Here is a 114284-nt window from a genome sequence, read left to right as displayed (position 1 = left end):
GAGATCAGAGAGGCTCCGTGTCTTGCCAGAGGCTACATTTACAGTGTGTGACTTTACCTTTCTGCACCGTTTGAGACTTCTGCTGTGAGTTTATATTGCTTTTTTAGTGATTTTAAAACAAAAATAAGGTATGTGAACCACATAATTTTGGGGAAAATAGATACTAAAGTGAGGTCCCTCACACTAAACATCATTCTTCCATCAGGACTTTCTTTCCCTGGTCTGTGTGAGGCAGGAGCCATTGGGGGAGGGGGCTCCAGCGCTGAAGGCAGCAAGTTTCCATTAGTCTCATCAAGCTGTTTTTATGGCAATCTCTTCCAAGTTACCTCTGCTCCTGGAGAGAAGAACGGAGAAAATGGAAATGGCTCCAAAAACCTGGCTGGTGGATCAGAAGGAAAGGAATGCTGCCAGGATTTCTGTCATCCTGCCTTGGGGTAGCCAAGTTATTTTTAATATAGTAGAAGCAGACCTTCTGGAGGCAAAGCCACTGGGTCATGGACCCCAGTAGAGGGTGGACCTCAAATCTTTCAATACTATGGACTGTTTCAAGAGATAAGTGTTGTCAATCAAGAGTATTTAAATCGTTTTCAAGTGCTTCATTATTCGTGTAGTTTATGCTTAATTTCTGTGCAATATAAAAAAAGCCATATTATCCGATTCAACTGGGGATAGTACTTGGCAAATGAAAAAAGTTCATCAAGAGACCAAAGTCAATACATCCTAAATATATCTTAAGCCACATATTTTACCCTAGAATAAATAAATATGTATTTGTTCACAAATCTTTTGATGTAGGGCCAAGAATTTCAACCACATCCTAGAGTTTGAAGTCATAAACAACAATTATGATATACCACTATGATTTGCAGGTTTAGTTTAAGTGGAAGTTCTCAAAGACCCTTGCCACACAATTAGAGTGCCAAGTCATTCTATGTTCAATTTTTTTCCCAAGCTTGTAGAATTTTCTCATATACTTAGTATTAAACTTAGATTTTATTTTTTTTTATTTTATATTTTGAAACAGAGTCTCGCTCTTGTCTTCCAGGCTAGAGTGCAATGGAACAGTCTTGGCTCACTGCAACCTCCACCTCCCGGGTTCAAGCAATTCTCCTGCCTCAGCCTCCCGAGTAGCTGGGATTACTGGTGCATGCCACCACGCCCGGCTAATTTTTGTATTTTTAGTAGAGACGGGGTTTCACCATGTTGGCCAGACTGGTCTTGAACTCCTGACCTCAGGTGATGACCCGCCTCAGCCTCCAAAAATGCTGGGATTACAGGCGTGAGCCACCACACCTGGCCTAAACTTAGTTTTAATAGGAAAATTTACTTCTCTCAAATCCATATTGTATATATTCCTTATCACACATATAACTGGCAAAAAAAAAAGAAAAGAAAAAGTTTGTGAAAAATATAACTGACTTTTGGCACAGGCACAACCAAATGATAGGAGTAAACATAGGCAGACACTCAGGAGGATGTAAGCTGATAACTACATTTGCCCTAAATGTTTGTCTGTGTGTTTTACAAAGGAATGAAAAATGCCAGTTAATCCAGCAAGTTATTTTTAGGTACATAGTCCATGATAAAGTTTATGCTAAACACAATGTAATCATTAAGGTTAGAAATTCATCATTTTTAGAAAAATGCCCCAAGAGCCATCAGAAAGCAAAGCACAATACTATACACATATAATTCTTCCCCACTTAAAACCTACTGGTACTTCCTCATTACTCTTAGCACAAATCCAGAATTCCTAACATGATTTACAAAGCCCTTTGCAATATGTCCCCTGACTACCTAGGTTCAGGTTCATTTTAAAAATTTTCCTGCACACACACACACACACACACACACGGGAGGTTCTTCTATTCTTTTGAACTAGATTTGAGTTGCCTCTAGACCTTTAAATATGTGATTTTCCCTGCCTAGAAATCTACTCCTTTACCCATTTAACTGACAAGTTCCCCTACAGCCTGAAGAGTTCAGGTTAGATATTACTTCCTCCAGGATTCATTCCCTAACACCCTTAGTTTCATTAGGTGCCTCTGTTATGAGCTTGCGTGGCAACCCATATTTCCTGTTTTGATCTTATTATTTAAAATGGGCATTTACTTGTCTGTATCCTCACTTACTAGCCCCACAAGAGCCAGGACCATTATGCTCACAGCTGTGTCAGCAGCTCCTACCATGATACCTGACATTGCTTGTTTGATTGATTACTTGGCTGATTAAATCAATAAAACAATTTTAAGAGGCAGAACTGTTGGTTAAGGGTGGAGGACCATGGCATCAGACTGCTCCGGTATCAACCACTCACAACTGATGTAATTTACATGAGATTCTGGGCCTCAATTTCCTCAACTGTATAGGGGGAGAAATAATAGAACCTAAAGGAGCTAACAAAATAAAATAATATGTGAAACACTTAGAATTTCTGCCCAGAGGAAGTCTTCGGTAAATGTTGACTGTTATTTATTTTGTTAAACTTGTATATGATTGTTCTGTTTTGTTTATATGTATCTCATACGTATATACAATTTCTAGATCATGATGCTCATCTGAAGATAAAAAGAAAAAATTAAAAACAAAACAAAATGCATGTTATATGCAATCACTTCTCATTTTTCTCAGTAGTCAATGTTCTATGAAGTCACCATAACATTGAATTAGCAAATACTGAACCATTCCTCCTAGGGGAAATACCAAGTTAGTTTCCTGTGAACCTCTTGTCGGTAGTCAATGTTCTATTAAGTCACCGTAAACATTGAATTAGCAAATACTGAACCATTCCTCCTAGGGGAAATGCAAGTTAGGTTCCTGTGAACCTCTCATCACAAGATTTTTGTCAACAGATCAATATAGAACCTTGTTTTATGTGTTTTTCTGTTTAAAGATACCATGTTTATTATATATATATTATTGGTTCAACAACATTGAACTCATGGACAATAGCACTGTAACTCATGTCTAAACAAAGTTTACCTAACACCTGTATTTTGCCTCTAAGGCTCATCACAGCCTTCTGGTACTAAGGAGCGCTAGACAGCACTCCAGTATTATACTGGAGAGCCATTTTAAACAACAAAATCACCAGGAAAAAAGCACACAACTGTGAAAAATATGGTGCTAAATAGACCACAGAAAGGACACATTTCCAGTTTAAGAGCTGAACAAGAAGGAAGAGCATCTTCTCGTTTGACCTCAGCTGGGAATGTTCATATTGGGCAACTCCATAGCTACATGCAACAGAATGAAGTTAGACCCTTACTTCACATCATTTACAAAAATTAACTAAAATTGGATCAAGGACATAAATATAAGAACTAACATTATAGAACTCTTAAAAGAAGTATAGGGATACATTTTCATGATGTTGGATTCAGCAATAATTTCTTAGATGTGACACCAAAGGACAAGCAACAAAAGAAAGAAAAATGTATTATTGAATTTTATCAAAATTAAAACATTTATGCATCAAAGGACACTATCATGAAAGTGAAAAGACAACCTACAGAATATAAAAAGAACTCTTACAACTTAAAACAAAATGACAACACAACAATATTTAAAATGGGCAAAGGACTTGCATAGTCATTTTTTTCAAAAAAGATATAAAAATGGCCAATAAGCACATGAAAAGATGCTGAACATCAACAGTCATTAGGAAAATGCAAATCAATCACAATGAGATACAACTTTACACTCATTAGGATGGCTATAATTTTTTTAATGGAAAACACGTGTTGGCAAGGATGTAGAGAAATTGGAACCCTCATACATTGCTGGTGGAAATGTAAACCGGTGCAGCTGCTGTGGAAAACAATTTGGCAGTTCCTCAAAAACTAGACTAAAATTAAGGGTTATCTAGCAGGGAAGAAATGGAACTATGTGTTGGAAAACGGAGATTAGGGAAGAGTAAGGCAGAAGAGTTCATCAACAGGAAACAGGTGGTTGGTTAGGCAATCATGACAAGAAAGAGGTCTGAGATCTCATTGTCCAGATGCCGTGACCTGTTAAGTCTCAGTTCCTTGATACTGTCTGGGAGGGCTGCTGGTTCTTTCCTGAGAAAGGAACTCAGATAACACAAATGTAAATTTTTCAAGTTTTAAGACTCGTAGGGTCTATTTCTATGTTTATTAAAAATAAACCATAAATATCAGTTCTATGGGACAATTGGCCTGGTTTCAGTAGACATAAAAATGCCTCCCAAAGATGTCCATGAGGTAATTCATAGGAGCTGTGAATATGTTACCTTACACATAGTTTGGACTTTAAAATCCAAAGTGCCTTAAAAGGATTTGGCAACAATGTAAAACTAATTTATCATTCAATACATGATAAAGTAATGAAGCTTATCCAGTGACAAGACTGCAAGCAACTAGGAGAGGATAGAGAATCGGTAGGGAGAAGAGCTGGATTTGGAGAATTAAAAGTGAGAAGACAGGATTATTTCTGTATGGTAAAAAACCAGATTCTCAGTTCTGTCATTGAATCACTACTATACTGCAGCTGCTTTAGGGTTCCCTTGAAAGGCTAGGGCTGTCCATTGGAAATAAAGTAAAATTAGTTACTGGTATGTCATCTCTATTTGTTGGGAATCATTAAATACCTGTGGGATGATTGAGAAAACACCTTTCTGGTTCAGTTTGTGCTAGTAATTTAGCACCAGGTGAAGTGCTTGGATCTGGTTTAATAGTCAAGGTGCAAGTCAGAAAGTCAAAACTGGTATTACTATCGAATAGGAAATTTACTTATTTAATAATTTTTTCCTTTTTATTTCCTCACTAAAGTATACTGAAAAATTCAAAATTACTGATTTGTCTGCAGACTAGGTAATAATATCCCTGAATTTTAAAGATGTTTATGTCTCTTATAATCTCAAAAACAACTATATCTGCATTGTTCAAAGATGAAAAAAAGTATAAGCCACCAGAATTTTCTATGAAAAACTTACCATGTACCATACACAAGATCAAAAATAATTTCTGTTACCTTGGTGAAGAGCATAATTCTCCAAATTGAAAACTACTAATAATAATGTAGATCAGTTGACACTTTTTGAATAACTTAGTGATAACTAATTAATATTCTGAATACAGGATTAACTAAAGAGTAACCCCTAAAGGCTCCATTTTAACACCCTAATATCTGAGAAAGTAAGTAAAATAACTTTAAGATTAATTACTTTGAAACGAAATAGGTATTTTTAAATAACGTGAAGGTAAATTACTATGTAATGACCAAAGTCAAAACCTAAACACACTTTTCTTAAAACTGATTATATATTTGCTATGCTTCAGGAAAATGGGGTTGATAAGGAAATGGTATGAAAGGGACCATAACCAAATAACTTTCTAGGAAAGTCAGAACACTTTAGAAAGTGAATAAAACATTACTTGGAAAAATATTGTTGTTGCACAAATTGATATTCGGGCATTGCAACCTATTCACTACTAGATAACAGCAATTCTATTTTATGAGCTATGTTTAGTAACCTAGGTAATGTTGCACAGCAGAAAGCATACTGGACCAGGAGTTTGAATGTGTAAGCATTAGTCCCAATCCTGCTAGTAACTGCCTTGGCCAAGTAATGAATTATCTGGGCATTAACATTAAGAAGGGGTTGAGGCAAACTTCTTCTAACTTATGGCTTTGAGGAATTTGACCTTGATGTGCCTAAAAGGTGTCCTGTTTAGGGTTCACTGAGCTTCCAGAATTGTAGGTTGCTATTTTTTTAATCAAATTTGCAGTTTTTGACTTCAAATAATTTGTCTGCCCCATTCTTTCTCTGAGACTGTTTTTCCACCTAGTTAGATTGTCCCACAAGTCACTGAGGCTGTTAATTATTTTTTCTTTTCCGCTCTGTGCTTCAGTTTGGATAAATTCTGTTGATCTAAATTCATTGATCTTTTATTCTATGCTACCTCACTCTACTTTTGATCCCCCTCCAATGGATTTCTGATTTCAGATACTACTTTTAATCCCAAAATATTCATTCAAGTGTATTTAATTAGTTTCCCAATCTTTCCTGAAATGCCCATCTCTTCATCCATAATATTCATGTTTTCCTATAGACCTTTGAGGATTTTCATCATAGTTATTTAAAGTCATGTCTGCTGTGGGTACACAAAGGCATACAGAATGCACACTGGAGACTCAGAAGTGGGGAAGGTGAGAGGGAGTGAGGGATAGCAAACTACACACTGGGTATGATGTACACTGCTCGGGTGAAGGGTACACTGATATCTCAGACTTCACCACTATACAGTTCATCCATGTATCCAAAAACCACTTGTACACCAAAAGCTATTGAAATTAAAAAAAAATACAAATTGAAAGATAAAATATTTTTAAATATAAAAATAACAGAGAAAATAAAATCATGTTTGCTAAATTGTTTGTGGGTCTGTTCCTATTGACTGATTTTTCTCAAAACTCTGGCCTATAGTTTCTCACATTTTCCCATTTCTTCCCATTCTTCCCCACCCTCCTCCCCTCCATGACATTGTGGATGATACATTGCAGAGTCTCTGTGTTGTGTCATCTTCCTCTGAAAGTAAGTCTTTACCAGCAGTCAGTTAAATTACAGGTGTATCATAAACTTGGGGAAGCTTGGTTTTATGGTTTGTTAGGGTGGGCCTGTTTTGGCTTTGTCCTTCATCCTAGGGTGAATTAATTAATCTTTGGATGTACTACTTATTCCTAAGGCATAGATCCAATGGGGTTTCAATGGAAAGATGGGTTTTTTGAAGCCCTGTAACTGAGTAAGTCTTGAACTTTCATCTCTTGTTTCTCGTGCAGTGGACAGTAGTAGCTGAATAACTGCTCCATTCTTTCAGCCTTCCCTCTGTTGTTTTCCTCTGGGCCCCTTACAGCCTCACTCAGTGCTGGGTTCAGCCAAGGATTTGAGGGAAATATTTCCCATCTCCCACCCTGTGGCTGCTTCCTTTCCTGGATTTTTCTCCTCAATTTCTAGCCATAGTGGCAGTCTCATCATTCCAGAAAGAAAGACAGCTTTCTGTTGTATTCTATCCGCTCCGTAGGGAGTAACCTCAGGGGTAAGTGTAGCTGCCTTCTGTAATAGTTAAATCCCCTCCAATTTCTGCCTGCTTTCAGTAACTTCAATGTCTTCAAAGGATTGTTTTCCACCCTATTTTGTTAAGAATTTATCATTGTTATCTGATAAAAGCTATCCTGCCATTATTGAAATTGGAAACCCCTATTAAACTTTAAATGGCTATGGTTCTGTTCTTGGTCACTAAAATTATTTATAATCTTTTTTTCTAATCAAGCATGTCAAAGTATTATAATATCTGTGATCAAGTTGCTTTGTTTACAAGAAAGTTTTTAATTAAAAAAAATTGTTTTTGTAGAGATGGGGGTCTCACTGTCTTGCCCAGACTAGTCTAGAACTCCTGGCCCCAAGTGAACCTCCTACCTTGGCCTCTCAAAATGTCAAGATTACAGACATGAGCCACTGTGCCCAGCTGGTTGCCTTGTTTTTAGATTTAGCTTATGTACAAGTAACAAACTGAACAAATGCAAAGGGTATTTGGGATATAACCTAGCCAAAGAGTGTTTGGTATGGTAAACTCAGCAGGTAATTCTGATCCATTCACGATTTCAGGAGGCTCCTCATCAGGAGTTACAAACTCAAATTCCTACAATGGCTAGGCAAATGAGTAATGAGAACTTAGTCTTGTGAAATAAACGGAAGTCTCTCTAGGATTTATGGTAACCCCAAAATTGCTTGACCATCTTAGTGCAGACCTTACTCAGTTCCAATGCTGTATCCAAGCAAGAACACAGGCTCCTATCCTCAAGAATATTGCGGCTCTTAGAATTCAGCATCTCTGTCTTTGGGGTATTTATAATACATTAATGGTGCCAACTAGTTCATTTATTTTTAAAATACTTTGAGGCCAAACAAAACAACATCAGGCCGCTGTTTGCAACTTGTGATTTTGCTCCTGATCCAAGATATTCCCTGGGATTGTTCTGTCTCATCTCTTGATGCTAATCCTGACCCTCCTTCTCCCAATATGTTCTAGATCTGCTCTCAAGTTTTTCTTCTTTCCGTATCTACATCATATCCTTTAAAATGTGTTTTGCCCCTTAATGTATAAAACTGCTCAAGTATTTTCCATCTGTAAAACAAACTTTCCTACTTTTGCTTTCACCTCAAACTACAGCCCTTTCTCTTCCTTTCTAAGCCAAGCCAAGCCTAATGCCTATCCACTGCTTGACCCACTGTAATCTGGGTTTAGTGCCTGACCACGCCACTGAAATGACTCTTTGTAAGGTCACCAATAACCTACTCTTCTCCATTCATCTTACTTTGTTTCTCTATGGTCTCGTGTCACAGTCTCTCTTGACTTTTTTTTTACTTCTATAGCCAAGCCTCCTGGCCCCTGGCCATCCCATCCTCCTTTTAAATGTAAAAATTCACTGCACTGCCTTCTTCCTGTCTCCTTACTTTACATATTTCTCCTGAACAATCTCATCCATTAGCTTCTACTAATACCTATATTATTTCTCTGGCTTTGATCTTTCTCCTGAATACCAAGGCTTATGTTTACAAGAAACTGCTGGAAATTTCCATCTGGATATGCCATAAGTATCTCAAATATAATGTATCTTTTCCCCTCTTAAACTCTCTGCTCTTTTCCAAATCTCTGCCCCTTGGCTCCTATTTCCTGTCTCAATTCTCAGTCCAGCCAATCACCCAACCCTATGGATTCTACATCATACATTATCCTAAATGTCTCCTTCTTTCCATTCCCATTGTTCCTGGCCTGGTTTATTTAAGCCCTTATTTTATATTTCATATAAATTTTCATATTACTCTTTTTGGCAGTAATATGAAAATATTGCGAGCCATCATTCTGTCTTCTAATATGTTAATATACTAATATATGTAAGTACTTTGCATATATTTAATATTTCCAAAGATAACACTACATAATGAGGTAGCTATTATGATGTCCATTATGTAGGATATAATAAAAAGGTATGGAGGGGCTAGGTGGTTTGTGCAAGGAAAGACACTACTGTAGAACACATTAAGAGAGAACATCCTGGGGACATAACAAAGCTCTACCACATGCTAGTTTGAGAGCTTTGATAATCATTCTCTGAGCTGATTTTCAAATCAATAAAATGGGTATCAATATAGTATCTATATTAGCTATTATATAAATTATTCATAATAAATAGACATATCACCAAAGCAAAAAACCAAAGCTACTTCTTAGAAATAAGTAGTATAATTTCTTTTTCTAAAATGCATACAGTTCGGTCACTTTTTGCCAACATGGCTGCCAGTGGTTGAATTTTATTGTATTTCAGACCTGTTCAAGAATGTTTCTTCATATGGTTTGGCTGTGTCCCCACCCAAAATCACATCTCAAATTGTAATTCCCATAATCCCTACATGTCAAGGGAGAGACCGGATAGAGGTAACTTAATCACAGGGGCAGTTCCCCCCATGCTGTTCTATTGATAGTGAGTTCTCACGAGATCTGACAGTTTGTAAGTGCTTGGCAGTTCCTCCTTCTTCATCATGCTGCCTTGTGAAGAAGGTGCCTTGTTTCCCCTTTGCCTTTAGCCATGATTATGTTTCCTGAGGCCTCCCCAGCCATGCTGAACTGAGTCAATTAAAACTCTTTCCTTTATAAATTACCCAGTCTCAGGCAGTTCTTTTATAGCAGTGTGAAACAGACTAATACAACTCTCTATAATGGCTTGCCTCATTAATGATTTATCACCATTATAAGGTTCTAAGGATGTTTAAAATTAATGTGGGAAAAGAGAATTCCATGGCTCAAAATTTTCTTCTTGGACCAGTAAAGCAAATGATGGAAGAGACTTACTGGATAAGCACTTAACATATGCCTCTTGCATTTTCACAAAATCCTCACAAATTTACCCTCTGTGGACCAAGATTCTTCCACAGAGGGTAAATTTCTAAGTGACTGGAAAGAGCTTTGAACCCAAGTGGTTTCAACGGTTTTCCAAATGATTTCAGGCAGGGCATGGTGGCTCATGCCTGTAATCCCAGCACTCTGGGAGGACAAGGCAGGCAGATCACTTGAGCTCGGGAGTTTGAGAACAGCCTGGGCAACATGGCAAGACCCCGTCTCAAAAAAAATAAAATCATTGCATATGTGTTATCTCATTTGATCCTAAAGAGCAACTAGTAAGTCAGGCAGGACAGGAGGGGTCTGCCCATTTTCTAATTCTCACACTCAAAATACTTCCATGTAGGTGCGGTACATTTTACATCTTAAGTTGGGCCAAAATATCAAGTATGGTGGTCAGGATAGGGGTAGTTATGACTTGCTGGTCCAGGGGAAATATAACATCTATCTAAGCATATAGTGTTAGAAGTAAGGACAGTGGTTACTTTTGCAGGGCAGGGTGAGATATGATTAGAAAGAGACAGAAGGGGGCTTGTGGATGCTGGCGATACTCTATTTTATAATTTCCATAGTAATTTACGGTGGTGTATCATGCTACTTCAGTATAATTTCCCAAGCATCTCAACATTTAATTTTCTTCTTGGTACTTTTCATTTATAAAAATAGGTATTTTTACACTAGAATTGCATATGTATATTGCAATTGCATATATGCAATGACATATATACACTATAATTAAAAACTATAAAAGAAAGATGTAAACGTGCATTTTAAAAGCAATCTGATAACGTAAAAATAATAAAGATTAGCGTAATGAATTTAGAAATGTTTGTTTAGAAATGAAATAATTCTTATATTTCAGGCAAATACATATTTGTCTTTCTAAGGATGGATTTTAATGTGGTACATTTTGCTCTTTTTGTGTTTCTTTTCATCAAATAAATGACATTCAAGATTTGAAATTTTAGAGAAAGTTACCTCTCTGAGGTCAACCTTTTAGCGCATTATTGCTAGCTCATGTAATTAAAAAACAAAAACACATCACAGAAAGGATAAACCCCATACACAAAAGTGGCACCATATGCTTATGTTTATTGTACAGTCACAAGTTACATGTTGGAAATCAAGCAGAACACTGTACCAGTTTTCACTAACTCAAGTTAGCAAATTACAAATTTTAGAACAGATTCATTTTCTGTCTCACCCAATGTGGGTGACCACAAAGATATTTACTTTCTGTGTTATTAGGTAGCAAATTAATTTGATATACTACACAGCTTCCAAGTTACCTTAGGATATTTCAAAGGGTTTCAAAACTGGTAAAGAATAATTCATTTCCAGCCTGAAATACAATGCAGAATGGGCCATTTAGGGGTAAATAACCTCACTTAATCACTCCTGCTAACAAAAATAATACACATATTTGTTTATATTAGGCTTACTAAATTAACGACGACTTTGAAATTATCTAGATTTGGTTACATTGTTATATTGCACTTGAGAACAATGACAAAAAGCATCAAAGATTCAGTACCTCTCCCAAGAAGTTCATTATATATCAGAAATTAAAACGAAATATACGCATATATTGCATGCTGCATATTTCTATTGTTCAAACCAGCCAACCAACAAACTAAAAGGAGTACTCTCCAAAACACGAGTATTAAGTAATTTCATCTACCTTTTTTGATCCTACAATCATTTTTCAAATTTTAGGTGTTTTTCTTTAAATTATTCATCAAACTACTACATATACAAGCTATCCAAGAATACAAACAAGGTGACACTGAGATGGGTAGTGGCTGCACACAGGTATTCCAAGAACGACTCATTCTTCTCCACCAAGCTCATCATTATTACATTTTGCAACTTAGGAAGATCTACCAACTTACAAATTCTGTTTGCCTTACAAAAATCGCTGATCTATTATATACAATACTTTCATCACACAAATCTCTCCCTTAGGGTCATGATTCACTATCAAAAATCTTTCACAGCCCTCTTAAGCCAGTAAAGTCTCTTTTACTAATACTTGAGTTTTCTTTATGGAACTGTAAGTGTTAATGAGAATTAACTATGAATAAATAGTTTCATAACACAGGTAGAATGACAGCAATAATATTTTGACTAATTGTTTTACCTTCCAGATTCAGAATTACAGTGATAATCGTTAAGAGAAAAGAGAAAAAGAAAAAATGACTCACATGTATTTTTCTCAAAATATCAATTCTGAAATAAATACCTATATAAAAATCAATATCAGTATCAATATTTCTTACCAATGTCAAATGTTTTTAATATCTTCTAGTTCGTTCATGTTTTCTTAAAACTGAATCAGATCATAAGAATTTTACATTTCAAAATGGATTTTTATTCTCAATAAATCACAAATATGGTAGTATTTCAAATGTTTTAGAGATTTAAAGTTTTCATAGGGCAATTTTTTGATATTTAATCATGATAAAAAAAACCCATCATTTTCTTCAGAAAGTAGGCTTTCAAATTACACTTCTCCATATTTTTGTAGATATATAAATGTTCATTTTTTGAAGGAAAATCTATGCTATTATACAAAACTATATTTCATAAAGGTAATTTAAGAAATCATGTTAATTTCCAAATTACAGCATCTTTCAATCTCCAATACAAGATTACTTTCAAGATAGATGCCATAAAAGGAACAGATGGCAGAAAAGCAAATTCTAATACTTTTGTCAAAGAGTGACTTTCTATCCAACATATTTTCAGAAATGACTGTTACTAGGTGGTAAAACTGTTAAGGTAAAATTTGCTATAGACTAACTTACTGATTGGTGGCAGGCAACACTTGGCCCTAGGATAAAAATATTTTTCTCAAAAAATTTTAAATTTATTGGTAATAAAAATACTTACTGCATATGATTAAGCTCTTTCAAGCTACTAATAAAAATCTATACTCCAAGACCCATTACTTTTGAAATTCACTAAAGCTAAAATAGAGAGTCTTGTCTAGAGTCCTACCTTGTATACCTCAACTAAATGTGCTCCTATTTTACGAATATATTCTCAAGATTAGCTCAGTCAACTTGTGCATGAAATTACGAGATATGGCAAGATAAATTTCAATCATTTTTAAAACACAGCAAAATAGTCAATTATTTAAGGGAAATATTTATCATTACTAATGAGGACAGCAGTTAAAGAGCTATTAAACTCTCCATTTCTAATGCACAACATGATGTAATTGCACAAAAATAGGTATAACTGATCATCATCCCCAGGCCTTGAGGAACTGTGAATAAATCATATATTCCTCTAGAAGGTTCCCCACTCTACAGAGCCATATAAAACTACAACTTGCCACCTATGTGGCTTTTATTAATAATCCTAGAAAAGTAATTTATACTAACAAACTTCAGAAAGCTTTAAAAGGTTTTCAATAACTTGAACTGCTTATAAAAATACCTTTTAGAAGTTATTCTGATAGCTGAGACTGATTTTACACATTACCTTGCTTAAACAGAGGTAATATTCCCATAACATCATGCTATTGCTAGAAGTAAATCAGCGAGTTGCCTTAAGAGTTTTTATTCCAAGCATTACTCATAAGGTTGGGGTAAGGGGTCCAGGTTCCTGTCAACTGTAAAGATTTCTCATTGATCTTGACCCATTCTCAGTAACAGTTTTGGAAATATAATGAAAAGTACATGAATGGAGGAAAATAAATTAATACTAACTAAAAACTCTGCTCTACTCTAAGAATGTAATACTTACTATATGCATAAGCAACTATCTCAAAGAACTACACAGTATTTTAATAAAACTGCTTTTTTTGTACTGTAAATAGCCAGACTAAAACAATGGAATAAATATGCTTTGGAAATAATTTCCAACTCCACATGGCTTTAAGCATTATGATATTTGGGTGAAATTAAACAATTACACAAAAGAGGCATTTGTGATTATGGAACTAATTTTTAGTATAGGTTGGCTTGAAGGATTTGACATAAAATTTATACAAGTTAAAGATGTAATAAAATATTGTGGATTTAATATAAACAAAAGTGTAATAGGATCTACCAGATTTTCATATTAAAACACAATATTGTACCTTTGTTATTAAAAGCAAGAATTTTGATGGTATCACGTATGTGTTTATAAAATTCTACCATATAAGTGATTAAAAAAATCCAAGTTCATGCAGTTATAAAGTCTTTAGTATCCTGAAAAGTAAACTGTAGTGTAATATGTATTAACATTAAGTACCTATACAAAAGACATGATTGCTAAGGTCCAAATTTGGACTGCTTTAAAACAACAACAACAACAACAACAAATAAAGTTCCGTACATTAAATCAGAAACAGTAACTGAAGGAGGTACTATTTTATATAAAGTAGTAAATCAGGCACTACCTGTCTTATATACACTGAATGAAAACTATCCCTTGAAATTTTATTATTTAAATACCTAAAAACACAAGTCACCCTCTGTTATTAAATGTATGTCTGAACTTATTTATAAGGACAAGGTTGACAAATATAATTCTCATTTTGTGGTTAATGCCAATTAGCACTATCAGCAGTAAAGCCTTGGATTTTTACTCCTCATGAAGAAAGTTTAAATCTATAATAAAGTTGCTAATTCTAGTGGGTCAAGATGTAGCATAACTTAAAAACTGCAGTTAAGTTTCTGAGTTTCCTTCACCATTTTCATGAGGTTGAAGCTGTTCTCTTTCTTGTTCTTCTTGAGGTGGCCGGACCCGTTTAAAAAAGCCCATCTGTCAGTTGAAGAAAAACCATTATTACCGTCACATCAGTGTAGAATACGAAAAGTATTTTTTGAGTGACTATATTACCACTAAGAACATTTAAATTGTATTTCACACAATTTATCTTCCCTCATATAATAAGTAATGCTCATCAAGTATCATCATTACAGTCCCTTTCTTCCTTCCCTTACTTTTCATTCTTCTTTTCCTTCTTCCCTTTCCCTTTTCTTCTGCTTTCCATCTCTCCTCCTTTCTCTCTTTCTAAGTCCGTTACTCACCCTGTACATTACAAATACCAAAACGGCCAGTAGCAACAATCCTGCTAGAACTGCTAAAATGATCACCCACACAGGCACAGGCATGGGCGCTGGCTGAATGCCCCAGGTGACATTAGTGGTAACCTATCAAGGAAAAAAGCTTTTAGTTTTTAAAACAGTCCATTGACTTAATCAACAAATATCTGAGTAAATATTGTATTTTATTTTAATGGAATTCACAGTATATTCTTTTCCTGCATATGATAATTTAGTGGTTTCACATTTGATATCAAGAGCATGCACATACACACATGAAACTCCCAATGATAGGCTGACTTCTGATTGCATCTGAAATGATTTTTTTTTCTTTTTTTGACAGAGTCTCACCCTGTATGTACCCCAAGCTGGAATGCAGGGGCACGAACTCAGCTCACTGCAACCTCCATGCTTCAGCCTCCCCAGTAGCTGGAATTACAGGCCTGCGCCACCATACTCAGCTAATTTTTCTGTATTTTTCATAGAGAAGGGGTTTCACCATGTTGGCCAGTCTGGTCTTGAAATCCTGGCCTCAAATGATCCACCTGTCTCAGCCTCCCAAAATGCTGGGATTACAGGTGTGAGGCACCATACTCAGCTTGAAATGATTTTTAAATAATCCAATCCAGTTTATCATGTGCTGATCCCATTTTTACTCCTTAAATATCTTCAAAATGCCTCATTTGTTGCAGTTAATTTCCAACTTTCTAACTTTCTAGAGGAAAATTCCTAAAATTTCCCCAATATAATTTACTATATACTAAGAAATCTCTTACACAGGACAAGATACTAAACTAAAAGGTCTAGCTTTAATCATTCCAGGGTAGAGGAGTAAAATGATAATATTAAACTAGGTTATAATGCTATCATATAACTTCATTAGTTTAAATTATCAAAAGAGTTAAGCTGTCGTTTTTTTAAAAACAAAATAAAAGCATGTACAGCATTTGAATGGAGTAAATTTATTCTATTCGCCTAAACCAATGACTTACCAATGTGGAGTTGGTGATATCCTCAATTGGAAGATTCTTATAAGGAAACTCTATGACATTAAATGAAGCAGATGACTTCAGAGAATAGGAATGATTCTGATTTTCTTTCTGTTTGGAAATAACAATTAGATGATTTCCCAGATATCAGGCCTTTTATATTTCTTTGAAAACACTGGGTATGTTTGCTAAATGCTGCACCTGCCTACTTACATTCATAAAAGTCTCAGTCCACAGTAACGACTTTACGTACAAGATCGCACTCTTTCCTCTGTCTAATCTCCCAACTTGGCAGACAATCTTCAAGCACTGAGCGACTCCACAACCCTGCCAAAACAAATCCTTTACTTATAAGAAAAGGTCATTCTATCATCTCTTCAACATTTGAAAATTCGCCATTTTTTTTTCTTTTTGTGTGATGGCCAAAGAGATTATCCAGATTCTTTTGTCTTGAAAATAAACAAGCTAATAGTTGAGTCTATGAATGCTTTTTATTGTGAAGGGGTTGGTATGTTTCTTTTCTTTTTCTTCTTTTGCCACACATGTAGTTCCTTGTAAATGAAAGGGTTGGTTTTATTGTGATTTGTTATAGGAAGATAAGATCCATAATATTAAAAGATTCATTCTATGACTAGAACTCAGTATTCTTTAGGCAAACCCAGAACATGGTGATATTTGTAAGATATAATAACCAGATCTCAACATCCCCGTGGAAAAGAAAACAGAATTTTTAATGGTTATTCCATGGAGGGCCTACAGAAATCAAATCGCATGCTGATGGCCTCTGACACATTTAATGTTTTAATCAGTGACTTCAAGGTTGGCAGCCAAAAGAAATAAATATTCACCACCTTCTATATGCTGATCACACTTTATTAGACATATCACATATATACACCTCACGACAATGCTATCCAGTAGTGGTACCATTTGTTCATGATTAGGAGTAGAAAAGAGTTTCCTTGACCTGAGAAAGGGCATTGATAAAAAGCCCACAGCTAATACCATACTTCATACTTCTTTCTCTCTAAGGTCAGGAATAAGACAATAGAAATCAAGCCATTTCTACTCAATATTGTATGGAAGGTTCTAGCCAGTGCAATTAGGTAAGAAAAATTAAGGCCAGATGCAGTGGCTCACTCCTGTAATCCAAGCACTTTGGGAGGCTGAGGCAGGCATATCGCTTGAAGTCAGGAGTTCGAGACCAGCCTGGCCAACATGGTGAAACCCCATTTCTACTCAAAATACAAAAATCAGCCAGGTGTGATGGTGGGCACCTGTAATCCCAGCTACTTGGGAGGCTGAGGCAGGAGAACTGCTTGAACCTGGGAGGCAGAAGTTGCACTAAGCCAAGATCATGCCACTGCACTCCAGCCTGGGTGACAGAGCTAGACTCTTTCTTAAAAAAGAAAAAAAAAAAAGTAAAAGGCATCCAGATTAGAAATGATAAAGTAAAGCTATCTCTTTGTAGATGACAGGATCTTACATATAGAAAACACTAAATAATCCATATTAAAACTATTTAAGCTAAAAAAACAAGTACAGAAAAGGTACAGGACACAAGATCAATATGCAAATATGAGTCATATTTCAGTATACTATCAATAAGAAATCCAAAAGAGAAATCAAGAAAACAACTTCCTTTAAAACAGCATTGAGGTCAAGAGCAGTGGCTCACACGTTAACTCCAACACTTTAGGAAACCAAGGTGGGAAAGTCACTTGAGGCCAGTAGTTCAAGACCAGCCTAGGCAACATAGTGAGATTCTATCTCTACAAAAATGAAATTTAAAAATTAGCCAGGTGTGGTGGGTGCACCTATAGTCCCTAGCTATTCAGGAGGCTGAGGCAGGAGGATTGCTTGAGCCCAGGATTTCGAGGTTGCAGTAAGCTATAACTATGCTACTGTCCTCCAGCATGGATGAGAAAATAAAACCCTGTCTCTAAAAAATAAAAATAAAAATAGACCAGGTGCGGTGGCTCACACTTGTAATTCCAGAACTTTTGGGAGGCCAAGGTGGGTGGATCACCTGAGGTCAGGAGTTCGAGCCCAGACTGACCAACATGGTGAAACCTGTCTCTACTAAAAAAATACAAACAATTAGCCGGGCCTGGTGGCGGGTGCCTGTAATCCCAGCTACTCGGTAGGCTAAGGCAGGAGAATTGCTTGAGCCTGGGAGGCAGAGGCTGCAATGAGTTGAGATCACGTCATTGCACTCCAGCCTGGACAACAAGAGCAAAAACTCCTTCTCAAAAAAAAAAAAATAAAAATAATAATAAAAAGCATTGAAAAGAATACACAGAAATCATGTAACCAAGGATGTGCAAGACAAGTAGTACACTAAAAGTGACAAAATATTGTTGAAAAAATTGTAGAATAAATAAACAGAAAGACATACCATGTTCATGAACTAAAATATGTAATGTTAAGATAGCAATACTCCCCAGATTGAGACAGGCTCAAGAAAATTGCTACCAAAATTCCAACTACCTTGTTTGCAGAAATGGACAAGCTGATCCTAAAATCCACATGGAATTGCAAGGGACTCTAAATAACCAAAATAATCTTAAAAGGAAGAAAATGTATTCATATTTCCCTATTTCAAAACCTGAACTCCAGAGCTATGGTAATCAAAACAATTTGTTACTTGTATTAAGGATATACATATAGGTCAACTGAATAGAATTGAATGTCTAGAAATAAATCCATATATTTATAATCAATTCATCTCCAACAAGACTGCCAAGACCATTTAAGGGGAAAGAATAATTTCTTCAACAAACGTTGCTCAGACAAATGGAGAGCCACACACAAAAGAATCAGTCTGGACCCCTACCTCACGTACACAAAAATTAACTCAAAATGAATCAGGGATGTAAATGTAAGAGCTGTAAGTGTAAAACTTATAAAACCTAAAAGCCTAGGTATAAATCTTCATAACCTTGTATTGGGCAATGGTTTTAAAAATATGACAACAAAAATACAGGCAACAAAAGAATACATAGATAAATTTAACTACAGATTTAAAAATTTTTGTGCATTAAAGGACACCATCAAGAAAGTAAAAACACAGTTCACACAGAATGAGACAAAGCCTGTGCAATCATATATCTAATGAAGGTAGTATCCAGAATATATAAAGAACTCTTTGTAACTCAACAATAAAAGGCAAATAACCCAATTTAAAAATGGGCAAAAAATTTGAATAGACATTTGTCTAAAAAAGATATACAACTGAAAAGATGCTGAATATCATCAGTCTACAGGGAAATGCATATCAAAACCACAATGAGTTACTTCTTCACACCAACCAGGATGATTATAAAAATTTTAAAACAAACAAAAACAGAAAATAATAAGTGTTGACAAAGATGTGGAGAAAATAGGACCCTCATATATTGCTGGTTGGGATTGCAAAATGCTGCAGCAACTTTGGAAAATAGTTTGGCAGTTCCTCCAAAAGTTAAACATAGAGTTTCCACATGACCTAGCAATTGCACTCTTATGTTTATTCTCAATAAAACTGAAAAACATGTTTACATGGAAATTTATGCATGAACATTCATAGCAACACTATTCAAAATAGACAAAAAGTAGAAATAATCGAAATGTTGATCAACTGATGAATGGATAAACAAAAGGTGGTATGTCCACACAATGGAGTGTTATTCAGGCATAAAAATGAAGTACTAGTGGGCTGTAATCCCAGCACTTTGGGAGGCTGAGGCGGGCAGATCACGAGGTCAGGAGATCAAGCATCCTGGCTAACATGGTGAAACCCCGTCTCTACTAAAAATACAAAAAAATTAGCCAGGTGTGGTGGCAGGCACCTGTAGTCCCAGCTACTCGGGAGGCTGAGGCAGGAGAATGGCGTGAACCCGGGAGGTGGAGCTTGCAGTGAGCCAAGATTGTGCCACTGGACTCCAGCCTGGGTGACACAGCAAGACTCTGTCTCAAAAAAAAAGCAAGACACAAAAGGCCATATGTTGTATGATACCATATGTATGAAATGTCCAGAATAGGCAAATCAGTAGGAATGCGGATTAGTGGTCACCAGGGGCTGATGATAGGGGAGAATGGATAAACTGCTTAATGGGTACAGCATTTCTTTTTGGAGTGACAAAAATGTTTACAATTATAGTGGTGATGGTGGTTCAATGTTGTAATTATACTAAAAAACACTAAATTATACACTTTAAAATCATTAAAATGGTTAATTTTGTGTAAGTTTTGTCTCAATTAAAGAAAACAGATTCTGAAGGAGGACAGAAAGTGCAAGATCAAAAGTGGGTTTGAGAAGTAGAAGGCAGTTTCTATTTCACATGGGTTGGTCAGGGAAGTTCTCTGACATAATTTTACTTTTAAGGACACGAGAAGGATATGGGAAAATAAGCCACAAGGTTACTGGACAAGGAATTCCATGCAGATGGAAGAGCAATTTTCAAAGCATGGAGGAATAAACATGCTTGGGGCTATCTGTTCAATGAAAGCAAGGTGGAAAATTTGAGAAAGAATAGTAAGGAGAGGAGATGCAAGCAGAGAGGCAGGAAGGGCCTGTTGATGTTGGGCTTAAAGGTCATTGTAGCCTCTTGCTTTCTCATTGAGTTAGATGGGAAGGCACTGGAGTGACACAACCTGACCTATATTTAAAAGGATCACTGTGGCTTCTATAGCATACAAAGTATAGTTGGGAGAAACGCAGAAATACAGAGGCCAACTAGGGGTTTGGCAATAGTCCAATTGAGAAGGGAAAGTAGCCTGGGTTAGGTTGTGTCAGTGATGAAACTGGTGAGAAGGGACCAGATTCTAGGTATTTTGAAAGAAAATATTGATACAATTTGCTGAAATACAACACGTGAGATATGAGAGAAAGAGAGGAGTCAAGCATGAGGTCCAGGTGTTAGAGAATGAAGTTGATATTTACTAAAATCAACTAACAACTTTATGGAAAGAGCGGACTTGGGAAAACCCAAGGGTATATATATTTACAATTGTTTGAGATTCCTATTAGATATTTAAAAGCAGTTTCTAGTAAGCAGCTGGATATTGGAATCTGAAGTTCAATGCAGAAGATCAGACTGGAAATATAAATCGAAGCATCTACACCACATGGTATTTACAGCCATGAGAGTCAATAGAAGGAAGTGATTAAGTGAATCAAAGCCACTAGGCAATTGAATGGATGAGGATTAACAAGAACCACAGAATTTGGTGATGCAAAAATAACTAGTGATCACTATTGAACATAAACAGTGCTGGGCATGGTGATTCATGCCTGTCATCTCAGCACTTTAGGAGGCTGAGGTGGGCAGATCGCTTGAGCACAGGAATTCGAGACCAAGCTGGGCAATATGGTGAAACCTCACCTCAACAAAAAAATACAAAACTTAACTGGGCATGGGGGTGAGCGCCGATAGTCCTAGCTACTTGGGGAACCGAGAGGGGAGGATTGCTTGAGCCTGGGAGGTCAAGGCCTCAGTGAGCTGTGTTTGTGTCATTGCACTCCAGCCTGGGTGACAAAGTGAGGCTCTGTGTCAAAAAACAAACAAACAAAAAACACTATACCAGGTTCTCTACTAGAGATCTGGAGATTTGTTAATTAAAAGAAAAAAAAAAAGGCAATTGCCTTTAAAAACATTATAGCCATTATATAGACTAACTCAGCAAAGGTTAATCAAGTGCTAATTATTATTCCAATGTATTTTTGTTGGGACCTTCTGGATTTTTTAGTATCGTACTAAAGCCTCAGAGATTAGGAGGAGGCCAAGAAAGAGGACAGTTAAAGAACTAGAGTAGGAAAATCAAGTTGGGACATAAACTAGTTTTATTAGCTATCTACAAAAATAGATCATTTGAAGAAAATATGGCATTAATCTGACTAGGAAAAAGGAAAGTAAGAGGAATGCATGGTATAAAAATAAATGTAGTTGTTCAAGCACAGCTGTTGTTATTTTTGAAATGTTCTTTGGCATCAGTTCTATAGTCACATATTTTTAAATGTCTATGGTGCACATATTTGGAATGGCACTTACCAAAGTGTGAATATCTCCTTCACTGAGGGCAAGATCCCGCTTAGTGATGAGATGGTCCCGCTCACCTTGCCCAGCAACCGTGTCATTCTTTTCAGTTGTTTGTAAAGATGAGATCTAATGCAATCACATTAACAAAATGGTGGTAAATGATAATGAAAAACATTTTATATCAGCATTTTGATATAAACCCTTAGATATGATTAAAAAACAGTGAATGAAAATTTAGTATGACAGAATATTTACCACTGAGTATATGGTGAGCAGTAAGGACAGAAAATAAAGATTAGAGTCTTTAATATGTACCAAAAAAGTTAGCTTCTCCCTAACCATTATTTTCAGCCCTTGTTTAGCTAGAGTGGAAACTGATGAAACACACAGAAATGGCCTGAAATTCCACAGTACATTTGTGATGTCAATCATGGGTACATCTTTTATTTTGTTTCTTTACATTTCCTTAGACCATATTGTATAATAGTTTCTAGTGCAAATCTGTGATGGAGATGACTATATCCAAAAGTCAAGAGAATCATGAGTAAAATGGTATAGCTTATCCCAAAGGTAGAAATTTTAACAACAAAACACCCTTGATGTGATATTATGCCCTGAACAAACAACAATGTGATGGAGCCAAGGTCAAACTGAGTCACTGAAAGACATCTCATGAGGCTCAGTAAGCACTCCATGAAGATGTGGTTCACTAGGATGTCACAGAATCAATTCTTACCCATTATACAAATGAACTTATCCTAAGTGTACTGCTTATGAACTAAACCATTTTTTGCAGAGTGGGTTTTATATTAAAATAGTTGTTTTATTTTATGAATTTCTTTTATAGGTTTAGAAAGAAGGCAATGAAATATCATTGTAATGAAGAGCTGCTATTAAGCATATTACCTTAATTCTCAAAGGGTTGATCTCCATATCTGAAGTGCAGTTCATTGGTCCATCAATATCATAATGAAGGATATACAACAGAGTGTTGTTATTATATTTGTAAGGCCACTGAAGATGGAGCATTGCCTTGCTGAATGAACTTGGACCATTGTTTCTCAGCTAAGGAGAAAAAAGAAAATGCATCTACACCTTGGGCAAAAATCTATTCCATAATCCTTCCCCTACATCAACTTCAGAAATCATGTTAGCAATAGGTTTTGAATAATAGCAGTTTCCACAGTTAACCTCTAATTACAATGTGACCATTTTTATGCAAAAAATGATCAAACTCAACATTTGTCTCTAACACAGAGTAATAGGTGTCAGGATAAAAATATAAACAAGGCTGGGCACAGTGGCTCATGCCTGTAATCCCAGCACTTTGGGACGCAGAGGCGGGCGAATCCCTTGAGGTCAGGAGTTCATGTTCAGCCTGGCCAACGTGGTGAAACCTGTCGGTGAAACCCTGTCCCTACTAAAAATACAAAAATTAGCCGGGCATGGTGACGCACACGTGTAATCCCGGCTACTCAGCAAACTGAGGCAGGAGAATCGCTTGAACCCGGGAGGTGGAGTTTGCAGTGAGCTGAGATCGCGCCACTGCACTCCAGCCTGGGCGACAGAGCGAGACTCCACCTAAAAAAAAAAAAAAAAACCAAACACACATATATATATATATATATATGTATGTATAAACAAAACACAAAATATTTAAAAGTTATTAATGAAGGATGACAAAGAAAATTTCTTCCTATAGAAATAGTTTTGGTTATTTGCCATAGGTATTTTCAATTTTTAGCCAGAACTACAAAACGCCCGTGAGAAAGTACCAATGACATTTCTTTTATTCAAGTAGAACTAATTGATTTTAAGCAACAAATTATATAAACTGCTTTATTTAAACAAAGCTATTTGTCAAATAAAAATGAATTTATGTACAGGGAAAATATTCAAAGAAATCTGACACATACTTAACCAATGTAGAGTTTACATAAAAATTACATAGAATTTTTTTTTTTAAAGGTAGCTTAGTTGTTCCTCTCTCCACTGGCTCGCTCACTAGGTTTGAGTAAAATCTAACAACTGCAAACCTCATAGATGTGCTGAACAACTGGCCCAACATCTTCTTCAGTCTCAGGGTTCTCCTTGTGCTCCCAGTTTGGAATCGGAAGAAAGATATGATCAGGACTTGAGACTCTAAACAATGACCAAAGAAAACCTACCATGAATATCAAAATGATATAGTCAGTTCATTTTCAAAAGTACCCCGTATTCATTACTCAAATAAATAAAATTAGATCTAATTTTAAAAAATACTTTAAAAGAAAACTAATGAACACACACATGCAAAAAAACTGCTCTTATGAAATGTACATGTAACAGGTGAATTGACAATTTGTGTAAAAGTTCAATAAAATTATTTTGTGCATGTTGTTGCCATGTCTTGTTCCTTCTGAGGATCACCCAGTATTGGGGGATTGGAACATACCTAGGATTTTATTTCTACAGAAGCTAATGCCCTAGTAAAACCACCACTAAACAAGTAGGGTCTACTGTCCAGAAGAGGCTAAGGCCTGATAGTTACCTTTAAAAAGCAATCATGAGAATGAGATACTCAACTAAGTATTCATACTGACCCTCTTATCTCAACTGCAGCTAAAACAGCAAGGTCAACTTTGTGAGATACAACTGGGCTTACTTTGTCAAATAGATTTGAGCTGAAAAAGAAAAAAACAAAACAAAAATGAATTATGCATAACCACCAAAAACATACAGAGGCAAACCCAGTGAAACTAAAAATTAACAAACAAAAGAAACAAGTGTGAAGCTTATACCTCAAAATAGTTATTTTCATTAACATTTAATTCCAAGAAGATGAACATTTTATTTCTGGATTTTAAATTTTGTTTTACAAACTCAAATCTGACAATAAAATTTATTCTTATAATGTAAATATTGATTTTAAAATGCTATAATCAAGCAATAAAATTTAATCTATGCTATTTTATGTTTAAAGTATATTACATAGTATATTTACAACAAATAATACTTATTTGATAGTTATAAGTGAATATCAGTTGTTTTCATACCTTTGGATTTGTAAGTCAAATTTCACAGAAGTATCCATCTCTGACTGCTGATGCACACTGAAACGAAGACCAGCTAAGAGCTGAAGGAGAGAGGAAAAGATAGTAATGCTAGTCAATGTCTAATTAGCAAAATTTCAAATTCAATGTCTAAATAAAAAATAATGTTCTAAAATGGGGTTTTTCTGAGCTTACAATAATACTGAACAAAGATAATTAAATCTTATTTTCTATCAAACCTATTTTACATAATATACCTGGGCCAATCCATAAGACAGCCTATTTAACAACAATTATTAATCATAATTATACCTCCTTATAATACTAACCATCTTTCTAAAAAGTGCAAAACTAAATGTTTGTTGATCCAGTGAAAGTCTAGCAACCGGGTACAAAACTTTGATAACACGAAGCTAACAACCAAAGTATGTGCTGTGTTCATAGGTCAGGAAAGAAGAAATGGATGGTTTACTAGAGTAAGGGAACCTGGCTAAAGAAGGCATGAGTAGGGCCACAACCAGAATTTCTCCACACACCTCTCATAACACTCCCAACACCAAATATCCTAATTCCTGCAGGCAGAAAATTGGTAGATTTTAAATAAAACAATTGAACCACCAGGTACAAAAAAGAAGTCTTCTTGGGGATCATATAAATGACATTTAAAAACAGTACTTCCTGGGTACTGCTTCCCACTCCACAAAACCTGGAACTGGCTACTTGGAATAAGCAGAAACTATATAATAACCAGAAAGCTAGAGAGAATGAGAATATGAGAAAATAAAAGCCATGCTCATTGTTAATAAAACATTGAATACATGTGAAAAACTGAACTTAGGGTAATTTGTTCAAGTTCTATCCCTAAGATACCGTACATCTAGAAACACTAATGACTTGTAATAGAAAACATACTAAAGAAATATGGAATATTTAGACCTATATTACTACAGATCTTCAAAGTACCAGTATCAATATGTAATTAAATAAATTCCATTGAAAAAGTCACACAGCATATACTGCCATTTTGTCCTTGCGACTAGAAATCCTACAAGGTATACTTTGTTTACTTTTTAGAGGATTCGGAAAGCAAGCCATTGGCTGCTTCTTTTCAGGCTCCTGGGCACCCTGCTCCACCATCTGAAGGGGAGCCTGAACTGACCTTTGCTTTGGTCCTCTGTGTGGGGCCTGTGATGGAATCTAGCTCACCTAGGATTGACAGTCTTGGTAGTTGCCAGAGTAGCTTTTCAGGATCCATTAAGGCATCAGTGTAAAATAGCAAAAATTATTATTTCAGTCCTTAGTTTAAACCATGTTCTCATCCATTTACTAAAGTGAAGGAGGCATAAAGAGCAGCTGACTGCAAACCGTGTAGGAGTACAACCAATTGTTTTCATATCTTAGTTAAAACTAAGCAAAACTCTGCTAATCATTTAACTATTATAGCGAAACCAATTTAAGGACATTGTTTTGAAGTGTTTATTTTTAAAAATTACTATGAGCCCAGAGAACAATATGCTTTTCTATTTGCCAGGTAGAAAAATCCATTTAATTAAATTGTCTTACTTGAGTTCCAGCCTTCATTGGGTTTCCAAGGTCACATACCACCTGGCGAGTTTGGTTTTCTGTCTTAAATGCACAGGAAAGTCTTGCTAAGGCCTTTGATAGACAAAAAATGAATAAATAAATAAATAAATAATAAAAAATAAAAATGGATATGAAAAGAAATAAAGTATCATGCAGTTGGATATTTCAGTTTCTTGTCCTAAGCAAATAAATCTAGTTGAGCAAACCAGGAGGTAAGGAAAAAGCCAGAATTGGGTACAATTGCCACATGGAAAGGCAGAAGTGTTTCTGAAAGATCCCTAGAGGACTACCATACATAACCATATAGCCTCTGACAAATAATTTGATGGACAAGCTTACACACTTTATCTATCTAACCTCATTTCCAGGCACTTAGCTTGCAATTCTAAAAATGTCATATCAATGCATTATGCAAAGTATTAGGCTTAAAAGGAATTATGTAAGATAGGCACTACATTGTCTAGCAATTTAGCCTTAGGTAGAATAGCTAAGCTTGTGCTTCACTAAATAGGGGAACAGCTCATTAATGTTAATAAGATCTGTGAGTGCATTTCGATTTTTAAAGAGGCAGCCTGCTTACTTCACTGTTTCGGACAACCCCGATGAAATCAGCCTGCAGTGGAATGGAAACGATGAGCTCAGCTTCATAGGCACCTTCTCCTTGATTCTGAGCCTTAACAATCAATGTCAGAGGGTTGTCATCCCCAATATAGATCTTCTTTTGATCACTACAAGTTAACAATACAAATCCAGACTGAGAAAAAAAGACTACATGGGGAAAGTATGACTGTTCAAAGAAACAAGAGATAAATACACAGCACTGACATGTTCAACAGTGTCTCAAGATATTTTAAGACTACTTCACAGCTTGACAGAAAACAGAAAATAGCACACTGGGTGAAAATCCAATGCTTCTCTCAATAAAAATAAACATTGATGCCACTAATATATCACTATCATTCACATCTATTACTGAAGTGAATTATATGTACTTTGTAATTCCCCAATATTTTTCTAAAAGCTAAATTAAACATGTGTCATAATTCTCACAATATTCTTTATAATTCATATGCCTTACAAAATGGTAAGGATATTCCTTGAGTTCAAAGAATGTTTACCATGAAGTGTATCTTTAAAATGATACAATATTACTTTGTGATATTACCCAAAGTTGAATGGTAATAACTCTTTCAACCCAGGCAACTAGTGAAAAACACAGTGGATATTTTCTTCAGAAGCTCAATATTGATAGTTTCAGTATTATAGAAAATCACGCCTTACTCTCCAGTATAACTAATTCTCGTTAAAATATGTTAGTCCTTTGAATAGAAAAATGTGCCCTTCCATTTAAATTTCTTACTACATTATTATTTCAAGCAAAACTTACCTATCTACAGAAACTTCCAGCTTGGGTTTACAGACATTGTCTTCACCACAGTCAAGTAGAATGTGAGCCTAGAAAAACACATTTTATTTTTCTATATGAAAAATACCAATGCAGGTGGCATAAGCAGTGTTTATCAATATCTATGTGGTTATGCCTATATGTACACATGTATATATTTTCATATACTCATCAGCTTGTTTGTATACCTGAATGCAGAAGAGACCATGGCCACTTATTTTTAAACAGGTCAGTGTAGCCAGTCAAGAATGAGAAAGAAGAAAAAGATCCATAGGAATATAATACAGTTCCTTGGAACCTTTCAGTTTTATGTCAGATTAAGCTGTTATCATCTTTGAAAGAAGACTGGTGTAGAAGAGAAAGTAATAGTCAAGAAATGAGGGTTCATTTTTACCCTGCTGCTAGTTAAGTTGTGAGATGTTGGGCAAAATAGACTCCCTTCTAGAGTTTCTCATTATGGACTGTGCCTCTACCAATATCAGGAAATAGGGCTGCAGAGGATAAAAGAATAAGGAGCTGTAGATATTCAGCAGCAATTCAGACAGGCAGAGAGACCAAGGGGCAAAACAAACTGGATAAAATGAGTCCAGCATTGCATGGTCATTTGGAAAAAGATGAAGGAAAAGGAACTTGAAGCATTATAGTTAGCCAATCAGGGTAGGTGAAAAAAGCAAAGACCTGAACTTTTTCCCCACTAGATCTGGCCAGGAGAATGTTCCAGCTAGAGCAAAATGGAAACACCCAAAAGAGACAAACAGTGGGAAAAAAGCAGAGGAGCTGGATAGGATGTGAAAGAAGAAACATAAAAATTAAGAAAAGAATGGAAAATAAAGATGAGGCCATTTTTGCTTTGTCTATTGGTAACATCCAAAGGGCTTCAAGCACAGAAGCAGACAAAAAGAAGAGAGAAAAGGATTTAAAGGAAAAGAAAAATAGAGTCCTTTAAAAAAAGGATGATGATTGTAAACTTCCAAGTCACAAAGAATGTCTGGAATTAAGGCTTCAACATACACATTTTGGGGGAACTCAGTTCAGCCCTTAACAATATTTAAAATATTGTCATTTTTACATGGAATCACTTAAAAATTATCAGTGGAATATTTTGCATTCTATTTCTTACTGTCTTCCAAATCCAGAATGTATTATATACTTTTAGCACATCTAAATTCAAATATTTAGGTTTTATTAGAAATTTTCTTTGTAGGCCAGGCACAGTGGCTCACACCTGTAATCCCAGCACTTTGGGAGGCTGAGGCGAGCGGATGACGAGGTCAGGAGATCGAGACCATCCTGGCTAACACGGTAAAACCCCGTCTCTACTAAAAATACAAAAAATTAGCCGGCGCGGTGGCGGGCGCCTGTAGTCCCATCTACTCAGGAGGCTGAGGCAGGAGAATGGTGTGAGCCCGAGAGGCAGAGCTTGCAGTGAGCCGAGATCACACCATTGCAGTCCAGCCTGGGCAACAGTGTGAGACTCCGTCTCAAAAAAAAAAAAAAAAAAAGAAAGAAATTTTCTTTGTATTTAGAATTCATATAATTCACAGTTGAAAAAGTAGATTCAAATACTCAAGTTGTTCTAAACTTACTAAAAGTTTTGCAGTAAGAGAATTAAGCATCAGCTTTTAACATTAATTAAAATTAAATAAAATTTAAAAATCAGTTCCTCAGTGACACTAAGCCCATTTCAAGTGCTCAGAAGCCATATGAGGCTTGCAAGTGGCTACTATATTGGACAAAGATTCTTAACTGTCGTTTTAATTTGAAGGAAACACAAAAATATATGTGAATTAATTCAATTACCTAGATATAAGCAGTTGCTATAAGCCTTTTTTAAAAAGGACGATTAGAAGAACTATATGGTGATTCTTTACATCATGCCAAATATAAATCAAGGCTTGATTAGATCAGGAAGAAAGTGTGGACTTTGCAGATAACAAATTAACTAGTGATAAGGTATAACACTCCCAGTTAGAATGTTAGATGAGTATCTTAAGTTTGCAATGAGACATATGTATAAAATATTAATAAAACTGTAATATAGAGATATTTGGCTAATATCACTCTATAGGGGAAAAAAGGACTTAGCTGGCACTGAAGCAGCCATAGTATTAAAATATGCTGTCAGGAAAGATAGTTTCAGAGATGGAAAAGCAATGTCTTCCATGCTCAGACAACCAAATCTCTACAGTTATATATGTTATATCTTGCACAAATTAAGAAATTAATATGTATTTGAGGCCGGGCACAGTGGCTCATGCCTGTAATCTCAGCACTTTAGGAGGCCAAGGTGGGTGGATCACGAGGTCAGGAGATTGAGACTGTCCTGGACAACATGGTGAAATCTCGTCTCTCCTGAAATACAAAAAATTAGCCGGGCGTGGTGGTGGGTTCCTGTAGTCCCAGCTACTTAGGAGGCTGAGGCAGGGGAATCGCGTGAACACAGGAGACAGAGGTTGCAGTGAGCCAAGATTGCGCCACTGCACTCTAACCTGGCAACAGAGCAAGATTCCGTCTCAAAAAAAAAAAAAAACTTAGTGTATTTGAATGAAAAAAATGAGAGAAAAAAACCCAACTCTTTCTGCAGAAAACACTAAATCTCTAACACCAAAGGATTAGGGAGCAGAACGGGAAACACTAGAACTGCATTGTCCAATATAGTAGCCACTTGCAAGCCTCATGTGGCTTCTGAGCACTTGAAATGGGCTCAGTGTCACTGAGGAACTGATTTTTAAATTTTATTTAATTTTAATTAATGTTAAAAGCTGATGCTTAATTCTCTTACTGCAAAACTTTTAGTAAGTTTAGAACAACTTGAGTATTTGAATCTACTTTTTCAACTGTGAATTACATGGATTGTAAATACAAAAAAAATTTCTAATAAAACCTAAATATTTGAATTTAGATGTGTTAAAAGTATATAATACATTTGGGATTTTGAAGACAGTAAGAAACAGAATGCAAAATATTCCACTGATAATTTTTAATTGATTCCATGTGAAAATGACAATATTTTAAATATCGTTAAGGGCTGAACTGTGTACCCCCAAAATATGTATGTTGAAGCCTTAATCCCCAGTATCTCAGAATGGAACTATATTTGGCGATATGGTCTTTCAAGAAGTTATTAAGTTAAAACGTCTTTAAGGTGGGCCCTAATCCGACGACTGATGCTTAAAAAGAGATTAGGACACAGACACACACACAAAAGGAAGACCATGTGAAGACACAAGAAGGTGACTGGTGACTGTCTACAAGCCAAGAAGAGAGGCCTCAGAAGAAATTAGCCCTGCTGACTCTTGATCTCAGAATTCTAGGCTCCAAAATTAGGAGAGAACCAATTTCTGTTGTTTAAGCCACCCATTCTGTGGTACTTTGTTATGACAGCCCTAGAAAACTAATACAGATATATTTTTAAAATAAATTTCACCTATACCTTTTCTACCTTTTTAAAAAAATGTTGCTAACCAGCTAATTAAAAATTACAAATTTAAAATTACAATTAAAACTTTGTATTTCTATTTGACAGCAAAAAGAGAGTGCAAAGAAGAGTTTGTAATGTAACCAGCGAAATGAAGGATCCATTTTAGAGAAAAGGAAATGATAAAAATGGTGGGGTAAGTAATTAACATAAAAACAAGAGTGAATAACAAAGCTAAGAATGCAGAAAGAAACATACCTAAAAGTTAATAATGTCACTGATGGAACAAATGTAGGACACAGAGGAGACCAAAAAAAATTTTTTTCAAACAATGAAGAATGAGAATAGGTGGGAAAAAAGGAAGTCAAATATTACTGCAGTTATTTTTGCCCTCCAAGGGGTTTCAAAAGTTAGCCTACTTGATCAGTTGGTTTTAATATGGTATTGGCATTAAAGAAATTGGATGGGGAGTTTGGAAAATTAATCAAAAGCAGTGATAACAATGATAATAAAAGATTTCTAAAAAATTATAAAACTATAAACAGAAAATAACCATAACCCATATATGAAAGCACATAATACAAAGGGACAAGTAACAATTGACTTTTAAAGAAAGTATAATACTGAATGACAGACATTAAGAGGCTCAGATGGTCATTATTAAACTATTAATCAACATTATTGTGCATTCATTAAAAATAAAAAATGTAAAGAATATAAACACAGAAGTATGGTTATAAGTTCCATGTTAATGAATACTAGAAAATGGCACATATACTATGATTATTAAGGTACAGGATGAAATATGAAATTGTTAAAATATAAAAATTAGAAAAGACTTTTAAAAATATTTTAATTTGCCTTTTGCTACTGTCACATATACAGAAAACAAACCAAAAAAAAAGAGCTTATGGGATCTTAGAAAGACAAAAAAAAAAAAATGACAAACTAAATTTAGGGCAAAGAGTTATGAAAGAAGAAATATTAATGTAAAAACATGAACATGTAATTTAAAAAGGAGAAATAGTAACTAGAATTAACAATATTTAAATACATTACACATAAGATTTTCTAAAACTAGAATACCACCTATCAAATTTTGTTGCTTTCTTTGGTTTTCTGAAAAGAATTATTTATTTACTATATATGCACTTTTTAAAATTAAAATATCAAAGATAACATAGATATCAAATATATTTAGCAAAATACTAAAATACTATGTAAACAGACTGGCACTTTGCTGTTCTCCTTGAATTATTTTCCTATTTCATGTATATGAAATGTGATCCTGTCTTTCTCTGTATATCTCCATGTTAAGTGGCTTTAAATATCTCTGACTTGAAAATTCAGATTCCCAAAAAAATAAAAAGCAAAAAGAAAAAAAAATAGAAAATTCAGATTCCTAACCTTCTGACTTTGACTAAACATCTATCAATATGATAAAGGAAATCTCTAATATTTAAAAACATGAATTGTAAAAAAAATAACAATATCACATTAGTGGTAAACTGAGTACAGTACCTGTCGACTAATGTTAGCAGGCGTGAACTGGTTAAGAATGGGTTGCAAGCCTGTTGTATCAGCAGCTGTTCTATAATCCAACCGATATTCCATAAAAATAGTAATTGGAGTGAGTTTGTCTCTAAATTCGGATTCATCCTAGAAATGGAAATGCTTTGAATTAATGATAACATCAACCTAAATTATCTGGAGAAATCCATAAGTGCACATTACAAAGCCAGCTGTATTCATCCCTAAGCCTTCAATTCTAACAAAATTCTCTGGAAAATTATACTTATGTAGAAATAGAATATCTAAAAGAAGATTATCCTTATCAAGTAAGAACCTTTAGTCAATTTTTGTTTAACAGTACACTATTCGATTCACACGAAAGTACGAGACATGTTAACAACATGAACACTCAAACACACACACCCAACATAAGAACATTATTGATACTGCTGAAGCTACCCACTTACTTCTTTCTCTTCCTCCCTCTGCATTCCTTCTCAATAGGATTACATGTAGTCTTCTGTGATTTGCTTTCTGTCCTACACTCTTAAGATCCATCCATTCTATTGCATGTAGCCTACGTTAATTTTGTACTGTTGAGTACTATTTCATCATGTAGATATACTACAACTCATTTATCCATTCTGTCGAAGGCTATTTTGATTGTTTATGGGTTTTGTTTGTGTTTGCTATTACAGAAATTGCTGTAATTATTCTTATACATAGTGACAAGTATATTTGTCAGTTCTGTAGTACCACATTATTTTCCAAAGTCTTCAAAACAATTCACACTGCCGTCAGCAACGTATAAGAATTCTTAATTCACATCTTGACCAATTAATAGGTATTGACGGACTTTGTTTAAATGTAAGATTCTATTTCTTCTTCGTCATAATTTGGGGTATTTGTCTTGCTTCTTAAATCATGAAGTTTTTAAAATTTACTCTAAAACCTTTTTTGTACTTAAATAAGACAGTCACATATTTCTTCTTTAATCTATTCATGTGGTAAATTACATTTTTAGACTTAATATTAACCCACTCTAGGATAAATCCAACTTGGTTTATGTATCTTTTTTTACAAACTGCTAAGACTTATTTGCTTATAATGGCTTAGTAATTTTACATCTATTGTAAGACTAGAATGAAATTCTCCCTTCTGGTGCTATTCTCGACCAGTCCAGGAACCAATTAAACTAGTTTCACAGATTGACTTTGAAATATTTTAGTTTTTTTATTCTTTCAAAGAGCTATTTAAAATTGAGAAGTCTTGTTCTTGAATGTTTGGTAGATATTGCCTATAAAACCATCTGGGCTTTGTCGTTTTGTAAAGATTAACTGTCAATTCTATTTGTTAAGTGTTTAGAGGATTATTCAGGTTTTCTATTTCTTCTTATGACAGTCGTATTGTTTTTCTAAGAATTTCCATGTTTTGCCTAAAAGTTTTCCTATGTCCTGGCCCAAGGTTATTCATAATATTCTGTTAATTCCTCCCTTATCTGTAATGTCCCATTTCAATTCTTAATTTTATGGTGTTTCCTTCTTACCTTCATTTTTTCTTAACTCTCATTTAAATTAAATAGCATTTAAGGCCATACATTTATCTTTACATTCTACTGTTGTGACAGCTTATACATTTTGATGTCATATTTTCATTGTAATACAGTTGCAAGTAAATTTCCATTATGATCTTGTTTTTGACCCATAAGTTATTTAAAAATCACACTTCCCAATTCCCAGTTGATCTTTTTGTTATGGATTTCTAACAACTGCACTGTGATAGCATGTATTCTATAAAATTACTTTTTGAAATTTGTTTAGACTTCCTTTATGGCCTATGCATGGTCAGTTTTCATATTCTTTAATTGTTAGGTGTAGATTCTATATGTCTGTTAAATTAAGTTCATTAATTATGTTGTTGTCTAAATATTTACTGATGTTTTTATCTTGTTTTGTTTTTTCCTTTAAATAAAATAGAGTCTCACCCAGGCTGGTCTCAAACTCTTGGCCTCAAGTGATCCTCCTGCTGTGGCCTCCCAGAGTGCCAGGATTATAAGCTTGAGCCACTGTGCCAGCCCCTTTGTTTCTTTAAACATTTTATACAAATTTGTACTCTGTAACTGGCCTTTGCGGCTAAAATCTGATGCTTCTTCTAGTGGCTTCTGTGTGTGTGTGTGTGTGTGTGTGTGTGTGTGTGTGTAATGAATTCATATTTGATCAAACTTAACCTGTGGAAATCCTGGGGCCCATACTGGATTGCTCCCCTTCAGCAAGGTTTGACATTTGGCTCTTGCTGGAATCAGATGCACCTCTGTCGTAAGAACACTTAGCCTTATACAACTGTCAGAATTCCTGTGCTGGTGTCTGCAATTACCACCTGCCCTCTCCTTAGGCTTCATCCTTTGCCAGCAACTCTGGCTCACATATTTGCTTATAACTCACAATTCAGATTTTTGCCACTGGAGTTTTTTAGTTGATTGCTCTTTTTTTTTTTTCTGGACTCCAGCGATTTCTTTTAATGTCTTGAAAGTCCAGTTGCATTTAAGAAATATGTTTATCATAATTTGTTCAGTAGTATTGTTGTGGAAAGACCATTTGGAATATCCAATCTGCCAGAAGTAGAAGTCCATAATTCAGGTTTGACACTTTACAAAGCTAAATTTCCTTTGTGTATTTTTCTGTTTTTCCTTTAGATCTAACACTAATTTACAGAAAATGAAAATCATTTAGATAAAAAAGAAAAACTAATGACTAAAAAGGAACAGCAAGGTAGCAGATAAGTTATCTCTTACCCGCAGATAAGCTATCAATTCCTCACACTGCATCAGTCCCCCCCTTGAAATAGTCATGTTCTTGGAGTGACCTGGGGACCTGCTGTAGAGAAACAGTGCTCGTCGAATTGCTCCCTTTTGCTTGAGTTTATCCAAAAGAAGTTCCACCTGGAAATCTATGTAAACCAAAGGATTTATAACCAACATATTCTTTATGGACACCTATCTATCCTACTCTAGAGTTTTCATGTAAACAGAGATCTTTATTCCTTAAGAAGTAAATTGCTTCTAACTAATTTAAAATGTCATTACATTGTAATGAGACTACAACATATTAATTCTGAAAACTATTTAATAATAATTAAATAATTAATCAAATTTTCCCTAAAGTAATGTCATAAATAATCCCCCCAAAAATGATAGTAGTAAGCCAATTATCAGACAGGAGAAATGCTATCTTTTAATTTAAGCTGAGAGGAGGAAATCCAGAGGATGAAACATGTGAATTAAGACTTCCACCATAAATTCAAGTAGCAAGAGTCTTGCTGATTTTGATTAAGAAGTATTGCTCAATAATACCATCATATTAAACACTATGATGAATGAACAGTTTGCCCCACTTGAAACTCCTGCTTCCAGGGAAGCTATCATATCAAATTGTCAGATGAATATGCCTTCAGGAAGCAAGTGATCAAACAGTTAAATACATCAAGAATCATTGTAAAACAAGGATGTAGCAATTAAGATTAGTGCCTTGTAAGATTCAGTTCTTTAAATAGTTTCTTAAGAGAGTGCAAATCTTTAAAACCAGAATTCACGTTGCAAGTTTCTCTAAAAGTTGACCTTTATTTCAAATTTGGGTGAATACCCGGGGTTATTTTGCTTCATGTTCTGTTCTACTAGGCCATATTGACCTCCATGCTGTTTCTCAACCACTGAGCACATTTTCTGCTTCAGGCCTGCTGAAACTGCCAGTTCCTCTGTGTCAAACAGTCCTCCACACATCCCACAGCTCCCTCATTTCCTTCAGGTCTCTACTGACAAGTTTTCTCCTAGGGAGACCTTGCTTGGCTGCTCTATGTAAACTTTCACACACAAACACACACCCAACAGTTTCAGTTTCTTCTCTGTTTTATTATTATTCCTTACCACTTGCCAGTAACATATTGACAAACCCTGGCAATAATTATTTAACACTCCTATCTTGCTCTCAGGACCACATCACCCATTTTAGGAAAAGAAGAGTAGAGTTTACGGTATGAATTAAATTGTACGATCAAAACTTTTTCTCCTCCTTCTCACTATTTCTAAACCACCTCTACTTCTGAGATTGCTTGGGGCTGCTCAAAGACATAAAATACAGACTTCTCAGCAGATCATCTACTTATAAACAGTAATATTCATATTTCCCCAGAGTTCATTATCTCACATTCGTAACTGCTTAACCTTCTAAAGGTCATGTTTACCATTCCGTGGGCCATTTAGCTCATAACGTCCATAAATAAGTGTATTATTTTTGAATTAGCTTAAGAGTTACCAAAGAATATAATTATGTTGAAATCTTAAATGTCTTTAAGCATAAACATTCAAATAAAAAATTATAATAACAATTCAAGTAACTATTTGAATATCTTAAAATTTTTTTAAGTGCTGTGTATGCAGTATCATTAAAATAATATGATTTTTCATAGAACACTTACTAAGTTTCCTGGGAAGTACTCCTTTGCCATCTGCCTTTAAGCAGAACCTAACATTAAAACTGGAAAAATAAAAAACATACATAAATCCTATAATCCAGTTTAGACATATTTTTTATTATCATCCACATCTCATATTTCTAATACATAGTTTGTACTGTGAAGCCTTACATCTTTCTTCATGTCTTAATATTATTCTAAAAACATGAAACTATATATACTAACCTAACTCATCCTTCAGTAATTTAAGCACATTTCCTTTCATGATACCTTGATGAGAAAAAGAAAAAGAATGTTCTAACTTCCTCTCAAGCTTATAGAACCTACTGATAAATCTAAATGAGGGAAATGACAGTTCAGATTTTTTTTTTTTTTTTTTTGAGACAGAGTCTCACTCTGTTGTCCAGGCTAGAGTGCAGTGGCACGATCTCGGCTCACTGCAACCTCTGCCTCCTGGATTCAAGCAATTCTCCTGCCTCAGCCTCCCGAGTAGCTGGGATTACAGGCATGCACCACCACACCCGGCTAATTTTTATATTTTTAGTAGAGACGGTGTTTTACCACATTGGCCAGGCTAGTCTCAAACTCCTGACCTCAGGTGATTCACCCGCCTCGGTCTCCCAAAGTGCTGGGATTACAGGGAGCCACTGTGCCTAGCCAACAGTTCAGATTTTAAAAACTTGTCTCATTGATAAAATGACCCCCCAAAGCTTTCTTTAATTAGCAACCTCCTTTACAGCAGTGTTCTTCACAATTTATTTGCAGGTTTTGAAATCAGTTTAATGGGTTGTATTCAGCATCTTTAGAAAAATTTTTTAATAAATAAATAAAACTGATTTAGGTATCAAAGGTAAACATGATTTTCTGAAATGCTTGATTTAATTACTTTTATGTGTTTATAATGCAAAATGTGTTTCTTACTATATGTCATACCCAAAAATCATACGATGTTACTGCTCTAGTTAGTACATTTGAAACCTTTGAATTACTAACATAATTAGAAGCAGCTTATTGGCAACTTCACAGAGGTATGCAGGGTAGAAAAGCAGTAAAACTTACAGCAAAATCTTGAAAACAACTTCACGGCCAATCAATAAAAATGAAGACCAAATATTACTGAATTTTTTAATGTAATCCAATTAAATGAAAATTTCAAAATTTTAATAACTATAACAATAATTCAAAAATATTCAAAAACAAATTCAGGAAAAATATCTTTAATTGGCTCTTTTGAAGTAAAACTTTTCTGGGTACCAATCATTTTCTCCTTGATCATAAGTTCTCTGCAGCTCTTCTGTGTAAGTAAGGAACATGAATAGTGTTTCCCAAAATGGGAACTCATGAATGACTACTCATGGTGATTTTGGTGGTATACGGGTCAAGATTTTTCATTAGTTTTATATTTACATTGATATGTATGAGAAAGATACTGGTTTCTACATTTTGCTTTTAAATATTGTGAAGTAAAGCATGAGACAACTTAAAAAATATCTATAATGAAAATAGAGCAAAAATTACTGAAGTAGCATACAAATGACAAAGATGAGAGAAAGAATGGAGTAGAGAAGAATTCAGATATTTAACTTATGAAAAAATATTATATTTTTCTTTGGAAACTAGTAAAGGAATAAGCAGAAAATTAATATATTCGAGCAAAATAATTTTTTTCATACAGCTGTTCACAGATATTAAATCTGAAAAACAAGGTATCTTTTAAAAATTTAAGTGTTCATGGGCCTGTTTGGAATTACATATAAATGAACTGAGATCTTATTAGCTTTTCTTTCTTTTTGAAAATATTCATTGACCATGCATAATTCTTTAAAAATTAATTTCATACTAATTTATAGAGTCTCTTTACAGCCTTTAGATATCTTTTTTGGAGCACTATTTCTATAATCCAATTTATAACATGAAAATAGAGTATAAGGCCAGGTGCAATGGCTCATGCCTATAAATCCTAGCACTTTAGGAGGCTGAGGCAGGATGACTGCTTGAGCATAGCAGTGTTCGAGACCAACCTGAGCAATATAGGGAGACCCCATCTCTACAAAAAATTTAAAAAATTAGCCGGGTATGGTGCCACATGCCTGTAGTCCCAGCTACTAGAGAGGCCAAGGTGGAAGGATCACTTAGGCCTGGGAGGTCAAGGCTGCAGTGAGCCATGGTTGTGCCACTACACACCAGCCTGGGCAACAGAGGCAGACCTTGCTTCAAATAAAAAAGAACAGAAAAAACAGTACACTCACAGAAACTGTTTTAGCAATATTTCAGCCCTACCACCTTCATTTTCAATTGTTCTTACAATGCCTGAACAATAATCACAATAATAACTATTATTAAACAAATACCCTTACCAGGAAACTTTGAGAGCTGTTCCAGGCAGTGAGCAGGTTTTATTGTCTTGATTTAAAATGCTAGGGTACACTTCAAGACCAGCATTTACAGTGATAACTGGTCTGGCCCTAGCAGGGGGGAAAAAGAAGATAAAGAAAAAAATTATTTAAAAAGTTAGGTTGATTGAAATATTTTTGGTCATATTCACTACATATATAGTACAATGTCTACTAAAAGCATTGTTTGTAATAGTAAAAGGAACAGGAACAACATAACCGTAGGTGATCAACTGTCTCAGTTGCCCAGAACTCTCCTAATTTTAGCACAGAAACTCCTGCATCCTGGGAAATCGCTCAGTTCCAGGCAAAGTGGGACAATGGCTGGCCTATATTAATTCAGTCACTAAAGCAGAATGGCTAAATAAGTTGTGAGATATCTACCAAATTCACTACACTACCACGGAGAAAATGAGTGGGATGACCTCTAAGACAAAACCAACATATAGTTTTAGTGGGAGAGAAAAAAAACCCCAAAAAGTACAAAGGATGTCTACTGATATACATACATACATACATAATATGATTTTTTAATGCATAGAATATTTCTAATAGAAGAAACAAATAAAGTATTAGCTGGTATGAGGTAAAACATTTTTTTATATACCCTTCTTATACTGTTTGCATTTTTACCACATACATTATATAATTAACAGCAATTTTAAAAACTAAAAACAATAAATTAAAATAAATACAGTTTTCCTGAGTTCAGATACACAGGTTTAAATCCTATACAAAAATACAGCTGGCTCAAGTCAATGTGCCTGTCTCAAAACGATAAATCTCTGAAATCTGTTAAGTAATGTATAGTTACAATTAAATTGACCCATCACAAACTCTGCTACACAACACTAATGTTAGTGTTCCTGCCATGTATAAACTCAGATCATAGATATGTAAACATCTTAACTACTTGGGATGCCAACTGATATTCTAAGTCATGAGGAATTGATGAAATACAGAGAATAACTAGGGATACATAAGAAATTGGGAAATAGAAACATATAAATTCATACATATTGCTCTAATAAAATATTCATTTGGGGTTTCATTACATACTGACCTTGTGGTCAGAGAATACCAAGACATAAGCATGAGGTTAATTTCCTGTTTCTTATAGGAAAATGTAAACCCAGACAATTTTTAGAGAGATTAAAACTACAGGAGAATACCTTTGAACATAATTTAAAAGACAAAGAAGGGGCGGGCACAGTGGCTCACACCTGTAATTCCAGCACTTTGGGAGGCTGAGATGGGTGGATCACTTGAGCCCAGGAGCTCAAGACCAGCCCAGACAACATGGCAATACCCTGTCTCTACCAAAAATACATAAAATTAGCCAGGTGTGGTGGCACATGCCTGTAGTCCCAGCTACTCAGGAGGCTGAGGCATGAGAATCACTAGCACCTGGGAGGCAATGGTTGCAATGAGCCAAGATTGCACCACTGCACTCCAGACTGGGCAAAAAATAAACAAATAAATAAAAGACAGAAGTTCTAGTGTTCAATAGCACCGTAGATTGACTATAGTTAACAATAATTTATTGTACATTTCAAAATAGCCGGCTGGGCACAGTGGCTCATGACAGTAATCCCAGCACTTTGGGAGACTGACGCGGGTGGATCACTTCAGGCCAGGAGTTCAGGAACAGCTTGGCCAACATGGCAAAACCCTGTCTCTATTAAAAATACAAAAATTAGCCGGTGTGGTGGCATGTGCCTGTAACCCCAGCTACTTGGGAGGCTGAGACATGAGAACTGCTTGAACCCAGGGGGCAGAGGTTCCAGGCAACCAAGATGGTCCCATTGCACTGAAACTCGTCTCCAAAGAAAATAAAAAATCAAAATAGCTAAAAGAGAGGCTAGAAGAGAGGATTCTGAATGTTCCCAACACAAATAAATGATAAATGTTTGAGATGATGAATATCCTAATTACTCTGATTTGATCATTACATTGTATGAATGTATCAAAATATCACATGTACCCCATAAATATGTACAATTATTACGTATCAATAAAAATAATACTATTTGCCTGCAGCAAATCATGAATAGAAAGAACAAATTTTATCATTATTTCAAGAAAATTAAACTAAAATTCAAACACTGACACTTAATTTAAAAATGTTCAAATAATTCAGAATATTCCTATACTACAGGATACAGAAAATGCTCACCTGTATAAGATAGCTCGATCTACACCAAAAGCTCCTACAATTAAGTCTTAAGAAAGAGTGGAAAAACATGTTAATAATGATAATGGTTTTTAAAATGTATATACTATTCTATAAAATTTTCAATGAACATAAAAAGGCTTGAACAAATTCTCAAAACTATTCATTAAAAGGTTGTAAGATATCATATAAAAGGCTAAAATATATAAAAACAGTAAACAAACTACCACCAGTGGAAAATGCTTATCATAAAGTAGACTTTCATCTAGGTGGATATAAATCTTTTAAATGAATATTTAGTAAAAAGTAGCAACGATAAGCATACACCTGCCAAACATACATACTGCCAAAGGAAAAAGCTTTAAAGATGCCTGTGGATTTTACAATCTTATTATAAAATTTCTTTTCTATTTCCTATATATAATATGTGTGTATACATATATATATATGTATACACACACATATATAGTGTATAAAATACGATAGCAGATAGCACTCAAATCAGCAAGAATGAAAAGCATTAGTTTTCATATGCCACTGGTTCAACTGGTTAACGATTCAGAAAAAGTCAAATGAGAGCTCTATCTCACAGTATACCCAAGCTAAATTTGAGGAAGTCTTTTCTAAACAGAAAAGCACATGAAAAAAAAACATAGAAACAGAGAGATTTAATTACATAAAAGTTTAAAACTTTATGCTCAAAATGCAAATGTGACAAACTAGAAAATACATACAAGAGTTAAGAAGTTAATATTCGCAACATTTAAGACACGGTGAAAGTTTAAAAAAAATGAATGAATGAAAGAAAAGCAAAATATGATCCCAGTAGCAAAGAAGAAAAAAAAAGACACAAAAAGGAAATTCACAGAAGTAAATATATATATATATATATATATACACACAAATAAAAATGATTATTTTTACTAATAATCTAACGTATAATTAAGAATCAACCTCATAACTATACATTAGATTATTAATAAAAATAATCATTTTTATTTATGTATAGTTAAGAATCAACCTCATGGCCAGGCGTTGTGGCTCATGCCTGTAATCCCAGCACTTTGGGAGGCTGAGGCAGGCGGATCACGAAGTCAGGAGTTCGAGATCAGCCTGACCAAGACCAGCCTGATCAACATGGTTAAACCCCATCTCTACTAAAAATACAAAAATAAGCCATGCGTGGTGGTGCCTGCCTGTAATCCCAGCTACTCAGGAGGCTGAGGCAGGAGAATCGGTTGAACCCGGGTGGTGAAGTTTGCAGTGAGCTGAGATCACACCACTGCACTTCAGCCTGGGTGACAGAGCGAGACTTCGTCTCAAAAAAAAAAGAATCAAACTCATGCCTTATTTCTAGAATCACAAACTGTTAGTTAAAATACACTGTCCACCTGTTATACAGTTAAAAATTATTTTAAAAGAGGCACAAGTGTGGGAAAACAATGACTTATTTACTGCTGGTGAGTGCTTTAACAAGTTGATAAAAACCTTCCTGTGGAGGGAGTGGGATGGTAATTTGACCATGTGTATTAACAACCTTAAAAAAAGAAGTGCATACACTTGACACAGTGATTCTTGAATTTTGTCCTAATGACATAATCAGAGATATACAAAAGAATTATAAAGAAAGATAAAAATGCCACAAAATAGGGTAAATAAGATATGATACAGCTATTTGTCACAAAGGGAAACAGAAAACTCATGTTTTAGAAAAATAATAATGTTTCTGAAACATTGAATAAAACACACTATGAATAGCATATAAAAGCATGTTTTCCTTTTTAAAAAATGTGTGACTGCATAGGAAAAACATTGAAAAGATATGCTTTGCTGTATTTTCTAAAAGTTCGATAATAAATATATTGCATTTATAACAAAAAAACTCTAAAATAATACTAATTTATGAGAATCAACTTCATGTCTTATTTCTGGAAACAGACCAACATACTTTTATATTGAGCTTATATTAAGTGTTTCAACACAAAGGTCATCTAAATTTTCTACACTGTATTTCATTTAAAGAAAAGATCTATTTTGATCCTAGATCCATTTATAATGCTCCAAAGTGTATAAGAACCAGAAGAAGGTCTTGCTTGCTCTATTGGACCCATGCAGTGGGCAACCTTGGGCAAACTGCCTTTCTCAGTCTCTTTTAACATTCAGAAATGGTATGATAATGAGCTACAAAAATGAGCTTATATTAACTCATGTATTAATGGGAGAATTAAATAAAATAATATACTTTAAAAAAAAATCACAATGAAGGCTGGGTGCAGTGATTCACGCCTGTATTCCCAACACTTTGGGAGGCCACGGCAGGTGGATCGCTTGAGCTCATGAGTTCAAGACCAGCCTGGGCAACATGGCAAAAACCATTCTTTACAAACCATGCAAAAATTAGCCAGGCGTGGTGGTGTGTGCCTGTAGTCCCAGCTACTCAGGAGGCTGCGGTGGGAGGATGGCTTGAGCCCAGGAGATGGAGGCTGCAATGAGCCAAGATTGTGCCACTGTACTCCAGCCTGGGCAATAGAGCCATACCTTGTCTTAAAAAAAAAAAAATCACAACTATTAGTCAAGTACATAAATTCTACATAATTAAAAAAATAAAAAAGATAGCTAATATTAAAACAGCTTAGAATGAGCATTTAGCTTTTGTTTACAGCTTCTGTAATACTCTTCTCATTTCATTAAAGACTACAGGAGAAGCTCAGAGTATACTGTACACTCCCAGGAAAGAGAGCTGACTTTTCTTCGGATCCCCTTAGGTGATGGGAATGATGCCTTGAATATCTTAGAGGTTTGATCAACACATGAAATACTGAATTGCAATAATTTATAATATAAATCAAGAACAGTAACTAATACTATTTGCTATTAGGACTGAAAAATCTAAGGGCTCTATGTGTTGATAAGAAAGCACCTGGATATCCATTTTTGTCTATATCTGTGGCTCCTTTCATTGAATAGCCAAAGCTTGGTGGCATGCTTCTAGCAGCCCACTGCCCTTCAAGGATTTGAGATGGGACTGCGTTCAAGCCTGTTGATCTTCCATTGAAGATATAAACAATTCCTTTTTTATCTTCACCCCCATATGGAGCAGCAATTGCAATATCTGTGGGGAAAAAAAGAGGAGGGGGAAGGAGAATGACAGAAGTAAGGAGGAGGAAAAGAAAGGGAAGAATGAGGAAGGAACGAGAGAAGGGGGGAGGAGGGCAAGGATGAAGAGAAGAAAGTTTCAGTACTTGTAATTATTTGTACAGATCTTAATATTTATTGAACCCATTTATCATGATAAACACTAATTCAAAGTTCAGTAGGGTACTCTTTATCCACAAGCAATAATCTAATTCAAGGAAACTCACACAAAACTGTACAGAAAAGACATTAATTTAGAACAAGATAATCTGGCTCTGACCTTAAACAAATCACTTAAACTTTCTGGACCACAAATGCTTCCTCCTTAAAACTAAGAGGTAGGGGATGGAGGAGGACACATCAAAAGATTCATCTAAAGTTTATTTTCACTCTCAAAATTCTAGTTAATTTATTTATGGATGGTATTGATTTTTCTGAACAGAAGCCAATCTGCTCAGAAATTCGTAAGTTGTGATTTCATCTTGATCTTGCTCAACTTAAACTGAAAGATCAATGAATAACACTTTAAATCTTTAAAAAACCCCAAACATCAAATTATCTTTTCTACCTCTAAAATATATTACCAATCTGACCACTTCTCTCTCTGCTGCTGCCACCCTAGACAAGTCATTGCCATATTTTGCACTTAAACAGCCTTTTTTTCTTTTCTTTTCTTTTTTATTTTTGTTTGTTTGTTTGAGATGGAGTCTCGCTCTGTCCCCCAGGCTGGAGTGCAGTGGCGCAATCTCAGCTCACTGCAAGCTCTGCCTCCAGGGTTCACACCATTCTCCTGCCTCAGCTTCCCGAGTAGCTGGGACTACAGGCACCCGCCACCATGCCCGGCTAATTTTTTTTTTTTTTTTTTTTTTTTTTTTTTTTTTTTTTTTTTTTTTTTTAGCAGAGACGGGGTTTCACTGTGTTAGCCAGGATGGTCTCGATCTCCTGACCTTGTGATCTGCCCACCTTGGCCTCCCAAAGTGCTGGGATTACTGGTGTGAGCCACCACACCCGGCCTTAAACAGCCTTTTAAGTGGCCTCCCACTTCTACTCTTGCCTGTAACTTTCTCTTCAAAAGGGCCAAACATTCACCATATCATGTCACATCCATCCCCTTGTTAAAATCCTTCAGTTAGTTCCCAAAGCATTTAGAGTAAGTTCTAAACCCTACCTGGTATTTCCATTGTTTACCATGCAAATCTAATTCCTCTCCCCATCCCCACCCCCACGCCATCCAGTTTTTTACCCGTATTTATTCTTCCCAGCAATCCTGGCCTTTTTTTCTGTTTCTTAAACACACCAAGCTAGTTTCCAACTATGGACTTATATTTGCTGTTCTCTCTGCCTTAACAGCTTTTGCTCCAGAACTTTTACAACTCTATTCATTTGTCCAAATGATAGATCAATGTCGTTCTGTCATTAGATCAGATGTCATTCTGTCAGCAAGCTATTATTCCCTAGCCACGCTATGCAGCAGTGCGCCACCCCTCTCGGCCCCCTACTTTCTCTATCACCCTCTCTATCCCGAAACTCTATTATATTACCTTGCCTTCTAAAAAATCCACCATCTTTATCACCATCTAGATTTCCCCATTGTTCACTTATTCTATGACTACACAAAGTAAGTAAGCTATAGAACATAAGCTTCATGAGACCAAGGACATTTCGTATCTTGCCTATCACAGACCCTAAGTACCAGCCATAACAAATTGCCTCAACTTCCTTAATGTACACGAGCTGTCTCACAGCTCCTTAATAAGCCATGCCTCATTGTCTCATGGCTCCCCTGAAACATCAACGATACCTTGATCACTCATCCTTTACATGAGACCATTAAGCCTGGGATCTCAAACACTGTGATGATCACATTGAGGTGCTTTTTTTTTTTTTTTTTAAACATATATGCTGCCCCCATTGGATGCTGAGTTTCTTAAAGACATGAGTAGATTTTGATTTATGCTCATTTTCACCACCTAGAAGAGTGCCTGGCCTGCAGTAAACACCAACTAAGAATTTGTTATCCTTAAAAATGGGTACCTAAGTTATGTAAAAGTATTCTTTTTATCCTTTTTTAAGCCTTAAAGGTAAATTGGCTGGGTGGGGTGGCTTACGCCTGTATTCCCAGCACTTTCGGAGGCCAAGGCAGGTGGGTCACAAGGTCAAGAGGTGGAGACCATCCTGGCCAACATGGTGAAACTCCATCTCTACTAAAAATACAAAAATTAGCCAGGTGTGGTGGTGGGTGCCTGTATTCCCAGCTACTCAGGAGGCTGAGGCAGGGGAATTGCTTGAACCCGGGAGGCGGAGGTTGCAGTGAGCCGAGATCGTGCCACTGCACTCCAGCCTGGCGACAGAGCAAGACTCAGTCTAAAAAAAAAAAAACAAAACAAACAAAACAAACAAACAAAAAAACAAAGATAAGCATAACTTCTCTACTGACATATGCATTAATAAAGCATTTATTAAAACAGGCTGGCCACGGTAACTCATGCTTGTAATCCTATCACCTTTGGAGGCCGAGGCAGGCAGATTGCTTAAGCCCAGGAGTTTGAGACCAGCTTTGGCAACATGGCAAAGCCCCATCTCTACAAAAAATACAAAAATCAGCCATGCATGGAGGCACACATTGGTAGTCCCAGCTACTTGGGAGGGTGAGGTAGGAGAATTGCTTGAGCCTGAGAAGTCGAGTCTGCAGTGAGCTGTGATCGTACCACTGCACTCCAGCCTGGGTGACAGAGCAAGACCCTGTCTCAATAAATAATAAATAAAGTATTCGTTAAAATATAATTTTCCAACAAAAAATGGCTCCAACGTTGAGTGATTGTTTAATAAAAATTATCTGTAACTTTCCTAAACCCTTCATTATTTTTATACACGTTGATCATCTTCTCTCTTCGCTATCATCTGTCGAGTCTGGAAAATCCTACACATTCATGCAATCGATTTCTTCCTTTGATCATTTTAGACGCTCTTTCCTGTTTTTCTTTTTTTCCTCTGCTTTTTCTGGAAGAGTACTGGTAAAAACTGCACATAATTCCTTAGGGCTATATAAAATTTTGGAACATAACTTTATTGTTTTGTTTTCAATATCCCTCCTGATGATGCCTAGGGTGGGGGTAGATGGAAAGAGAGGAATATAGGAATACAGGAACAATGACACTTAATGTCTTCATGTATGAACAACAACAAAAGATCTAACATAATTAATAGAACCTATATATGTACATATATACTAAATACTATACATAAATACAGCTCAGATAATTTTTCACTAAAGACATTATCATTCACAATCTACTATTTGGTGCAGTAAGACCCAAAGAGAAATCTTGGGAGACCACAATCATCCTCTATGGATGATTTTATCTATATTTTACCCCTTTGTAAAATAATTGTGAAACTTCACATTTTTTTAAGCTGTTGTCTATATTTGTTGTACTGACAGACAACACATTATAACAGAAACTTAGAAAGCTGGAAGAGATGTTGGCTAGATCATAGTAATGAGAAAACTTTCTTTAAAGTAACTGGAATAACATCAAGACAAGGTAACAGCAAATGTGACCAGGCTTCCCAGAAAACCTGGGAGACAGAGGCCCAGCTACACAGCAAAAAATTCATTAACTTTATTTATGATGGAACCTCAAACTTAGCCCTGCATTTCCTATGTAGTTTTTGTTATGATTAAGTAATGATTTGGTCTGTTATATAGTGTTCTTTTCACATTTTATTATGAACTTCATACCATAGCTCCATTTGATTTATGCTAAGTTCTCTTTGTGGTAAAAATCTTTAAGCCTCTATTTTAGGTAGCAAATGTACCTCTGGGTAGATGTTCTCTACCACTGAAACTTCTCCGGTTGGCCAGTCACAGTGGCTCACATCTGTAACTCCAGCACTTCGCACAGCCAAGGCAGGAGGATCACTGGAGCTTAGGAGTTAGAGACCAGCCTGGGTAACATGGCAAGACCTCAGCTCTACTAAAAATAAAAAAAACTAGCTGGGCTAGGTGGTGGGAGCCTGTAGTCCCAGCTACTCAGGAGGCTGAAGTGGGAGGATCTCTTGACCCCGGGAGGTCGAGGCTGCAGTGATCCATGATTGCACCACTGCATTCTAGCCTGGGTGACAGAGACCCTGCCTTAAAAAAAAAAAAAAAAAAAAAAAAAGAAAGAAAGAAAAAGAAACATCTAGGGTTAATCTTCCAGATGATGCTTCCAGTAAATGATAGCACCTACCCACAAGACAGGTGTGAAATCTTCAGGGCAAACAACATTTACCTTTCCACTACTATTTGAGATATACAACAAGTCATCTGTATTTTTAAAGTTTTCTTCTTAATGTATACCTTTCCTTTAGGTTTTAAGGGGGCATAGGCTTACTATACTGTTGATTACACAAACTAGTTAAACTATCCATTCTGTGATCTCTAGAAAGGTTTTTAATACATTTTTAAAAAATCTTGGTAATTTGTAAGCTATATTTCATGTTTCTGAAAAGAGTTCTAAAGTAAAAGCTAACTTTGCTTTTTAAAGATATCGACAACTATTAAAATGGTGCTATTACAAAAGAATAGGCTTATACTTTTAATATGCCACCATGAAGGGAGATATAACATCCCTTAGAACGTTTTGGACAGCTACAACAAAGTTATGGCTTTAAAAATATTAATGGCAAATCATACCTTTGAGGTATGCATTAGTCAGCATTGCCTTGACAATGTGCCTGGAAGCATTTTTTTTTTTAACACTTGTAGCCAAATGAACAGAAGAGGGCACTGCTGCTAAGCAGGATGCAGAAACACATAAAGCCACCAGCTAGCAGTAGGCACCAGGGGAATGAAGGTTCCTTTCAGAAAGTAATCATTCTGACCTTCTAATTTGAGGCTGAGTGAATAACAACTCATGAGAGTCCGTTTTTGAAATCTTTGCTCTGATTTTTAAAGAAAAATAGAAACCCGTCTTTAAACTTGGTGTGTTACTCACTGACACACAATCCACCTTTCTAGGAAGAAGATTTGCTTGTGTAGACTCCTACAGATGGAGTTACAGGACTTTTCCAGGTGGACACAGATAATCAGGGACCTGCAGCTGCTAAACTTTGATCTTACCATTGAACCCATCCTGGTCCAGATCTCCCAAAGGAGCTATGGCACTGCCAAACCGTGCAAAGACCTCAAACCCATTCAGCTTTGTCGTCTGGAAGTCTCCTGAAGCTCTCTGTAGAGACACTGAGACCTGCCCCACCTCTTGGAGTTTGCCATCAGAGCCACGATCCATGAAGAGAGGTGCTCCAATAAACACATCTGCATAACTAAAAGAACAGAATCTTCTCACCAAAGCAAGATCAAATTTCATCTCTTAGTAGGCATTTTCTTTCTTACTACAACTCACTTTTCCTCTTTCTGCATCTCTCATACCCACAGTGAAACACAAACTGATTACCAGAGCACTCATTTCAAATTCAAACCTTCCTTTAATTCTTTTAAGAAACTGTGAGTTAATTCATAAAATTACTTTATTTGTTCATGTTATAAAAGCTACTGAAAAAAACAGAATAAACATAGAGGTTTTCTAGAATTCATGATTAAGGTTGCTTCAAATTGTTTCCTTAAACAGAAAGATTAGCAGAAAAGGAATACAAAAACAGAAGAAAAAAATGTTTAGTTTGAGTAGAGTATTCGTAAATATGAGAAGATAACTTTCTGGAAACATTTTTTTTAAACTTACTCATCTCCATTAATGTCAGTGGCAGCTACAGAAAATCCGAAATATGCAGCCATCTGGATAAAAAGATGAAAATGAAATGTTTATATTTCATCCAATTAGTTTAGACAATTAACATTTGTAATATATGTACCAAATAGAAAGGGTAATTTTTTTCTCTGCATATAGTGCTTCAATCTAAATGTCTTGTCTTTTGTTTATTCTACCAACACAATGACAATCAGGTAATGAGGCTTGTTGTTTTCCTAGATCATGGACACAATATATTACATGTATATCATTCCAGCGTTGTTGATATATGACATTTAAGTCTAAGGACTATCAATTCTCCTTCCCAGGCCTACCCTATTATCTCCCTTTCTCTCCACTTCCCAAAACATACCAGACACAAGCACACTAACAAAGATATATAGTCACAGACAAAGGTTGTGATTGAACCCAACAAGTTTTATATGGATGCCTATGTCATGAGGATAATAGATAATAATTATTAATAATAGATAATAATTGGCTCCCCTATGTGAAACTTACTACTATTGTTTAAAAATTACTGTTTGGAAAGATACGGAAAGGAGCTCATTTTTGTGTCATATCTCTATCGATTACTTGCCACATGATTTTGCTTTTGAATCACACAGTACAAATGTGTTTGGGTTTATTACGAGCTTATAATGCACAGGGAGCAGAAATGTCCTTTTCCCTACCACAGGAGACCACAGGCTCTCATAGGGTGAGCAGCTTAGCTGTAAATAAATGTGAAAAAGGAAAGCTCTAAAGAGAGCTGAAAGTGCAAAACAAAACTAAAAGAGATGACAGATTAAATATAAAGTAAGGTGAAAAATGAGTCAACAAACCAAAAAAGGAAAGTTAGCAATGCTTCTCAAATTTGATTGGCTCAGATATCAAGAGAGAATGATAAGGGAGATTCCTGCATTATCTATTTTGGGTTGATACAGTGTAATTGGGAAAATGAAAGGTGTATTCTGTATTAAATAACAAGATCAGAGCTTGTGAAATAAAATATACTATGTTTGGGGTACAAGGTTGATGTGCCGACTATGTAACAGAATGATATTCATGGGCCTTAGTCACCTACGGTGTTTGGCTTGGAAGTGTAAAGAAAGGATGGCATTTACTGAGACATATTTTGTCCTGGGCACTATGATTCAAATGTTTTCTTTTGATTCTTACAACTGTCCCATGAGGAAGTTGCCAGCATCCCTGTTTTTATAAATAAGAAACAGATTTTCAGCAGCAAATACCTTATCCAATGCAATAACAGATTGAGCATGGAAAACCCAGGTTTGTCCTCATCTAAAAGCCATGTTTCCCACTCCTCTCTAGCCACTCCCACTTCCCAATAGTGGAAGGAGGAATAAAGCAAGTATCACTGAGTACATACAGTAGGATCCAGACTCATACATGGTCACCAGACAGGAGAAGCTGCTTGAGCTGGAGAAGTCAAAACTGAACAAAGGGACCACCCCTGCAGCAACTCTAACTGCCTGTCAACTGCAGGGCCCTCCAGGTTGCGCATCAATCCTGACTGCCACACAAATGGGAAGAGGTTTCTGGGAACCATGAGTCCACTCAGTCAGCCTATCAATACTATCCCAAAGCCCAACAATCTCAACTGAATAAAAAGCCTTGAATCCCAGATCTGCAAACTTTGAGAAAGATTTTTCTCTACCTACTGTTTAAATGTTTATTCATCATTACCAACTTATGGCATAATTCTTTGAGACATACAACAGAGAATATTATAAAATGCCTGTACTCACAGAGAAATGCCTAATACTTGAAAAGTACTAGCATTTTTTTAGCTGAGAAATATCTTATTTCATGTAAGTACAAATGAAGTTTGCTTGTAATATCTATAGTACACACATCTGTGCCATGCTTTCTGTTTCATCTAATAAAATTATAAGGCATAGATTATCCTTAAAAAAGAATTCAATGTTACCAGTAAAGAAAAAGGAAGTCTTTGTGGTTTTGTATGTATGTGATTTTGCATTTCCTAAAAAAAAAAAAGGCAGACAAAAACAAGCCAAAATATCCAAATTACTTGGGTTAAAACAAAGATGAAATATTTAAAGCCCATCTTATATCTAGAATATTGAATATTATGGAATCATTAAACCATTCTGATACTGCCAGGGAAAGTTTTAAGACATTAGAAACTCTGATGATAAAATACTGAGTGAAAAAGGCAAGACAAAATGAAAAATACAGAATAAACCAATTTTTGTTTATATACTACACACACACACACACACACACACGCACACACACACTCTCAAAAGAGAAATGATAATAGTTTGACCAAAATGATAAGAGTTGGATGAATTATCTATTTGATGAGATTATAGTTCACTTTTACAGTTTTACTTCGCAAATTTTCTCCGATGAGTACATACTGCTTTTATAGTGGGAGAGGGCGATCGTATTTTGGAAGCATACCTGCTCGCCAGTAAAATTGTATAAGGAGGACATGTTCTTCCCATCATAAATATAAACCTGTGAAGGAAAAACAGAAGTATGTGAACTCTAGTAAAATAGAAGATAACTTAGAGATTTTTTTAAAAATACCTTTTAACTGTCCTACCATTCCCAAAGTCCTTGCTGCTCTTGGAACTCCTGAAACAAAGTCTGAAACAAACAAACAAACAAATTATTCATTTTTTAGGACAACACTGGAAGTTGCAGACCAGAAGTGACTATGTCAGCAAGCTTTAAGTTTTACTACTTCAGTTCAAAACAAACAATCGATTTAGAAAAATTGGTACTCCATAATAAATAGCCCAGCATTTTTAAACTATAAAATCAAAATTTACAAAATATAAATTCTTGAGGGCTCTCAAACATATGCAAATAAGCCCTCAAGTCATTTGTAATATTGTTAAACAAGAATAGACAAGATAAAGTAACCTAAGAATGAAGAAAAACTACATTTAGTTTAGTAGTACAGTAATGAAAAATAATACAGAGCAAACTGAAGTGGGGTAGAAGTGGCTGTGGCACAAAAATGTGATCAAAATCAGGTAAAGACTGTGATTCCTAAATGGAGCTCTGAAGGAAGATGGATGGACAATGAGAGGATGGGATAATAACCGTACAGAGATGGCCCAGAAGGTAACAAAGGATGCCTAAAGAAAGAAGACACTAATTCTTTCTCTCAGAGGAATGAATTTGCTGAAGACAAGGAGGAAAATGCTAAATAAATCACTAACAGTGTTGGGGGCTAAAAAGAAGCAGAAAGGAAAGGCACTGAAGCCAAGTGTAGCTGTCTCAATTTAGCAGCCACTAGAGGAAGTTTAGCACAGACCTAGCCTGGACTCTCACCAGTGTGCTAACATCTTCCTCATTTCTTCTGTTATATTCCATAACGATGGCTTAAAATTGCTTAAAATTTTCTTTTCTTTTCTTTTCTTTTTGAGACAGGGTCTCGGCTCTGTCACCCAGGCTGGAGTGCAGTGGCACAATCACAGCTCACCGCAGCCTCAACCTCCCTGGGCTCTGCAGATCCTCCCACCTCAGCCTCCCGAGAAGTTGGACACTGGTGTGCATCACCGCGCCCAGCTAATTTTTGTGTTGTTTCTAGAGGCAGGGTTTTGCCATGTTGTCCAGACTGTTCTTGAACTCCAGGGCTTAAGGGATCCACCCGCCTCGGCCTCCCAGAGTGCCGAGATTACAGGCTTGAGCCACAGCACCCAGCCACTCAAACTGCTTAAAATTTTCAATGCCACATGTTTCAAATGCTTAATCTAATTTTTTTAAAGATTAGATATAGTTCAAGTACTTCATACCATCTATGCCATCACCATTGAAATCTCCGACAGCCACAGAGTAACCTAAACAGGAAACCAAAGGGGAGAACCATCAGGACAAGGAAGTTATCTTCAGCAGGCTTGCTGAGTAAACATTCCTTGAAAATATTTTCAAGAAACTCCTTTAATTATGTGATATTTTGTCCCCTAGTCATAACAGATTCATATGTATATGACACATGAATTTTAAATGAAACAAGTTAAATACTCAAATATGCTATTTTTGTTACAAAACTACAATTGTCTTATTAACTTTACAAAGGAGTCTGTTAAAAACGGCAAATTTACAACTCATCAAAAAGAAAGATAAATTCTCTCAATCAGCAAGTACTATTTCTGTCATATATTACTTGTTTTAATATATCAGAAAGAAATTTAAAGAGAGAACACATGTTAGTAAGTCCTAAAGACCAAAACTTTTATTTAACATCATGAATAAAACTTCAGGAGTTAGACTGCCTCCATCTGAATCTCTGAACAGCAAGTTACAAGCGAGTGACTTTGGGCAAGTTATTTTGCGTCTCAGTGCCTCAGTGTTTTCACCTACAAAATGAGAATAATACAGTATGCTTGACTTGTGAGGATTAAATGAGCAAATACAAACCAAGTCACCTTGAACAATGCCCAGAACACAGTAAGCATAGCTTAAAGGCTAGCTATTATTATTATCACTGCACAAATAATCACTCTTTTCAATTTCAATTACTGAAATGTAACATAACCAAAGTACTCATTAACAATTTGAAATTGTATATTCTGTATGTTTCAAAAAATCCGAATCTATTTCACATAAAATATTTTTCTACTTAAAAGACCACATGCAGATATAAGACAAACATACCACAATTCCAAAAATGAGTAAATTTTGGTTTTACCTACCCAAATAACTGTCATCGAAAATAGCTTGTGCAGTCCGAGTTGCTAATTGGTTATTATACTTGATGCTGTAAACATTGGGGTCATATTTAGATACGATTTCTGCCACTTGATCCGAAATAAGCTGACCTAAAAAAAGGTGTATATATAAAATAAATAACCTTCGAACGGGAACTTTATGATACAGATAATGTATGGTACCTGCATGAAGGAAAACAATATTAGATATTAGTACTTCTAATTATTAGCCTTACATAACTCTCCTTGATCATACTCAATTTGAAAATGGGTATTCTTAACTTAAAATTATTTCTGTTTAAGCCAGTACTTAAAAGCAGTCTCTGCTAATAAAAATTTAAGAAAACAGGATTTGTCTTAAATCACTAGAAAGCAATGTTAAATATATGGAATAATGAAATCAAAGGCTATTACCCAACTAATCCATTAAAACGTGAAAAATTTACTGAAACAATACTGTTACCTTTATAATCAGAATAATTGGTTCAATTGATTTTTTTAACTAGTAATTTAAACATCTTTAGGAAACAACCTGAATGGATGAGTTCACCTTCGTTCACAACCTTGTTATTAAGCAGACAAGAAATCTAGATGACTACACAAAAATCAGCCTGCCCTCCATGCCAAGAAAGGATAGCTGGTTTATCAAATGTTGTCTCCACAATATGGACACAATAATCTCTTATCATTTCTGCTGTTTTAGAAAGAAATGTGTAACAGCTAACATTTTCAGGCCTGTTCCCATCTGTTCAGTCACAGAGATTGAATCTACAGGACAGAAACACTTTCTCTGTCTGGGTCACTACTTTGTCATCAGGGCTTAAGTGGTACCAAGAACATATGAAATTCAATAAACATTTCCTGAATTGAAGAACAGAGGAAAATTCATTATTTCTTCTGAATAAAACATTATTCTTTTCTCCAATCTAACAACGACAATTCTGAGATCCATGAAAAAAATTCATTCTAATGTACTTATCCAGGGTGACATCTGCTGATTTTAATCTTATTAAAACAAAATACTATCTGCCAATTCACTGAGTCTGCTAGCTATATAATTACAGACAACTTGTAATAAAATTCTAATAAATATAATATTAATAGTACCTCTCTGTCCTAATTTATTACTGTGTCCTCATTATTACATATTCCTATTTATTATTATTCCTATTTATGCAATACTCATGGCATTAAAAAAAAAGTTCATACATTTTCACAGCTGTATCTCGTAAAAAGACAGAGTTAGCAAGTAGTCCTGAGAATCACAAAATTTAGCTTCCTTGACAGTTTTGGTTCCCAGGCATGCTCATCAGATACTTCCTTCCCCTCCACTGAATGACATAATCAGCAATAAAGAAGAAAAATAAATCCATATTTCTATATCTAACTAGAAAGTATTAATATCCCCTATTTTCTCATATGTACTTTAGAACTGCTATTTTTGTTTTACAACAGTAAAACTCAATTATAATTTTTCTAAATCATTTTATTTCCCAGTAGATGTATAATGCACAGAAATTCCAATTTTTCAGCTTTGCTATGTCTCACATTCTGATCCCTGTCTGTGATGCCTGAATTTTCTATTTTTTATTCTATTTTTTTATTCCCTCCTTTGCCTTCCCTTTCAATATTTCACTTATTCCTAGTTTTCATTCCTTCTTATTCTCCTTCCATCCTGTCATCCTCCAGCAAATCTCTTTCTTTAGCTTCCCTCTCCACAAGGCAAAAGCAAGCAAGAGTTTTCCTACAAAGAAGAAAGTCAGGAAAGCATAGTGTAGAAAACAGAGTAAAATTTGAAACTTTCAAATCAATCCAGTCAAAGGTTTTCTAATTCTTCCAAACACTGACAATGCTTGAATATCAGAATGCTAATACAAAATAGTTCACCTCATAAATGGCACATTTTAGCAGAAACTAAACATGTCAATATATTAATGAGATAAATAATTGTGTATCTCTTAATGATACATAAAGAAAGCAAATAAAGTTTTAGTTATCTATTTTCAAACTGTCAACAATAATCTGTTGTACATATGTTCAAATGGTAATTTAATTAGGCCTCCCAGAATGACTGAATATAACATAATAATGTATCTTTATATCAATGCCAGTTTAATATTTTTTAAAAACCTATTAAGATCCTCTAATTTTATTTCATATATGTTTTTTGAGAGAGAGTGTCGCTCTGCTACCCAGACTGGAGTACAGTGGTATGATCTAGGCTCACTACAACTTCCTTCTCCTGGGTTCAAGTGATTCTCCTGCCTCAACCTCCCGAGTAGCTGGGATGACAGGCCCACACCACCATGCCCAGCTTCAATTTTTAAGAAGTCCTCAAACACTTAGAGATCATTCTCAATATCGGTAATAAGAAAATAATGACTTAAATATCCTAATGAGCAACTTCAAAATACTTTCAAAACCTTCAACTTTTAGAATGCCACAGTCGGCCTATACAGATCGGTTTCGCACACTGCCTAATGACTATGTCATGGCCCCTAGAGTACAGACATGGAGAAGTATATATCACACACAATAAAAATAAATTATATAATTACTTTTAAAATATATTTAACATAAAAGTATGTATTTACTTTTTAAATATTCAGTTTATTTTCTTCTAGGAATATACACTATTTAATATATATTATACATATTCTTTTAAAAAACACTGTGTAAAACGGAGTGTTTATATACTTTAATTGTATTTCCATTTCTTTCTTTAAAATAATTTGTAAAATGTCATAGGCATACAATTAGCCAGGTGAATCAGTGACACATAGTCACTAATTGCAATTTAAAAAATATTAACCTACCTTGCCAATAAAAGCTACCAGGACCACCAAGAAGTACTCTGTCAGCCTAGATGAAATCACACAACAAAAAGATACATATTTAAAGAACAAATATCTCTCAAAATAGAAATCAATGAAAAACATAAGATATATATGTATATGTATATATGACTGAACAATACAGTATTATATCTTTATATCATTACCAGGTTAATTATATTTTTTAAAATTTAATAAGATACTTTTTTTTTTTTTGTACAGACAAGGTCTTCCCTTACCCAGGCTGGTCTCAAACTCCTGGCTTTAAGCAATCTTCCCAGCTCAGCCTCTCAAAGTGCTGAGATTTATATCTATCTGTCTGTCTGTCTATCTATCTGTCTGTCTGTCTATCTATCTAATATATATTAAAGCAAACAAAATCATAAATCTCAAATTCATCTAACTCAGTTTCAGTGGTTTTCACTGTGTCTTTTCTAAAATAAAATTTAAAAGAAATGTTATAACATATTCATTCAATATATGAAAATATACACTTTTGTGGATCTTGGCTGCTTCACATATTTGAAATGAGGCACTAATGCAAAGTATTATCAGGTTACAATTTTTTAAAGTCATTTATTAATTTTGTATATTTGTGACTATATACAGCAAATTTTCTTTCTATAATCATTGAAGAATTTTCTGCTAAAGGAAATATTTTTAGTGTCTCAGATCTAAACAGAAGTGAAGTTGAGAATAAAAGTTTCAGGGTGTATTATACATATACAAATTATGCTTGCCTAGCATTTCTTATATTTAACTAACTAAAAGTTTCTAATTCTAGGTATATTGTGTTTGAGCACAACATTTTGGAAATCTCTTCTTGCTGGAGGTAAGACAAATTTTTTTTTCCCCTCCAAATGTACATATAGACCTTCCAAGCTTTCAATAGACAATCTTTTGCCTTGGCTACATAAAAGACACTTCTAAGTCATCTGCCCTAAAAAGACACCCTTTTCTCAGAAATGTGTTTAAGAAAGTGAACACCTAATTTAGCAATGACTTTCACAGTATGAGAGCACTTCTGGGGTTATGGTTGTATAGGCATAAATACAGAAAAGATGGACATTGTATATTTTAAAAATATATAATACCTATTTGGGAATGTATCATACAAGTTTAAACCTAATATTTATTAATATACTTTATCTCTCTTTGGCTTACTTACATTCTGAATTTTGAGTAATATAGTATGAAATTTAGAGTATTAAAAACAAATTACCTAGTAAGAAGAGTTAACTATAATTATCAGTACCTAGTCTAGAAAAAAAATTAATAAAATACAAATACAGATAAAATAAAATTAAAAAAAAAAAATTGAGACTGGGTCTTGCTCTGTTGCCCAGGCTGGAATGCAGTGGCATGAACATGGCTCAATGCAGCCTCACTCACTGCAGTTCAGGCAATCCTCACGCCTTAGCCTCCCGAATAGCTGGGACCACAAGCACATGTCACCCATGCCTGGCTAATTTTTAATTCTTTGTAGAGATGGTGTCCCACTATGTTGCTCAGGCTGGTCTCCTAGGCTCAAGTGATCCTCCTACCTCAGCCTCCCAAAGGGCTGGGACTACAGGCATGAGCCACTGCACCCAGCCTACAAATTTTTAAAAAATAAGAAAATGCTTTCTTAGTTCTTATGCATCATATTATTTCAATTTCAGTTGTTTTCATGCATTTAAGGCACTCCTCTTTGCTCACATTTCTAAGAAAGCCTACATATAAGCTTTCTAAGGAAGGTTTACATATAATCAATCAACATATTTTTTAGACTTCTCTAGAAAGAATATTCTCAATTTGATATTCAAAATGTGCATACTCCCCCACCACCAAAATAAATAAACACACAAAAGAAAAGTAAATAAAGAAAAGTACTTCAGAAAATTTACCTTTGAACATTTAAATGGAAGTCTTATTTTCAAAAAATAGATTAAAAATATCAATTCTGAAGAGAATATTAATTTAGTTAAGAATACATAGAGCCCTGCCTATGAGATTTCTTACAATTATTACACATTACATAAGTGAAGTCAGCTTCACTCAGTGCCTATAGGCACATAATATATGGCAAACATACATGTTTCCCAGCTTTTATGTAACTCTGATTTTGTAATAAAGCTCTCATTGATAGCTTTTGTAAGAAAAACAACTTTAATTAAAACTAGAAAACTTTAATATGCTATAAATTCATATAACTGGAAATTTTAATATTAAGTCATAATAGTTACCTATCATTTACTGAGGAGATTGTCTACTTTCCTCCATTGCCAGAGTGATGGGGGATGTCTCCCTATATCAAATAAGCAATGTTTACTAGGGAGGGAATAATATAAGACAAAGAATGTCAAAATGAATGGATCGTTTTATTAACTGTTTTCATTAAAGAGGTAACAGCTATAAAGGAGCTGAGGTATTGACCAGTTTATTTTTAACCACAGTTTAGTCAATAAGGTAGATGTGAATCTCATTCAGTCTTAAATGAGAACTTACTTTAGTAAAATCAATGCTGAATCCTCCTTGACAAAATCCCTGTCCATCAGCATCAATATCTTCTAAAATAAAAAGATTGGAAATATACACAAACCCAAAAACAAACAACACAAAACAAAACATGAGAAAACCTGATATCACTAGAATCATAAGATAATGTACCAATTTCTGAGAGTGGTCATTCACTCGGGCACTTAGTTATTACCACATTCCAAGAGAGTATGCATGTTTATCAGCACCATTTACTCAGATATGGAAACAAAGATTAAATACCTGAACCAGTCACCAGAGAACAAAGAAACCAACTAAAATGATAAATTTTAAACCCTTTTGTTAACCACAATCCACAAAAAGATTATAATCTATATCACAACCCAACACACATTGTGTATATAAAACATATAGCTACAACTTAAAATCTTATGAAACAATATTTGTATTATTATATAGAATACACTCTGACATTTTCTATTTTATTTCATTATTTTTTTTTTTTAGAAAAACTATAGTGGTTGTGACCCACTACACTGATTTCGTAAAACACTAACAAGTTTTGATCTGCAAGTTAAAAATTCCATTCTGAAATTCCTCTTTCTTCCTATTACCCTAAGATTGCTAGGTCTTCGCTGAGACCTTTGTTATTATGAATAGCTGCAAACAGATACATACATTTTATAGCCAACAACAGAGATGAGTAACATAGCTCAGAATTTCAGGAAATGGACTGACCAGAACTTAATGCTCTTCAAAAAGTAAAATATAAAGCAATCCTCACACATTTAGTATGGAGATCTAATTAAAGTAACCATCTTTAAATGACACTTTCAAGTATTTTCCAACCATAGTAGGCTCAACAGTTTTGCTGTTTTGTAGTTGTTCCCTTTTTAGTCGTTCTCATAGAAAGGGATTAATTCTGAACAATTAGCCAATTAATTCAAATTAATTTTAATCATGAGCAATACAGTAACTAGAGCACATGTAAGGATGAATCTGAACACTTCCCCCTTATTTTACTTTGAGGATAACAGAGAACAATGGAAAACACTATCCTTCAGTTATCAAAGACTTATTGTGGCCAATGTTACAAATACATTAAAGTTGTACTGTTACTTTGTTTGCCACCCAAATACAGGAACCAAAAATATCTGTTTTCAGTCATAAGGACAAACTTCTAAGAACTTCTGCCAAATAATCCCATCGGAAATTTTGAACCCATTTTTAAAGCCTGGAAACTGCCCAAAGATTACACACAATATCTACATTTTTAAAAAGTTTTTTTTTTTTTTGAAAGAAAATAGCCTCAAGAGTATAATGCTAAACCAACGTAAATTATTCTAACCAAGAGGGAGTGGGAAAATGTGGGGCTGGGGTTTCCAGCGTCCAGTGAATCAGACTAAGGAATTCTGCTCTAACCTCAAGTTAGATCAAGTCAGCTATTTATTTCCTTTATTCAAGTTGCATCTGGGGAACTGTTTCAAGCTATTTATAAAGACATCCTTTTTTTGATTATCATACTGTACAATTATCTGCTTTATTTGGTTTCCCAGAGTATCCAGCTAAAAAGCATGACTGTCTCTTAAAATTTTCTTAACAGGTATATATTGAACTGAGTGCTTTTGCCAATTTAAAGACTTCATGTTGAATATAAACTATTTTGATGCAGGCTCTGGTACTTATTCCTGCAGATGGTTATTACTTCTCCCATTTGTTAAGTCTGGTAATTATATTACAAATAGTAATATTATTGATTCTGACAGTAAGATCAGCTAGGGTTTATTAAGCCTTTACTCTGAGTCAGGTATTATGCTAAAGCATTTTACATGATATTATCTTTTTAAGTCTTTATACCAATCCTATGAGAGATACTATTATTACTCAATAATTTGTACAGATAGGGAAACTGATGCTTAGGGAAATTAGGTAACTTGACCATGGCCAACTAGCTAGTAAATAAGAGAGTAGGACCTGAACCCAGGTGTGTCTATACTACTACACTGTACTGTTTCAAATCAATAATATCTTTATCATTCCCTGAGTAATGACAAAAGGAAAGGAAAAGCCAACTAGAAATCATTACTGAGAAAAATCTATGTTCAAATAATATTAGCATCAGAAAGCAGACAGAAGGAACAAAAGATTCAGTCTGAGCATGGAGTTGAAAGGGTATTCGCATCATATGACTCGTGGCTAGGCAATTTAGAACAGAAGAACATCTGGTCTACTGCATAATGTAATTTGTCATTACTCAGGAAATGATAAGTATATTGTTGATTTGAGATAGTGCAGCGTAGTGGTGTAGACACGCGTGGGGTCAGGTCTATACTCTCTTATTTACTAGCTGGTTGGCCACGGTCAAGTTACTTAATTTCCCTAAGTAATTTTGCTTTTTTGTTTTTTGAGGTTGTTTTTTATGCTTTTCTCCTAAGATTTGAGGTTTTATCATGCAGTTATGAAAAGTTGACAGCAAATGTAATCAGTAACAAGGTAAGTTAGTGACAGACAGTGAAGTTCCTTGTCCAGGGTGTCCACATAAGTCAGGTTAAAAACAGAACCAACCAACTAACCAAACTAACTAACCACCAAAAAAAAAAAAAAAAAAAAAAAAACCCAAAAGCAAACAATCAAATAAATAAAACAACCCACAAGAAAAGCAAAGTTATTAAAAAGTTAGCAGTGTAGTCCTACAAAACTGACATCACCTCATAAAACCAATTATTGGTTTGCATAATTTATTGAAGTATGAAACAGATAAAAAACACTAAATTTATACCTCTGAAGTTTTTTGTGTGAATTGGTGTTTTACCAATGATGAAACAAAGGCCCAGAGTGGTTAGGTGAATTACCCACAGCTATAGGTGGATTGTCGGCAGAAAGTCAGAATATAACCCAGGTTCTCAGACTTCCACTCCTGAGTCTTCTTCTCTGAACAAGATGCCCCTCACAATTTAGGCCTATTATAGGTGGCTTAATATTTCAAAGGTTGAATCAAAAAGCATGTACAATAATCAAGGGTTACTGAAAATGCCAGGCCTATTAGAAACAAAGGCATGCACTTTGCTTTTTTGTTTTTTGAGATTGTTCTTTAAGCTTTTCCTAAGATTTGAGGTTTTATTATTTAGATCAGAGTTCAGCAAACTTTTTCTGTAAAAAGCTGAACAGTAAATATTCTAGGCTCAGGAGCCACATAGTGTGGCAACTCAACTCTCACAACTGTACTAGGTCATCGTAGATAACACATCAACAAATGGGTGTGGCTGTATTCCAATAAAACTTTATTCACAAAAAGAGGCCCACAAGCCACAGTTCATTGACCTTATTTGGATGTTAAATACCTTAGAAAATATGGCTTTAAATGACTTTATAATTTCTGTGCCTAAACCAAATAAAAGCATTCTGTGAACAAGGGAATCATCGTTAGAATGCATGTTTTCAGGAGAGTTCCATGTATTCTTACATATCAGGAATTATCCAAACCTAGGTCATGAAAGCAGGAGGTATTCTTTGTAGAAAAGCTGTGCTTAATACAAAAGCAACTGAAATGGAAAATATTTTCTATTGTGAATAATGTAGAGGAAAGGTTCTTTTGGAATAGACGAAGTTGGGTTTAAATCCTCATTTGACCATTTAGAACATCAACACTGACTTATTCTATATGTACCCTGAAAAACAGTGAAAGTAGGTCATAGCAGCTACTTCTCTACACGTACTTGATGCTCCAGAGTGGGTGGCTTGCTCCTTTTGCTTACTGCTGCTCTTTGCACCTCTTTCTGCCTAGAATATCCCCACTCTCAACCCCATGAGATGTGGAAATAAAATTGCTTCAACTATGTGAATCTCAGTTCCCACATGCATCAAATGAAAATAAGAGTGTATCGTGTGTGTGTGTACATCATAGAAGTAATAAGTAACAAACTTGGCATACAAGGGTTAACTCATTCTTCATAGCTATAAAATTATCCTCTCAAATAGGAACATTTTTGCAATATAGAAATTAAAAATACAAATTTAATCTTCAGATTCTCTACATACCACTGAAGATGACAGTACCATAACCAAAATGCCAACATAAAGATGGCAGTACAGATGGCATCCAAGCACTGGGGATAAAGCCTCAATTTCCCTCATCCTGTGCAGTGTATGTTTTCTAACTTGATTTTTTCTCTTTCCTAACACACAATACAGATCTGAGTAGGTATCACTCTTTTAATGCTAACTTCCCACTTATAACAGGTAGGATCAAAGTGTTGGGCTAAGAAAATAAGTGTTTATTGAAATAATCTACAGTTTCCCGTAGGTTCAACTACTTAGAATTTGGAGGAAGGAACAGTTCCTTTGACCTGGTGTCACATGTCACCTAACATGGACAAAACAAATGTAGGAGTAAGAGTCTTAACGTGTTGTGCTTTTGTTACTAATTTTCTCTAATAAACTATGTGGTGACCAGTGGAACACAAAAAATAATGGCCTAAGGGCTCTAGGCATAAACACTATACTGCATTTCAGTAATCTATTTTTATGCTTCTGGTACAAGGAAGATCTAAAGCAGTAGCCAATTCAACAAAGGGTAGCGGGGCATAAAAGGACTGGAATCTCCAAAGAGAAGTGGATGTAGAGATTTTGGAAAAGGATAATCAAAGTTATAATTGCTTGAAGTCATCTTTAGCCATGATATTAATTCCTTTTGAAATTTCAAGTAATATTAGCAAAGAGCATAAAATCCTCTGGATCACCAAAAAGGGGTGGGCTTGGTAGCAGGTTAACAAAGAAACTCTGATTAAGAGCAGGAAAATTCAAAGTCAAGACTCCTGAGTTCAATGTTCATCTTCCTATATAAACTTTGGCTCTTTAAGACATAATATTCTTTATTTTCAACATCATTATTAATATAAAGCAGGAGTTCTCAAACTTTGGTATCTATCAGAATTGCCTTGTAGAGTCTGTTAAAAGTGCAGGAACCCAGGCCTGACCTAGACCTACTGAATCAGAATCTTTAGCTGTGGGGTCTACATCTTCTCTGTTAGAGAAGTTCAACTGAGCATCTTTTGACTATTAATCATCAAAAATACAGGTTCTTAAAATCAGGTAGTAATTATTATTATACTAACGAAGGAAGATGAAAATGAGTTCTTAGAAAAAGTAAACCTGTTTACTTCACATTTGTAATATCTTTACATTAGTAGGATTGTTTTCATTTTGTTATCATCATAATATGTCTATCTTAATTCTAATCTTTTAATCTCTCTCTCTCTCTCTCTCTCTCACACACACACACACACACACACACACATTTTTAACAAACTAGGCTTCCCACCCCTCTTCTTAAAAGCTGGTACAATATCCTATACATACGTGATCTACATGGAGCATACTCAACAGTCTTTGTTCCATCTTGAAGAAAGCATGTTCCAACAGGCTCTCGCTCCTGTTTCATCTCAGTCCTCCAATGGTACAATGGGGCACAGGCCTAAAATCAAAGGTTTAGTCCATGACATAAAGACTTTCTAAAAATTTAGTGTTTCAGATGCTCTATACTACTTCAAAATATAATACCACTTTTTCTTTTTTGCGATGGGGTCTCAGTCTGTTGCCCAGGCTGGAGTGCAATGACGTGATCATGGCTCACTGCAGCCTTGAACTCCTGAGCTCAAGTAATTGGCCTTACCCTCTTGAGTAGCTGGGACCACATGAACATGCCACCATGCCTGGCTAATTTTTAAAAATTTTTTTTGTGGAAACGGGGTCTCACTATGTTTCCCAGGCTGGTCTCTAAATGAACTCAAGCAATCCTCCTGCCTCAGCCTCCCAAAGTGCTAGTTGTGAGCCACCATATCTACCACACCTGGCCAACTTTCAAAGCATTCATAGAAATTAATCAAACCTATCCTATACCTTGAATTTCTTATCATAGTGGTAAATACATTAAATGAAGTCTTTTTCTCACATTATTCCAAAGGCCATATTTGTAATCCAATTTTTTTTTTCAAAATAGTTAGCAAAATTGTTATTTCAGGTAGTATATTTCTTGATGTAATATGCTATGCTAAAGGTAGAGACCAAATTAGCTTTTGAACTAAGTAACACTCATGCATATGGAATATGCCCCCTAAATTATACAGCAAATAGTTTATTAAGAGAGTAAAATAATGTGCATTACTTATTTTATTTACTTTCCAAATCAACTGTGACCTTTTTGTTTTCAGCATTCTAGACTGTAATACCACACAGAGCAGTAATGAATGCTTTAACAACATAGTAATCTACCAAATGTGTAACAATTCATTTAGTGAAAAAGGTTTCATTGATTTTCTATAATACTTTTTGAAGCGAAGTGCTAACATAAGCACTGCAGAACATCAATACTGACTTATTCTATATGTACCCTGAAAACAGTGAAAGTAGGTCATAGCAGCTACTTTTCTACTCGTACTTGATGCTCCAGAGTGGGTGGCTTGCTCCTTTTGTTTACTCCTGCTTCTTTGCACCTCTTTCTGCCTAGAACATCCCCACTCTTAATCCCATCCTTCACCTCCAATTGCTGAAATGTGGCGCATCCTTTAAAGTCTGCTGAAACTTCACCTCCTAAGCAAATCCTTCCCTATGCAGCATAATTAGATGAAAAAATAAAGGCAATAATAAATACTATGTAAATAATTAAAATAGCGGGGGCGGTCTCTGAAATCTGAGTGACAGCTGAAATCTGAATGACAAAGGGATAGCCAAGTAGAAATCATAAAGACAACTAATACAAGCAGAGGGAACACAAACACTAACGTACTAACTGAAATGATTTGGAATGTGGAAGAAATAAAGACAAGCCTGGCTTTAGTATGTGAAACGGAGTGAGAGGAGGCCAAAGACATAGCCAGTGACTTGTTTTTGGGGATGTTTTTAAGATAGTATGAGCTTGTCATACTCATTCAGAGAGCGATAGAAAGCCACTTGACTGTTTTAATCAAGAAGGTAAAATGCTTGGGTTCACTCTGGTCCTTCTTGCAGTTAGGGTAAGAGAAGCAGCAGCAGGATGAGAAGAGCCATTGCAATGGTCCAAGGGGGTGATGATGGTGGCTTGTTGCAGGGTAGAAATAGTGGACATGTAGATCTACTGATAAATGTGAGATATATTTTTGAGGTAGATTGTGAATGCTCACCAGTGAACAGGGCGGAAAGCCAGGCCTCCTAATAAATTGGGAAATATATATATAATAATAGTATTTTATTTGTTTTTCTTCTTTGATGGAAGGAAACAAGAGTCCTATTTTGGCCATGTTCATTTGGAAGCCAAATAGGTAGTCTGGAAATATGCCTTTAAGGATCCAGGGAGAATTAAAAGCTAGAGGTATAGATTTGGGGATTATACTTACAGCCATGGGATAGGCTAGGAACCTCTAGGTAAAAGTTGTAGTCAGAGGAAGCAAAGAAAGCTAAATAGAGATCAAGGACACTCCAATATTTGGAAACTAAATGGAAGAGGAGCCATTAAAGGAGACTACAAAAGAGCAGCCAGTAAGATAGGAGAAAAACCAGGAAAACACAGTTCACAGAAACCAAGAGAAGAAAAATTTAGTTTAAAAAAAAAAAGGGATGTTGACCATTCTGAATAATGCTGAGAGTGCAAGAAAGATAAAAATAAATACCAGCAGAGAAAACAAAACATAATGGTATGTATGTATGCACATACGTATAAATGCTAGTGGATTTCAGTGACCTGAAAGTCAATGATGACATAGGATAGGGAATGTGAAGTAAAGAACTATGATGGTTACCATAGAAAACATTTCAGAAAGTATTTGAGAAGAGGAGCAGAGAAATGGACAGTGGCATAGGGGGAGACGAGGTGAAGGAAGGTTGTTATTTTTTTTTTCTTTGTTCTGTATTCCACTTCAACATCATGTTGTATTTTCAAAGAGAGGAAGTGGCCGGACTTGGTGGCTCACCTGAGGTCAGGAGTTAGAGACCAGCCTGGCCAACATGGCGAAACCCTGTCTCTACTAAAAATACAAAAATTAGCCAGGCATGGTGGCAGGTGCCTGTAATCACAGCTACTCGGGAGGCTGCAGCAGGAGAATTGCTTGACCCTGGGAGGCAGAGGTTGCAGTGAGCCAAGATCACACCACTGCACTCCAGCCTGGGCAACAGAGCAAGACTCTGTCTCAGGGAAAAAAAAAGAGAGAGGAAGTACTAAAGCATGTGTTAACCAAAGTCACACTATTCCTATACTTGGCTAGGTGGAAATAAATGGATAGGAACTATCAAGTGGGGCAGGTAAAACAAAGTAGGAATGAGGGTGAAAAAATGTGAAAGCCTGTTCAAGAAGGGCTAGAGAGATGGCCTCCTTGGACAGAGTGGCCTTTGATCAGAGCTATCTTATGTTGTTATACCCTGCACCCTTGAGCATACTGAATTTTACTATCAGCCTGAAAATATAAAACCTTCTGCATCTCCACATAAACTGACTAAACTCACCCGTGAGTAAATATCCAGAAGACTTACCAAAATTTTATCCTGTTTCGACCTCACAGATGCTCCAAACCACTGGTGGGACTTAAATTCCAATGGATCATCCTTGGCATAATCTCTGTTGCCTAAAAAAGAATATTGTGAGTGGTAAGACACAAAAGGTACTATTCTTAATACAACAGTTTATTTTTATCCAGCTAGGTTGAGAAATAGTACACCTTTGATTAATCAAATACTCCACTGGTTATTTTTCTCATATACAGTTTATATACATTAGAGACTTTCAACTAATCGGAAACATAGAATACATGATGACCCAGAAGTGTCTTAGTGTTATTATTGGCCCCATTAATTATCATAATACACATGATTGAAAAAGCAATTGTAAATAAAGTTTTCCAGTTGCTCAACTGTTAGATAATTAACTATTAAACAAATGCGTATGATCACCTATTCCCAGAAGATCTTTCTGTGGGGCATAAAGATAATTATGAAAATTAAATGCTATGAAACACCTTTGTGTAAAATGCTCTAAAAGACAAGACTGAGGCGTGTGCCTACGACATAACAATGCAAGAATTAGAATCCAGGAAACTTGATTTGGTTGGTAGAAAAAGGAATTCAATACGGCACACTACAATCAAACATTTTATTTTTATTACTTCAGCCCTCACTATTGAGAAAATTATTTCTGTACACTAAAATTCCAGTGTCAAAAACAAAATGATGCATTGGGATAGACCAAACATCACTATATTCTTACCAGTACAAGTATACTTGCCTACAGGACACCCGGGATAGAGTCCTCAAAAATGTCAGTATCATGAAAGACAGAATAGGAAACGCTTCTAGATTAAAAGAGACCACTAAGACATGGCGACCGAATGCAAGATGTGATCTTTGATTGAATTTTATGTCCAAATAATTTTTTTTCAAAGTTACAAAGGACTTTATTGGGATAAATGTGGAAATTTGAAATGTAAACTAGAGTAAATAACAGTAATAATGTTTAATTCAGCAATAATTACACTGTTACTATTAATATCACATTATTCATAATAATGATTCATTTCTAATATGTGATGACTATATTGTACTTACATAAGAAAATGTCCTAGTTTTTAGGAGATACATGCTTAAGTATTTAGGGATAAGTGTAACAATGTCTGCAACAATGGGTGAAGCTAGGTGAACAGTGTATTGTTCATTGTTCATTGTATTACTGAAATTCAAATTTTCTATAGGTTTGAAAATTTTCAAAATAATTTTTAAGACATAGCAATCAATAAGTACAAAATATATGTACAAGACCAATGGTACCTTCTCGCCTTTTTAACACTTTATTGTATTTACTCTAATTATAGAAGTCTTACTCATTACAAAACAAACCAAAAATAAAACAAAGCCATAAAGATAAATCTAAATACCACAACCACACCATAAAGAAGTGACCTCTGTTAACACATTAGTGTCTATCCTAAAGACTTGTTTCATGAATACATGCATGTTTTATATGTAAAATAGATATTAAGTCAATATTTAAGATAACATTAAAATTATCATTTTATAAATATATATACCTTTTTCTCCCTTAACATGCCACTTATAAAGGCAGACCTATAGTATCATTTTCATTGTTGTGTAGTATCCCATTATACAGCCATAGAATACTTTATTTAATCGATCCCCTACATCTCCCTCAATTTCAAATTTAGGAATCTTTCTATTTTTGGAGGGAAGTAGTGTGATCACAGCTCACTGCAGCCTCAACCTCCTATGCTCAAGCGATCCTCCCACTTCAGCCTCAAGAGTAGCTGGGTCTACAGATGCATGCCACCATGCCTGGCTAATTTTTGTATTTTCTGTAGAAACAGGGTTTCATCATGTTGTCCAGGTTAGTCTTGACCTCCTGAGCTCAAGGGATCAACCTGCCTCAGCTTCCCAAAGTGCTGAGATTACAAGTGTGAGCCACCATGCCTGGCTGATATACTTACTTTCATGTGAAAGAGTTCTCTTATCCTTCATCCCCAGTCTCTGAAACAAGTCATGCTTATTCCCACCTGCAGGCATTTGTGTCCAAGGTCCTCTTGCCAGGAAACTTTATTCCCTCCACTCTGGGTTCAAATCCTAACTGAAATTTGTCTATTCATGATGCTAACCCATGATGAAATGGTAGTCTGCTTCTTTATGGGAACATTTCTCTAACACAAGAGATAATCACAGGAACAAGCAATTATGGTGGAAAATAGTACAGGCACCAGTAAAGAGTTATAGGGAAGTAAGGGCACAGTACAAGTGAGGAAATGTTTTCTGGGCCAAAAGAAAATCTTGTGCAAAGAGGCAGAAGAGTGGGTAGTCTTGAATATTTTAAGAGAATTCTGAGTTGTTCACTGTTTTTTTAGGAGAATTGTGAGTTGTTCACTAGAGAGAATGGTCAGGAAGGGAGTGGTTATCAAGAGCCTTTTCTTCTTTTTCTTTTTTTTTGAGATGGAGTCTCACTCTGTCACCCAGGCTGGAGTATAGCGGCGCAATCTCAGCTCACTGCAACCTCCACCTCCCAGGTTCAAGTGATTCTCCTGCCTCAGCCTCCCAAGTAGCCAGGATTACAGGCACACGCCACCATGCCCAGCTAATTTTTTGTACTTTCAGTAGAGACAGGGTTTCACCATGTTGGCCAGGCTGGTCTTGAACTCGTGACCTCAGCTGATCTGCCCACCTCAGCCTCCCAAAGTGCTGGGATTACAGGCATGAGCCACCCTGCCCAGCCAAGAGCCTTTTTTTCTTAATTGATATATAATAATTTTACATATTCAGGGGGTACATAGTGATGTTTCAATGCATATAATGTATACTTATCAGGTCAGGGTAATAAGCATGTTCATCATCTTGAACATTTAGCACTTTTTTGTGTTGGGAACATTCGATTCCTTCCTTCTACCTATTTGAAATTAGATAATACATTATTTTTAACTATAATAATTCTAGTGGTAGAAAACACTAGAACTTACTCCTCCTATCTAGCTGTAATTTTGTGTCTTTAAACAAATCTCTATTTTCCCATTCGCCCTACCTTTCCCAGCCTCTAGTATCTTCTACGTTTTACTTCTATGACATCAACTTTTTCTTAGCTTCCACCTATGAGTGAAAACATGCAGTGTTTAATTTTCTGTTCCTGGCTTATTTCACTTAACATCATATCCTCCGGTTCCATCCATGTTGCCATAAATGACAGGACTTCATTCTTTTTATGGCTGAACACACACACGCACACACATCACATTTTTCCACTGTGTATATATATTCCTGAACACAGACAGGAATATATATACACACTATATATATATATAAAATATATATTATAATGTATATAATGTATACACACACTCATACATATATATAGACACACACACACACCATGTTTTCTTTATCCATTCATCTGTTGTTAGACACCTGAACTGATTCCATATCTTGGCGATTGTGAATAGTGTTCCAACAAATATGGGGACACAGATGTCTCTTTGATATACTGATTTCCTTTCCTTTGGATAAATGCCTAGTAGTGGGATTGCCAGATCATATGGTAGCTCCATTTGTAGTTTTAGAATAACCTCCGTACTGTACTCCATAGTAGCTGTATTAATTTACATTCTCACTTTGGTCAAGAGCTTTTATTGCCATGCTAAGAATGGGCTTTATGGGATTTTTGAGTTGCCTTCTATGCTAAGCATTTTTTTCTCAATTATTACACTCCTGAAAAGTGAAATTTCTTCTTCATTAAACGTTATCCAATCTCTCCCTACCACTTTGAAAATTTACCTCCATGAATGTTTTTCTTAACAAACGTTACTTCTCTTTAAATTTGTATATGGTGGCACAAGATACTGCTGGGCACTGTCAAGCAGCATAGGCTTGCAAAGCTACCATGTTCTGTTTCCTATTTCTTTAAAAAAGTATCAAAAACATCCCTTGCCATAACACTTATGGATATCTGTCTTTGTGGACATCAGGGTTAGCTTAAGCTAGAAAATTCATGCAAAACAGTATGAATTTGACATATCTTTTTGGAAACCAAAGTAGTCCAGTATAACTGGATATAATGCATTGGCATACACTGGCACCCAAAACTTAGTCAATGGTCTTCAAAAAGAATAACATCATCCGGTGCTTTCAATGCCTTCAGCTGCAACAGAGTTACAACCTCATGTTACCATCTTTTTAAGAAGTTTGCTCATTAGGAAGTTTTTCTTTACTAGTCAAAATTGTTTTTTTGAAGACCAAGTCTTAAAATCCTTGATTCAACATTACATAGAAGTTTCACCCAGAGGAAGTGTAAATAGAGTGGGTGAAGAGAACGCAAAGGAAAGCCTGCTCTCCAGACAAACTGACAAATTCATTCATGACCTGGCTGAAACTGGCAGCTATCCTGAGGCACATGAGTGAAGTAAATATTTTGAATCACAGCCCTGAAGTCAGCATTTAGGATGATGTTGGACCTCCTCAGATAGCCTGGACTATGCTGACACACTTGAAAAGGAAACAGGACACAGACAACCACAGAAACTCAAGGGCTGGAAGAAATGCTTTCTCCGGCAACAGCCAAGAATAGAAAGATTTCTGTCCATAATCACAAAACCCATTGGAAGATTAGCTCTGTTCACCCAGATAAAGAAAAAAGAAAAAAAAAGAGTATCTCACACAATAAAATAATTTTATTTAATTATCTAAAGTATTTAATAACTTAAATCTTAAATATTATTTTATTTAATAATCTTTAAATCTCTCTAATAAAGTTGAGAAGAAATTGCTCTGTATTATATAAATTAACATAAGGCTCTATGCTACCACTTTCAAAAATACAGAGGAAAACTTTGCTAGAGAAACTTGAAGTTAATAAGCAAGTAAATCACTAGAGACTTGAAAATTTCATGTTTATTTTGCCAGGTTTTGAAACTTGTCATTTGCATTTTATCAAACTCCCACGACTGCATGCTTGAGGACAGAAGCAAATGAGAAAAACGGATTGTCGCAGCTTTCGACCCTATTCCTTATTAGCAGCCAACTCTTTTCCCCGATGTTTCCAAAGCCATTGTCAACACATTTGGCACTCAACTTGCTGGACAATTATGGGCAGTGCTGATTTTTAAGACACAATTACCTTCTTACCCTAAGCAAAATGTTTTGTTTCTTCTTTTCATGCCAAAAGAATATCCCTTGGAACAAGATTATGTCACCTTTTGTGAAAATGCCAAAGTGAACAAGAATGCTAAAGCATTAGAAAAGCAAGAGAGTAAACTTCCATTTTGAAGCTAAATGTGATTTTAGTCACTTGGTTCCTATTTATCACTATGACTTGTATGAAAAATTAAATAATTCAGGTCCCTAACTTATTTTTGCTAAAAAAAAACAAACAAAAAAAAAAAAAAAAGAAAAAAAGTCTATTAAAACAATACCACCCTGCATTCATAGACAATTCACAGACTTTCTTAAGTAGCTTTTTACTTCAAACATCACTTGTTTAGTTGTACTTCCTATAATAAATTTGCTTGAAAAAAATACCCCATAAAGCATGCTTATTTATTAGGTAAAAATGGACAGGTTAGTGAAAGAAATCTCTGAGATTATCCATTAATTTATTTAAATAAATCATAAATCATGGGTACCTCCTATGTCAATATGCTAGTAATACAGCATTAAACGAGACAGATAAGTCCTTGCTTTTCAAGGAGAAAAGTAATATATAATATATAAATTATTTTCAGAGAGCAATAAATACTATAACGGACATTTGAGAGAAAATGATTTGGAGGTCAGACAGCTACTGTTATCTTGCATTTATTTGTAACCCAATGCTATTTTGAAATAAGGTATATCATTGACTCAGAGCTGCAAATATTCAGATATTAGCATGCCTAAAATCTGAATGTGTACAACAGTCAACAGTGATATATTTATAATGGTGACACTTTTAGTATTTTTAGTAGTACATAAATAGTACATTTTAACATCAAAGGCACCTTTACATTCACAGTCAACTGATTTTTGACAAAGATGCCAAGCAAATTCAGTGGCAAAGAAACAGTCTTTTCAACAAATGATGCTGGGACAACTAGATACGCATATGCAAAAAAAATAATTTGGAACCATACCTCAAACCGTACCAGAAAATTAATTCAAAATAGATCACAGACATTTTTAAATGTAAGAGCTAAAACTATAAAACTCTTAAAAGGAAACAAGGAAGTAAATCTTCATGAACTTGGGTTAGGCAATGATTTAAAAAACCAAAAGCATAATGATAAAAGAGTAGATATATTAGCCAATTAAAATTAAAAACTTTTGTGCTTCGAAAACACCATTTAAAAAGTGGAAAGACAACCCTCAAAATTGGGGAAATTACTTGCTTATCAAATACTGGATTAAAAACTTGTATCCTAAATAATATGAAAAAAAAAAAAACTCGTACAACTCAGTAAGACAAACAACCAAATTAAAAATGAGCAAAGAATTTGAATAGATGTTTCTCCAAAGAAGAAATAACAGCCAGTCAGCACAAGAAAAGATGTTCAACATTACTCATCATCGGGTAAATGCAAATCAAAACCACAATAAAATATGGCTTCACACTCATTAGGATGGTTATTATAATATAAAAAAGACAGAATATGAGTGTCCATAAGGATACGGAGACACTGAAACCCACATACATTACTAATAGAAATGTAAAATGGTACAGCCACTTTTGAAAATAGTTTGAAAGTTTTTTTTGTTGTTTTTTTAATATGTGACCCAAAACCTGTTTTTATTCTGACCTACCAAAAAATTCTAAATATTAATAACGCCTTAGCAAGGTTTCAACTGACATTTTAAGCCAGTCTTAATTTTATTCACCCTGACACTATTTGGACAGTTTGAGATATGTATTTTAATAGATGTCCATAGCCAGCTAAAAATGGTCATTACTGAAGAAAAGCTCTGCAGTTGAAAATGATCACCAAAAATTTTAATAACAGTGTAGTTTGACAGTTTTTAAAAAAGGCAAATATAGATTACCATATGACACAGCAATTCCACTCCTAGACATCTATGCAAGAGAAAGGAAACATATGTCCACACAAAGATTAGCACATGAATGTTCACAGTAGCATTATTCATAATAGCCAAGAAGCAGAAAACACTCAAATGTGCATCTACTGGTATAAACAAAATGTTTATTCATTCAGTTGAATACTGTTAGGCAATAAAAATGGAATGTGGCACCGATACATGCTACAATATGAATAACTATGTATCATATAATTCTGTTTATATAAAATATCCAAAACCAAAAATATGTAGACACAGAAAGTAAATTAATAGCTGCTTAGGGCTGGAGGTACAAATGGGGAGAGACCGATGTTGGACACATTTCTTTTTAGGGTAATGGAGATGCTCTGGAATTAGACTATAGTAATAGCTATAAAACTCTATAAATATAGTAAAAATTCATTGAATTATACACTTAAAACAGGTCAATGTTATGGTAAATTATATCTCAATAAAGCTGTTTTTAAAAAGGACAAATTTGTCAGGAGAAAAAGTAGCTGTAGCATTGAACAGAAATGTATGCGTGTATATATATATATATATATATAAAACGACTTTTTCAAAATTAATTAAAAATAGATGTGTCAGAAGAGTAATAGACCAAGAATAAAAATGAATAATATAATAGATCAAAAATGAAAATGGATAACAGAAAACAAAATTTAAAAACCCAGAAAGAGCTAATAAGCGTATGAAAAAAGACTCAAGCTTACCAGAAATGACAGAAATGTGAATTAAAACAAGATATATGTTTCACCTGTCAGGCAAAGGAAGATAGTATCAAATTTTGTTCAAAGATTGCTTGTGTCAGTATTCTCCTATTTGGCAAATATGTATCAGAAATCCTGAAACACACATTCCTATGACTTCTAAATTTAATTTTTAAAAATTAACTAAAAAAACTTTTTGTAATATGAACTAAGTCTAATAAGCATGTCGAACAGAATGTCCAACAGAATAGGAGACAGAGTAAATTATAACTTTATGTATTTTGTATATTTATACACAGACACACACACACACAGAATATACACAGGCCATAAGGTACATGCACAAATACACACACAAAAGTATATCCTATGGCCCCTGGTTTCCTGAGTGGTGAGATTTAAGTAGGTCTGGTTTTCTCATATTTTCATCAATGGCCATGCATTATTCATAAAATGTTTTTTTTTTTAAAAGTAGTGTGGATAAATATCCTTCAATCCTCATATACAAAAGGTTAGTTTGAAGCTCCCACATCCCTTCTTAATTAACTTTATGTTTACATTTTCATCTCTTACATGTAAAGGAGTTTTAGTTCATAAAATTCAAGAAAAAATTTTAATCACACAAGCTCTTATTTCTTTAAGCATTAGTGTTTCTAGGAACCTCTTCCTTCTTTTTTTAAGCATTAACCTTCCTAGGAAACTTTATTCTATGTTATAGAATTAAACTATTAGAGTAGAATATTGCATAAGATAACTATTAAAAAATAAAAATTCTAGATACTACTGAAGACTAAACTGGTGGTTAATGATTTCGTTGACTTAGTAAGGAAATACAGTTTGTTAATTTATTTAAGAGACTCTGACAAATAATAAGTAGTGGTAAGATATTAGAACTAGTACTATTAATGAAAGGATCATTTGCTTTATAAACTTCCAAAGTGTCTTCAAATGTCTCTTGAAGCTTACCTGTATTGACTTAAAATGGCCAAGAGACCAAGGTCCCTAAATCCAAAGTGTTTGAAAAATAAATCATTTATATATACAAAAATAAGTTCTGCAACCATAATCCATGGACATGCAAAAGTGTTATTCATTTATATAGAACTATCCAGAAACATCTTTTACATAAAATAAGATACAGCTGTTTCCCAAAAATAAACAAAAAGAGTCAGAAAAGCAGAACCAGAGGAAAACAGGAATGAAGCTCATTTCACTGGGATTGGTATTCATTGAGTTAGTTAGTTACTACCACTACAGTGAATAAAGAATCAAAATCTCCCTCTTCTTCCATGAGCAATTCCAGTGGTCCTGCTGGAGTGCAGCACAAAGAATACAGGCCTTTTGAAAACACTCACTGCTTTATCAATGCTGGTTTGTTTCCTTCTAGTCATGAAAAGGAAATGATCCTGAAAGCATCTAACATTTTAAGACAAAACCTTTTTACTGGGAATTTAAAAAATAAATAAATAAATAAAAAGCCAATCCCATGTTAAGTCCTAAAGAATGGGTTGAGTCAGGTCAAAGTGAGCAGGGAAAGGAAGAGACTTTAAAAGAGCTTGTGAGTTTGGTTTCAGTAAAATACTGAAAACATTAAAATACTAACTGTATGACTGTCAGTCAATTAGTAATAAAGTAATTAGACTAAAAGATTTCTAAAGTGCTTACCAGCTCTCTGTGTAATTCTGTAACAGGGGATAACAGATTATATCAGGAGAAACATTTTTATTTTCAAAAAATCCTTAGTATAAATTTGTTTTGTATTAACAAGGGAAGGGAAACTACTTTTCTTTTTAACTTTTTAGTTTACAGGACAGTTGCAACTGTAGAAATACCTAGACACAACTCTGGAAGACAGAAAATTCATCAGTAGGAGGAAGTAAAACTTAAAGGAGGTTAGTTTAGGGTCTGCCTGAGTGTTTTAATTGCAACGAGATGGAAATTGTACTGCACAGGCTAGAAAACAGATAAATGTTTTATGTTCTCTATTAAATACAAAGCCTAGTTATACCCAGAAAATACTCCACAGCACTTTTCTTGACCACAGAACTGGCATAGCCAAGGTTTGCTCTCAACCTACAGCCAGGCCCTTCTAGGAACAAATGGCAAGCATTCCAGCAAGCTGTTTCGGGTAGGAAGAAGAGTAATCCGACCTCCGCCCTTCTGTATGACAGAAATGGTTAGTGGTAGGTGACATCCATTCACTGTATTTGGAATATAAAGGTAGGAGCTTCTCCTTTAAAAAAAAAAAAAAAAAAAGAAAAGAAAACTTAAACAGGTAGGTAAGCCTGCATTTCTAAGCAAAGAGACTTTCATAGGGCAGTGATACATGGTCTCTTTTCTCAATGCACATTAGCAATCTATCTTTTTGGGAGGAAAAAAAAACACATTACTAAGAAACATGGCCAAGGATCAGTCTGTCAGTAACATCTGCTTCCCTAGAAAAGGAAAACATGTTATAAGAAGAGGATTTTCTCAAATGTCACAATAACAGAAGTTAAAATGCAAACCAAGCTATAATCAATTTAAGAATATCCACAATTATCTTTATTTCTTTCCTTTCCCATATTTATTTAGTTCCCCACAGTTCTAGTATGGGCACTACATAAACAATCCTTTCTTCACCTATATAATGCTTTCTTGTTTACAAAGCATTGAAAGTAATGGCAAAAATCGCAATTACTTTTGCACCAACCTAATACCTTCATAGACATTATCTTTTTTTAAAAAAAATCAGATCTCATTATGTTGCCCAGGCTGGTCTCAAACTCCCGGACTCATGCAATCCTCCTGCCTCTGCCTCCCGAAGTGCTGGGATTACAGGCATGAGCCACCAGGCCACCATGCCTGACTGACATTACCTCATTTGATCTACATGGCAACCCTGAGAGGTAGGTATTATGCTTATTCGACAAATGGGGAAATTGTGGATGGTGCTTGCCCAAGGTCACAGTTAATAAATATCAGAGTCTGAATCTGAGCCTGCATCTTCTAAATCTAGTTTGCATTCTTTATAACCAAAGCTGCCAAGGGAAAAAGAAAAGAGAGACAGCAATGCCTACTCATATAAGCATGGTTCTTGCCTCAGCATAGCTTGCAGTATAACCAATAATAACTGTGGCTTACACCTGTACTCCTAGCACTTTGGGAGGATCGCTTGAGGCCAGGAGTTTGAGACCAGCCTAGTCTAACACAGCAAGACCCCATCTCTCCTTTTTAAAGAGAAAAATAACAAATAATTAAAAAAGAGAATACATAAAAGGGCACCGTGGTAGGCAGAATAATATCCCTGAGATATTCAACTTCTAATTCCCAGAAACTGACACATAAATATGTGACCTTGTAAGGCAAAAAGGACTTTGCAGAAGTGATCAAAGTAAGGACCTTGAAATAAGATGTAAGTCTGGATTATCCGGGTGGACTCATTATAATCACAAGGATGGGAGGGGGCAGTAGGGTCAATGTTCAAGTAATACAGTATGAGAACGACCCCGGTAGCTATTGCTGGCTTTGAAGATAAGGGAAGGAACCACAAGACAAAGAATGCCAATGGCTCTACAAGCTGGAAATGGCAAGGAAACAGTTTCTCACCTTGATTTAGCCCGGTGAATCCATTTTGGACATCTGACCTCCAGAACTAAAGATAATAGATGTGTTATCTTTGGTAACTTATGACAATGGCAACAGGAAACTAATGCGGCCATGAAGGCAAAACAGATAACAGACTACATGAGCAGTCTAGGTTTACTACATGAATAGTCTCAATATTGTTTTGCATCGCAATCTATTATAGTTTGGAATAACTTTACTGCTGAAAATACATAGAGCATTAATCCCTAAACTAAATCATCCACTTGTGAGTTTTCCACCTATCAATCATCTTAGACTAAAACAAAGAAGTCATACCCAAAATAACTGTTTCATTTTCACTAATTCCACAACATATCAAAGTTCACATTATTCTTTCAATTTAGGGGAAAAAAACTATTCTGTCATTATGCAGACCTTGCTTAAAATCTATAAATTATGAAGAGTCACTGGATGAAAAGGTTTACAAATCCAAGAGGGCAACTGCTATTTCAAAAGCAAGTTGTAATATTTCAATCATTGCATAAACATATAAAATAAGAAACTTTTTAAAACACCTTAGTTGTGGCTCTTTTATACATTCTATCAAGCAAATTTGGGGGAAAAAGGAAAATAAAGATGACAAGCCAGAGTCAAGATCTTAAAAGAAAATTAACAGGGTAGCACGTTTTGGAGATAAATTTTGCAAATCTAAATTTTGGACTAAGGTTTCCTTTTACTCCTGAAGGCTCACTAAAGCATAAATGTTATTCAAAAATCAAAGCGGCGAGTAACTTTTCTATCCTGGATTGTACCTTCTACTAAATTAAACTTCGTATCATGAAACTCCACATTTTTTAAAGTCATGTCTATAATATTTTGAATATATGTATATGATAATATTCATTATTTCATGTAACTTTTATCATTTTACCAAAAAAGTGACTAGGAAAATTAATAAAACAGGTACTGAAAGTATTAGTTCATCTGCAATGTTCATGTGAAATCTACAAGGAACCAAGAATCCAAGATGTCCCTATGGAGCTCTAGATCCTTCTATCTCTCATATAATACTCTATATGCATTAAGATTTAATGGTAAATTTATTTGGCTAGACCTTTAGAGTATCTTTTTAAAAACTCATTTATATCTTTCCCCAGCTACTTCCAGTTTTATTCCTCACCATGTCCTCAACACCATAACCCCACCACCACACACGTATAACCCTTATGCCCACATACATATACATATATGTAGGGCACATGGAATTACATGATTATCAGTCACTAACTTCTTTTACTAAGCATACACATACTGTTTTCTCAAGCTGGAACCCTCTTCGACATCTAAGGAATTTCACCTCATTTTTCATTAGCTAGCTCAAATGTCACTAACTAATCTAGGAAGCCTTCTTCAAAGTCCCCAGGCAAAGTTAGATGCTTTCCAGTTATGCCTCCTTTATTTTGGTATGAATCTATTTGCGTCTACTTTTCAGAATTACAGTGAAATAACTTTTAGACTGATCTCTCAAATATATTTTTGAAAGCCTCACTCTTACCCCCAACTCAAACCACCAAAATCATGTTACAGGATAGGAAAGAAAGCACATCTAAAGTGTCCATCTGTCTTCTTTAAAAGCTAAGAAAGTTGTGTTATGATACCTTAAAAGCAAAATCCAGATTTTCTTAATTGGCTACTAGTGTATGTCTTAATGCATGTGACAAGCAACAGTTAAATGGCCTTTTAATAAATGATATACTATCTAATATCCAGGCACCTCACTGGTAAACACAAAGTAAAATTAGTTCATGAATTACTAATTAGCCCAACAGATAAAAAGGGTTATTTGCAAAGGATGTTTCCTTCCTATTACCCTGTTTTCCAGTCAAAAGAAGAAAAAGGCACCCTTTCAATCCTATACCTTTTAGTTCCCTCTACAAGCTCATAATCTTCTTAGTTGTGCAAGATAAGACAGGCTTTCCAGGTCTTTCACAGATATGAGACTTAGACTCACCCAAACAGACACTACTATAAAAGTTTTAAATCTCTAGAAAATGATGCAAAGAGGCATGATGGATAAGAAATTATTCTCATGGTGCTATTCCACATTCAGCAATAGCAGTTCCAGCAACAGTAAAATCCACTAGTTGTTCTTTTGTTAGCTTCTCTTGGTTCCTGCCTATTTTTTCAGATAACTGTTAAGTTACCAACATCCTTCCAATAAATTCTTGTTCTGTTAAATTTAGCTAGAGTCTATTTCTATTACTTTTCATGAAGAGCCCAAAACTTGCATGGAACATACACACAGGCAACCCACCATATGGAAGTGGAATAAATGGTGAGTGGAAATAAATGTGTTCCCTGCCTTTGGATAGCTTATAGTCTACTCAGGAAAACAAACATACTATAACATCAGTAAGAAAAAAAAAAATCAACAAAAAATTCAGCTTAAGAAAGAAAGAGAACTGTACTCCGTGCACTAAGACTCAGTGCACTAAGACTGCCAGTATGGCAGAACCTGACCTAAAAGGTGAATGGGAGAGGAAAGGACCATTTTACAAAGTATTACTTAATGCCAAGCAAGCATTTATAGTATCTCCAAGCACTTCACTGTAAAATTTTTATTGTGATTCTAGAGCTAGCTGAGGTTTGTTCTTTTTCGTAGGAAGGAATATAGTTACTATTCTATTTTTTCAAAGGAGAAACAGACTATGCAGCAACCAGCCTAGAGTATTTCATACAATTACAAACTTCAAATGTGGATGCAACAATCATCTGGGGCTTCCTAAGGCTCAACTAAACTTTAAAACTCACAAAACTATCAAAGGCCATATGAAGAACCAATCTATTTACAAGGATATAGGACAGAACCACAGCTTTCCAGCAGGACAGAACCAGACATACCTCTTTGGTGAGAATCCTTACATGAACTTTCCTATACAGCTGTCCACCCAGCTGTCCAGAGTACTTCTCTTTGCCCCGCCAGGTGACAGCTCAGATATGAAGAAACAAAACCTGGTAGACACAGGAGTCATTCTGGCTTCAAAGCCTCTTGCCCCCACAGAAATGATATCTTTTGCAACAACTCCATAGCCATAGCTTCCAGAGTCGCCACAAAACACATGCCAGTTTTGTCACTATACTCAAGGAACCCCAAAGCTATGATATCCCTATCAGGTACTTAGTCTATTTATAGTTTCTCCCAATCCAAATGCAACTTAACATCAGGGGCCATTTTTAGCATAAGCAATGATACTTAGTCATTTAGTCACTCAGATACTCAGTAAGTCAGACTAGAAACTTAAAGGAAGAGCAAACTGGCATGCAGAATAGAAAGCGGTTTTAATAACCATTTCCCAGCAGATGATTATTGATAATATTCCATTTTAATATCCCTATATGTGTTATTCAGTTTAGTTCCCATTATGCTACAGTAACAAGCATCCCCCAAATCTCAAGTAGTTAAAAATAACAGTAGATTTTTTTTTTTGTACACACACATATGAGTAAGAGTCTAAGCTTTATGTTTTCCCTACCACAGGCCTCAGGTTGACAGAAGTTCTACCATTTCAACTATCACTTCTCCCTATGACATCTGGGAAGGAGCAGAATAATGCCCCAGCTCTTAAACCCTGCCACCCATAAATGACACAATTCTGCTCATGTTTTATGGCCCAGAAAAAGTCACATGGGCATACCAAAGGTCTTCCCAGAAGTTTTAAAAAATGCGAATAATGACAAAGTGTTGTAATATCTCCCACATCATATAATTACAGCTAATCTTCTTGAGACTATTTCATAAACTAAATTACTTCCCAAATATTAAAAACATGAGGACAGGGCACTTTTAAGCACCTAAATCTGTTCTGGGCTCAGAAACACAATAAAGTAAATAAACTAACCAATTTATACTCTTCGTGATCACCCCTGGAATGTATTATACAATGTAGAATGGCAGGTAATTTTCCCAAGGTAATGTTAGCAAAAACGACAGAGCCTAGATTTGAGCCCATGTCTGTCTAACTACAAGGCCTATTCCTTTTCATGACACCAGGAGGTTTAACAAATAATGGAGTGATGAAAAAGAGTCAAAGAGGAAAGTCCACAATAGTGTCAAGAAGTTTAGGAGGGATAAAAGGATGTGATCATTTCAAGCAGACAAAGAGCAGAAACTTTAAGGAGGGAATGGCCAATGGGGTGAATTGTAAACGAGCAGTCCAAAGAGATGAGGGACCAGAAGCATCCACTGAAGCTGGCAAATAGGCTGCTGTCAACAATCACAGTTAGAATCACTGCTGGGTTGGGTCGGTGCCACAACCCGACAGTGATTCTATTGGGTTGAAGCACGGCAAGTGATGAAGACACAATATGTATTCAAAAACCATGGATTTGTAAAGGAAAGAAGAGAGAAAGATGTGACTACGAAAAGATACATGTTTAAGGGAAAACAGTTTTTGATTGGTTTTTCAGGTAAAAAAACTTTAAACACACTTCAAAGTTAGGGAAGAAAGGAAAAGGGGTAATGCAGCAGGGATACAGAAGCAAATGAAGGAATAGGAAGGGTCTCTAAGAAGGCAAAAGGGAGGAATAGCGACATGAAACAGCTCATGTTTACTGAGCCATTTCAACATGCCAATCCCTGTCCTAAGCACTTTAAAAGTCTTCACCTATATGTACATTAACTCATGCGGTGTAATCCACACCCATGGAGCAGGTTGATGAGAATACTGCACCAGGGAGATGAGAGTAACCTAACAGTAACTCGTGCAACATCAGCTGGTAACTGGCAGAACCGGGGTTTGAGCCCCAGGGATGCTGCCTTCAGAAATCCCACATATCTGCTCAGCTTCTGTCTCCCTTGAGATAATAAAAAAAAGAAGACATTTGTATTGTAGGGATGCTTATATGTTTGGGCTAAGATGGGATGAAGAGTTCCTTGGGAGAGAGACATAAAGTTTAGCAGGATGTGATAAGCTACAAGCATTTCTTCCTTGAAACTCAATACCATATAGTTTAATGTGGCTGTTTTAGATATACATTTTCTTGACTGGATTATTTAAATCTGTGTCGTCCTCTTACATTCAAATAAATACCATTTGAATAAAAATACTAATATAAAAAAATGAAGTCTTAATTTTTTTTCCACTGGGGAGGTCTCAGAAGTTATACAAAAGGATTACAGAAATATCATAAACGGGGACAAAAGATATACATATACATAAGAATATATGTATTACACATATAAATATATTTATATATATATGTACATCTACGACAACTAAAGGACTTTAGTTATTTCCTTACTATACAAAAACCTCTTATCGTACATTCATCTCTTCAATTTATTCAGCACTAACTTGTGCGGGGCACCAGACAATGTTCTAGGCTCTGGAGTTTCAGCAATGAACAAAGATAGAAAACTGGCCTCATGGAACTTACATTCTAATTGAGGGAAAGAGACATTCACTAAAAACAAATAAATAACATATAACAATGTAAGCATTACTGGGAAAAACAGAGAAGAGGATGGAAGTACAAGGTGGGAAGGGGGAGTTGGAATTTTAAATAAGATGGTCATCACTAAGAAGATAATATTTGAGCAATTCTCAAAATGATGGTGAAGCAGATACTCAGTGGATATTTAGGGAAAGAATTTTCCAGGCAGGAAACACAGCCCAGGCAAGGGTGAGGTGGGAATGTGCCTACTGTTTATGAGGCACAGCACAGCACAGAGAATCAAAGGGAGGAAGCAGAGTGAGCTCATTGTTTTAATCCCCTGGTCATTTTGGGCTGGCTCCCGCCCTCTGAAAAAAGCCACAGCTCCTATCATGTGGCTCTCTACACCTAGTATTCTGTCTTCAGATTCTGGTAATCACTGCCTTCAGGCCTAGAGGTCACATTTTAACTACTGCTGATATACGATCAATCCCCACGTACCTGCACAGTCCTCTGTAAAGAGTCAAATTACCCCAATTTAAGTGTGCCATCTCGTTCCTGGCAGTGCCCTAATTCAAAAATCTAGGGCAATAGTCCAGGTGGGAGACAATGGTGGCTTGGACCAGGATATTAGCAGTGGACTGATAAGAAGCAGTTAAATTTTGACCTACTGACAGGTTCAATGTCAAACATGGCTCCAGATTCTGGCCTAAACACGGAAAGGATGGAGTGCCATAAACTGAGATTCATTTTTTAAAAATCACAAATTAACAGAAAATACGTGCAAATATACTAAAAATAGCCCACAGGAAAAGGGTTACTGAAGGCTTACAAACAAATATGAAGACACTCAGTCTTACTGTTAATTAAAGAAATGCAAATTAACATAACAGATACTATTTCCTCCTATAAAATTGACAAGGATTTAAAAATAGGGTAATAAATGAGGTTGCCATGGGCTTCAAAACATAACTGGAGGGGTGTAAACTTCTGTGAGGGTAAGTATATAATACCTAACAAAACTTTAAATATACATATATTTTGATCCCAAAATCTCCTTTATCATACAGATATCACATATTTCTACAAATACTTGTGTATAACATTTTCACTACAGCAGTGTTCATCATAAAAGACTGGAAATAACCGAAGTATCCACTAGTAGAAAATATAATTTAAGCAAATTAAGTACACATATACAATAGAATAGTATCAGTGATTTACAAAATATGAGGTAAATTCATATGCCGATAAGGAAAGATCTACAAGAGATTTCTATTGTTAGGTGCAGGGAGGCATCAGATTTTTTTTTTTTTTTTTTTTTTTTTGAGACGGAGTCTCACTCTGTCGCCCAGGCTGGAGTGCAGTGGCGCAGTCTCCGCTCACTGCAAGCTCCGCCTCCCAGGTTCACGCCATTCTCCTGCCTCAGCCTCTCCGAGTAGCTGGGACTACAGGCGCACGCCACCACGCCCAGCTAATTTTTTGTATTTTTAGTAGAGACGGGGTTTCACTGTGGTCTCCATCTCCTGACCTCGTGATCCGCCCGCCTCGGCCTCCCAAAGTGCTGGGATTACAAGCGTGAGCCACCGCGCCTGGCTGGCATCAGATTTTTGAGTTGCCTTTTTTTCAAGGATGTATACATATATAGAAATAAGAAAATTCTAGAAGGATAAAAGAAACTGTTAAGAGTAATTGCCTCAAGCTGGGCACAGTGGGCCACACCTGTAGTCTCAGGACTTTGGGAGACTGAGGGGGGCAGACTGCTTGAGCCCAGATGTTTTGAGACCAGCCTGGGCAATATGGCAAAACCCCATCTCTTTAAAAAAAAAAATACATAAAAACTAGCCGGGCTGGTGGCACATCTCTGTAGTCCCAACTCCCTGTGGGGCTGAGGTGGGAAGATCACTTGAGCCTGGGAGGTGGAGGCTGCAATAAGCCGTGATCACATCACTGCACTCCAGCCCGAGTGACAGAGTGAGACCCTATCTCAAAAAGAAAAAAAAAAAGAAGTGATTGCTTCTGAGAAGACTGATGTGAGTTGTATGTTTCATTATACACCCTTTGAGACTGTTTAAAATTCGTTTTACCATGTGCATATATTATTTTCAATAAACAAAAAATTATCTGAAGCAATAAATTATCTTGCAACACACAAAAACCTATGGTGTTAAGTACAGAAACATCTGAACAGTTCGACCTACCAAAATCTAAACTGTGGTTTCGTTTTATTAGTTCTCATATTTTGTTAGACAATAAATGCCCTAAAACTATCATATTCTGAGTCACAGGTATTTCTCCATTTACGGTAAAATTGGGCCTTTTTAAAAACTCTTGTTTTCCAACTATTAGCCATATATGGAAAAATACAACAACACAGTTTAACGTAGATAATTTCAAATGGAAAAAAAAAACCCTGAAAACATGTGCATGTGATCTGGTTCCCATTAACAGCTGGCTTAATGACTAACAATCATTTTGGCACAGATCACAATGTCAAACGGAACAGTCCACATCAAGATTCCTGTTTCACTGATATATTTCCCAGAATCAATATATTTTAGTACTGGCAGGAAATAACAATATGGAAAAAAGGATTAATTTTGTGCAGGTTTATCTTAAAGCACTCTGTCAAAGCCAGCAAATCAGAATCAATAAAAAATTTTGTAAGACTATCATACTAGAAGAATGTCACACTATTTCCTTAAGGATCATCTAAGATTTCACAAATATATATAAATATACCAATATAAATGTGTACAGAATTCTGCATATTTTATTTCACTGGCAAAAATGTAAAACTTATTTCTCATCTTACACATGCTATTTTTCTCCTTGCTACCACAATCCTGACACTGAAAATTATCTCTAAAATAAAATTCTCCTGTTATCAGAACCATAATACATAATTGTCCCAACAAAGTCTTGGTAAGTGTTGTTTACATCACCTAAGTCTACCCGAATGCAAAAGATTCCTCCACTGCTTTTTTTTTTTTTCTAAGATGGAGTCTCCCTCTGTCACCCAGGCTAGAGTGCAGTGGCGCAATCTCAGCTCCCTGCAACCTCCACCTCCCAGGTTCAAGAGATTCTCCTGCCTCAGCCTCCTAAGTAGCTGGGATTACAGATGTGTGCCACCATGCCCAGCTAATTTTTCTATTTTTAGTAGAGATGGGGTTTCACCATGTTGGTCAGGCTGGTCCGGAACTCCTGACCTCGTGATCTGCCCGCCTCAGCATCCCAAAGTGCTGGGATTACAGGTGTGAGCCACTACGCCCAGCCTCCTCAACTGCTTTTTATAGCACAGCCCAAGGCTTGGATATATTGATGATCAGAGATTTGATCTTCTACAATAATCAGTGAGTCATGCTTCAATTTGGTTGACAGAGAAGCAGCAGAATGCCTTTCTGTACCTATGAGCCCCCTATTCTCAGAAAAGGTACAAAAACATCCTAACAGGTTTACCCCAAATTTCTGTGGGTTGATACTATCAGTTTACGGCAGAAGACAACTGAACCAATGGAAATACAACGTACTTTTAATACTTTCATCTACCACAAAAATTGTAGGAAAAAATCATATAATAAATCGTTTGTCTTTATATAATTTTCCCTGTGGAGCTGAGGTGCTTATCTATACTATTGTATTAAATGGCTACATTTAAACTAAACCAATTGCAAAAAAAAAAATCAAATGAAATCAATGAAAAGAAAACTGTGCATCAAGATTTACCTGTTGCATCAAATTCAATTGGCTGGCACCGGCGGGTAGAAGACCAGTCACATTTGAGGACTTGCCCTCCTTCCACAATCCCAGGCTGGGTGGTGTTTGCTTTGGGAGCTCCCACGAGAAGAAACATCCGGCTAAAATACAAAAGGGGCAGACCAAAGTTTAAATGAAACAAAGTGTAAGCAATATCTTCTGATTTATGAGGAGCAATCATTCTCTTGATATTATCTACAAATATTTTTTAAAACCATTTACTATTCACTGAGGGCATAATCTTCATTATTCATTTGGTACTCTCTTGCATGCATACATTATTTGATATAGTTTATTTGCAGGTCAATCATACACTTTAAATATGTACAGTTTATTGTATGTCACACATCTCAGTAAAGCTGTTAAAAATGTATGCTGCCTAGAGGCAGGAAAGTTTTGTTTTGGTGTTCTGGTGTGTGTGTGTGGGTGCGCGTGTGTGTGTGTGAGAGAGAATTACTATGCATTTTCTATATTCTGAATGTTGAGCAAAAAAATATATTCTAAGTAAATTATTCCAAAGTACAATTATAAATATTATTATTTTCCCATTTAGAAAAATTATCTTGCATTAGAAATATTGCTGTAATTTTTATTTTATTCTATTTTTGTTTTAAGAGACAGGGTTTTGCTCTGTCACCCAGGCTGGAGTGCAGTGGCACAATCACAACTCACTGCAACCTCCAACTCCTGGCTCAAGCGATCCTCCTACCTCAGCCTCCTGAGTAGGTAGAACTACAAGCATATGCCACCATGCTAATTTTTTTTTAAATTTTTTGTAGGTGTGGGGTCTCACTACATTGCCTAGGCTTAATTTTTTTAATAGTTGACTATTTAATAAAAAATTTCTTATCACAAGACTAATCTAATCAATTATTGGTCAAAGATTAGGACCACCATTCAATTTCTTTGTCATTAAGGTACAATAAACTAAAGACACAATAATCAGGAGTAAAATTTTTAATTCTAAAGAGATCTTTTCTTTTGTTGTTTTCTACTCATTCATAGAAGATATCAATTGAGCGTTTCCTCTACATAAAGCAAGGTCCTAAGTGCTAGAGATACCAGATGAATAAAACAACCTTGGTTCCTGCCTTTTTTTTTTTTTTTTTTTTTTAAGACAGAGTCTTGCTCTTGTCACCCAGGCTAGAATGCAATGGCGTGATCTTGGCTCACTGTATCCTCCGCCTCCCCGGTTCAAGCGATTCTCCTGCCTCAGTCTCTTGAGTAACTGGGATTACAGCCACCCACCACCATGCCTGGCTAATTTTTGTATTTTTAGTAGAAACGAGGTTTCACCATGTTGGTCAGGCTGGTCTCGAACTCCTGACCTCCAGTGATCTGCCTGCCTTGGCCTCCCAAAGTGCTGGGATTACAGGCGTGAGCCACTGTGCTTGGCTAGTTCCTGCTCTTAATGGAGGAATTTAGTTTACATTCCCGTAGAGGCAATAAACTAGCCAACAAATAAATTACTATTACAAGTCCTACCAAGTAAGCAAACAATTAGCTGAGAGAAATTTTTGGGAATATGGAGAGGAGACCTTCTTTAGACAGAGCAGTTATCTCTAAGGATGAGAGGGGAAAGATTTCCTCTAGGTAAAGGGAAGTCTCTCTAATGAAATCATCTTTAAAGAATGGGGAAGAAAGTTCTCTTTTAGATAAAGTAGACAGAGAAGTTGTTTCTAAGGAATTCACTACAACATTAAGATGTACAGGATCAGAAGGAGGGTGCCTAGGAGCATTTGTGTATTGAGGATGGAGGGGAGTTGGGGGTGGGGATGAGGGAATGGAATGAAGAGATGGAGGGAATATGTGAGGCAGAGGTAGAAAGATCCTGGCAAGAAAGAATTGAATCTCCAGGAGCTACAAAGAAAGGTATGGCTGAAGGAGAGGGCAAGCCTGGAGTGGCACAAGATAAGGTCAAGGAACCTGGCAATAACTAAGTCAAACAGGGCCTTTTGGCCATGGTTAAACCTTGTATTTTATCCCAAGGTTCATTTGAAGCCACTGAGTTTTTTAAGGAGAAGAATGAAATCATCTACTAAAGAAAACTAAATGTTATGCCTTATGGGGAAAGCATTAAGGGAGAGAGAGAAAAAAATGGAACAAGGAAAGCAAAGGACTGGCCGCAGCTCAGGGAGCAGGTGAGCGTGATCTGCAGTAGGAGGGTGGGTGGAAAGATAGGTGACAGATGGAAAAAAACATCTGGAGTAGAACAGCAATCGCTGGAGGCCTGAATATGAGAGAAAAGACATTCAAGAATGCCACCTAGGTTTCCTTCTTGAGTGCATTGATGGGAGAAAAGCCTAGAGAGCAGAGAAGCAGAAGGCAGATTAAGTACTTACAGGAGTTCAAGACTAGCCTAGGCAACATAGTAAGACCCCCATCTCTACAAAGAATAAAATAATTCACTGGGTGTGGTGGCATGCGCCTGTGGTCCCAACTTTGGGGGTGGAGCTGGGGTCCTGAGATAGGAGGATGGCTTGAGCCCAGGAGGTTGAGGCTGCAATGAGCTGTGATTACAAGTGCTACAAAGTAAGCAGACAGCCTGGGTGAAACAATGAGTCCCTGTCTCAAGAAATAAAATAAAATTAGATTTACAGAAAAACCATGAATTCAATTATTAATACATTTGTCTGAGATATCTTTGAGTCATCCAGTTGTAGTGTGAAGCCCTGCCAGAGACAGTATGCTGTATCAGAACACAGATGGGGTTATTCAGCCAGGGGAAGCGTCGAAAGAAGAGGGGCAATGAGCGAGTTCTCAGGGACAACAACATTTAGGAGTCAAGAAGAGAAAGAAGATAAAGTAAAAAAGATTTTCGTCTTTCTTCTCAAGAAACTGATTGAAATATAGGAGAAAATAAAACAGGATACAGGCAGACAAAAACAGTCCTAAAATGCTATCACCATAATCATTTTGTTTCATTAAATACTAAGTCACTTAAATTATTCTGGCAAAGGAAACATTTACAATTGCTTTTCACCTTTTTGTGAAATTAGAACGAATGTACATCTTAAATATGGAATGCATTCACTTGAACTTTTAAAATCAGTTTCTTATTCTGGGTAGTAGCTGCCAAATCTCATCTACACTAGACAAAAGCTAGCTGTACGAATTGCAGGGTTACAAAAAATCCTGCTTTCTGACACTTATCTTAAAAATCCACAAATTCAAAATAAAGATGTAACTCCCAACCAAACCACGCCCTGTTTAATAGAGCTTGATGCAGTCATATTTGGCATCAGTAAAACACCATTGTTGGCTCTCTCCCATCACAGCAAAATGATTCTGGGTAGAAAATGAACTTAGTTTTCATTCAGCAAAAATCTTTCATAAGAAAAAAAGAGGTTGGACACAGTGGCTCATGTCTGTAATCCCAACACTTTGGGCGGCTGAGGCGGACAGATCACTTGAGGTCAGGAGTTTGAGACCAACATGGCAAAACCCCATCTCTACTAAAAATATAAAAAATTAGCCAGGCGTGGTGGCATGAGCCTGTAATCCCAGCTACTTGGGAGGCTGAGGCAGGAGAATCACTTGAACCTGGGAGGTGGAGGTTGACAGTGAGCCAAGATTGCACCACTGCAGTCCAGTATGGGCAACAGAGGAAAACTCTGTCTCAAAAAAAAAAAAAAAAAAAAAAAAAGGCTACGAGGAAGGGAGTCCCCACCTCCCACAACTAAGGGCCAGCTCGTCATCAAAACCCCATCGGTTCTTTTTCTAGAGCAGAGTTGGTTAACACAGTGAAAGTCTGTGTGTGTGTGTGTGTGTGTCTGTGTCTGTGGGTGTGTGTATAAATTATAATATGTAAATTTATTACATATACAATTTTTTTTCTACAGGTCTAAAATTTGACCCCAAAATCACACAACTACCCCTTTTCATCAGAATTAAATGATTTTTGAGTGCATACTAGAACAAAAGAACAGTTCAGGTAAGTTTGCTTTTCAGGGTCAATATCTTGAATAGTGCTTGCTTGGGACATTGCCACAGTAGTCCTAATGAGAGTAATACAAGCACAGGTATGTACACGTTCTTAGTGTTGTAGATAATACCAGGTTCTACATCAGGATAGGAGAACTGGTTCTCAAGCTTTGCCTGCAAACCTACAAGCAAAAATCACTTCTGGGTTGTCTTCAAATAGTAGCTCACAGCAGTGGTCCCCAACCTTTTCTTCCCTGGACATAGAGGGGGATGCTTTCAGGATGAAACTGTCCAACTTGGATCATCAGGCATTAGGTTCTCATAAGAAGTATCTAACCTAGATCCCTTGCATGCACACTTCACAACAGGGTTCACACAATAGGGTTTGCTCCTATGAGAATCTAATGCTACCGCTGATCTGCCAGGAGGCAGAGCTCAGGTGGTAATGCTCACTCTCCTGCTGCTCACTTCCTGCTGTGCAGCATGGTCCCTAACAGGCTATGGACCGGTACTGGTTCATGGCCCGAGGGTTGGGGACCCCTGTTTTACAATGTATTTTATAACTTTTTGGTCAAAACTATTCTGCCTACCTTATGATAAATTGCTTCTTTGAACGTAGGGTAGTCTAATTCATCTTTTGCACCTGCCACATTATAAGAACTCAAGAAAAGTTTAAATGGACAGTGGAGTAGCAAAGTAAATTCAATAGCTGTGTCTCAATCTTAAAGTAGCCATATACAAATGAGTCATTTCCACTATGTCTGAACCCCTCAAAAATGCAGAAAGCATCGTCCATTAAACATCCAATTATTTAAATTACCCTTAAAACAATTTCCTTATGTAACATTTCTACTTAATTTTGGGTTTCAGATACTTTCTTTACTTGGCACTGTAAGACAGAGAGAGCTCAGAGTTATTAGAAGGCCTTCAACAAAGACAGAGAAAAAGAACTCAGTAGGAGAGTTCTCTGAATGCAAACACCACTCTATTGGCAGCACATAGCTTGAGTTCCTTGAATAAGACCAGGAACAAGCCTGTTGCTTTTCATCAGGCTATCTGCACATTACAGGCTGAAATGATGGTAATCAGTTGTACAAATATGGATGTTCATTAAGTTTTCCTAAGCATACCTTCATGTGCAGACTTGCATACTGGTGAAATACTACAAAATGGCAGAATAATATAAAAGGAATGTGTCAATATCTACATGCTAAATTTGTGAGGGAAAAAAGCTGATGAATGAAGTTTTTCATCCAAAATGCCATCTCGATATTAAAGTTATCATTAAGATATTTAAGTTTTTTAAAGAGAACAATGAAGAGATGGAGAAAGTAAAATGACCTTAGACATATATTAAAGTCTTATGAGGAAGTTGTGTAGTGAAAAAGAAATACTTGCATAGAAAACTGGGTACAAGGTGATAAAAGATGCTATATAAAAAAATTAAGGAATAAAAAGCAACACAGGCCAGGCACAGTGGCTCATGCCTGTAATCCTAGCACTTTGAGAAGCCAAGGCAGGCAGATCACTTGAGGTCAGGAGTTCAAAACCAGCCTGGCCAACATGGTGAAACCCCATCTCTACTAAAAATACAAAAGTTAGCCAGAAATTGCTTGAATCCAGGAGGCGAAGGTTGCAGCAAGCCAAGATCGTGCCACTGCACTCTAGCCTGGGCAACAGAGCGAGACTCCATCTCAAAAAAAAAAAAAACAAAAAAAGGCAACACATACTACAAAAAACAAAGTTAATAAAACACTCCATAAAAATAATTGTTACTTGAATTTCATCTAAGAATGACTAATGAATGTGTACAACAGCTTAATTAGGGTAAGAGAACTGACAGACCAGAAAAAAAATGCTTGTGATCTAAGCAGCACTATCCAATGGAAACAGTTTGGAATTAAAATTTACAAACACTGCAAATCAATTGAAGGAGTAACTGAATCTCTGTTCCCTTTTCTATTGAATGGAGATAACAATGCCCACTGTCATTACTTTAAAAAGAAATTTTCTGAAGGTGATAATAAATAAATGCAAACTTAGAAAATCTGAAACACCACGAAAAACAAGATGATGGGATTTAATTATCATCTTGGTCCTGAAAACAATTGATGCCATTAATAAGTTATTCCCTAAAAGAGTAGAAAATGTAAAACTTAAATTCTGTCTTTAAAAGGGCTTTTCTTTCCTCAGTTTTTTCAAAGGGCCATTAATGGTCAAGTGATTAACTCAAATGAAGGGGAAAAAGAGAAAGAAGGGTAGAAAACCCGGCTTAAATATTTCTTATCAATGGTGGAGAGGTGGGGAGAATACACATGGTGAGGCAAGGTTGACAAGAGTTTTCACTGATTAGCAGTGTAAATCTGTAGCTGAGTGACTTAATTTCCTATGCCTGCAACTCTCTCTTGATAGACTCCATTTCCCTCCAAAAAGTGTGTCCAAGAACATCATCAGAATCCCCATCCTCAACATTTTTTTTCAATGACTGGAAACATTGCCATTAAATAACTCTCTGGGACTTCAAAATTAAGGTTTACATCCATGCCAAGAAGTGCTAAAATATAAAGGATTGAGTTTGGGAGAGAGGACAGAAAGATGGATGGAAAGGAGGAAAAGAGATAGAGGAAAGGAAAAAGAGCAGAAGGACAAGAGACAGAAAAAGAGAGAGAGAGAGGGAGGGAGAGGTATCAGAGGAGGCAGTGAGAGGGAGGCAGTCAAGAGGCTCAGAGGAACCAATCAGGAGGATGGCCTCTGGATGCACTCCCTATCCAAAGTGCACTTGAAGGGCAGTTGATTCACGGAACGTGACCTTGACAATCAAGGAGGGGCAACCTGCCAAACAATGACAAGTCCATTTTTCAAACCCTCCAAATAAACTAACTTGTTTGTCTGCTTTCAGCACTGACCTTTCTAAGATAAAGCATGTTTAATATATTTAGCTGACTCTGAGTTGACCAATGAGCATTCACCAAAAGGAACTTCTGAAAAACTACCATACATGTATATAGAAATAAATGTGTATGAAATAGTACTGAATGTTATTTCAAAGCTACAATTCCAGTTTCAGATTTACTTTTCATTTTTTAAAAAATGCTTTTTTGAATCAAAAGAAAAACAAAAATGCCAGTCAACAACTACATGATGTAAAACAGAAGCAGTAACTACAATTTCCACATTTTCCCTTGTCTTTCATAATGCTCTATAAAACATTATATATCCTTAATCAGAAGTAATCAAAATAGGATTTGCTTTCTAAATAACAAAATTAGGGTCTAATTTTATGTTCCCTAATATACATGTATATTATTTATGATGAGAAAAATCAACCAATATAGTCAGAGCTACTCTGAAGTTTATAAAAAATGAGCTGGCATCATTTTGTAAAGTGTTGTGAAAACGGTTAAAATGGTAAGAGTAGAAATGGTACATAAAGTTTTAAAAATACACACAGGTTGGGACGGATTGCAAGTGACCTTAATCCACGTTAAGCGGTTTGGACTTTCTTGCTGGCAACGGAAGCTTTATTATGAAAATTTTTGCAACAGAATACCAGGATGAAAAAGGATGTTACAGAAAGATAAAATGAATAGAAACAGACAAGATGTTCTGCAGGTTTAAGAGCCAAATGATGGGCAGAGGGATGGGGGAGGACCTGAGTGCCACTGACCACGCTTGTCATAACTACACTGAAATAAGGAGTAGAAAGCAGAGATGGAATCAAGAAAACCTTAAAAAGGAAGAATTTCTAGGAGCTTCTGCCTGTTGACTAATCACTGACTGATATTAAGGTGGTGAAGTAGGAGAAACACAGAAAAATAGAGGGAGGAATATGAAAGTATTTCCAAGGTGACAGAGAAAATGATGCCACTGTTAATAGAAACAGAGGTGCAACTAACATCTCTTGGTGAAGAGTTCCTTTTTAGTCAAATTGAGTTAAGACAGGCTAGTCAATGAGAAATGATTCACAGGCCAGGCCACTGGAATATCAAGTCAGAGATCTACTTTTAGATTTAAGATACAGGCAGGGCAGGAGTTTTATTTAAAAGGCTTTCCAGATATTGCAAACATGAAGTTAGGACTGAGAACCATTGAAGGACCTTCTGCTTCTAAGGCACACACATCTACACATTGCCAGCTGTAAGATAAGGCTCCATTAGCGTTTAATGGGGGAAAAGGCAAGAATCCAGTGTTATTCGTTATAGCATTATTTTAAAATAAAGAAATACATAAAATGATAACTGTATAACATATATTTGAAGAATGAATTTTAAAATTGTTCAGTTATTTTCTTTAAAAATTCAATATTTGAATTAAAAAAAGTGGGATTTGAATTTTACACCCTGTCTTCGGATCCCTCCCTTCCTTACCCTCTACTCACACCGACCTACTCAAATAACTAGACTGCAAACGGTTCTGCCTCCGTTTCCTCCTCATCTGTAAGAATGAGTATATCTGCTTCCCCTTACTTCCCCCCAGCGGTGTGGGCTATAGAATGAAATGAGATATAAGTGCTTAGCAAATTATAAAATATGCTTACCAAAATAAGATGTCATCATTATAATTAAACCTAGGATGTAATTTTTAATTTTTCCAATGAGTCTCCACAAGAAAAGTATGACTTTAATTATTAGCCTGCATACAATCTTTAAATTTTATGTAAGTTTTACAACATAGCATAAATAAATGCTTATAGAAAAAAAATGTATGCGAATGTTTTATTTTTCATAATTTTGAAAATCACTACTTTTGTGAATTTTTACTTCTAACCTGACTCATTTCTGAGGTGATTTTTTGAGGGGCCGCCTTAATATTTTGCTTAGTACTTTGTCCTTCCCTTTAATAAATATTGATTCATTAATTTTCACAACAAAATTATGAACTATGCAGATAATTCAATAATAATTTTCTATAAAGAGAAAAATTAGGCATAAAATAATTCTACAGCTTCCCCAAGGTATGTGGACACCAAAACTGGAAAAAGCAACAGGAGTGGACGTCACAACCACTGCTCCTCACGAATCCTTCTACCCTCAGAAGAAAGGCGCCCTTGAATTGACAAATACTTTTTCATTATGTGGCTTTTTTTCTTTTAAAAGTTTATGGTAATACCAAATAACAATAAATCCAACTGGTAATATTGGAAATGGCATCCCATGTACCTTGGATTCCAATGCTTGTTAAATTTAAAATGCCCTTTTAGAAATTCAGCATAATTTTACATAAATTTTTGTTAAATCTGAAAAGCTCAGTAAGTAAAAACCTTTGTTTATATATGTTTTGTTTAAAAAAACCAAGAAAAAAAACTCAAGGTTGGTTTCCATTTTTTAAGTTACCTATACCTAGAGCTCTCTAGTCTATCAGTAACAAAGTTGCTGATGAATATTTCAAAATATTATATGAAACCAAACCCAAGTTTAATTTTACTTTATCATTAAAGGTCTATGAGTGAAGTCATGTAAACCTGTGAGGTCATAACATATTCACTGATTATAATGACTGGCCAAAGATTAGTCACCCTGGCTTGTAATCAGCCGTAGCAAATATCATGAATAGTTCAACATTACTGCATTTTCCATGAAAAAAAAAAAAAACAAAAACCACTTTATCAGCCCCTCATTTATCTTACACTAAACTCAGAGCATTGCTGAAGAATTAACAGTAACATCTGTAAAACACTGCCATCAACTTTAAAGTATTTTGTTGTTGTTTTTTGTTTTTGTTTTTGATTTTGTTTTTGTTTCGGAGACAGTCTCTGTCACCCAGGCCGGAGTGTGGTGGCACAATCTCCACTCACTGCAACCTCCACTTTCCAAGCAATCCTCTCATCTCAGCCTCCCGCAGAGCTGGGATTACAGGTGTGCACCACCATGCCCGGTTAATTTTTGTATTTTTTTGTAGTGACGGGGTTTCACCATGTTGCCCAGGTTGGTCTCAAATTCCTGAGCTCAGACAATCCGCCCGTCTTGGCCTCCTAAGGTGCTGGGATTACAGGCGTGAGCCACCGCGCCTGGCCTGAAGTATTTAAATGCTGATTTTTGACTGAAGACATATATTTTCAAAATCATTAGAATTTCTGTACAAATTATATCTAAAATTGAACCCTTGGGAGCAACTAAAATGTTCTGTCTCATAAAGGTATACACTTGAAAGTATCTGGAAACAAAAATGTTTAAAGATAACATTTGGTATTCACCCCTGTGGTTAAAAACAATAAATAAAAAGATAATGCTGACTAAAATGACTAAATGGAATGTGAAATTGGTAAATGTTGCCTAAATAATGATTATTTTTATCATGTTGGAAAATCTGTGCTCCAGGTCTCACAGAAAGCACTGTAACTGCTAACATCAAATAAAACTAAGCTTGCTACATAAAATAATGTCTCCACTAACAAAGTTTCCATTAACCGCATCCAATCTATGTACTGCTGCAAAGGTTGTTACCAAAATGAATGATATTCAGTAACGTTCAGAAAAACACTAAGGCTAAATTCTGCTGAGTGTCCTAACAGTCATAGAAAAACATTAAGATCACCCTCAAATTAGGCATGTGTGTAGTGGAAGATGGTCCTATCCACGTACTAACCGTCAAAATTATCCTCCACTTCACCCCGAAGGGATATCTTACACAGAAAATATGGAAACAAAAATATGTTGTTACAATGTCTAAGCGTTTAGAAGGCACCCTAAGAACAGTTTCTCTCTTGAAAACAAGATTTAAACATCATTAAAAAAACAGACAACACTCATTAAAACGGTACTCCTAACGCTAACATGGGGGTGGGGTGGTGAGAATGACGTCAGCATTCAGTAAAGTCGGAGACAATTTCTAACACAATAATGGCAATAACTGTTAGAAATCCTGACGGCCCTTGCAACGCGGAACGTTGGCAACTTGAAAACATAACTGAATTATTAAATACTGCAGTATTCAAATGACCTGCAGTGAGTGAAAACTCAGCAAACACCCTTGGTTCCTTCTGAACAATGACCTAAATAGTGAATCACTATAAAAAGAACAGATGACACATTCAATTCATCTGTTCAACTTCAAATGTGCAAATGTCTGACAGTCCCAGAGATAAGACACAATGAATTCAATATGACAGTATGGTCATTTTAAGTCATCAGAATGTCTGCAAAAGGAGTGAGGAGAAACAGAATCAGACAGAGGCGGAAAGAGTGGGGGAGGGCTTGTTTAGGGAGACTGAAAAGGACAGGCGTTAAGCCTGTAAAGCAGAAAAAGGCTACCAAGAAGCCTAACTGGTAGAGGAGAAAAAGAAGTTCGGGGATGATATTGACCAAATCCTCGACATTGGCACAGGAGGCGGGGAGTCCGGCAAGACCAGCCTTTGTTGATTTCCCACTTTCCCCGATTTTTAAGTACAGGTCGGCTTCAAAGCTCTCCCGCTGCCCCTAACCAATTTTAAGAGGTGAGGAGCGGGGTGTAACTGGGTGATGGGTACCAAGGGGAGTTCATTTCCCCAAATATTTCCTCCACCCAGGACATAAACCACTCTGAGGGGTAAGATGGGTGAGACAGACAGACGCCGGGATCTCTCAGAAATCAATCCCAATGGAGAAACGCTGGGTGGGTGCGCGCGGTGGGGGAGGGGGCCGGCTCCAGTTCCAAGTGCGGCCACTTACGAAGACGCGCTGGGCACGAAGAAATCCACCGCGAAGCCGAAGTAACTTCCCTCGGGGCCAGAGTATTCGGCAGGACTGTCCACGTCTAGGTTGAAGGCGCGGCACAGAGGTAGCAGGAGTCCCGAGAGAAGAAGCGGGAGGCCGCGGGGACCGAGGCGCAGCCGTCGCCGCGGCGGAGAAGCCATCGCCGAAGTGCGCGCGGGACGCCAAGCCGGGAGCGGTAGCCACCTCCCCCCGCCCCACCGAGGCGCCCAGTGCCCGCGGCCCGCCGTCTGCGCGCGCCCGAACTTGCCGGCCGCTCTCTTCTCGGCTAGCCCGGGACAGCTCCGGGGCAGGGAAGAGGGCTGAGCTTCGGAGCGACCGCCAGGGACTAGGGGCGCAGAGCGCACGGGGCGGGGACAGCAGCGCAGACGGCCCCTTGCTTCCCTCCGGCTCCAACGCTCCACGCAGCGTCTCAGGCTGGGGACTGCCGGGGTGAGCGCCGCACCTCGGGCCTGAGAGCCGCGGCGGCACTGGGAGGAGACCTGGAAGGAGGAGGAGCCGGCCCGGGAGGCTGCCGTGGAGCTGGAGGAGGAAGTGGGGGAGGAGAGGCGCCCTTCTACAGGGGAGAGCTCAGCGCACTTCCGTGAGTGCAGTCGCCGCCTGTCCCGAGACCTGGGCGTCTGTGCCGGAGCCCTCAGCTCCTGAGCCTGGGTCAGCGGCAGCGCTCCTGGACGAAGGCCTCAGGCTGAGCACCGGAGGAGGGGCGGGGGCGGGGAGACACGGTCCAGCGTCCCAATCCACCCGCGTCCACGGGAGTAGCAAGGACAGCCCACGTTCCCTTGTCCCGCCGGGAACTTCCGTGCGACTTTTGTTTAAAAACGAGGAAAGCTTTTTATCAGTTTCTCGTGTTTCTGCTACTTAGCCTGGCAAGTTCTCACGAATGAAACTCTGTAATTAATGGTCGTTAATTACACTCCATCCCACAAACACTGAACTTAATTACGGATTTCCAGAAAGCCAGCATAGCCTCTTGCAAGTGAGGTGTGTAAAGCTTAACTTAGTAGTCAAAGAAAGGATTCGCAGGGCAAAGAATCAGCAGTCATCGTTTTAAATCAAGTCAGAATAATCGAAGCCTTATTCCCAGTTTGTTAGCTGCAGTTGTATGATTTAGAAAAACTGATTTGTTGATTTAGGATGTTTGGATAGACATAATTTCCGAGCTGGAAGAAGGACCGCACACCGGTGAAATAAGGCCCGTCGTGCTTGTTTGCCACTGGTGTGTTCCATCAAGCCTTGACAACACTGGACTGAGAGAGAGGGCCTTGAGGACAGGAACCTTGACCTTTTTCTTAGTATTCCTGTTTCTAGCACCTTGCCAAGCAGATAGTAATCGATCATAAAATGTCGAATCAGTGAATGAATAGCAGACGAAATGAGCAAAGTGCCCAGAGAAGTGACTCTTCCATATTTCAAGTGTTTCATGTGCTACAGAATCTGTTGAACAAGATAAAGTTTAAGCGCATTGTGTGGACTTTAACAACTTACAAGTAAGTACTGGAACAGTAATTTCTGTTTTCCCAAAGTAACTATTAAAACTCAATCACAATATACATTAATAACTATCAAATAATCCTGTAAAAGGATATGTATATAAATGGAAGTGAAATGCCTAATTCGAATTTATAATATTTATTGGACCAGGTCCAGGTGCTCATGCTGGTAATCTCAGCACTTTGGGAGACTGAGGCAGGAGGATTGCTTGAGACCGGGAGTTTCAGGGGAACATAGGGAGACCTCATCTCTACAAAAATTTAAAAATTAGCTGGGAGTGTGGTGCATGCCTGTAGTCCTAGGTATGCCGGAGGCTAAGGCAGGTAGATAGATCGCTGAGGCTCAGGAGTTCCAGGTTATGATGAGTCATGAGCCTGCCACTGCACTTCAGCCTGAGTGACAGAACAAGACCCTGCGTTTAAAAAAAAAAAAAAAAAAAAGGCCGGGCGTGGTGGCTCATGCCTATAATCCTAGCACTTTGGGAGGCTGAAGCCTGCAAATTGCCTGAGCTCAGGAGTTCCAGACCAGCCTGGGCAACACGGTGAAATCCCGTCTCTACTAAAATACAAAAACTTAGCCGGGTGTGGCGGCATGCGCCTGCAGTCCCAGCTACTCAGGAGGCTGAGGCGGGAGAATTGCTTGAACCCGGGAGTTCAGGGAGGCTGCAGTAAGCTGAGATGGTGCCACTGCCCTCCAGCCTGGGCCACAGAGTGAGACTCCATCTAAAAAAAAAATTGCATTAAATATTTCTATTTTAAAATTTGACTAACAGATATGCAGCAAAAAAAACCTTTGGCATGTTTTGCAGGGCATGGTCTAGCATCTGCCTAAAAGAAATTACTGATTGAGAGAGGAAATCCTACACAAATCCTTACACATAAATGCAAATACAGCTTATTTCTCGTCTTCTTTCCTAATACACCAAAGAGGCTATGGATATGTATGCATAAGCCCAAAGGGTCTTTTATATCTTAAAAACATGACAACCAGTCTACCTGGGAATCCATCCAGGTAAGGAAGACAGAAGAGTTTAAACTCTGGCTAGATCCAGTAAGTCTCCCACTCCTCAACTTCTGATCCCAGGACAGGGGTCTGACAGACCAGGGTGGAGTGAAGAAATGTGAGAGGACCAGGGAAAAGAAGAAGCCCACGAAATGACTACACATGTACATCCACCAAAACTTGAGTGAACAACACACCCCCAAATAGGGCTACAAATTACTGAAAGCACTTATTCTTGAACCATTCTTTATGAGTTTATTTTGAATGAGCAGTCTTGAAAATCAAGGAATTTGGTTTTTTAAAAAAAGCAAACAGGCCAGGCACTGTGGCTCATGCCTGTAATCCCAGCATTTTGGGAGGCTGAGGTGGGTGGATCACCTGACGTCAGCAGTTCAAGACCAGCCTGGCCAACACAGTGAAACCCCGTCTCTACTAAAAATACACAAATTGGCCGGGCGCGGTGGCTCACTCACACCTGTAATCCCAGCACTTTGGGAGGCCGAAGTGGGTGGATCACGATGTCAGGAGTTCAAGACCAGCCTGGCCAAGATGGTGAAAGCCTATCTCTACTAAAAATACAAAAATTAGCGGGGTGCAGTGGCAGGCACCTGTAATCCCAGCTACTTGGGAGGCTTAGGCAGGAGAAGCACTTGAACCTGGGAAGCAGAGGTTGCAGTGAGCCAAGATCGCGCCACTGCACTTAAGCCTGGATGACAGAATGAGACTCCATCTCAAAAAAAAAAAAAAAAAAAAAGTAACCAGGTGTGGTGGTGTGTGCCTGTAATCTCAGCTACTCAGGAGACTGAGGCAGGAGAATTGCTTGAACCCGGGAGGCGGAGGCTGCAGTGAGCCAAGATATTGTGGTATTGTGGGCCACTGTGCTCCAGCCTGGGTGACAGAGCGAGACTGTCTAACAACAAAAGAAAGCAAACATACATTTCAATTAGGAAACTATGAAGCAGACTAACCCAGCAGCTTTAGAAACTTGGCGTTATAAATGCAGGCATCTCTTTGTGTGACCATGCTTGAGCAGCCACTCACACAGTGCCTTGCAAATTGTATTATAGAACATGTCAATTCAGCTAGTGCTGATTCAAAATCCACATTGCACCTGGTAGTATGTGCATGGGAGAGAGAAAAGAATGTTTTAGTCTATGAAAGAATGGTAATGCCCCTCCCCCACCCCATGACACTGCTCTTTAAACTACATTATAACAGTTTTCCAACTTAAAAGGAGAACTGTGTATACATTAAGTATTCATTGAATATAATCCTTTTCTTAGAAAACAAAATATTAGATAGTAAAAAGAATTTGTACTTTGAATTTTATCCTCTACTACCCTATACTTTAGTAAAAATCTTGATTCCAGTGGTTTCTGTAAAATAAAGCGCCTGGGTTCCATTCCTGGCTTTGCCAACTACTAGTTGTATGACCCTGCGGAAATCAATCCAACCAATCTGTGCCTCAGTTTTCTTATCTATGAAAGGGAAAGGGAAATAATACTACGTCTATCTCTTAGAATTGAACAGTTCTGGTTGCCATTAATACTTTTACGCCTAATAGTTTAGCATGGTAGCAATAATAATTTTTTTTTTTTTTGAGACAAAGTGTCACTCTGTCGCCAGGCTGGAGTGCAGTGGCGCCATTTCAGCTCACTGCAACCTCCGCGTCCTGAGTTCAAGCAATTCTCCTGCCGTAAATTTTTATGACTATTATTACACTCTCTTAGTTCCCCTAGTGTCTGTCCAACAGGTCCTTCAATAACCATAATCAAATCAGGGCTTCACGCAGCTCTGTCTCTGCAAACAAAGGAACTTAGTCCATAATTTAAGAGGAATTTCAAATTTTGTCTGTCTCAAAGAACCTCGAAGGAGATTCAGATAATAACCCATGGGAACTTCAGAAATCTGCTTCTACTCTCCATTTCTCTGGTGGCTTTAACCCACTAAACCCTGCCCTGGAATTTTTGTTGCTGTTTGCTTGTTTAACTCACTCCTGTCACTCCTCTCTTGCCTGTTTATTAGGGAGATTGACTTGTTCTCTCTTCACTCCCATAACCACCTCCACTCCCAGTGCTGCTGTTTCCTATCTGATCTCTATCAGAAAAGATTCTGGCCAGCACTTCTGCTCTTTGGGTGAATGGGAAAGAAGAGAAGGCAGGCAGTAAACTTGTCACCTTTCTGGGCCATGTTTCCAAAACTACCCCTTCAATGCTAGGATTCCCCAAGTCTCTGTTCTTGAATCACTGCATTTCTCCTCAGGGTGATCTTATGCATTGTCATGCTCTCAACTCCCACTTCTTAACACCTCCCACCTCACAAAGGAGCTTTAGCCATATTAAATTACTTAACATTTCTCCAGAGTGCCATCTTTGCTCAGAGGGCTCCATCTTCCTGGGCAACATTAGTCCTCCCTGTAACCATTTTCCACAAGCCCCCATCCTTCTGTTATATACAAACATACACAGTGTCCTCAAAGTGGCTGTTTCCTACTCTTCTTTCATTGCTTGTATTAGGCATCAGCCTGTCTCCAAGAAAGACTTCTCTTAGGAACCACACCTTATTGTCTTTGTATCCTCAAAGAGCTTATGGACCTTAGGAATTAATTCCATTGTCCAGGAACTTAATAATAACTAACATATCCCCACTGTTTTGCAAGGCCGAAGTGGGAGAATCACCTGAGCCCAGGAGATTCTGACAAGCCTGGGCAGCATAGCAAGAACCCATGTCTCCTAGGAAGACTCACTGGGAACCATACCTTATTGTCTTTGTATTCTCGGAGCTTACAGGACCTTAGGAATTAATTCCATTGTCCAGAGACTTAATAATAACTAACATATTTCCAGTTCTTTGCAAGGTTGAAGTGGGAGGATCACCTGAGCCCAGGAGATTGAGACCAGCCTGGGCAGCACAGCAAGAGCTCAATGACATCACTATATAAACTCAAGTGTGAAGAGAAAGTTAATGAGTAGATTAAGAAAACATACATTGGCCAAGCAAGGAAGATCATGCCTGTAATCACAACACTCTAGGAAGCCGTGGCAGAGGATGGCATGAGGCCAGACATTTGAGACCAGCCAGGGCAACATAACGAGACCCCATTTCTACAAACTTGGCAGGAGGATCGCTTGAGCCCAGAAGCTTTAGGTTACAGTGAACTGTGATCACATCACTGCACTCCAGCCTAGGCAACAGAGCAATACTCTGTCTCTCTTTTGCTCTCTTTCTATACATATATGTATACATATACATATATATGTCATAAATATATATTAAAACTTATTGTTTCTACTAGAGTCAAACTTACATTTTAAATATCCAGTCATACTTCCTCCAGGAGTTATACATTTATTGAGCACCTTCCTTGTGGTCCTATTTCCATAAGACTCCTTTTTCAAACTTATCTTTCAGAGTTGGTACAATCTATGATAGAAGATATATAAAACTGAGATTCAAAGCACCAAAATAGAAATCATGACCAGGTGTGTTAGCTCACACCTGTAATCCAGCCCTTTGGGAGGCCAAGGTGGGCAGATCGCTTGAGCCAAGGAGTTTGAGACCAGCCTGGTCAATATGGCAAATCCCCATCTCTACAAAAAATAAAAAAATTACCCAGGCATGTTGCCAAGTGCCTATAGTCCCCCCTGGAGTGTCAGCTGGACTTAGTGAACTGCTTTTAGTGAATAGAATAAAGAGGAAGTGACTGTGGGACTTTGTTGACTAGGGCATAAAAGGCACTGAAGCTTCCTTTTGTTCTCTCTTGGAGGGGAAGCCAGCTGCCATGTTGTGAGGACACACAAGCTGCCTTATAGAGAAACCCACATGGTGAGGACCTGAGGCCTCCTCCCAACCGCCATGTGAACGAATAATTTTCAGAGTGGATCCTGCTTCCCAATTAGGCCCTTAGATGATAGCAGCTCCTGCCAGCCTCTAAATCTCAAGTGAGACCCTGAGCCAGGACCATCTATCTAAGTAGCTCTTTAATTACTGACCCATGGAAACTGAGGTAATGTTTGTTGTTTTGAGCCAATATATTTGGGGTGTAAAATTTGTTATTCAGTAATAGATAACTAATACAATGAGTTTATAAAAGTTAGTAATTTGCTAAGGTCACAGAGCTAGGAAGTATTAGAGATGTTCTAGCCAGTTTATAATAGCTAAGGTGACCATGCAATTTATTGTCGAACTGAGACACTTTAGAGAGTAATAGAAACACTGATAATAATTATATTGATACAACAGCTATGTACTGGAACTCTCCAGGGCAAATTGGAACAAAGGATCACCCTAATTACATCCTATGCTGTCTATTGCTACACAATTCTGTTTTCAGTATAAGTAAGTATATACAGTATGGCCTGTGCAACAATGTAAGTTTAGCACAAAGAAAGGATAATTCACTTATTCAGACAGAGACTGCTAGCTAGCTATCCAATATTCATTGCCTGCTTCTTGTTTGGTAATAAAACCCCTATATTGTGTGGTGGCAACAATGGTCTAGCTGGAAAAAAAAGAAACCATTTCCAGCTTCCTACAGATGGACAAGATATGTCAGTAGAAGTTGTCAGGCGGAGCTTGTAGGAAAGTTCTTTTAGGAGGGGCTATCTTAACTATCACAAGGAGCCTTTTTTGTTCTTCAATTTCTGTATAACTGCTGCCTAAGACATGGATGTGATAGTCAGAGCTGCAGCAGCCACATTGTGAACATGAAGCCATACTTGGTAATATAGTTCATGAACTAAGAATTATAGAACAGAAAGTTTGTTTTTCTCATAACCATGGACCCATCATACCAGTTTTGAACTGTAAACCTGTATTATGCAATAGAAAAATATACCTTTATCTTTGTTAAGCTGTTATGACTTGGATTTTCAGTTATACCTTGACTAACCTAATCTTAACTGATATACTCACCTTAATTCCTCAAACAGAGATTTAAATTTTGAGTGCCAAAAATTTTTATTCTTAACCTAGTTGGATAGAAATTATGCTAAATATACTGACCACTCTAAAAGAGAAGGGTAGCTAAAAGAGAAACATTGTCAGGTAGTTTTCTTGATGATACAAGGTTATTATTATGTACAGAAAGATGAGTCAGTTCACTGTTTCGGGTCTTTAAAAGTTTATATGCTCCATGGAAGCTCCTCCAATTGTTGACATTAATAAAACAAGTATGAATTAAGTCACTGTGAGCAATACTCTAATTTTCAGATGGTCTGGTGCCATCACTAATTTTGTTCAGGGGAGGTTTTCTAAAATCTCCACCCTTACTTCCTCTAAAACTTGAAGACTAAAGATTTTCACCTTTCGGTCTTTATGGATATATTTGGGTTTAATAGAAAATGATGATGTTCACTAAGATGTTAGATACATAACTCTTAATTGCATAATAGCATTAGATTTAGCACATAGAGATAAAAAATTAAAGGTTTTATGCATTTCAGCATTTTGTGAAGCATAAAGCATTCTACAGTTGGATTTCTTTTCTTCTGAGTTTTGACTAAATTACTAGTATGGAGATGGTTACATGAATTAATTCTATTCTTTGGTTGTAAGAGAGTCCTTAAGAAACTTTTTTATTCTGTCTAGTTGTTCTAACTATTTCAGTTTACACTATCTTTATTATTAACAAAATTTCTAAACAGTTACTTTAGTGAAGTACTCTCTATACAGAATAAATCTTGTTCATATGTCTAAAATATCTAGGATAAATATATGGAAGAAACTTCAAGGACAACCTAACAATATGGCTGGCCTGAAATGCAATAGTAAAGGACATTTATTAAGAAGAATGAAAACTAAGGCTAGGTGATCATTTGATAGGCATGTAATAAATATGTGTTGTCTACTATAACTTCCTGCAATGATGAAAATGTTCCATATCTATATTGTCTGAACACTTGCATTACCCATATGTGGCTCTTGAGCTCTTGAAATGTGACTAGTATGATGGAAAAATTAAATTTCAACTTAAAAAAATTTTTCATTGCCACATGTATCTAATGGCTCCCAAATTGGACAGCATAGTTATAGATGGTATTGATACAGAGGTTAAACAATCAGATTTGATAGATTCTAAAGTCTCTTCCAACTTTATATTGCCATAGCTGCAAAAATAAATGGTAAAACTTTTTCTCCATTACTGCTCCACTCTGAACCAAATTTTTCTGTTTTTAATATTAGGAATTCATTTATTCATTAATTTAATCATCAATAGAATTAGTGTGCCAAGTGCAGTGGAAAAAAGAAGAAGCTCCTCTGGCATCAACATTTTTGACCTTGCTTTTCTCTTTCACTGCCTTCAATATCTCTTCTCCTCTGGGACACATGTCTCATTGTCAAATGTGATAGCAAGGTACTAGGCTATGGACACAAAACCCTAAATGCAGGGACTTCCAGATTTAGCAGGTATTTCTCTGCTTGGAAGGAGCAAACCCACAGAAATGTATGGGGTTGTGCAGGAATAATAAGGATACTGAGTCAGATCAAGTTGATTTTAATGTAAATAATGTGATGTTACTTGCACATCTGAGATTGCGTGTGGGCTGTACCTAATTCCCACTATTGCCAGGATTGTTGCCAGTGTTCCAAGAATTCTCAGAGGGGCTTAAGCCAACGTTAAGTTCGCAATCTCACTGGCACCTCACCTTCTGCATCCGGTTTATTTACTCAACCTTGCACATACTTCATCCAAACTGAAAAATGGAATATAGCCCCTTTTACATTTATTCCACAAAGGAACCTGAATGCATGGTGGTTGCATGTAACAGAATTCTGTAGAAAGTCTGATGGTGATGGTGGAGGGTAATATTTCAGAGTAATGCAGCGGAGACCAGCTAACCACTTACAGTTGAATAGTAGACATATTTACAGCCCTCAGCCATTCCTACCATGGGAACACCGCGTTGACTGTGTCTCCTTCTCAGCCTCCTGGCCTGCCATTCTGTTGTGTGCACTCCTTGCCACCAGACCTTCTTTGCTTTTCTTGTCCTCATTCCTAGGCCCCTGTGTCTTCCTTCTGGGCCAAGGCCATGTCTACATCTTTCTCAGTTTTCATACTGAGTAACAAAGACTTCTCTTTGTTTTGGCTTTTTTTTTTCAGACCATGTTTGGAACTTACATTGCAAGACTCAAAATTTTGAATGAAAAACTAAGTTTAAAATGTTCTTATTCTAAAAAGGATTCTGGCTCCAGAGTTTGAAATAAAATTTTGTCTTTTTCATATGACTATATATGCTATATAAGTATATATTGTTATGAGAAAAAGATGCCTCAGAGAGGACTTGGCCATTGTCATAAAATCAATAAAAGGTGTTGCTGAGACTAGTACACAGGTCTCTTGAAAGGCATTTATCTTTCTATTATCACCATAAACAATATGAGTTAAAAAGATTTTATAAACATGTCTGAGAATCTTATAATTACTTACATATTATCTCCAATAGGAAATCTTTCTTGACTACCAAAAATGGCATAACAAACTTTTGAAAAGTAAGTCATATAAAAATGAAAAATGCATAGGTAAAAAGGTTATTGAACATAGCTTGATGTATATATGTATTTTTAAATGGTATTTCACATGGGTACATTAGTTAAGAATTCAGCCAATTCTTTGAAAATCCAGTGTTACATATAGGAAGTGGAACTTCTAACCAAAAAGAAAAAAAAAAGGAGAGAGATAGAAAATTTTTTCCTGTTGTAATTGAGTTAGAGAAGCAAGTAGATAATGATAATTATTTTGACAAAATTATTCCTTGATCACCAACAATACCTTTTGAGGATGCCAGAAGATAGATTTATCAATGCTTATTGAATTATAAAACCTTTACTGCCGGGCGCAGTGGCTCACGCTTGTAATCCCAGCACTTTGGGAGGCCGAGGCGGGCGGATCACGAGGTTAGGAGATCGAGACCACAGTGAAACCCCATCTCTACTAAAAATACAAAAAAATTAGCCGGGCGTGGTGGCGGGCGCCTGTAGTCCCAGCTACTCGGAGAGGCTGAGGCAGGAGAATGGCGTGAACCAGGGAGGCGGAGCTTGCAGTGAGCGGAGATCGCACCACTGCACTCCAGCCTGGGCGACAGAGCGAGACTCCGTCTCAAAAAAAAAACCTTTACTAACTCAGTGCTACATACAAGATGCTATGGCGTATTGTGGTAGATCCTACAGCACTTTCAAGAATGAAGAGGCTGAGGCAGGTGGACTGCTAGAGGCCAGGAGCTGAAGACCAGCCTGGGCAACACAGCAAGACTCAGTCTCTACAAAAAATAAAAAATGTTAGTCAGGAGTGGTGGCACATGCCTGTAGTCCTAGCTACTCCGGAGACTTAAGCAGGAGCCCAAGAGTTTGAAGATGCAGTGAGATATGATCATGTCACTGCACTCCAGCCTGGGCAACAGAGTGAGACCCTCTCTCTTAAAAAAAAAAAGGAATGAAATGAAGTATTTGTCAGGACTCTTTCAATTACAAGTGATAATATCCCAATTCATATTAGCTAAAGCGAAAAAGAGAACGGATTGATTCACATAACCCAGAAGTGCAGTGTTGGTTCTGTCTTCAAACACAACACAATTCTTTTTCCAGCTCTGCTTTCTTCTTTATGTTGGCCTTACCCTCTCCAACTGCATCAGGCTGTACACTTGACCAGGGAAAATAGTTATAGGTCCTACTTTAGCAATCGATAGATGATAAAGCTACCCTCTTCTCAAATAAGTAACTCAAGGCTATGATTTATATTGACTGTGTTTATAATAATTGCTCACCCCTGAACCGAACACTGTATTCAGAGAGTGAGATATTATGGTTGGCCACAGGTCAGGTGATAACTCCTATGGGAAGAATGTGGCACAGCACTGTAGTTGATGAATGTTGTTATTACTTAAGATGGAAGAAAGGCAGTTCCACAAAGATAGAGATATAAGCAGGCATACAAATACAACATTTAGCTATTGCAGACTCATGAGTAACATGTCTTGTCCTCAAGGAGTTTTCCACATATAACTCTTGGTACTTATATAGGAGGAAAAGAATTCCCACATGTGCCCCGAATTTTTTATTTCAATATGAATCAGTTATCCCGATTATGAAACTTGAAAAATATTCCCCTAGCCCTTCCTACTGTTAATTAAATCTGTTTTTGTTAGTTTTAAACCAAGTCTGAAAATTATATAATCATTGGCATAATATTTTTGTGGTCAAAATGCAATGTTGGCTTAAAACTTTTTGTCTGTATTATAAATTATACATTTATCTTTAGATATTGTGGGAACTATGTCAACTAACAAGCCATTTCCTCAGTTAACCCCACTTCTGTTGTTGTGATGATTTGAAAACTATTTCTTAACCTTGCTACACCTTAGTTGGTACTGTATTTGGAAACAATTTATTTTAGCCTTGACAACAAAACTTACCATTATTTTTAGAGAAATTTCATTTGCTAGAAAGCATCATTTGTATTATTTTATACTCATGCTGCCTGGGTGTATGGAATGAAATTAAATGCCTGATGTTTGCATTACATATTTTTACTAAATGTGTCTCACATGCAGTAGGGTGAAATACAGCTTTTATTGCATTAAGCTGCCAAGATCTCTGTGTTAATTTGATACTATAATACCGTCTAGTCAATCCTGAGGAATACAGATACATTAAATTACAAGTAGGCATAATTTATAAACAAAAAGGATTCTCATGGTAATTATGAAATGTTATATATTTTCCCTTACTACAGTATATATAATTTCTATTCTAGACAAAAACATACATATATTTGTGTGATTTACCTACAAATAACAGTTGATTTCACCGTTTTCCCAAGAGAAAGAGAAAACAATCTTCATTTAGTGAGTATCAGGGTTCAAAATATTTCTTTGGTGAGTTCAAGCTCAGAAGAGTCAGAAGGGATCTACTATGCCAACTATCTGCACATATCTATGATTTCATCTTACTCTTATTTCAGCAACTAAAATTTCACAAATAACTTTTTTAAAAAATTCTGAGTAGAAGTTCTGTTACTATACTAGAAATGTGTGTTTTCACCACAAGTTCTTTCACTTTCGCTGTAGCAAAAGAAATGCAGGTTGATCTCCCTAAAAGTCCTTGGGAAGTGGCTACTATTGAGAGTTTTCTTGGGTTCTCCTCACCTCCTGAGGGTAAAAGAGAACCCCAGGAAGATTAAGTTTGAATCTTTCATCTACCACTGAAAAGCAGCCATCTCCGAAATGTCAGTATCACTTGTCTAATAATCAATCCTTCTCTCCAATTAAATAGCATTTCCTTCATGCTTTAACTCATTGGTTTTCAAACGTTTCTTAGCAGTGGA

At 36.4% G+C, this 114284-nt stretch overlaps 1 protein-coding gene across 2 annotated transcripts; it reads right to left on the bottom strand.

Annotated features, from left to right (window-relative positions):
- Positions 1 to 10992: 10992 nt before the first annotated feature.
- On the bottom strand, positions 10993 to 102952 carry ITGAV (integrin subunit alpha V). 2 transcript variants are annotated; one of them, XM_030803397.1, is made up of 30 exons: positions 101429 to 102952; positions 89829 to 89959; positions 69343 to 69434; positions 66202 to 66316; positions 60853 to 60914; positions 58348 to 58393; positions 55517 to 55642; positions 54617 to 54661; positions 53416 to 53459; positions 53271 to 53327; positions 50814 to 50866; positions 50195 to 50397; positions 44876 to 45067; positions 41959 to 42004; positions 39747 to 39854; positions 37393 to 37451; positions 35714 to 35868; positions 32932 to 33069; positions 27975 to 28042; positions 27168 to 27315; positions 26567 to 26659; positions 25007 to 25086; positions 24554 to 24634; positions 24008 to 24113; positions 22878 to 23036; positions 21984 to 22097; positions 16165 to 16278; positions 15955 to 16062; positions 14948 to 15070; positions 10993 to 14678 (listed from the first exon to the last, which is right to left on the bottom strand). In XM_030803397.1, exons 1-30 carry the CDS (start codon positions 101611 to 101613, stop codon positions 14583 to 14585), a joined length of 3147 nt encoding a protein of 1048 aa, XP_030659257.1. In that variant the 5' UTR covers positions 101614 to 102952; the 3' UTR covers positions 10993 to 14582. The 2 variants fall into 2 exon arrangements, with proteins under 2 accessions (XP_030659257.1, XP_030659258.1); XM_030803398.1 differs by lacking the exons at positions 60853 to 60914; positions 69343 to 69434; positions 89829 to 89959; positions 101429 to 102952.
- Positions 102953 to 114284: the final 11332 nt, after the last annotated feature.

Source organism: Nomascus leucogenys, chromosome 22a (genome assembly GCF_006542625.1).
Source record: "Nomascus leucogenys isolate Asia chromosome 22a, Asia_NLE_v1, whole genome shotgun sequence".
In the NCBI taxonomy this organism is placed as follows: Eukaryota; Metazoa; Chordata; class Mammalia; order Primates; family Hylobatidae; genus Nomascus; species Nomascus leucogenys.
Note: the sequence above shows the minus strand (reverse complement) of the source record. Positions and strands in the feature narration are given on the sequence as shown.

What these genes read in the sequence shown, in the direction of transcription:
- ITGAV (XM_030803397.1), bottom strand. Translation starts at nt 101,613, where the DNA reads ATGGCTTCTCCGCCGCGGCGACGGCTGCGCCTCGGTCCCCGCGGCCTC. An exon ending in CAGCAAGGACTTTGGGAATG is followed by an intron (nt 53,328 to 53,415) that starts GTAGGACAGTTA and finishes TTTCCTTCACAG; the next exon opens with GTTTATATTTATGATGGGAA. An exon ending in ACTGACATTAATGGAGATGA is followed by an intron (nt 50,398 to 50,813) that starts GTAAGTTTAAAA and finishes CTGTTCTTTTAG; the next exon opens with TTATGCAGATGTGTTTATTG.